Source organism: Electrophorus electricus, chromosome 2 (genome assembly GCF_041902795.1).
Source record: "Electrophorus electricus isolate QZ-2024a chromosome 2, ASM4190279v1, whole genome shotgun sequence".
Taxonomy (NCBI): domain Eukaryota; kingdom Metazoa; phylum Chordata; class Actinopteri; order Gymnotiformes; family Gymnotidae; genus Electrophorus; species Electrophorus electricus.
Window position 1 is genome coordinate 40,763,545 of NC_137498.1, and position 138,655 is coordinate 40,902,199.

Consider the following 138,655-nt stretch of genomic DNA (forward strand, 5'->3'; position numbering starts at 1 on the left):
GATAGTAAGGTAAGTGACTACCAAAATCAGCGGATTGCCAGTATCCACAGGTTTGGTCAAAAATAAACAATATCTGTAAGTAAACACGTGAGATGCCTTGTTTACTTGTTGATTGATATTCATTTATTCTAGAATGTTTGAATGCCTGTATTTGTAACTTTTAAGACATGGCGTTCAGTGCATTGTGCTCGCAGGAGATGTTTTGTGTAAATTGGCAATTTATCGCAACATGTCATTAGTTAGCCGATTGGTCCTCTAGTCTACAAGGACTGGAGTAATAAAAATTGTTCCTGGTGATTGATACAGTTAATTTTTAAATTGCATTGGACATTCATTAATGCTAAATTAGTAATGAGAGTTTCTTAATTATGATTCTGTATGAATTTCCCACTTGATCGTGTGTATTTGAATGAATTTTAATATCTTTTTTGATTTCTGACTGAGTCTTCTGGGGAAAAAACTACACTTTATAATGGATTAATGGCTTTTAAACAGTTTTCACTGTCAATATTTCTTGTTTTGCACAACTCTTTCTGTTCCTCTCACTCTGTCTTTCTCTCTTTCTCCATCTTTCCCACCTGCTTCTCTCCTCCTCCACACTGGAGGTGCCAACCTCACACACACACACACACACACACACACACACACACACACACACACACACACACACAAAAAAAAAAAAAAATCACACACACTGCAAGCAGTGAGAGTTTCAGAAGGAGAGACTCACAGAGACACACACAGGCTGCAAACAGTTAAATCATTCTGACTGGTTGGTATTGCTAAGAGCTTTACTGTGATTGGTCGAAACAGCTCTGCATTGGAACTCCACTTCAAAGGCACGAAGAAGGAGAGGGGATACTGGGGGTGGTGGTTGGCATGACAACAGTTACCTAGGCAACTGCAGTTCAAACAAACACATAACTCCATAGATCCCTGCCACAAAAGAAGAGAGGGAAAGATCATGTCCTTTCATAGCTGCTGCAAAAACAGAAAGTTGACTCCATAGACAAAGTGACTGGGTAACTATTAGCGTCAAACACCAGCACAAGGCATACAAAGGGCAATTCAGATGAGCAATCCACTGTGACCACTGAATACATTTCAGTGCAGTGCAGCATAAGACGCGGCTGCAGTAACAGACAGGGCAGTGGACCCCCGTAGAGCCCACATATGCAGGCATTGCTGCTGATTCACAATTCAGCACCATGGACAGCAGAACGGCAGCACGGGCAGGCTAGTTGGGGTGTGATCGTCAGAGTGCTAGGCAGGTAGCAAATGTATATCAGGTGTGGCCTTGTGTACTGAATCCCACTGTCACTACTCCATACAGAGGGTGCCACACATATTGACATGTGCTGCCATCCCTCCAAGTCCAGGATTGTATCCGTGAGCCTTCCAGTCTGCATATGCTGCCAAACCATTAGAGAGTCTCTCTCCTCTGTGTGCATACTGATTTAGATGGTGGAGGGTAGTTTAATTGTCCTAAAGTACTTTTAAGCATGCCTCTATGAGTTTGGAAAATAGAGCAATAGCAGTTGTCGTGGTTTCCATGACCAAGACCTCGCCTCCACTTACACTAACCAGACACTTTATTACATGTGCATTTTATAAGTGCATAATTACAGACTATATGCTGCCTGTTAGCATGGACAGTTCACTAGCTTCACGGCTCTCTGTCCATCACCTGTGTAGTTTCGACCACAGAGCCACTGCAGACCAGCCTTTCATCACACTGACACAGTAGTAGTCTGGTCACAAGTGTTGAGCTTGTGCAAGTTCATCACGCCCATCAATGTTTCTGGAGTTTTTATATGCATCAATATCACATGCTGGTTCAGAAACCGATTAAATTTTGATTATCTTTGAGATTTTATTATTAAAGATTTTATTTATTATTTTATTTATTATTAAGATTTTAAAACGGGTTTAAAAGATTATTATTTCTTTCAAAGTATTTTTTCCTGTCACAACAGTAGCTCCACAATAGTGCAGTATAAATAGATAATAGTAACTCTGTGTTTGCTCATCTGTTTCTTTTCATTTAGGAACAATATAATTTTGTATTTACATTCATGTAAAGGTGAGCAGCAAGGAGGCGGATGCGTGTGCGGAGAAGAGTGAGATTTATTATGGGCAAATCCAAAATCAGAGTCATTGTAGCAGTCCAGGGTCATAGAGCCAACACGTAGAATATGGGGAAACATGAGCAAAACAAGACAAGGGCTAGGATAAACAAAAGCTAGGAAACACAAGGCAAAATTCCACGAAGACAGACAAGGGAATCGGGCTATATCAAAGACTAGGAAAAACTCGGGGCTAAGAAACATGAAGTCTAGGATACACGGAGTACAAAATTGCAGGTATACAGAGACAGGCTTTCAAAAACATTCACTAAACACATAAACACACACATTCAAATAAACACAACCATTCAAATAAACAATGAACAGGTAAGACCAGGACCACAAGGCAGGGTTTAAATACATGAATTAAATGAGGGACAGGTGTGGAAAATCAAACTAGGGGCGGAGAAATGAAACTATGGCATGGAACTAAAATGCACAATACAGGGAAAACATGGAACACAGAAACTGGGAAGGACTAATCGTGACAATTCAGTAGATATTATTGATATGAGGTTGATATTATCCAGACTTGAGGTTGATATGAGGTTGATATCATACAACAGACTTGATGCTTAGCATACAAAACATAATCACAACTTAAATTGTGATCACAGTATTGGGTCAGAAATATTGCAATTAGGCTACGTTCACACAGAAGGTATAAGTGGACCAAATCAGATTTCCTGAGCAAATTAGATTTTATTGTTAGGCTTTTCCCAATAACTTTTTAATGTGACCTATAGCCAACATTAGTCTGAACAGATCACACCATTTAGACTGATGCTGACTATGTGTTAAAGAACATTATGCTCCACATGGTATGTTTATTCAGAGGTAATCAATCAAAATGGAGCCAGCAGTAACACTAGTCTAACATTAATAATGATGTTAAACTGTGGTTGGAGGCCAGCTGCAACTTCAGAACAAATTATCATGACCTTCATGAGGAAGACCAAGATTTTAAATGACAGGTCTCTGTGGGACATCGCAGCTAATTTATTTCAATGTTTATGAGGTGTGTTACCTCAATTTCCCTCCACAGAGATCTTCCCTCACTGTTGTCATTCTTTTTTTTTTTTTTTCTGGCAGTATGAAATTATAGTGAAGATACAGCTAGACTGATGTAAAATCGCATGAATTCCCTTCTGGATGTTCAGACTGATTCTGAACATCCAGGACTGAAAATATCAGATTCAGTATTTTTGCCATTCACACTGCCACACAGATAACAGATAACATACACATCATATATGACAAAAAAGCCTGGATTTAGGCCACGTTTATCTACTGTGGGAACGCAGACATAAATATTTCCCCAAAATTGTTCAGGCCTAGTCCTGGCTTTCTGTATTTTCAAAGAATGTCACATCAGTGTTATCAGTATCATATATGCCCTTTTTCGGACAAATCTGCAACAGCAGGCAGAGAGAATAGTGATCATCTTAAACAAAGGAGGTTATACAGGTATGCAATGGAATTATTTGTGCTACGATGTATGGTCTTGTTAAAAATGAAGGACTAGCTATACCCTATGACTGTGATGTCACTGTGGGGTCATATCGATGTCACTGTGGTGTCACTTGGTACTGGAAGGTGTATCATGACAGATAGCATGTTGCGAAAGAGAGGCCACAACAACATGATAATAATTTCTTTGTAAAAATAAATCAAATTTTGGAGAAATGTGTGTTTCAGTGTATCAATAATTACCATTCTTTTGTACCATAAAGTCAGGTGAAGGACACTCAAAGACACTAAATGCATTTAAATTGCAAAATACTTTAGATAATTATGTTTATGCTTATAAATAAATGTATTTATTTATTTATTTATTGTACATTGTTGTATTGTTAGAAAACACATCAGTGAACACTTAATACGTCTCTATGACCTTGTCAAAGACACCCAAACAGTAGTAATAAAAACGATTACAGCCATTGGTTCGATCCTGTATAGCTAATCCCCCAGATTGGTCAGAGTAATTGCACAGCACATTGCAAACATGTAATACTGTGACATCATATTGCAGACATGAATGCTGCCTCAATAAGATACAAATGATGCAATACAGTACAATTTTAACATTGATGCATTCTGATTTTGTAGCTGTGTAGGTTAATGCCAAGTTAAGTCAGTTCACCTTTCATTTACCACATATGGGATCCTAGTGACATAGGAGAAGCACAAATCTGCAAAACTGCCTTCTCTTTTTGTAGGACTTGCAGTTTAAAGATGTGTAAATATACAAATTATAAAATCATAAAACAGGCTTCATCAACTGCAGCAAAACTTGGTGTTTAACAGCCAAATTTTCATTGCATTCAACACCATTTAGAAAACTCTTGGTTATTTATATATATATATATATATATTTTTATTTTTATTTTTTTGGGGGGGGGGGGGGTTCTTTTTTCTTTTTCTTTTTTTTTGGTTTGTTTTTTGTTGTATTTTATTCTTGGCGGTTCATCGTGTTTGGTCTGATGTTTAGGTTCCAGCTAAATCAAAGCTTCCTGGGGTCACAATTGCCCCTCCCTGGCATCACGGTTCCCATGACAATGCTGTTTTTGTTTCATTCCTAGACCTGTTTCCTTGTGATTCCTTGTTTTGGTTTCGTTCTGTTCTACCTCATTTGTATCTCCGCCTGCAATTATGTTCAGCTGTGTCTTGTTAGTCTTCATCAGTCTTTGTATTTAAGCCCTGTGTTTTGTTACTCTGGTTGTCAGTTATTTTGGTGATCCATGTCTGTTCGGTTTGGTCCCTTGATTTGTTCAGTATGTATGTATGTATGTATGGTTCTTGCTGTTTTGTGCGTTCATTATCTTTATCCTGGTTCGTCCCTGGTTAGTGTTTGTTTTTGTCTGTTAAAAAATTCCCTCTGCACTTCTGTCTGAATCCTCACCTCGCTTCGTTCTCACCCAATGACGTTACACCCTGAGTGTCAGTGTCGTATTTATTCTCTGGAAAAAGCTGAACATATGATGCGTATGACAGACAGATGATATAAGCCACATGTTCAACACATGTGAATGAAATATAGGCTTATATCATCTTATATCATCTGATAGATAGGCTTATATCATACATAGGCTTATATCTTATCATTATGCATGACCAAAATATTGAAAAATGAGAGCTAATTTGCTGAAAACTAAAAGCTAAAGGTAGCCAGATTGGCAGGGCAGAAAGAATTTGCTTTTTTCCTTTTGGTTGGTTTGTCACAGCAGGACCCAGCTGTACCGCTGAGAGGGAGTAAACCTCATGCATGGCTTCCCTGGGGTTGAAGGAGCAAAGAGGGCATGCAGCAGTGAGCCTGCGCCCCGAACCTTCATAAAATTCTGCTGACGACCCCCAGGGAGACCCTGAGAGAGCCTGAACCAGCACTGACTCTGGGTCTCCAGACAGAGGACTTGCAGGCAGTAGAGAAGGACAGGGACGTTCACAGGAAAGAACGAGGGATAGAAGACAGTCCCTGGTGTCTGCACTCATTACATGCCAACAGGAGCATTTGCCCTCTGCTTGATCTGCGTTATTGAAAGGGCATGTGAGCAAATTGCTGTATCAGTAAGCACGATAGTCCATTCCCCCATTTGCCTTAATTGAGCGCAATGTCACTTCCTTTTTGTGTCATTGGCAGGAAAACACTCGAGTCGCAACAAAGGGAGTAGTTCCTTGCTGAAAGCAGCCCCTTTGCTGTGACGCTAATGATTTGCTGATTTATCTTTGCGTTTATTGGAAATTAAAAGCAGCGAGGGGGAGTGCGTGAGAGGGCAGTTGTCTCCGTGGCGAAGCTGCCAGATTACACATCGTTAAGTAAGGAGGAGTCTGCTGCTGGAGGCCAATGCTGATTCAATTTATGTGACTGCACCAATCAAACAGAATCAGGTTCCAAGGCATCATAATCAGACTGCATTCTTTTTTCCTCCTTTGTTGGTTTTGTAGTCTTTTGTGTTTACTGCATTAAAGCATCTTTTTGTCCTAGAAACCAAAGAGAGTGAGATTCCTCTCTACTAAAAGCACACTATTATCATTTAAATGAGATATCGATTTTTCATTGATGCTGTGTTTAAGATGAGTGTTTGAAAACGATTGTAAGACACAGATGAAAGGCTCATGAAAGCAGGCAGTGTCCTTTACCAGTAAAACGGTGTGTTTACCAGTAAACAGTGTCCTTTACCAGTAAAACGGTGTGTTTACCAGTAAACAGTGTCCTTTACCAGTAAAACGGTGTCTTTACCAGTAAACAGTGTCCTTTACCAGTAAAACGGTGTGTTTACCAGTAAACAGTGTCCTTTACCAGTAAAACGGTGTCTTTACCAGTAAACAGTGTCCTTTACCAGTAAAACGGTGTGTTTACCAGTAAACAGTGTCCTTTACCAGTAAAACGGTGTCTTTACCAGTAAACAGTGTCCTTTACCAGTAAAACGGTGTGTTTACCAGTAAACAGTGTCCTTTACCAGTAAAACGGTGTCTTTACCAGTAAACAGTGTCCTTTACCAGTAAAACAGTGTGTTTACCAGTAAACAGTGTCCTTAAAAGGACAAATGTAAGTGTCCTTGGTTTATTGGCTGCAGTCCTTCTCTCTCTGTCTCATTTTCTCACTCTCTCTTGCTCACTCGCTTTCTTTTCGCTTGTCTATCTTGATTCTCACTGTCATTTTATATTAAATCAAGTCTGTCTTGGTGCAGAACACTTCATAAATTGGACTACAGTGTGAAATATTTCATTGGTGTGCAGTGTGCAATTTTGGGCAGACTATGAGCAAATCTCACACCATGCATCAAAGGGAATCTCAGCAATATTTAAAATATGACTGCATTTATATGCACCGTTGCTCGCACTATAATGTAATTGTGTGCACACACACACACGCACCACTTTAAGGGATACTCATGAACATTTTTCCACTTAACTCATGTAGTCATCTGTTCATCTCTCTGCCCTGTACATATTGCATCTATATAAACTGACTAATATTTGTAACGTGAGTGTGTTGATTTTTTTTTCTGTGTGTTCAGTGTGACCCTGGAGTGGCCACCAAGCTGCTCTATGACCTGCTCTACACAGAGCCGATAAAGATTGTTCTGATGCCTGGATGCAGCTCTGTCTCCACGCTGGTGGCCGAGGCTGCGCGCATGTGGAACCTCATAGTGGTGTGTGGAACCTCATTTGGCTTCTGTTTGACATCATCGCTTGCATCCAGGATTGATGCAACAGGGACAGGCGATACGTTAAAAATATTATATTGTGATACTGGAAGACATTTTGACGATACATGGCAGACATCATGATCATTTTTTTTGTAGTTTTTCAGCAATTTGGAACTGACAATGCATCAGCCAAAAATGAATGCCACAAAACAAGGGTATGGAAAACTATCCAATAATAATTTTTTATTCAGTGTTTACAAAAATAAACAGGAGGAAGAATAAATCTGGTACAATAATACACATAATGACATAATGTTACTTCATACTCTACAGTTTTGCCTTTTGACATGCACAGGTTATTATATATGTCTATAAAGATTCTTGCAGCTCTCACCACCAAACATGAAGCATTTTTAGATTTCACCTCTGTACTCGTATGCGTGTGTTACTGAGACATGTTCCATGCTGTTCACCATTTATTTTTAAATGAGGTTGACCTGTGAGATGGGAGAGCACTAGACTCCCCTGAGACTCTTGACTGTGTCTTATCTGCGGGCAATAGTGGTGTTATTGTGCTCTGATAGTCCTCCTGGGGAGTAGATAAGTCCCCTTACTCCTGTGGCCCGGAGAGTGTAATGGATCCCTGTGATGGACTCATCCAAAAACCCACTTACTCCTCTGCTGTTGTTTAGACAACATAAGCAGACGCCCAGACTTCTTCACTTCAGGTTGGGTCATGCTGTCAGCCATGAGGTGTGGGCTGCTATGCTGATCTCAGACATCCTGACTTCTGAGGAAGTGCATCAACTTTAAGCCCTCTCCAAACCAAAACTGCTACTCAGATCAGTTATTGGTGTCACATCCTGCCCTTTTTTCACACTGTCTCTGAAGTGCACAGCCATTGTATCTTTTTTCACTGAAAGTCTCTATTTTTATATCTGAGAACTCCCCTATCGCCATCGTATGGGCTTGTGACCCACATACCCCTGTACTGGCTTTGAGGCTGTAGAGTTTCCACAGCTTTGCTAGACCCATCACTTATGCCCAGCTCACCAAGATGACTAATGAGGTAGAGTCATCAGCTTACTATGATGGCTAATGAGTAAGAGTCATCAGTGGGGGAAAAAAAAAAACCTCTAAAATGATCCAGTGAGATCACCGAGCCAAAGCACTCCGCCTCCGTGACTTGGTTTAATTAGAAATCTATAATCTCACACTTCACTTCCTCTGTGTTTACATTTCCACCCCATTTCTCATCCTTTTTTCCCCTTACCCAAGCCCGAGTGTCATGGTAGTTGGTGGGGCGTCGGCCACGTCACTGTCGTGCTCCATTCTTGACCTGCTGGTAGGTGTGACTTTGCGTGTTTACCTCTGCCCTGTCTCCTGTTAACGGCTGTGCCCTGCAGCTCTCGTACGGCTCCAGCTCGCCGGCCCTCTCCAACCGGCAGCGCTTCCCCACCTTCTTCCGCACGCACCCGTCGGCCACGCTGCACAACCCCACCCGCGTGCAGCTCTTCCTCAAGTGGAACTGGACCAAGATTGCCACCATCCAGCAGACCACAGAGGTCTTCACTTCAGTGAGTTGCCACGCCATGTTTCCAATGCAGAAGGCATGACTCCTGACCCTTGTGAAACAGACCATGTGATGCCATAGCAGTGGGTTTTTGGCTGTACTGGCTGCATGGAGGTCCTGGAACATCTGTTACATTTACATTTGGAAGACACTCTTATCCAGAGCAACTGGATATAATGTACATAAGATAATGTCACAGTAGTAGGAGGCAGGTGTAGTGTTAGGAGTCTTGCCCAAGGACGCTTACTGGTATGTGGGTTACACTTGCTTGGCTGGGGGATTGAACCCCAGTCCCACACAGCAGGGGCAGCATTAACACACTACACCATACTAATTAGGCATACACAAATTAATCATTTAAATGGCACAGAGTAAATTGAAATGAATACTTTGTAATGGTGGTAAGCCTGCAGCCCTGAGGTAGCTGGACCGGGTGCTGGATTTGCCGTGTTGAAGCGGTTATCCCCCAGGGCAGGCTCATGTCTCCGGCTATAGAGCAGCAGACCCGCGAAGGGCCAGTCTTTCTATTCGCATGCTCATTTTATTGGTGTGGAGCAAGAAGAGTAAACAACTTGCAGCAAAGGAATGAAATCTCCCTCTCTTTCTAATATCCTCTTCCTGTGCTCACCCCTTATCTCACTCTACATTTATTTCTCTCTTTATCACTCATCATCCCCTGTGCTTTCACTCCTCTGTCATGGTGTTTTTTTCATCACCACCACCAATCCTCATTTTAACCAACCCCTCCCCCGTTTCTTTAATTTTCTTCTTTCTTTGTGTCTAATGTCTCTTTTTGCCTTTCTCGGTTTCACACTCCTTCCCTCCTGGGGATCCCTGTCTCTCATTTTCTGTATCTATTTATTGCTCTTTCACTCATTCCCTCATTACTCTCTCTCTCTCTCTCTCTCTCTCTCTCTCTCTCTCTCTCTCTCTCTCTCTCTCTCTCTCTCTCTCTCTCTCCCTCTCTCTCTCTCTCTCTCTCTCTCTCTCTCTCTCTCTCTCTCTCTCTCTCTCTCTCTCTCTCCCTCTCTCTCTCTCTCTCTCTCTCTCTCTCTCTCTCTCTCTCTCTCATGTTTTTCTATTTACACCTTTCCTTCCTTTCTGTTTCTGTCTCTCATTTCCTCATCTTACCCTTTTCCCCTACTCTTCCTCTCTCTCACTCTTTCTCTCTCCCACTGACTCTCTAACCCTCCCCTCCTCCCTCTCCCTCTCTCTCTCTCTCTCTCTCTCTCTCTCTCCCTTTCCTCTCAGACACTGGATGATCTGGAGCAGAGAGTAAAGGAAGCAGGCATTGAGATCAGCGTGAGGCAGAGTTTCCTCACAGACCCTGCTGTGGCTGTCAAAAACCTAAAGGTTCCTTCACTTTGCATTCTCCCTCTTCTTATTTAATTCTAGCTGCCATGGCAACACACATGTGGCACATATGAAAGCAATCAGACCAGTGCCCTCCTCAAATCTTCCCACCAAATTATATACAGATAAATCAATACAGATACAATCGCTAGCCCTTCATATATGCACACACAGATGCATCAATGCACATGAATAAGTATGAACAATCACTAGCCCTTTGATGCACAGTTGGATACATTAATACGCTCACATAAATACTCCCACGATCATCAGCACTTTCAATTATACAGAAAAATACATCGTTATACAAATTTTAACACAAACACAGTCATAATTGCTTGTCATACGTTCAAGTACTTCAGATCACAAGTGGACAAACATGCCCCGTGCAAATGTGTACAACAACACACAAACACAAACACCAACAAATCCACCGACACACAAATACACGCTTCCGCCACACTTCCGCAGAAGGCTGGGACTGGCCTGTCAGGAAGAAAGTTATCACCTTGCTCCTGTAGAAAATACCACAGGGTGTTTCGGAATACGACACTTTTTATTTTTGAGGGAAATTGTCTTAATTGGAGCGTAGGCCTGATCCCTTGTCCCCCATAGTCTCGCGCTTGGTGTCTCCTGGGAAGAGCTCCTCCCCCTCAGCCCCAAGCACTCTTCGGCTGCTTGTTCAGCGTGGCCCCGGCATGTGGGCCGGCCTAGTTTTGGTACAGGAGATTAATTGGCTATCACAGAAGGTACCATGGTGACATGGAATCTAGCACGCCCGGGAGAGAGAGAGAAGGACTGTGGTTTGCAGTCCCAGCTCCAATGGTCACATCACCGCAGTGCAGAATGCCTCCTCTCTACAGCTGTATAAGGCCATTACCCCTCACACAGCCTCTAATTTACACACTCTCTGAAGGTCTTTTTATTTCACTCTCTCTCTCTAGCTATCAGTCTCTCTCATACTCTCGTATCTGTCCCATCACGGACTCCCTCTTCCTCTCCCTGTTTCACTCCTAGTCTTTCTGTCTTCATTTTTCTCTTTCTTTCTCTTCTTAAGAAAATGGCATATATGTCATTCTCTGTTCTTATTGCTGTTCCTGCTGTCTCCACAGCGCCAGGACGCCCGCATCATCGTGGGTCTGTTCTACGAGACAGAAGCCAGGAAGGTTTTCTGTGAGGTCAGTCTCTAGCTACTCTGATTAATGATTGAGATGCAAAAAATGCTCTGGCTGTTAATCCCTGGGTTGGGATCTCTATGGAATTTTGCTGTAGGTCTTTAAGGAAAAGCTCTATGGGAAGAAGTATGTCTGGTTCCTGATTGGCTGGTACGCCGATAACTGGTTCAAGATAAAGGATCCGGCGATCAACTGCACAGTGGAACAGATGACAGAGGCAGTGGAAGGCCACGTTACTACGGAGATTGTCATGCTGAACCCTGAGATCGTCCGAGGGGCCTCCAACCTGGTGAGATGTTTTCCGAGCTGTGCTCCTTTCACTATCTCCAAAGAGATTTTTAATTCTGTGATTTACTCTTCAGGAGCTGTGGACCAAAGAACAAGCATGTTCACTATTGCACACTCTAGAGAATTATCAGGACACTTTTATAGCTCTAAGCAGCAGTCATTATATGCCAAATATTGACCATGTTGCAAACTGGTGCATCCTTCATACACTGGAAAAGATCCATTTAGATTCCAGCCTGTCGTAACAGCATCAGAATACTATTATGACTGTACGTTACGGTGATGAATGAGTTTTCCTTCTTCTTTGCCCTGCTGGCGTCCCTATGTCCCTTCCCTTCACACTACTGATCTAATGTACCCGCTCATGCACTCTGTGTGTTACTGGAGCCCACGCTGACTGTGGTTGCGGGGCATGACGCAGATATTAGCTAATTCTTCTTCTCTCACAATGATGTCAGCCAACTTCACATAAGATTGCCTGCTGGGTACTAAGGGTCACATGGCACCGAGCAGCAGAGGCCATGTGACCCATCAGCTCCCACAGTGTGGTGGTCACGTGACCCATCAGCTCTCTTACCTGAGCCCTAGTGCATGAACACTCACCCCCAGCATGAGCCTCAGTGCATAGATGATCTGCAGGCAGTCTCTGAAGCCGCATTGCAGAAGCCCTCCTGCTGCTCCCAAGGGGCGGATGCGAGGACAGGTGTGAACGTCAGGGTGACCCAAGCACCCAGCGGGGGTGCTGTGTGGCACTCACCCAGCTTGGGCAGCCCATACTGGGAGTGGGCATGCATACATATGCCCCCGCAGCTATCCTGGATGCAGATTCATCTGGGCACTCTCCCAGACGCCTGTGCTTTGCACCTGATGCAGAAATAAATTGTCATATTGGACAGGCTTATATGTGATAAGATAGGCGTGCTGTATTGGCTCGATGCCGGAGTAATTTGCTCTTCCTCGTTACCTCCTGCCATGCTTCTCTTTGATGCAATGGTTTTGAAAGGCTCCACAGGCATTTTTGACAGTGTGGCTTTTTTTTTTTAATGCACACAGGCACATGCACACATGCTGGCTCCCTTCATCACCACTACCCCATCTCCTGCTACCCCACCTCTTCGTGCTATTTGTGTCAGGAAGCAGCGCGTGACTGCCTAGGGCTTATTTGGCTAAATGCACCTGTGTGAAGCTAAAAGATGCAGCACAAGCCATTTCCCTGGGCAAGCAGGAGGAGTGAGGAGGCGGAGTGGGCAGGGAAAGGGGAAGGAGCAGTGGGAGGTACCGGGAGAGGAGGTTGGTTGAAGAGCAGGAGAGGGGACGAGTGGAAAGAGCAGGAGGCATGGAACCGGCATGTTTTTTTCGTACGTGGAGCTGAGATGACAGCCCTCCCGACAAGCTGGTCATTCTCTCTTTCTTCCTCAAGGTTGGAGTCAGAGTGCCTCCATAAAACAGACCATCTTAGACATGGAGGTGTGTCTTTTACTCCTACGTTGAGCCCTTGTTTGCTTGTGCATAGGTGAATGGGGACAGTGCCAAAGGAAAAGCACCTCTATTTATGTAATATGTTCCCACAGGGAAAAGCTACACCTTAACATATCTGACTGCTGTCTGTCTGTGTTTCTTTCTCTGTCTCTCACTATGTCTCTCTCTCTCTCTCTCTCTCTCTCTCTCTGCATGCTTTTCATTTGTTTCCCTCAGAAATACATCTAGCCACACAAAAAGGCACACGTTTTTTTTTCGTGCTTTTCATTTCAGTTCAATTCTCCACCTCTCTCTCATTTTTCTGCTGCAGACCTCTGAGGAATTCCTGGCCCACCTGACATCTAAGCTCGGAGGAAAGAACCCAGAGGAGATAGGGGGCTTCCAGGAAGCCCCGCTGGCCTATGATGCTGTGTGGGCCCTGGCTCTGGCCCTCAACAAGACTGTGGGACCCCTCAGGGCCAAGGGCCACAGACTGGAGGACTTCAACTACAATAACAAGGACATCACCTCTGAGATCTACCATGCCCTAAACACCAGCTCTTTTGAAGGGGTGTCTGTGAGTATCAGAGACGAGATAGATGGATGTGTGTGTTGGGTGGGGTGGGAGAATATTGTAGTAAAATGAAGTCATATGTGATAGATTTTAGTGGAGGCTGACAAGGGTTTTGTTTTTTTTGTTTTTTTTGTTTTTTTTAATTGATATTTTTTTCTCATCTCCAAATTTCGATCTTCAAGATGGTTTGTTGGGAGAAAAATGCTGTATTAGAGATGCTCCAGGGAGAGGCTTGGCTTGAAAAGTGAGTTGTTTTTGGAAAAGCAGAAGTGTGAAAATTCCTCTGTTTATCTTCCAGGGCCATGTTGTGTTCGATGCGCAAGGCTCCAGGATGGCCTGGACTCTAATAGAGCAGCTTCAAGGTAACGCATCACCCCCTTAACTGTGATAATCTGAGATAAACTGATAGCTCTATATAACCAAAATAGCTCTGGTTCTTGAACTGGTTCTGGCTTCTTAGAACCTTGGTGCTGTTCGGAGAACTGGCCCGAGTTTTTATTGGAAATAAGGATGTGTCCTCAATGGATGTAAACAGTAGTAACAAGGTGGCGGAGTGCAAAGATTACCTGCGAGCATTTGTGAATTTGTGCTGTTGTTACAGATGTTTGTTTTTATCCAAAAAGCAAGCATGGATTAATTGTTGTTACCATTGTTGCTCTCTTTTTTCTCCACATCTTGACACACCCTGTGTGTCATCACGGTTTTTGCTGAAAAAACGTTCCAGCTGGGACTGAACTTTTCGGCTTCCCAGACGTATTTATTTTTGGTGAAAATCCACTGAACAGTTCAAAACTAGGTACACGAACCAGAATGGAACCCATTCCACGAAGGTCAAAAAAGGGCTATGACAGTCTACATTTACTGACAGATCTGTGGGAGTAGCTGGGATGTTAAATTGCCTGCAACTTTTCAAAGTGCTGACAGATCATGAACGTGATTGGCCAGCACCTTTACAGTCAGTGCAACATCTCAATCTTAGCAGGGAGCTTTCAGGTGATGCTTGCCGAAGAGGACAGTTGATGCTGTGCTCCGAGGGTGCTGAAGCAGAAACAGCACGTCAAATATGCTGCAGTGCTTACCGTCATGAGTCTTGGAGGAAGCATACGCTTACCACCACCTCCACAGCTGGTAGTAGTTGTAAGACAGGGAGAGGGTCAGCTGGTTGGTGGGGCGGAATTGCAGTCACAGAAATGCGGTGATGTATTTAAAAGGCTGATATGCCGCCGTGTCAGTGACCTGTTTAAGACAAGGCTCTGTCTTAAGGGTGCCCTCCTCATCCAGTTCAGTGCTTTATGTCGTGGTCTCAACGCACCAGATCCATTTCCCTCTCCCCCCTTGTATACCACCCTCGGACCAAAGTGCCTGGCTCTACTTGCCTTTGTTGCCACGGTAACAAAGTGCATGGAAAATGTGGGTGACTGGACCTCTGAACCTGGCCTTTGTGTCTGAAGTGCAGCAAAGTACCACCCGCATCCCCAACAACCCGTGGCCATTATCATTCGTTCTCCCTGGCTGTAATCAGGACTGAGCTCTGGGCCAATCATGCGCAGGCAGGCTGGGCCTTCACACAGGCCTCCCGCATGCTGGGCCGAAATGCTGAGTGTCTCACTGCTGTGCCCTCGGCTGGTCCGTGATTAGTTCGGCCAGGTCCTGTAGCTCGCACGCACTTGTTCTTTATATTTGCGTCACCACCTGCATTAACCCTCTGAACCACGTCGTTGCTCTCCTTTCTGGTTATAGCCTTTAAAAATGGTCGCGCACAGAGTGTCTAGCCCACCGGTTTTGTTACCGCTTGCACCAGTAAAAGAGGCAGTTTGTGATAGGTATTTAGGGTGGGGCTAAAAGGGGTATGGCAGGTCTCCGCCCAGCGAGAAGACGGGGCATTGCTGTGAGGCGTGCCGGGGCCCCTGGCCCATCACCGCGCTTGCTCTGCAGCAGAGCGTGGCTTTGTGAGTCACGGTGCAGAGGTGGAGATGTAGAAGGCTGTCATGGCGGAGCCAGACAGCTGGAGACAAAGCTCAGCGCTGACTCCTACGTGCGTCTCACTGCACTACACTGCATCTGTCCTCTTGCTCTGTCTCACTCTCTCTCCGACCCTCTGTGTCTCACTCTCTATCCGACATTCTCTTAATCTTTTTCTCCTCACTCTGTCCTGTCTTCTGACTCCCTCTGCCTCCTGTCTGTCTGCTTTTACTTCATCCCCCTGTCCTCTCCTTTATTGACTCTATTTTTTTATCTCTGTGCTGTTGCTTCTCTTGATCTCTCCCTCACGCACGCACACACACACACACACCCCCCACACACACACACACTCACGCACATGCACACACGCACGCGCGCGCACACACACACACACACACACACACACACACACACACACACACACGCATGAAGCTCCCAGGGGGAAGCCGAATCTGAGTGTAGTAATTATGCCTAATGATCACCTGATAATTATAATGGTTTTCACTCAAGCTAATTTCTTGTTGTGTATGGAGGTGGGGCCCTTGGAGCTTTGTAAAGACCTTGTAATGCCCATAAATGCGTGTTAGAGAGAGAGAGACTTGGTATTTGTGTGTGTGTGTGTGTGTGTGTGTGTGTGCCTACACACATCTGCCTATTGAATAAATCTATATCTAAATGTATGGAATAAAGATGTTGTCTGTCACATTTTTCTCAGTTCTCTCTATCGGCAGTAGTGTTTACCGGCTTCCTGTGTCCTCTCTAAAGCTGAGTTCAGAGAAGAAAAGCTGTATCACGCACTCAAAAGAGAGGTGCACCTATAACAATTGATTCTGAGCTCTCCTTTGAATCTGTAGGCTGTCTAAGCACTGAAAGAACTGTTTTTATTAAGCTTGGTGTCCATTTATCGAGCTGTCTTACAACATTGATTTGAAACGCTATGTAATAGGATGCCTGATTCTGCCAATCCCTTTCTCTCTTAGACTATTATTAAACCCCCTCTCCCTCTGTCTCACTCTCCCTCTGTCTCACTCTCCCTCTGTCTCACTTTCTCTCTGTCTCACTTCCCTTTAAGGAGGGAGCTATAAGAAGATTGGATATTATGATATGACCAAAGGCAACAAAGGCAATCTTTCATGGTTTGGGAATGACAGTTGGATAGGTGAGATGCCGCCATGTTTCTATATCTTTTGTTTATAACATCATGTCTCCTTCCATTTGCTGTCTCTCCTTTCTCTTCTTTGAAATACACACACCAACTTCTCCTCTTGCTATGCCCAGTTTCATTGCTCTTTTCATGTTATGGTCTCTCACACACACACACACACACACACACACACACACACACACACACACACACACACACACACTCCTCATCCTCTGCTGGCTGGGTTGCTGGAGGCTCTTAATCAATCAGTCAGTCAAATTCTGTTTAGCATTCAGTTCAGGAGAACAGCGCCGCTCTAGAGAGCACTGCCTCCCTCCATAAAAAAAGAGGAAGAGAAAATAAAAATGAATGAGATTAGAAAAGTGCCACTTGGTAATTTCAAACAGAGACTGAGCAAGCATACTAATAAAAATGTGCCCCCATATTACATGACTGATGGTTTCATTTAATTTTCTAATCGAATTTCATGACCACTTGAAATTCGGGGAGACTCATGGAGGGCATGAGGACAGGATGCCATGTGACAGCTGGAACAATGCACCTCCAAACGGGATGTCAGAGTGCCTCCTGCTCTGGATGGGAAGGATGTGAGCATTCCAGTCTGTGAAGCTGCTATTTCGTCTCCTGGTGCAGACTCCGAATGGGACGGATTATTTGAAAATTGTATTTGAACTCTGTGGTAGATGTTGCAGGGGTTGTGTAGATCAGATGTTGGAGGGAGAGCATCACATCATCGTCGCAGAGCCAATTATGCCGACATATGGATGTTGTGCATAAATTTCCCTAGATAGGAAGAGCAAGAGCCTGAATGTGTTTAATATGAGGTTATTAGATTATTAAAAAATCCCACCCTGTCACTGAGCTCTATGGTAACAGTGGCTGGCAGCTGTCACCAGAAATGCTAGAAGTGTGGTTGGAAGCTGAACATGCACGGCTGAGAGGTGGAGCAGTGAGGAGGCTGATGTGAAGTCATTTAGTTGATGCTTTTATCCAAAGCGACTTACAATTATGACTGAGTACAACTTGAGCAATTGAGGGTTAAGGGGGCCGACAGTAGCAGCCTGTTGTTGGTGGGGCTTGAACCAGCAACCTTCCAACTACAAGTCAGGTACCTTAACCACTGAGGCACCACATCCATCCAAATAACCGAGACCCGTTTACCTGCACCAGACTGTGAGATTCTCCAGGTTACCTGAGTGTAGCGCGAAAGAAAGTGGCTGACGGATGGGGTGGTGGTGGAGGGGAGGAAGGATGTAAGCAGTGAGTCCAAACAGCAAGGATGGTGTGGGTGTGGGGAAGCCTGGTGCCCAGGCAGTGCCAAGTCTCGGTGGAAGGATACAAGCATCCCAGGTCAGTGTGGCCTGGTGACTGTCAGGCTGTCTCCACAGCAAAAGACACCCTGCCCCACCCCCCATGCCACAGAACTAAGAATACGACAAGTGGGCCTTGCTTCAGTACGTAACTGTCCCTCAGTACTGAGTCCCACAGTACTGAGTCCCACAGTACTGAGTCCCACAGTACTGAGTCCCTCAGTACTGAGTCCCTCAGTGTTCTGGGCCTCAGTGTTCTGGCACAGTTTGACTCTGTTCCAGACAGCTCGAACAACTTTTCCTTCTCTCCTGCTCCTGCTCTCTCTCTGTCTCACACTCACACACACACACACACTCTCACACACACACACACACACACACTCACACACACACACACACACACACACACACACACACACACACACACACACACACGCTGTCTGTCTTTCTACATGCCTTCTGCACTTCCTATCAGCTCATTCTTTCTCTGATACTGTGTAAAGTCTACCTAGACTTCTGTTCTCTCTTATATCAAGCTTGACCTCCCTCACTCTTTCTCCCTAGTTATTCCCATGCCTTTTCCTCTCTCTCGCTCCCTCTTTCCCTGGTTGCCCATGACAACCATTGCATCCCTGCCTTCTTCCCTCATTTCCATGGCAACCGTAATGGGGCTTGGTTGCTATAGTAACATACTGTCCCGATTCCACCATCAAGGTCAGGGAGAAGTATTGAGCGGTAAGAGCCCGCTGGCCCAGGTAGACAGGACAGACACAAGCATATAACAAGACACATACACAAAACACATGAAAGGACTTATACAAACTCCAAATGCAGTTACATGCATACAAACACACACATTCTGAAAACATAAAAGATTTTCAGAGTAGAAATAGATGTTTGAATTCGATCTTGCTTTATATACAATTGCTAAAACCAATCATGAATATAATTATTTCCAAGGTACTGATTGTTCCTGTTCATGAAGGCAATCTCCTAAATTTCCAGGAGCAAATAACAAAACCATCACTGGGGTGACGAGCATAATTTCAGTCCCTTATCAGGCAATGTAACCAGTGTGGTTAGAAACCAATAAAAGTGGTTCTAAAAAAATTACATGGCAACATTTAGCTGACACTTGTAATCTGAACACTTTTTATAACTCTCTGTTTCGATCTCTATCTCTCTTTGTCTCTGCCTCTGTCTGACTTTCTCCCTCTCTTTCACCTGAAGTTATTTTAGTGTTATTATCTTTCCAGACATGCTGCCTACCTCACGTGATCGTCCTGTTGCTTGTCAAAGCCTGGAGCAAGGAAAAGGTGGATTTGGAGGCGAAACTCCCTTTCTGGCCTCCAGTGAAAATAAGCTAAAATCTATCCTCTCACGTGCCACACCAAGAGTAGCATTCGATCACCATCCATGCCCTGGTACTGGTACTGGTACTGCCCCTGGCTCCCTGAGCAGAGGTGTGATCCCCAGGCTGTGGCACACAGAACCTGATTTGAGTGACGTTGTGGCAAGCAGCGGGCTCTCAGGAGGATGGGAACTCTTGTATGGTGATGCACGCCTGGGGCAGGAGCAGTGAGGAGGCTCTGATGTATCGGCGTGAGCATGGGGGAGCAGGGCAGGCTTTAGTCAGACAGCAGAGAGATGAAACTTGATATCTGTCTCTTTGCTGCTGGGCGTGCAACTGAGTCTGATAGCCAGATATGCAGGTAGTTAATTTACAGAGACGGAGTGTGAGACTGGATCATTTCTGTTACTCTGCAGACCTGGGTCACTATTATTGACCCCCACCCAGTACTTCTATCCCCCTATCTCATTCCAACATTGCTTTCTCTCTCTCTCTCATTCTCTCTCTCTCTGCCTCTCTGTACTTTGTGTGCCACGTTGATTCGTCTCTTGACTGCTGTAGCTTAAATGCTGGTCCTAATGCAGTCTTCTCCTCTCCTCTCGTCTTGTCTCCTCTCGTCTCGTCTCCTCTCCTCTCCGCTCGTCTCCTCTCCTCTCGTCTTGTCTCCTCTCCTCTCCGCTCATCTCCTCTCCGCTCGTCTCCTCTCCTCTCCTCTCGTCTCATCTCCTCTCCTCTCCGCTCGTCTCCTCTCCTCTCGTCTCGTCTCCTCTCCTCTCCGCTCGTCTCTCCTCTCCTCTCGTCTCCTCTTGTCTCCTTCATTCTCCAGGCTCTGGCCCTCCTGCTGATCAGACTGTGGTGATTGAGGAGTTCCGATTCCTCTCTCAGAAGCTCTTTATCTCTGTATCAGTCTTTGCTGGATTGGGCATCTTACTGGGGATTGTGTGCCTCACTTTCAATATTTACAACAGCAATGTCAGGTGTGTCGATACTGTGTGCGAGTGTATGTGTGTGTGCACGCGAGTGTCTGTGTGTGTGTGTGTGGGGGGGGGGTTATATTTGAGGGTTTCATCTGTTCTACTTAACAGCTGCATTAGCAGTCCTTTTCCCATGTGTATGCATTAGATGGGCAATGACATGTGCATAGAATATGTTTCCAGTAGACATGTCAAGAGCCAAGTAAGTGTGGCTAATATATTCAGAATATCAAGACCATGTAATGCTTATCAAGTATCTGCAATGCTTGTGATAAGCACATTCCAATCACTGTGTGTGTGTGTGTGTGTGTGTGTGTGCCTGAGTGTTAGTGGGAAAAACTGATATGCTTTGATTGTAATTCTGCCCTTCATACTCAATCATTCCTGAATGACAGAGCTAATGACAAAAACTAAAATAACTGCTTGTGTGGGTGTGTGTGTGTGTGTGTGTGTGTGTGTTTTAAAGGGAGTTTTGTATTTAAAATATTGTCTCAGCGACACATACACAGCAATTAACATTCTGAGCAGTCAGTGATGTGTGTGTGTGTGTGTGTGGGAGCATCTGTTCAGTCCTGTTAAAATTCACATACAGTTTGTGTTAAGCTCACGACATAGCAGGGGTACATGGGAGATGTAGGCTTACATTTGCTGTGGCTTGTAAATGCCCCCATATTTTTCAGGTACATTCAGAACTCGCAGCCTTATCTGAACAACATGACAGCAGTGGGCTGCATGATGGCTCTTGCTGCAGTGTTTCCTCTGGGCATTGACGGGCTGCATGTTCCTAGGTCTCGGTTTCCTGTTGTCTGCCAGGTAAGTGCTTTGGCATTCTGGGAAATGGAGTCTCTCCATGGATTGTTAAAACACATGTTTGTTTTGTGCAAAGCAGTTTAAGATTAAGATATTGGCTTTGCGACATGTCAAGCAATCAAAAAAGGTATGCATTGTAATCTTCCTGCAGATGTATAGCTCATAGTGCTTTCTATATATGTATAAAACAGAAATCATAATCCTGCATCAGCTCAAACACACAAAAATGTAAAATGACAAGATGCATGTAAAACAGTAAGAATATTAAAATACTGTAATAGGAGTGGTGAGAGAGGAGAGGAAAAGGAATGAGGAACTCACCCCCCGTGTGATTCCTGCTGTAGTTCCGTCTGTGGCTACTGGGTCTCGGTTTCAGTCTGGCCTATGGCAGCATGTTCACCAAGATCTGGTGGGTCCACACCGTCTTCACCAAGAAGGACGAGAAGAAAGACAAGCGAAAGGTAAAGGGAGCTAGGCGCGTGCACGTGTGCGCGCGTTCGTGCGCGTGTGCGCGTTCATGCGCGTGTGTGTGTGCGCGTTCGTGCGCGTGTGTGTGCGTGCGTGTGTGTGTGCGTGTGTGTGTGTGCGTGCGCGCGTGTGTGTGTGCGCGTTCGTGCGTGTGTGTGTGTGTGCGTGCGCGTGTGTGTGTGTGCGCGTTCGTGCGTGTGTGTGTGCATGCGTGCGCGCGCGCGTGTGTGCGTGTGTGTGTGTGCGCGTTCGTGCGCGTGTGTGTGTGCGTGCGTGTGTGTGTGCGCGTTCGTGCGCGTGTGTGTGTGCGTGCGTGTGTGTGTGCGCGTGTGTGTGTGTGTGTGTGCGTGCGCGTGTGTGTGTGCGCGTTCGTGCACGTGTGTGTGTGCGTGCGTGTGTGTGTGCGTGTATGCGTGTGTGTGCGTGCGCGTGCGCGTGTGTGCGCGTTCGTGCGCGTGTGTGTGCGTGCGTGCGTGCGTGTGTATTTCACTAAAGTCTCTCCTGCAGCCCTGTTACACTTAAAGTCTTTCTTTTGAACTAGTTCTGACTGTATCACTGAAATGAATTTGTTGTAGTGAGATTGCTGTTCACCATATGGAAGTATATGATTGTACTATATACCCTCTCTCCATCTTCTCTGGCCACGCTGGCTTTGCTCTCGTCTTTTTTCCCCTGAACTCACGAAAATGGCTCTCCTGCTTGCTCTTTCTCTCTCATCCTCGCCTGCCTTTGACTTCAGTTCTCATCTCTCTGACTGACCTCTGAGAAATGGGTCTCTGCTTGTCCTCGAAGAAGTCTAAATGGCCCATTTATCGCATCGACTGTACTCCACGACCCCTTCACCCTACTCCAGCAGAGAAGACCGCTCCCTGCGCAAGCCGTTACCGACACAACCACTCTTCAGTTTGACACAGTGGGCAAATGCATGTGCACCTTCACAAAAATCCCTGCATGACAGAAAAAGAAGAGATAAAACAGGGGGAGAGAGAGGCTGCGAGAAAGAGGGAGAGACAGGGGAAAGATATTTTCAGGCATGAGGAGATAATACCCATTACTGAATATTTATGAGCAGACACCAAATGTGGGGCCTATCTTTATGGAGGATTAGACTACAGAGAGCTGTGTCGGACCTGATCGAGTTCACTTTGAGACCCTTAATGCCTGCACTGCCTGGACGCCAGCACATGCTTTGTCTGTACATAGACAAAAAAACCCTCCTACCACTGCACCACTCAAAGATGGAGGGCCTGACATGCAAGAGGGGACAGAGCTGTCAGCAGTGTCATTTGCAGTGGTGTTTTGATCATCGTGCAATGTACAATGCTCTAACTCAAACAAACAAACGTGCACATTTTGCGTCATCTGTGGAGGTTTGAGAGCAACACCAGGAACATGAAAAGGAAGCGTTTGAGCAGGAAAAAAAAAGTATGTTTGGTAGAATAAGAAATTATTTGGGACAAAAGCATTTTATTTATAGTGCTGACTGTGTAAGGCACATGTATTGTAATGTGCGGGTCCAATAAAACTGTAGGTAGACTGTTCCCGTGTTCAGGTTGTATGATTTCTAATTCCACACGTCTTTATAACCAGTCACACAGAAATGGAAAGGTCGGCCATGGTCTTCGTTCCCGCTCCAGAAACAGTGAGGGCTTCGGGAAAATGAAGAATGGCCGTGATCATCTTATCCGCAGAGAGCACAAAGCAGGAGCGGTTACAGAGGTCTCTTGGGCTTGTCACAGGCGCTGGTCTCTGTCATTACAAACAGTCTGCAAGACAAAAACAACAACAAAGATCTGGCATCAAGTGGGCGTTAGAGTAATGCCTTCAATTGAAATCCGACACAGGCACTCCTATAAGGTCTGGGCCATGGACACTGCAACCAGATTGTACTTGCTTGCTGATAATGGCCATCCTGTTTTCTTTGCGAGTTCTCGGTGCTTTTTCACGTTTTATGGGCTCATAAATCCGTACCCAGGCCCTCCTGGCCGTGTGCAGCGTTCCTGCCTGTGAGAAAAGGTGACTGTGTCGGTCCTCCTCTATCCCAGCAGCACCTGGATCCCTGGAAGCTGTACGCTACAGTCGGGGTGCTGCTCACGATCGACATCATGTCTCTGATGATCTGGCAAATTGTGGATCCACTGCACATCACTGTGGAGGTACGGCCACGTCCATCCCCCCTACTGTGGAATCATCTTAGAAGTACATTTGATTGCAGGCCTGATTTTGGCGGCAGTGAAATTGGGTTGCTGCTGGGTTTATATTTGTCATTTTTGGCGTTAAGTGCAGCCTTGCTATCTCTCTTGCACACATTGTCCCTCTCTTGCTATATCTCTCTCGCACACACACTTTCTCTCTCTCAGTCTTTCTCTCGCTCCCCTTTCCCCATCTCACCATCTCGCTTCCCTCTGTAGCTTTTCTCCCTTATCGGACTCTTTTGTTTTCCTGAGCAGAAGTTCACTAGGGAGGTGCCGAAAGGAGATCTGGATGTGCTGATTGAACCCTTGCTTGAGCACTGCAGCTCGGAGAAGATGAACACATGGCTAGGTGAGGCCTGATCTCTGTGGGGGTTGCTGTAATACCGCTAGCCTACGTGCTCATGTGTTCAATGCGCTCAATTTGATTCGCCTGTGTATGCCAGTACTTTTAACTCAGCAGCTAATCCCCAAGGGCAGGTCGGTATGATTAGTGAACTTCTACTCCCCGGGACTTCACTTCGCATAAGTATTTAAGTAATTAAACCAATTAATTACAACCATAATGGAACAAATTAAACCAGCCCTGGTTCCTTGGTTAGGAATCGTCATTAAAATGCACCTGCTAAGCTTATTTGTAGCAGTGTCCTTGAGATGAGGTGTTTGCTGGCCTGAATTACCCTGTCACGCACTGTGAGACTTCGACGTGCTGCTCCGAGGCAGTGATGCCTCTGCATTTATGAATACGCTTAACATGCTGCCTCCACTTCACAGGCATTTAATTCCATGTAGGAGTTTGACCTCTAGGTTGAGTGTTTGCAAATGTTTGTAAATGTTTTCGGGCCAGTCCTTGGCACAGAGGACACGTAGATTTGTGATGTATGTTTTGATCGTTTTCCAGACCCCCAGAAAGATGGTGAATGAATCAACAGCTGCTATCACACTCGCGGCCATGTTTTGACTCGTCTCTATGTCCTAGGGGTGGTATACGGCTACAAGGGGCTACTGCTGCTTATGGGCATCTTCCTGGCATATGAGACTAAATCTGTGTCCACGGAGAAGATAAATGACCACCGTGCTGTGGGAATGGCCATCTACAATGTCTCCGTGAGTTTGCCTGCCTCACTCTGTCTGTCCGCATAGATGGGTTACTGGATGTACCTATGCTTCTGTCACTCAGACAGTTACATTCGCAGCATTTAGTAGACACTCTTGTGTCCGTCTACTCGGAAAATGTTTCCTCACGTGAGTGCAGCTGCACTTGAGTATAATGATACCATCAAACTGAAGACCTGTCACAGACCAGGAGACTCACGAGCATTTTATGAGACGTCACATTTTCTCCCTCTTAATTGCCCAGCTGTGGGTGATGGCCTCTAGTTCTGTCAACACTGGAGAGATTAAAATTCCAGCTCATCTATGTTCTCCATGAACATTTGTACTCACATGGACGTGTTCTGGATCACACTGCAGTTTTAGGGGGTGGAGGTTTCTCTTTTGAGACACAGAGCTTACAGCATCAGAGTCTGATCTGTCATCACTGCCTGGGCTGAGGAAGAGAGAACTTCTCCCTTCATTTTCCAAAAATCACACGTCATGATCTCCCCTCAGCCCTGCTGCTTTTTCTCTCAAGCTCCACACTTCCTCTTCTTCATTCCTGTTGGAGATCTGTGATTCAGGCACATCTCGTGCACAGATTTCAGTGCAATTTTTTCCACTCAGCAATCTTCAGAGAAGACATACATATCTTGTCTGCTTTTGTCCCTGGATTACATTTGCTTGTGATTTTCTTCCTGTCTATAAGATGTTAAAGTGCTTCTGGTTACCCTTTTGAAATAAATAAGGTGTCCATGTAGTGTGTTCCCATCTAGCAGATTCTGATGCATTTGTCCACATTCTGAGTTATTTCACATTTTGTCTTCTAGTCAAGAAATGAACAATTTAAACTAGTCAACTACAGCCATATCCTGGTTCTGGGATCAAACCCATCATCTTTTGAGTCATAGTTACTTTCCCGTGCAACTACCTCAAGCGTCAGTAGTCAGTAACAGAGTGGGTCGACACATGTGGGCTTAATCAGATATTTCATCTTTCGATTCAAAGGTGTCAGCAATCTGCATTTGGCAGACACTCATATCCAGAGCAACCTTTATATTCATCAGTACATGTTCTCTCTGGGACTTGAACCCATGCTCTTGGTGTTACTAGGAGCATGCTCTACTTCGTCATGACTGTAATTTTCTTATGTTCTTCCCCACCTCAGGTCCATCATTCATTATGAATTAAGCCAGTTTGACCTGATGTTGAGAGGGATAGCTGTATATCAGTATGGAAAAGAATTTGCATTCTTGTGTTGTCTTTGATCAGAGCTCATTGCTTGATTGTTCACCTTCACCTCTTTCTGTTGACTGACACTCCACTGCAGCCTGCCGGGTATTACCAGTTCTTTTTTGAAATTTAAATAAGATGAATGATAAAAATGTACCTGTTCCACCAGTGACTAAGCAGAGGGTGATAAGATTAATTAAAGATTAATTCAAGTTGGATCTATTACATTTTTAAGGCTTATCTGGCCCTGGAAATATCCTGAGGTTTCTAAAAGTGCGTGAGATAGAGTAGATCATAGCTGGTTCTGGTTAAGTGGTGTTTAAACCCTTTTAGGCTGCTGTGCTGGAGCTATGTGGGAGTGAGAAGTGCTCACACAGGCACAGTGATGAGATTTACATCCCGATTAAGCACCGGGCTTTGATGCGGAGGAAGCTGGACGCATTCTGTTGCAGTAGCCTGGGTTGATTTAGAGATGACACCTGGAGCCGTATTCTGTGTCCAAGTAACTAATGCCGCAGTCCCGAAAACATCACCTCCCGTTGATGTCAGAGGCTGTTTTTCCTCCTTTTTGTCAGACCTGAGTGAGTCTTTGTTTGGTATTGAGAGTGACGGCTGACTGTGGGTCAGCATTTATTGATTCATGCCTCTCTCGTTCTCTCTTTTCTTTTGTTCCTCACTCTCTCTCTCTCTCGCCCTCTCGCTTCTCACTCCCAGGTGTTGTGCATGATCACCGCTCCTGTCACCATGATCCTGTCTTCTAAGCAGGATGCTTCTTTTGCCTTCGCTTCGCTGGCCATCGTCTTCTCCGTGTACATCACACTGGTCGTGCTGTTCGTCCCAAAGGTGAAGCACATTTGTTAGCTCAAATGAAATCTCCCCTTGTTGCCGTCGATTCTGTCTGTTAACTGCAGGGTTCACGCAGGTTTTGATAGCCAGACCTAAAAATGGGTGGAGCATATTATGTCAGGTGCATTATGTCAATCCTGTCGATGAAACATCTTTGTCAAGCAGTGTGATTTCAAAGCACTTGTTTTACATGGGATTTCAGTAAGCCCACCCTCAAATACCAAAGGAAAAAGTGTGGCGTTTGGTGTGGCAATGTGTATCACTGTCCGACTGTGGTGTTTGGTATGTCTTTATTGTTGTCTTATCCTGGTGTATCTGTGTCATGATCTGATCCCTGAACAGTTTAGAAATGCATATGGTCTGATCTAAGTGTCTGCGCATCTGTATCAGTGCGTGGTGTGTCTGTGTGGTGCATCTGTGTCACTGTCTGACTCTGGTGTTTGGTTTGTCTGTGCGGTGCATCTGTATCATCGTCTGACCCTGGTGTCTGGCGTGTCTGTGCTTGGTGTCTGTAGCATGATCTGACCTTGGCATCCGGTGTGTATGTGTTGTACATCTGTATCACTGTCTGACCCCAGTGTCTGGTGTGTTTGTGCGGTAGCTAAGTGGTTAAGGTACTTGACTTGCAATCGGAAGGTTGCTGGTACACCCACACCATCCTTGCTGTTTGGACTCACTGCTTACATCCTTCCTCCCCTCCACCACCACCCCATCCGTCAGCCACTTTCTTTTGCGCTACACTCAGGTAACCTGGAGAATCTCACAGTCTGGTGCAGGTAAACGGGTCTCGGTTATTTGGATGGATGTGGTGCCTCAGTGGTTAAGGTACCTGACTTGTAGTTGGAAGGTTGCTAGTTCAAGCCCCACCAACAACAGGCTGCTACTGTCGGCCCCCTTAACCCTCAATTGCTCAAGTTGTACTCAGTCATAATTGTAAGTCGCTTCGGATAAAAGTGTCAGTTAAATGTAAAATGATATGTCTGGTGTGTCGGTGTGGTGTGCCACTGTCTGACCCTGGTGTGATCCTGCAGATGCGCAGGCTGATCACCCGTGGCGAGTGGCAGTCTGACCAGCAGGAGACCATGAAGACAGGCTCCTCCACCAACAATAACGATGAGGAGAAGTCCCGCCAGCTAGAGCGGGAGAACAAGGAGCTGCAGAAGATTATCCAAGAGGTCTGACCACACACACACACACATATATATATATACATGCACGGATGCCTACAGTTGTTTGTTTTAAACATTCTCCGTGTGGCGTTGCGTTGAGGCTTAGCGTAAGTGGCTGAGTTAGTCTCTGTTGTTTTTCTCTCTCCAACAGAAAGAGGAGCGCGTGTCAGAGCTGAGGAGCCAGCTCTCAGAGCGGCAGGCATTGCGTTCCCGGAGACCGCCGTCTTCCACCACCCTCAATCACAGCTCCCCGCCACTCTCCACTCCACACACGGACCCCAAGTCTCTCCTCCCACCACCTGGCTACCCCCTCCCCACCTCCGACAGCCACTCTCTCCCTCCCTCCTTCTCCAACTCCTCCAACCTTTACCAGCCCGACAGCAAGATCAACCGCAGCAACTGCCACACCAGGCGGCTGCAACTCCTCTACAAATGAGCGCCCCCTAGAGGGAGGAGAAGGGATGGCTGCATGAAGAAACAACCTGAAGCAGATACATTTCTCTTCCTTCTGCCCAGCCCTTTGTGCTGGTTTCTTTGTTCATTTTCATTCTGAGCCACGTGGGCTGTGGGTGACGTACAGGCAGGATTTGCTGACCAGAATGTCAAAGGAGCCTTCTGGTGCTCATAGTCATGTGACTCATTATGTCATGTGACACGTCTTTTACACAAAAGTCGCATTTGCTGTGTTATCTACCAATTTGTGGGTATGACAAAATTGTCCTTTTTTTGTGGCTGTCTGACAAGAGTGGCTTGCAGAAGTGCAGGTGTAAATGGGTGGTTTGGATAGACTATGAAAATGTCTCTTATCTGAGATAAGAGTAGATTTTACACAGTTTTATGTCTGTAATGTATCTTAACTCTGATATTTTCATGAAAGACTCTTGAGTTTCTAGGCTGAAGTACACGAACACATTCAACATGTTTTTGTATGTATAAGATAAAACTACTTTTGCGCAGGGGTGATGGGGTATTATTGACACTTTTTCTTTTGGTCATTATCCTATTCTGTGTATAATATTTCCCAATCCAGCCCTAAAGCTGAGTCCCATTGCCAGTTAACATGTTGCAGGGAAATTACACCCATTTTGCAGTCGTGACATCAGTCTCATCCCCCACACTACCACTACTGCATCAGTAACCCATGCAAGGGTGGGTTTACTGGGTTGCTTTGTTTACCACATTAAAAGGAGTTTATTTCTGGCTTTTTCAGATTCCAGCAGGCCTCTCTGAGTTCAGAGACAGTGGGTTGTTCAGGAGATTCCATTCAGCTTCTCTACGCAGACACCTCGTAGGCTCTCTTGCAATTCTGTAATGGATTCTTTATCTTGTTTGGTTTGATTAATAATCCATGATCATTGAGCTCCTTGGTTGTGCACAGGCTGATAGTGTGTGTAGTAGTATGTGCAGTAATGTGTGCGTGCGAGTGTGCGTGCGTGTGAGTGCGTGCGTGCGAGTGTGCGTGTGTGTGAGTGCGTGCGTGTGAGTGCGTGCGTGTGAGTGCGTGCATGCATGTGTGTGTGTGTGTGTGTGGAGGTTGGTGAGACTCTGACCTTGGGTGAGTGGTGTGGTTTGTCTTCTTATGTTTTATGGTGTGTTTATTCAGTGTTCCTTGAAGCAGGGTGTTCAAATAATGTTGCCATGATGTCCACTCAATAGAGCGATTCTGTAAGAGGGACATGAAACATGAAATGGCATCTTAAACAGTGCAAATCTTGCTGTTGTTGAAAAAAACAGCACGCTCAGAAGTGACGTGCATCAGTTTGCCTGCAGACACTTCCCTCAGTTGAATGCAGAAGCATGTGATTGACCTGGCAGATTTTACAATGTTATGTGTTTCAGAGCCTGCTGTTAGATGCAAGTGTGTGATTGATTCTTTTAATTTTATTTTATTTTTATTTTTTTTCGGTAGTGGTGTCAGGGAGAGAGTAGGGCGACTTCATTTCTATTCTCTCCACAGCTGAAAACTTTACATTTAATCTTCCAGCTGCTGTAATCTAGTTAGCTTCTTAATGACACCTGCATATAGGTATATTGGTACAGTCCAGTTTGGGGAGTCAGGCTCTGTGCAATGCAATGTTACAAAGCTCTTATCTGTAGACCGTCTTACTTAGTGGAGGAAGGGGTGGGATGAAAATAAAACAAGATGCTAATTCTTTCAAGGGTATTTGTCACATAGGCTTGTTTAGTCTTCCCTGCTTGCCAGATTACAGTGGTATATCAGGATATGGTGCATATACAACAAAGTCAACACCCCCTACCTGCTTCCTTCAGGGGTGTTCTGTTTCTTCTCAGTTTAATCCTTATGTGTGGTTTCGCTGTGGCTTTTGGTAGGAAAGACCCAGTGCTAAGGTACTTTTTGCAAAATTTCTGAGAATCATAAAAAGGAGCTGTTACCTGCTCTGGTTTGTTTGATACACTCAGTTTTTGTGAGTGTTATGCCTTTCTTGTGTATGGGTGTCCATGTGTGTGTTTGCTTGTGCGTGTGTGTGGGTGTGTGTGTGTGTGTGTGTGTGTTTGCTTGTGCGTGTGTGTGTGTGTGCATCCCTTTGACTCACTTTTGACGCACAGTTGGTTCCTCTGTTCAGTATGACTGTCAGTTTTTCAACTGACACACACTCTTATAGATGGATCCAACATTCGGTTAAATCAGTACCAAGAGCTTGTCACTTACATTGACTCTTGATGGTCTGTTTACACAGATGCTTGTAAGAAAGGGACAGAAGCAGGGCTGTTGTATTTGAGGGTCTCAATCTTGGTTTGAGACTGCAGAATTTCTGGAATCTTGTCAAAGCACAAGCCACCCATATCTTTCCATTTCATTTCATTTGTCTGCCTTGTACAACCAGAAAGATGACAGTGTTGATCAGTCAAACAATATGCACAAATATTACACATGTAAATTCTAAATGTACATGGTAAATGTATTCTCTTGCACATGATATAAAGTATATATAAAAAATCGTATTGCCATGTGGTATTTAAAGTATATTTATATTTGCCATTATAGAAATTCTGTGAGAGATGTGACAGATTCTGTAAGATGCCACAGGAATGGTATCTATAGATAAATAAATGGTATCTATATATAAATAAAAACAATAGTTTTTTTAAATATGGTGTACAAATGGTTAATTTTCAAAAGTCTTTTGAAGTTTTTTCCTTAAATCATCTACAATGCACACTACCAGCCAAAGATATAGAAGCTTATGCAATTTATGTCATTTGCTTTTTCTAATCTATTTAAGCACTCTAGAAAATCTATTTAAGCACTCTAGAAAAGAGATGTGCTAGGTTGTTGTTATTGAACAATTGTTTATTGTACAATTATTGAGCTACCTGTGTAAAAAACTATATGAGTCTCAGGATATCAGGAACAAAAATGAACTGATAAGACCTGTCATATCATAGCCAAGGCAGTGTTAGCTTGAGCCTTTCATATTTAGTCCCTGATTCACATATCTGTTTAATTCTATCATCCTGAGCTGTTTCTCTGTTTATCAATATATTCCTATGCATATCTTAAGCATTTTAGGGAGTGTTATATGCCAAGTGTAGATTTTTCTCAAGGACATTTATGTTCAAACATGCAGTAATAGCTGTTTGCCTTTGGAAGTTTATTTGCACACTCTATGTTTAAAACAATTTGCACCAACATTAGTTACACTTCACTTGACCTAATGAAGTCAAAGAATTTAATCATGGTCATACTCATACATAAAGTAAGCTTAACTGAGACCCTGTAATGTATGCTAGACTATTTAAACCAAATATTGGTTAATGCTTTGACTAACAGTAGCAATATAACGCCTCTGGCTAACTAGAAGTTTGACGTTTTCAAAACATCCCCTCTTCCCATGTTTTCACACTTTTAACGTCCTAGTTCCCCTGGCCTCATGCCACAGTTTTTAATGTGGTTTCTAAGGTGTTTGGTGGGAGTGGAACTCTAAGGTTCCATAACAATATCCCTCTGACTGGTGGGCAGTACAGGCGGGAGTTTCCCCCTTTCACAGAAGTGCCACTCCTCCGGTGTGCAAATGGAAATGTCAGCTGAAAAAACTTGCAAATGAATGCAAAGTGAGATCAAAGTAAGACCCTTGCTTTTGCAATGTAACCCTTAGAAGTTTGCCGAAGTGTGAAAACATCAATGAGACATTACTGAGTCACCTGTCATTTCCTTTATTTTTTATGGTCATTGTCATCTGTCATCATGACATTTATCTTTGCATAATTACAAGAAATAATAGTAAACCACATGGATAATGACAGACGTTCAATATTAACCAGTTAAGGGAATGTTTATCTGAAGCATTTCATTTATAGAAAATCCTTAAACAAAACTGATGCTTTAACTATAAAATATGTGGTCAGATTTTTTTTGCTATCTCTGAAGATTCCTTCATAGATGTTTACATTGAGTCAATTAGCAGCTAGAACTGAAGCAAACATACACTGGCAGCAATCTGCTGTCACAAAGACCTTGTCAATTAGCTGTATGTATAATTAATTGACATGGGAAGCATAGCACTAGAAAATAAAGGCTCCTGCAAATCTGTGTTATATATATATATATATATATATATATATATATATATAACATACATGAACATTAATATTATAAAGCATTAATGTACATTAACAATAGAATAAAAGGTAACATGATTTTTGTGAATATTATATAAAATGGTTAGAAAACCTTAGGTTTGATTTTAAAACATAGGTTAGATTCCAAACCTCTCCTCAAGACTTTACTGGCAGAATTTCAAAAGACTATATATGTGCATTTAAAATAATATAGAACAAATAAATAAAATAATAAAATAAGAAAATATAATTGAAAATTAACATTAACAACCTCATAGGTATCGAGAAGGACAGTATGTTGTATTCTGCCCCAGTTTAGCAGTGCCCGCAAAAAGCAAAAAGCTCTGTGAGCAAGATAATGACTTTAAACGCACTGACATACAAAAAAACCCTACAAGTGTCCACATAACTGAAGTTGGGTGCTATCGCTTGGACAGGGGAAAAGCAGGCTAAGTCAAAGTGTATAAACAGTACATTTATATTATACACACACACACACACGCACACACACACACACACACACACACACACACACACACACACACACACACACACACACACACACACACACACACTGTGCTTTCTGTTATTTTTCTCATTAAGCTTTCTTGCCTCATTTACAGCATTGCTGCCATAGCAACAACTGGCAATGCAAGCAGATATGTCATTAACACAATGTCCATTAGCATTAAAATATTAAAATGCCTTGTAATATACTGATGGTTAAACTGTGTCATACAAAATTATCAGAAAGATTTCTCCAGTATACAGAATATTCTGTATCTTGTAAGATACAGTAGACAACTCCAGTGTGAGGAGGATTGTGTGAGGACAACTGGTCCCTTTGGGCTCATTATTTTGGGCTTTATATATATAAATTTACTAATTTTTAATTGCTGTATGTATGTACACACACACACACACACACAAACAAACACACACACACACACATACATATATATATATATATATATATATATATATATATATATATATATATATATATATATATATATATATATAAAACAGAATTTTTTTTTTCTCTGTTATATTTTTAAATATATATATATATATATATCACACTATGTTTTCTCTGTTAGAGAGAGAGAGAGAGAGAGAGAGAGAGAGAGAGAGAGAGAGAGAGAGAGAGATTCAAAACTGAAATTTCAAAACTGAATTGCACAAGGTTTCCAGAGAATATATATATAGTGGTAGTTCATTGGTTATGGTACTTGACTAATAATCAGAAGTTTAATGACTCCGACAACCACCAAGCTGCCACTGTTGGGTCTTTGAGAAAAGCCCTTAACCCTCAAATGCTCAAGTTGTATTCAGTTAGAATTGTAAGTCGCTTTGGATAAAAGTGTCAGATAAATGCCATATCTGGAAAGCCTTTTGTTGTAGTTGTTCCTTTTTTTGCCTAGTTTAAGGTTAAAAATTTATTTCATATGTTGGAAATATGTGTGTAATAACTTTGACCCTTGTTCTGCTTGGGTTATATATTTTACTTCACACATTTACACATACCTTCCCAAGAAAACTGTTGTTAAATAATCATTTCAAACAAATACTAATAACAAAAATTGTCAGAATTGTAAAAATGTTTATTAATCTTTTATACATCTCACGTTTTTCCTATTGTGTCTTATTTAGATCACAATTTTACAAATCGTATAAATAAATAAATACATAAATACTTCAATAAATAAACAGATAAATAAACACACTATCTAATTAAAATTCTATAGAAAAAAAGCTTGTGGTTTGGTGATTTATGACTACCTTACAATACAGAAGTATTGTAAACAACGAAAAATAACGAAATTTGCTGATTGCCAACATTCTATTTAAACAGAGCCATTTAGACCTTTGCAGTATTACACTACACTACTTAAACTCTTTAAGCGTAGATGTGTTTTAATATAAAACAAATCATCTACTCGTCCAAGCGGCTGATGGAAAATAGAGGAACATGCAACAAGACGAGACTGCGTGAGGTTGGCACAGGCGGTTTACACTTTTGCCCACAAGGAGTTCACAAGGAAAAAGCTCCGAAGAACGTTTTCCCGTTTTCTCCCTCTATCTCGGGCAGCCTTTCCGTATCCATCCTAGTGCACAAGCGATCTCCGGCCTGCAGTCTGAACACGGCCCCGAGATACACTGCGGTGAACCACGACTCTCCGCTGTCGTCACTTTGAGCGGGGGCGCGCTCGCACACCGACCGCACGGTGCTCAGCAGCGGCTTCCAACTGTCGTACGAGCCAGACCAGCATGACACCTCGTGGCTCAAGTGAACAACGTCATGGTCGGAGGGATGATCTGGGTCTGTTGTGCAGCTAACGTGATAGGTGGCCTGGCTGTAGACAAAGTACAAGCCGTTCCGGGGGATGTGGATCTGGTTGTCTTTCAGCTGTAGCCCACCTTCGGCGAAAGAGTGATCTTCGTTGTCTCGCCACTCTACGGACGTATTGGATACTTCTGAGTTGTAATCACCTTTGTTGGGAATTTAAAATATGGTTAATATGCAAATTACACATGTTTTCTCTGAATGAAAGGAACAAATCTGTCAGCAAATCCTTACTTTAGACAGTGTGGATTCCTTTTAAACATAAGGCATGTGACATTTGTATTGCAGGCCAAACCTTACCTGATAAATGAATTGCAGTCTTGGCATTCCCAGATATCTCTCTCAGTGTGTGCCTAATGTCTGATTGGAGGAAAAGAAAGAACTCTGTTAACTGCCTGAAATCCCAGCAGCAAGACGAAAACACTCTAGTGGCCAATGAACCGAACAAGCATGCAACTGAACTCACCATACGCTTCCTCGGCATTTCTGTGCATCTGTTAAAAGAAAAAGAAGCGAAAATAGAAAGCTTGTTATTACCCAGCTAATCTTTGACTTGCTATGCAGTGCAGTGCATCCACAAGGTGTGTTTTCTAGGTGTTTCTCTGACATGAAACTCACCGTGTTGAGGGCGAAGCAGAGGGAAGCCGCGAAGCACAGACTCACTGCAAACAGGACCCCACACAGGTTCCAGCTGACAGAGCACGCACGGCTGGCATGCTTCTCTCTCCTGACTGTGGCCTGCGCAGGGCTCAGCACTGCCCCTTGCACTTCCAGAATGACCTCCTTGTCACTGGCCATTGGTGATGTGTTTAATAATCCCTCCTTTGTAGGAATGTAGTCCAAGACTTAGTTTTCTTTACAGAGGTTTAACTGCAGCCGCTGTGGATAAAGTGATGGTAATCGGTTCTAATGTCCTCCTTTCGTACTGCAGTGTGGCTTGCTGGTGGCGATGCACTGACTCTTTGGCTGTAGGGTAGATCTTTTAAAGGAGAGTGCAGCAGCACTGAGGGAAACTCCACTGATGTCACCACAAAGCACTGAAACCAAACAGAGAAGGAAGAAGCCATGAAAATTCACAAGTGAAAACCCACCGCCACATACACTCCTGTAGAGAGACGCATGCACACACACACACACACACACACACACACACACACACACACACTCACACACGTGCACAACAACCATTTCCACTCCTGCATGACATATACCTACATATGCATGTACCTATATCTCTAGGCTATGGAGCTACCATGTTTGCTGTATTAGTCTTATGCTACTCTTGGTTCCTCAATATTATCCTTCATTCCCTGTTTCACTTTCTTTTGCATGTCTTTTCCTAGTGTTGCAATTTCTGTGGTTGTACATTTGTCAGTATTTGCATGTTGACTGAAAATGTAGAATTCATATACTGGCTTGGAATTCCTTGGAATACCTTCCATTGTGTATCTTTGGTTGATATATATTTCACACATTAGACATTCATTTGGAAGACACCCCCGGAGGTGTATTTGAACATGTGAAAATATGAAATATGTCTCACTTAAAAGTGTGAGATATCAAATCATGGCCACATTCCTAATGCTGTGGTTGTTTGAGATAGCAGAATGGCTTAGAGACCCTACTCAGCAGAAACAATTGCTAAAATCTGCCTAGTTAATACAGATAGTTTCCCCATGACATCACAGCCTACAGGATCACAAAAAGGTGGATGATTAACTCTGGCAGCTTGATTTGTCTCTGCATAAATAGTTCCACAGGAAGTTAAAGGACAATGGAAATTCTAATCCTCTGGGATTCTTGGGTGTGTCGCAAATGCATGTGATACAAGATTACTGAAGTCAGCATGCCGTTATTTGTCATGTATTGCAACATTCAAAAAATCTCACCATTGTAGTTTACAGATCAAGAATACTTGTTCATACTTCTTCAGCTAATGGGTCACACGAAGAGCACAATAAAAGCATACATACACGCAAATAAAGAAAGAGGTGTTTCATTACACTTATGACGTTTGTTGACACAACTCGTCGATACAACCGTTTTGCTACAGCTGTCGTTTTTCTTGTCCATGTGATCTCTATGTTAATATACAAACTAAAGGTGATGAGGGATGAGACGACAGGACCATTTCAGCATAACTTCATGGTAGCAAATTTTATGCTTTTTATTTATTTATTTTAGTTATTTTAGTTATTTGGAATTTGCTAGTTGGTACACATTTTAGCCTGCCACAGTACCTTATCATACTGTACTTAGAAATAGATTACATCAATTGGAGGTAAGATCTCAGAAAAGAAGCCTATTTCAGGGCAGAGGTTCAAAGGTAACAAATGATGCCATTTGGGGCAACCACACTAAAGGCTTTGACAATAACTTGTGCGTGGAACAGAATGTGGAGGTGTGAATAAGATGCAAGCTTCAGTAGAAATCTGAAGAACTGAAAGTGGGACATTTTTAAATAGTATAGTTGATGCATGCAGTTTCACCTGAAGTACAGGCATAATGAGTAATAGTGAAGAATCAGGGACTAGGCAAGGTAGACCCCCTTGAATTATTAAGTCTTATCTCATAGATGAAGACATTGCTTTACAATTAATTAATAAGACAATTAAGAAAATTTAGTCTGATTCTAGTTATAAAGGTCTATTATGCTAATTTTTGTTAGTTGAACTTTTTTATTTCATCCATTTTTATTTAAATTCCTGCATAATGCTCTTATCAGCAGTTAGTTCCCTAATGTTTTTTTAAATCTGGAGCAAAGGTTCACATTTGTATAACATTGACTTGTGCAACCAAGTCAAATCCACAACAGGCAACAGAAGCAAATGTGCAATGAAAATAAATAACCAAAAAAAGTCATTAAAAAGCATGACAGTAACAAGCGGCAGTGTTTCAGGTTTATTTCATTGGGACAGATTATGTGTATAAATAACGAAATAAATATGCAGCAGATATTCCGAGGTAAAATCCTAAAGTACACGCAGCTGTGTGGCCTGCTACTTCCTGTCTGTCATCATGGTACACATGACCAACATCTCTCCATGACATCCTCTGTGGCATCGTGTGCGTTAGATTGGTGTTAGATGAAAGCCACTGAGCTTCAGCAGTGGGAGAGAGCTAAGGGGAATTCAGACATCCACCTAATCTAACCTAGTCTAACATTCCATCTGAGCTCTAAATCCTAAGATTATTAGGTGTGGCAAATTCAAAAGTTCCAATGGAAAAAAAGAAATTATTTTCCTTTTTGTAGTTTCGTCACTAAATTCATTCTTCACTATTATTAGTATAAACACACAAAAAGCCATCCTCCAGTTGTACAGAGGGGCAGTTCAGAAACAATAACCCTGGTTTACAGTGCTTGCCTATAAACATCCTTATTGTATATAAAGATATTCAGTTGTTCCACTGTTCAAGCCAGTGATATCTCTTCCTTTGTTCCTGTGTGTGGGGATGCCACCAACCCACACTTTCAAACAGATGGAGTCATTACCACAGGAATATCTATTCAGTAGTGTGAGCAAGCAGAATAAACTCTCTGCACTTAAGGGCTTTCTTCCCCTTGTAGAGGAGTCAGAGACTGTGGAGGGTTCAACAATTGTAGAGGAAAATGTGTGTGCTTACTCATTTAGCCATCATTCGGACAAGCCCCTGACTTCCATTTCCTCTTCAGAGAACATAATACTTTCAGAAGATTTAATCTGCTAGTAGACAAGAGCATTTGAGTACGAGCTCTGTCAGCACTCGGTCAATCAAGGAATAAACAAACAGGTGTCAAACAGGTGCAGTTAAACAGTAATACCTCTAAAATCTATTAATAAATGTCTATATCCACATGGCCATCCCTGACTCACACACCTCTGCTTTACCTTTAGATGGAGCTGTAGCTGTTGCATTAACACACTGAAACACCCCCAGAGTCGGATTTTCCGTGTGTGAAATTGTACTTTCTCTTCATAACTACACAATGGCAGGCCCCGTCCCTTCTATACACTGAACTGTGGATTTCCACCTATATTTAGATGTGATTTGTCATTGGATAAATTTAGCAGAATTTTTTTTTTTTTACCTGCCTTTCCCTTGTCTATGCTTTTCTAAAAAAAAACTTTACAATTTAAGTCTCAACACATAATTTGTCAAATTTTTGTTATACTTTAATTTGTTTTAAAAAACTTCCATTAGACCTGTATAACAGTCCAATCATCTAATTTGTTAAAGAATAAATGTAAATTTGTTTGCTGATTCCTTGCAAATGAGAACAATTGTAATAATTTTCACTATTTTGTAATCAAAAGAAAGGAAGAAGAGCAGAGATGTTTTTTACCTGCCATTAACATGCATTAACTTTTTAAAAGGGGCCTGCCATTGTGTAGTTATAAAGAGAAAAGAGAAAGAAACAGAAAGAAAGACAGACAGACAGACCTGGTGTTTACCCTCTGGGATGAGTCTCTAGTGATCGGTGCTCTTAGCTTCTTCTGCTATTACAGTAGGGACAACAGCTAAATCTTCGTTTACTGTACCGTAGAGATGGGAATTTAATTAACTCCTGCGTTCTCGCATGTCTCAACAACACAAAATCTCACCTGCTTCGGAATTCATTTACTAGCCAATTAAAACCTCCCCAGTGCACGGCCTGTGCATCACCTAGAGAGCTCCTGGACAGTTACCTAATTATTCATCTGCAATGAATCTGAGACGTATTCTGGATGGCAGATCATGAATTATTTATAGATTTCATAATATGCTCTCACAACACAACTGCAAAGCGCGTTTACTTTTTGCCATCAGTTCACGTCAGCAAGTAAAATTCAACTTCACATTCGTGTAAAACGAATGTTACATTTGGTATTGCAAATAATCAGACTGCAACAATTCAGGTTCGCTTTCGTGCTGAGTTCTCAATGTGCAAAAGACCACGAACATTCAGCGGAAATGCAGACCGCTAACCTCCTATTCTCTGGTCACTCAGACATCAAAAACGCTTGAAAGCTAACGACCGTAACAGCCGATAGACCTCTAATAAAACAAAAAACAAAAAAAAAACAAAAACATGAATGCCAGCTTTCCAAGAGTAAACCCGTTCTACGCATTCCAACGCACGGGGCAAGACCCGAGGTTTGACGTCAGCTCCGCGAGCAGCGCCTTCCTCTCGCGCCCTTCCTTCGAACGCGACTGAAACGTCACGCGAGGTCAGTGATACCGGAACTAAAGATGGCGACTACCTACGAGGGGTTCAACCTGTAAGTGCTGGTGTATTATAAAATTTTGTTTAGGCAGAGCAACCGCCAAACTGCCTGAGATATTCAGTATCGCCTTGGTCCGTGCTAGATCGATTAGTGGAAGTGTTTCGCCGTTCCGACGAGGGTGTAAATAACCCCAAATAGCCGACTACTGTCGCCGGTCACTTAGCCAGTGGCTAGCAAAGTCCTGTTTAACTTCTTGATCCTATTGCCGAACCATTCCAAGATATGTAACTGTTCATCTCTCGGTGGTTCCCATTTAAAACGGATTCCTTGCATTTCCAAATACGTGACCTCTTTTAAATCGCGAGACGCAACTTGGACGAATATTAGCTTCTTCAAGAGGCTTTCTGTTGCACTAGACGCTGACCTCGGGCAGTCATTGAGATTGTTGCATGATCTTAGTTGCTGAGGTCAGCTGGAATCTCTCCATGTTTCTCTGTTATGGTTACACGCTGAGCAAAGAACCAGTGGTCCAGCGTGCCTGCTAAACCGTGAGCCTTTTCCAAACAACCAACATCTGCTGCACTCTTCTGCACGTCATTGTGACCTTGTGAGGTCATTTCTGAAAGTGCTGCCTTGCACGTGTGATCATAGAATCACAAATAGTTTTGTAAACACTTCTGCTGCATTCGCATAACTAAAATTCTGGTATAGAAAAGACAACTGCTAAGTCATCACCGCCATTAACCAGTGGCTGTCAGTAGCCGACCTGAATGAAACAGGCATGAAACCTGTGGTATTGACAGAGCTGCTCCCTTTGTTGAGGATGACTGTTATATTTAGGAGATGTTTATACAGTAGGTGGGCGTGGGCTAGAATGTGCTGTGTGCGACCCTTAGACACCAGGAGTTTATCAGATCCTCCTGCTGTGACCAACACTGACCACCAACAATGAAAAGACAAAAAAGAACCAGCGTTACAACGGTGTCAGCTGACGAGTCCCTTTTTCTCAAGATGCAACCGATTTGTGCCTCAGTAGAGCCATGTTGCATAGAAGCTCATATCTGCATTTCACTTGAGGTCATGCAGTCTGAGGTTGTGCAGTACTGGCAATGCCAGGCCTGGTACTCTAACAAGGGAAGGTCCAGCTGCAGGGCTATGATGCAGCCTCCCACTCACTCACTGCCATTCTTCGTGAACCAGAGATACGCTTGCACTGCTACTTCAGTTTTGCTTGTGGTTAGGAGCAAATTTAAGTGCACAGGAAATGTACTGCTCAGCAATCTAGCAAGGAGCGAACGCTTAACCAACTTTGGCTCACTGTCAATGCAGCCAGTCTGAGGCATGTTCTGTTATTTAAACTTGCCAAAAGCATTTGTGCTCTAGTATTGATTTGGGGCTCCAGTCGGGAGTTGCTGAAACAGTCCCATGGTGGTCCATGGCTTGGCTCTTAGCTTGCTAGTAGAGTTTATTGATGACATGTACAATCATACAGTGGTATGCCAAAGCTGCTGCTCATTATCTTTGTGCAGAAGCATTCTACTATTGCAGTTCCAAAATCTTTTGCACATCTTGCTGGTTTTCAAAATGCACAGCAGATGATAAAAGGAAGTTCACTTGTGCAAACGCTTAGATTGACCACACGTTAAAAAAGTTTTGTTTCACATAGATATTTAATGGGAAAATAAATGCACATCATAAATATTTAATCGATTGTGTCATTTTTAGTTTGTAGAGGTAGTAATTTATTTTTATTTTAGTTTACCTGTGTCAGTAAAGTAGCATAGGATTTCTACCTGCTCTTCTTTTATGTTTTCGCAGTCATGTCACCTCTGAAAAGTTCTACATTGAGGCCTGTGGTGATGCCAACGATGTCTTGGTCATCGATAGGGTTTCCATGGAAATGACCCTCGCAGGTGTGAGCTGCTGACCTAGAAACAGTGAATTCTAACTGATAATACAAGGAAAAGGTCCTGTTGTTAAGAAAATATGCCAGTGTGTTTTATGATGTTGGAATAATTCCATCTGAGAGTTTGCATGCATGTTAGAGATTTTCTCACTGTCGTTCATCAGCATTTTAGCCTCTTGGAAAATTGAATATGTTTTCTCATGGCTGCCTGAATGATCCTTGGTGGAAAGCAGACTTGTGAGAGTACCATTTAATATATGGTTTAACCTAGTTATCAATGTGCAGTTGTGGTATGATAGAGGCCATATGTCATGTCTACTGTGGAGTTAATTGAGTGTCAGTGTTCAGGATGTTCTTTTAGCAAGAAACAAAGCAGAACATTGTACACTGCGTCAGTAGAACATTGTACACTGCGTCAGCAGAACATTGTACACTGCGTCAGCAGAACATTGTACACTGCGTCAGCAGAACATTGTACACTGCGTCAGTAGAACATTGTACACTGCGTCAGTAGAACATTGTACACTGCGTCAGTAGAACATTGATATGTTTAATGGCAAGGGTGGGAGATGGATGCTTTCACCCGTGAGGTGGATTGACACATCTTTCTCTTTTGAAGGTTTTAGGGACATCCCTCTGTCGGGAGTAACCAAGTCTATCTGTGGCATCATGGGGACAATTCGTCTAGTGGCTGGTAGGACCTATTTTTTTTGCGTATTTTTGTGCGTATTTGTGTTTTTGTGTGTTGGTTGATGGGTGGGTAGAGGGTGTGATCATTAGAGGCACACAACCCTGCTCCCACAGATCCTTTTCCCTGTGGAGATTAGGTCCAGCCCTAATCCTGAACCCACACCCAATCTGGCGTTATCAAGGTCTTAAGAAAATTGGAATATTAGACCCAGGTGGACTGGAAGGCATTTTGTGTGAAGCAGGCATCCCTGTGAGTGCAGATGGAGGTATTCAATTACTTGTGCCTTTGCAGGGATGTACCTCATAGTCATCATTAAGAAGAGGAAAGTGGGTAACCTGTTTGGCCACACGGTGTGGAAGGCTGTAGAGTTTGACCTGCTCTCCTACAAGAAGACTGTATTGCACCTCACAGAAAACCAAGTAAGCAATGCTCACTGTTTAACCTCAACCAGTGTTCATCCATCCACTGATGCCCATTACAGTCTCTGTTACTTAGATCAGAGTTCTGGGTAGGTGAAATAATAGTTGAGATATGAGTAGGCATCGCATGAAGAAACTCTGAGGTGTTTCCTGGTTTATATTTTTAAGTTTATTTAAGTCTTGCATGGCAGAAAAGGGAGAGTCCTGTTTATTGAAGTGCTCTTTGCTGGGGGATGGTGATGCGTTCACAGGCATCCATGACTTCGGTGTTTCCTTACAGCCAGGCAGGCTCACTCACTCCATTATTTATCAAAGCTAGAGCCTTAATTGTAGGTCCCATCATTGTAAAAACGGCTGATGGAGAGTTGAGCCGCGCGGTGTTTCCTCCACAGGTCTTGAAGAGTCTGAACAGAGCAGGCTCGCGTCCAGATCGAGCAGCATAAACCCTGGCGTTCCGTGTAAGGGCGTGAAAGAGCAGATTTCCCAACCCTGGTGTGGGGTTCCACTAATCACTCACTTGCATCGTGCCTCTTTAGTTTTAGATTCTGGACTGGCGTGCATGTTTCCGCCGGCTGATGAGCGGTAACAAAATGCTGCAGCTTGTTTTGAGATGTGCGGTTGGGACAGTGTGTTGGTGCAGGGCGTGAGGGTGCTGCAGTGGCGTGTGAGGGACTGTACTGAGTTCAGAGGGCGTATTGGGGTGTGGAGTGTGGACACGCAGGGTAAGTGTAGGAGAACACGGAAGATGATGCTGACCACAGCCAGCATGGAGGACACAGCCGTGCATGTGTGCCTGCGTGCGTTTGTGTAAACATACGGTGTGTGCATATGCGTGTGTAAGTGTTTGGGTGCATGCTTACAGCGCAGCCTGCTGCACACACATGCAGCACAGTGCTCATTTTCACACTTGCTCCGTTAATACTCTGTTATTACAGAGTGCTGGCCAGCTGAATATTGCATATCACTTGATCATGCACAGACTTGGCCCTTAACTTAAAATACCCCGTGTCGCATCCTGTAACCTGTTTTAAATATGCAAAACACAACTAATTCTAAAACAGCTGCCTCACATTTGTGTTAAACGTGTGTTGTGTGTGTCTTTTAAAATTCAGAATGTATGTATGTTTCCTAAGCACCATACAATTTGAGTGTGTACTCATAGTTTAACCTCACCTCTGACTTTGAACAGATGCAGGACAACAAGACGTTCCTGTCCATGATCACCAGTGTCCTGAATACAGATGGCTTCTACTTCTGCACAGATTATGACCTGACCCACACCCAGCAGCGACTTGCTAACACCAGCCCTGACTTTCAGGAGATGAGCCTGCTCGAGAGGGTGAGACACAGAGACAGAGAGAGAGGGGGATATGTGGTGATACATTTTCCTAAAGAATGGAATCCAGTTTAAAGAATAAATATAGATCCAGTCATTTCAAATATTTTCACAGACAGACTCACCGCACAATGTCTGCACCATAGATTCCCAATATTTATGTATACTCTTACATTTGTAAGGTAACCACTACAGATAATCAGATATTTCTAGTGCTGGGACATGGGAGAGTGCATTTATTCTACATCAGCGGAAAAAAAACAGAACTTGCCCAATATTACTTTCTGTGTTGTTTTTATGAGCATGACAATTCAAGCAGAGCGATGACATGGTTATTTGCCTAAACTTAGCGATTTCACTAAGCAAGTTTTTCAGTCATTTAATTTTCACTTAATATTTAATTTGATATTTGGATAGAAAATGGCTAGAGAGACAGAGAAGATGCCGCAGACACACAAAGGAGGGTAGCAGTCAACCCACTGGTACGAGCAGAATAGTAATGTAAGCAGATTTGGAGGATTTTCATCAGGCTTATCCTGGACGGCAAAATGTGCATAAAGCCGTTTGTTCAGGTGCCTCATCTGTATCAGCGGAGTGTTATGGGAGATGTGGTGTTGGATCTCTAGACTCTTAGTTTGGTAAACTACACTTTAGCTACTTGTTGACATGTTCAGTAAGAGATTACTGGTATATGTGATATATATATATATATATATATATATATATATATATATGTGTGTGTGTGTGTGTGTGTTTCTTTTCCCTGGTTCGTTGGAATTGCCAAAGCTAATATTAAGCCTGAATTCTCTACGCAAATAGTGTCATTATGTTTCACTTTCTACTGCATTGTTTATAAATATCACAGCTCATGTTTATTGCGAAGTGTTAATTGAACTCTGCATCAAAAGGTCAGCCTCTTCTTCTTATTATTTATTTCATCATTGTGCATTTACCCAACACTATCTGTTCTGTTCTAATTTCACATTTATTTATTTCTTCCACTTTCTTTCTTTTTTTCTAGCTTCCATCTCTCTTTTTGTTCTCTTTCGGTTATAAAAACCCACAGTACATCAGCACTCCTTCCCCTGCAACGTGGTCATCTCTGGCAGCCCTTGTGTAGAAGTGTAGTTGCTTTTCTACTTAGTCAACAGACCTGGTGGATATCACATGACTTGTGTGTCAGTACATGGCCCCATAATCTTTCACATCATTTCTTTTCCTTTAGATCTCTTTCACACAGACCCCTCTCTCTCTCTCTCTCTCTCTATCTCTCTCTCTCTATCTCTCTATCTCTCTCTCTCTCTCTCTCTCTCTCTCTCTCTCTCTCTCTCTCTCTCTCTGTTTGGGGCATTGCCTCTGTTACTCAATCTCTCACAGTCATTCTTACTCTGCGTTTTCAGATGTCTTTTCCCACACAGATTCCATTCCAGATTCCACCCAGTTTTTGGTCAGATTGATTGTGGCACTGGCGTATCTCTTACAACTCCTTATAAGTAGTAAGGAGGTGTACTCCTTACAACTCCAGTTTTGGGTGGGGGGGTCAGAGCAGTTTTTACACATAGCCATGAGGACTTCATGGTTGCCTTTCTTTCCCCCACAGGCAGATCAGAGGTTTGTGTGGAACGGAAGCCTCTTGAGAGATTTCCTTGCGCAACCCGAGGTAATGACACACTGAAAATCAAGTATTTTTAATTCACTGACAACCCAGTTTGCACCTCACAAGATTACATGACTTTTTCCTCCACAAAAGGGAGATGCATTATGATTTGTATGTGTTCTCCTTTTTAGCTCCACAAATTTGTTTTCCCTGTCATCCATGGTTGTATCCTTTTTTTGCTTTCTGTGCAGATTCAGGTTGTGCCGTTTGGCAAAAATCTTCATTCAGGTTCTTGTACACTAGGTGGCAGCACAGAACTAGCAACACTATCTGTCAGCTCAGTGCTAAGCCCTCTCATGAAGACTATCAAATGTGATTGTTGCTGTATGTAAATGAAGAGCATAAATCATTAGTATGTGATTAGTAGCATTAGTATGTGCAAAGATGGGTTGTGCTAGACCTTTACCGTGTTCAACAGTTATCATGATGAAGCCATGTTCTATCAATGGGAAGATATTTGAATGGATCCTCATTTCTAGAAGGAGCTGTTTCAGGGCTGGTGTGCGATATTATGTCCGAGGTATGTTGAAATGTGCACACAGACACAGACACGGATGCACACACACTCGTACATGTATGCTTATGGCTTGAATGATTGTTGTTTTTCAGCACTTTTTCCATTTTCTTTCAGGAATCGACTCCGAAGGACATGCTGCTAACTTTGTGGAAACAGAACAAATCGTCCAGTACAGTAATGGCAGAGCCTCGTTTGTGCAGGTTGGTCAAACAGAGCATGAATCAGCAATCTTTATCCTGGATGTCTCAAACAGGCATTCGCTATTGACACTGAAAGAGCCTCTAAAACATCCACAGGCTCTGGGAATAGTGGTCTAGCTGATCCACAGGCTCTGGGAATAGTGGTCTAGCTGATCCACAGGCTCTCGGAATAGTGGTCTAGCTGATCCACAGGCTCTGGGAATAGTGGTCTAGCTGCTGTGTGACTAAATGAAGCAGTTACAGGTTTGGTGTGTCCTTCTGAAACCTACTTCATAGTCCTTCATGGGAAAAGCAGTAATTTGAAGCCTAGAGAAGCCTGTTTTGAGTCTCCGATTTTTACTTTTTTGATTTCCAAAGCCTGCCTGTATTAGCTCATGTAGGGGTAAGAGTGCTTCCATTAGCTATGAAATCCTCTGAAAGAAGAAGTAGTTTACTAATCTAACTACATGCTTCAAACTCACTACTGAATAACTCCATCTTGTTTTAGGAGTTATGGCTTTATTTCACTTTGACTGTTCCTGTGTCTTCTCTAACAGACCCGGGGGTCCATGCCTTTCTTCTGGTCCCAGAGACCCAACCTGAAATACAAGCCCAAGCCTCAGATCAGCAGTACCACCAATCACGTGAGCCTTCTAATTTTAATATGGCACATTGCAGAAGTAACATATGAATTCTTTCAGGAATTTTAGTAATTGCGTGTGGATACTGGGCTCAGAACTAGAGCACCTAAGGGATGAAAACCCATAACTGCCTTATAATCAGACCTTACAAGGCGGCTATAAAATATTGTTCTAGCAAATTCATCATAAGTATGTTAATCATTCACAGCTGGATGGATTCCAGAGACATTTTGACTCCCAGGTCCTCATTTATGGGAAGCAAGTGATTCTGAACTTGGTAATGTGTTGAAGTACTTCATGTATAACAACAAAAACAATTTGTATTTGTGGATGGCGTTTGTTCAAGGCATCCATTGTTTTGTGTAGTTTGATTAATTGTTTATTTTTAGGTCAATCAGAAAGGTTCTGAGTTGCCCCTTGAGCAAACTTTTGCCAAACTGGTGAACAGCATGGAAAGTGGAATGATAAAGTAAGTCTCCATTTTCCCTGTCACTAACATCATCCTCACAAGCTGTGATCAAGGGTGTTGAGCTTTTAATTGGATTCTTGTTGCTGGGTGTGGGTCCTTTGGATCTGTAATAACTGCAAGTATCCAGTGAGCTAATCGGTGTGGTTGACTGAGCTTCCTCATTCAAGGTACATTGCCTTCGACTTCCATAAGGAGTGCAGCAAGATGAGGTGGCACCGTCTGCAGCTCTTGGTGGATGCCGTGGCAGAGATGCAGGATGAATTTGGGTACGTCTCTTTCTTAAGGTCATGAAACTTGATGCAGTTATGGCAATTTGTGTTTACAACAAGAATAGGAACCACAAGGCTAACAAGGGAAATGCACGTGATAGAGGTGCCCCCCCCCACCCCCCGTGTGTCTGCAGGTACTTCATGTTGAGCTCTGATGGGAAGGTGGTGGTGCAGCAGACCGGAGTGTTCCGCAGTAACTGTATGGACTGCCTGGATCGCACCAATGTCGTTCAGAGCCTCCTGGCCCGGCGCGCCCTGCAGAGCCAGCTCCAGGTGAGACCCCTCCAAAGGCTTCAACGGGCTCCCACGTGCTCCAGCAGGCTGTGGGGCTTAGGCTTATGCTTGCAAAAATAGCTTTTGGTTCAGATTTTCAGGTAAGGTCTTCTGTTTGTTGCACATGTTCACTGTGTGTGAGCAGTTGCAAACACACATCAACCAAGCCTGTCTTCTGAACGGGTCAACCAAGCCTGTCTTCTGAACGGGTCATCCAAGCCTGTCTTCTGAACGGGTCATCCAAGCCTGTCTTCTGAACGGGTCATCCAAGCCTGTCTTCTGAACGGGTCATCCAAGCCTGTCTTCTGAACGGGTCATCCAAGCCTGTCTTCTGAACGGGTCATCCAAGCCTGTCTTCTGAACCGGTCATCCAAGCCTGTCTTCCACACAGGACAGCAACACGTTCTGCACTCTCTATATCTATCAGCTCTTCATGTTTGTGTTTCTTTTTTCGTTGCAGAGAATGGGTGTCCTACACGTCGGGCAGAAGATCGAGGAGCAGGCTGAATTTGAGAAAATTTACAAGAATGGTGCTTGCTAGTTTCACACTCTTCATAACCCTGTGTTGTTTAAATCCCTGTTTTTCTATATTGGAAAGCTCAAAGACTCATCATGCACCTACCTTTGTTTAACCCTGCCACACTTCCTCTGGTTTTTAGCCTGGGCCGACAACGCCAACGCATGTGCAAAGCAGTATGCCGGCACCGGAGCCCTAAAGACCGACTTCACCAGGTAAGCAACCTGCAGAACTGTGCCTGGCCCCTCTGGTGAGTGAGGGTCCTCTCTCCTGACCTCCACTGTTTCTGCCTCAGGACGGGGAGGAGGACACAGTGGGGCTTAGTTATGGATGGCTGGAATTCTATGATACGCTATTACAAGAACAACTTCTCTGATGGCTTCAGACAAGTAAGTGTGAATTCACTTTCTCTTACACTTTCTCTTGTGTCTTTTCACAGCTGAGGAACTATCTGTATGAATCTCATAAATCCAAACAGAATTTGCTTCCTTTCTAGGATTCCATTGACCTCTTTCTTGGAAACTACTCTGTGGACGAAATGGAAATCTTGACACCTCTTCAACTGCAGAAAGATTGGAAATTCCTCACGGTCAGTTGGTTTTTCTGATCTCTAATCCAAATTTATAATTGGAATAGAGGATGAGATGATAATATTTTGTTTACAAAATAGAAGTTTCATGCGATGGCCTTGCTGTATCGTAACTCCTTTACCTCAGATCAGGCTCATAAATGGTCATCAAATTGAATGAGTTTTGAAGATGACGACTAACAGGGTTTGCTGACCTCTTTTCCTCCAGTTGCCCATCATTATGTTGGTGGCTTTCTCCATGTGCATTATCTGCCTTCTCATGGCTGGTAAGGAAAGGAAAAACATCCAGTTTAAGCATTATTCGCATTATTCACCTTAAAAACAAATGTTTCTTAATGAATTGTATGATGTGGTTCCAGCATTCAACGCTGTAGCTGCAGCATTAAACACAGTGACATGCATGACGGCGTGAACACCTCCGTTTCTCTCAGGTGACACCTGGAGAGAGACAGTGGCGTACGTGCTGTTCTGGGCCGTGGCTGGTGTTGTCACGGCAACCGTCATCCTCCTCAATGGCAAGGAGTTTGTGAACGTGCCCAAGCTGGTCCAGAAAGAGAAGATGGATTAGGCGTGTGTGTGTGTGTGAATGTGCTGAAAGCGGCTTGGTCCCACAGGACCACCACACCCCACTCCTCCTTCTTCCTCCTCCTGGCTGCATCAGGTTTGGAGTCTGTATTGATCTGCTCGCCGCACAGTTCTTCTCCTACTGTAGACCATGGCCATCCAGCAGGAGCTCGCAGTCTGTAATCCTGCGTCCGCCATCCCGACCTCACCTCTACATGCAGTCTCCTTGTGCAGTAATCTTTTCAAGTGAGTGGCATGGTGCCCAACCATAAGAAAAATAGCTCACACTTAATACTTCGCATTATATGCTTTAGCAGAGCTGTTGATTTTGCACTACATTAGAACAAGCTGTTTGCCCAGAACTTCATTGTTAGACCTTTTTGTGATTTATGGAGCAATATTGTTGTTACCAAAGTTATTTTGGTTGGCATTCAGCTGCCTATATGTGTAAATACTGCCCTACTCCATTTAACAGAGGCACTGTGTAATGAGGGTTTTCTGTACACATAAATGCAACGGAACATCATTTATATTAGGAGGGATATGGGCTCTCTTGCGTTAGACACCTGTCTTATATTCATACGATATGTCATCATTATATCGTAGGCTACATGGATCTCTTAACCTCTCCTACCTGCTGCTCTGCTCTTTTCTGTACTCTTGAGTCCTCAAGTTACTAATGTCTTATTCACCACAATTTTTATAGGTTGCTGAATGGGTTAAGATGGCTATGGATGGGCAGAGATTTTGCGCACACTCTCAGTAATGGTTTACACAAATGTCTTCTATCAGCACTTTACTAACTATTCCATCTGTGGACCACAAGACTAAAATAGATTTCCTTGTGGGCACATTCCCTATCAGTTTGTTTTTGTGTGTGTGGTTGCAGTGTTATTCTTCCATTGCCTGTCGAGTACTGAGAGTGGAGTTGCACTTCACATGATGTTAACAGGTGCTGCTGAAGTCTGCGTTTTATGTTTTCCTGTACTTCAATAGTGGGTAAATATTTCTGCTTGGTCAGCTTGTCCTAAAATGACAATTTTGTTTATTTCTTTATTTTCTTGAAGGCACTGAAAGATAAACGTCTTTCCATTAAGCTCCATTTGAGCATAATTCTGATATATTGTATATGATTACGCAATTAAAGAATCTCATATTTTACTCCCTGGTTTGATTTAGGTTGGTGAGAGAATGTCATGTATATCCTTCCCACTGTGATCATGAAAAAATGCAACAGTTAAGCTCATACACACAAAAACACTGAACACTCAAATTTAGTATTAGACTAAATTTAAGTAGTGTGATGGGCTTTTAATAATGCACACAATTCTCTGCTAGATAATCTGTTGATCAGGTGGTTAGATCTGCACACCTTTACACACTGTTAGCACAGCAGCTGTATAAACCATGGTGATTTACTTAACCTCTCCAGGGTAATGTTAATATTACAACGCAATTCTGTGTAGTATTGTGTACCTTACAGTGAGAGAATCGGGGCTTATTCATGTTGTTTGGTCATGTGTGGGGATCGTGTGATATAAAAGTAGTTTTCTCATGGAGTACTCAAGAGGGTGTGGTTGTCATGATCTTTTGTTTCTCATCTTCAGATGGCATAAGATCTTCAAAGTGCAATGAGTTTAAATTTAGTGTAACGTGGTATTTGTATTTTTAGAACTTGATCTAGAGCTTAGTTCTCTTTGTTCTTATGATTTCTTTATTTTAAGAGGTCATATCAGCCTCAACATTGTAATAAAATGTTTAATTACTGTGTGTGACCTGGTCAGTTCTGCAATGCCCATTTATGGTTTAAGATTGACCTCTATTTCAAACAAAGGTTTAAGAATTCAGGTCATGGGAAATATAACTTAATACTTTTAACAAACTTATTGTGTGCTGAAAGACTCTTGCTAATAATTCTTAAGGTATTATTAATTTTCTTCTAAGATGTAAAATTTGTATACTTGTGAAATTCTTTTTCGGTTTCTGATATTGCGGTTCTTTATTGAAATTATGCTAAATTAATTCTAATTATTTTTAATGCAATGGGTTTGCTTTTGCCGGCACTGCAGTTGTGTGTGGCATTTGTGCCAGTGATGTTTTTTCATAGTGATCTTAAGCTGTTAAAATTTTAGGATTTTGGAAAAATCTTTCCCATCTTGGAAAGTCCAGTTAGGAGTATTCATCTTGTAACGTCTTCTCCTTCTGCAAGTGTTCAAATAATTACAATAAATTAAAAAATATCTTTTTTATATACATTTTTAATAATTTATTTTTTATACTTTACGTTTTTCAGATATACATAAGCTTTAGCTTTTAAGCTGTCTGATCCAATGATCCCTATTCCTTTTTAAAGATTTTACAATTGACACTGTATTTATTGACAGACTTTAACTGTAATTGATCATACATAATTGAAGGTTACAAAAGACATGGTTTTTTTTCATGGCACTATAAGCCTGAAGTGCTTTTAAAAATACAATTTAAAATACAAAAGGAAATGGGTGTGGGCGTTTATAAATCAGTTTAATTTATTAAATGCGAAGTAATGACTCATTGGACATAGTGAGGCGGGGGATTTTGGTTATCCTACCAGAAATATAGCGTAGAATCTTTGTCAAGGACGTATTGGTGTACCCGTTACTGAGCCAGACGACCCACTGACTACTGAACAAAGCGCAGGAATAAAACTGAACGAATTTACAAACGCGCCTGATGAGCTGTCGAAAGCACAGGTCGGATGTTATATGCCGGCCACCGTAGTACAGTCTACTTTATGAAGAAGTAAACATTATCTAGCTAACTGGCTAAACCGTGTAAACATAAGTACTTGCAAAAAAAAGCACGTCGCAACGCTTACGTGTTTCTGTTATGTAGGACTTTACCTGCTCATCTGTGACAGTACATCAAAGGTAAATTTAACAAATGGATGAATGGAAAGTGAAACGAATACTAGCCAACCTTAACCACATCTCAGGCTAGTCAGCTAGCTTTGGCTAGTAGGTAGTTATGGAGACAAAAGATGCTAGCTGGCTAGTCGCCGCTACCTTAAAGACTTCTTTTTGGACCATTTGTGTGTGAATTACGTGTAGTGCCGCAGCCAGCTAGCTATAGTGCTTAGTACTAAGTTTAAAAACGTTTCCTCAACATGCTGTGTCGAGGCTCTTGATACATTATGGGCCGTACTAAAAACACTTGGGATAGCTAACGTAGCTGGCTCGCTAGTTGTGCTCTGAGTAATGTTAGTCTATTTAAGATGAACGGTAACGGTTAAGATGTATTATGGAAGTTATTATGAAGTTGAAGCGGCACGACCCGTAATCCACGAAATTAGGAAGTCTGTAATCCCATTTATCGTGAAGATCACACGGTCGGTTCACAGGGGCTGTCGAGGTGGTACCGTGTAGAAATGTGTCCAGCGCTTTTGTACATCTTTGTAGTCGAACAGAAACCACTTGTCTTGGTTCGTGTAAAGTAAAGCGTCAATTCTGGAGCCCCATTTCGACACCACATTACCCGCTGCACACACTCTTACATAAGTGGGCGATGGTTTTCAGTTTATATTGGAATTATTGTATTGTATTTCCGTGTCTTTCGTCGGACACTTGTTGCCGTATATACTGTTGGTGCAGTCGAACTGGTATTTTGTACACTCGCTGGTGTCGTTTTCATCGATTTTGATCCTGATTTGATGCACAAAACCACTGTGCTGTAAGTTTAAGCGGCGCTAGGATGTTGTTGGCTGATGCTTATATATAAACGTGTATGGTAATGTGGTAAGAGAGCCTATTTATTAAACCTAAGTCTTTTTGCCTTGAGTTACCAGTAGCCAATTGGGTTATGCTGATTTTAAAAATTCACCACAAATGTCCAACTCTATAGAAAAGGTTATGTATCCTAACCTCTTAAAAACTGTTGCTTGTTAATAGGAACAGGAAAAAAACGATCTTTCGTGGACATATGATTTGTATTGTACCAGAGTTAGTGCTCTCTGAAGGGTTTTTAGAAAACTTTACAAGAACTGTGCATTACATTGTTATGAAATATGCTTTTACAATGGTGTGACTACTTTTGTTAATACTGCTGAATGTCTGGCACTACCTCAGACAAATTCATAGAAAATATACCAATACTTATGCCATACAATTGATTTTCATTTATCTACATAACACTAACAGACACTGACAGAAACTAGGACCTTCACAGGTCATTCATAAAACTAGGTCATTCTATATTGTTCATCATGTATGTTATTAACATAATTCTCCATTTAAGGCTGTTGCTTAGCCTTTAAATCAAATCAGTCTTAAGTCTCCAGGAACCACAGATATCCCAAGCGCCCTTAACCAGGGAGTCAGGTGTGACAACAAAATTGCCAACCAGCTGCATTAATCTTTAATCAACTTTAAACAACGACTTTTTTTGTATTTGAGATGCAGATTTTAATACCATTGCTATAAAGTGATCCAAAATATATGGTTCCTTTATACCATCATTCTACTTATGATGATTATGCCATTAAATCTCATCACTCTTTGGTTTGTCTTACAGTTCTTTACAAGTTACCAAAATCCAGACTAGGCTCTAATTTTAAGGCTGTGCAGCCTTTTCCAATTGCAAAATGCAGTAGTTCGGGTTGAGGGAATAGCGTGTGATCTGCTGTTCCGACTGTCAATTCAAAACAGATATTTAGATTTTAGAACAGTGCTGTTAGGGTGGGTTACTGACACTCGGCGTTGCATCCTGCAGATATGGATGAGGTGTGTTTCCATCTGCCTGGCCATGGCGATGCTGCTCTGAGAAGCATGAACTCCCTGCGTGAGCAGCTGCACTTCTGTGACATCACCATCACGGCGGGGGGGAGGCAGATGTTTCGGGGACATAAAGTGGTGCTGGCTGCCTGCTCCGCCTTTCTCAGGGACCAGTTTCTGCTGAACCCGTCTGCAGAGTTACAGGTACAACGCATGAGGCTTATGTTAATGCTAGGAGTACAAATGTTTTTCTTAACACTTCCATGTTCTGTCCAGCAGGTGTCGGTGTTGCACAGCTCAACAGTCATACGTGACCTCCTGCAGTCCTGTTACACAGGCATCTTACAGTTTAGTGCCAAAGAGATTGTAAATTACCTGACTGCAGCGAGCTACCTCCAAATGGAACATGTGGTGGAGAAATGCAGGGGAGCGCTTAGCAACTATCTGCAGCCCAGGAACCACAATCCAGTAGGAGTGAGTCCGTGAACCAATTCACAGTCACACTCGTTATGGCTAGCATTGAGATTTATATCAGCATGAGCTGATATCTGAACAAAGACTGTTCTGTTTTACTCATTACTTTTTCTGTTCATCAACACTGCATTTTCTCAGACTTTGAAAATGGAGGACTCCCAGTCAATGCCAGTGATTGTAAGTGGAAGCGCACATAGTCTTGAGTCTGTGTCACCCCCTTCTGACCATACATCATCACTGCAGCCTCACAGCTCCGAGGAGGAGGCCCTAGTGTCTGGTGATGAACGTCCCATTACCCAGCAGAGAGATGATGGTGATTTATCCATACAACAGGTACATATGTTTCCATTGTCCCACCATATGGTCACAGACAGTTCACCTTATTAGATGTACCTACCCACACTGGCCTCTTTAATAGGAATACGTTGTATGTGTACATTGTGTGTACACAACTGTGTGTTACTTATAGAAACAAGCAGAAGACAGTATGGTTGATGTTGCCACAAAGTGTGTATGAGTGTATCCAGGTTTCTGTAACTAAATTACAACTACTTTCACTGTGTTACAGGTTAGAGAATCAGAATGCTCCGGATATATTCAGGAGGAAGAAGCGAGGAATGATTTTACTGTGTTTCAGGTACATGTAAAGGACGACCACCAAGACCCAGAAGATAACGCTGGTGTCCTGGAGGAGGCCAGAGAGACAGTGGAGCTGTTAGACACACAGGTGGAGGAGCTGATCAGGGAGGAAGACGGGGCAGCAGGTAGCAGCCACAGGGGCGGGCCACGTCCATTGAGGCGGAGACACGGGGAGCCTAAGGGTGGTCGGGGGCGGGGCTTCAAGCACAGGAAGCGCTACACCTTCCGCGAGCGACGGCCTCTGGGTAATTTCCAGCAAGCTTGGCGCTTTCCCACCTCTGACGAGATCATAGGTAACTTCGCCGCGGACATCGGGCCGGACTACCTGTCAGCTCCGGCTCTTGCTGACGGCACCCTGCGGGCAGAGTACCGGGCTGGTGAAGGCCAGGGGACTGCACCAGGCTCGGACTGTGCCCCAGCCCACTTCAGCCTGGACACCTCCGGCGCTGTGGACGAAATGGGGGTGGTGGCAGTGCCCACGGAGGAGGAGGCCCACGGGGACGACTCTGTGGCGGTGGTGGGCTCGACGTCGTGCGTGACGGGCACAGTGGCATGCGAGCACTGCGGCCTGGCGTTCTCGTCGGTGCAGGCGTTGGCTGTGCACTCGCGTTCCACCCACCTGCTGTACGTGTGCCCGTGCTGCGGAAAGCACTTCAGCCACTCCAGCAACCTGAGCCGCCACATGGCCGTGCACCGCGCCACCAAGCTGCACAGCTGCCCGCTGTGCCACAAGACGTTCACACAGAAGTCCACGCTGTGCGACCACATGAACATGCACAGCGGCGCACGGCCACACGTCTGTGCCTTCTGCCACGTGTGCTTCGCCCACAAGCCCGCGCTGCGCCGCCACCTGAAAGAGCAGCATGGGAAGACAACCGCCCAAAACTACCTGGAGATCCAGCGGGAGAATGGGGGGGTGGTCACGGGTGGAGGTGTTTAAGATGGCCGAGGCTTGTCTGAAGGTAATCTAAAGTAGCCTTAGACAAGGATGGGTAGGTGGAGCTCATTACAGAGGCCTCATGAGTCTCTAAGGGTGTTTTCACACTTGTCCTGGATATTTGCGTCCACACCCAGGACCGATTCTGGGCTTGTTTGGGGGAGGGGCCCATTATCACTGGTTTGCTTTCACAGCATTCTGTTGGAACTGTGGGTCAATTGCACAATTCAATTTATCACTTATCTGCACCCTGGTTTGCAAAATCTGAGTCAGTAGGTTCATCCATTTGCTGCTTTTTAAAAATTGATTTTCTTTGGATACCCTCAAGCTGTGAGGAACAGCACTTTGTTAGACACATGGCACTTCACCATGTACTGTGAAACTTGAAAAGGGAAGTGATGCGATAAGCTGAAACAGTTACACTATAAAAGGTACCAATCACACAACCTCACGTGGCACCAGGACTGGGTAGCTTCCACACATGCAGTAGACCACACCAGACTTCACTTGAGGCCAACCCTAGGCCATTGATTGGAGCACGACCAGCAATCAATTCTCTATACCATTCCTGGGTTCGAAAACAGCTTTCACACTTGACCAAATAAAAAGCAAGCAGTCCTGGCTCTGGGCAAACAAACTCAAGTGTGAAAACCCCCTAAGACTGTTGAGGCTTAAGTACCAGATCCTGACTGGGGTGCTTAGGCCATTCTGCTTACACACTGCTCCCTGATGGCCAATGACTCTTTTCATTTCATTTCAAGGCATACAGTGAGTCTCATGAAAAGAGTTGCACATGTAACAGTGTTGCAGTAATTATATATTGATAACTAGGGCTTGGTATAATTCAATTCATTTTTAGATATGAGGAGAAAGTGGTTTTATTGTACTAGAACCAAATTATCTTGTGCACTCTGGCTTGTTATTCCGATTCTCTGTTCAGCATCAAGTTAATTATTTTTCAAAGGAAATTGATTTGTTTAATATGGAGATGACTGATCCAAACTGATGGAAAGCTGAAGTTTCTATACTGGCCATCATAGTACAGAAATGTTAGCTAACTATCGTTCAGACAGTATGCTTACAAATTAATTGTTTAGCTTCCAAACTGTGTGACTTGTGTGTTTGTTTGTTTTAATGATAATGTAGCTGGTTAGCTAGCTAGTTTGTTTTGGGGTTTTTTTACTGCAATTGCCAGTACATGTTAAGCTCCCAAACTTTCCTGATTGTGGTGACTTCAAAACAAACTGCTTCATGTTTGGGACAAGCCTAAGATTGACACCACGAGTATTTCACCTTCAGGGACAATAAATCATAACCATAGGCTGTTCTGGATTCATTTTTTTGCATTGTATAAAATGTAAAACAAAAAATAATATGACCCGTGTTTCAGGTCAGAATTTGTGTAAGTTCAGAATGATCAAGGCCCATCCTTGTCCCACCCCAGGCCACAGGATAATGGGGAAAAAAAAATCACTGGCAGAGTGAGGGTGTCCACAGTGATGGTTAATACTCATGTATGGACAGCAATTTAAGCCTAAATGAAGCCCACATGCTGCCAGGATCTGGCCAAGGTGAGATTGGTGGTGAATTAGTGACTCATTGGTCATTCTCATTATTTACAAGAAGTTGGTTACAGACTGAATATCTGTGCCTCATTTAATGTGTAAGAAATCACTGTGCTGACAGACTAGTGTGAGAAAATCAAAGACAAGAACAGAACCTGTCAGTTTCATTAATGTCTGTCTGGTTTCATCATTTATCCTACTTGGCAGGTCAATTAACCAGTTAATAATATTGTAATTATGGATTCTTGTTACATACTTTTAGATCACTGTGTTTCAAGTGTTTGTGTGTTAGATAAAGCATGTTCTGACCTTTGATGCATTAAAAATACACCATTTCAACAGATTTATTTCCATTTCTTTCTGCAGCCAAGTTGATAAACTTCAGCTTTACACGAGTTTGTGTCTGAAATATTTTCCTCTTGCGGTGCCTCAAACTCAGAACAGCTTAATGTTTAGTCAGTGAAGACTGGCTCCATGTGACCCTGCTTTGCTGGGATCTAGTTTTACAGGTCATTAATTGTTCTGATCCCCAGTCACTTGTTTATATAGTCCATTTTTAAACCATTTAAATTAGTTACTTTTGCTCAGGAAGTGGGCTAATAAAACATTATTAATCCTTTCTGACCACAAATTACTTGAGTAGCTTCAACTATTTTCAAATTGTGCATTTTGGGCCTGTTTGTGTATGTGAATTTATGACTAAAAATAAGTCATCCCCACTTAAGTTTTCACTTGTTAGTGCTGTACTCAAGCACATAGGATTTGAAATGTAAAAAGGTTACCTCGAGATTAAAGTGCTAAATCTCTACTTTAATTTCAGAATATTTACATCTGTATCAGGTAAACCACAAAGTTGTAGCATTCCAAATACATAGCCAAAACAACAAAAACAATAACAAAAATCAGTGCCCAGTTACTAACAGGATCCACTTTAAGCTGCATTCAGAGTTTTGTGAAGAATCCTGCTAATGCATGGTACAGACGTTCTGACACTGCCACCTTTTGGTGGCCCAGATCTTGAATATAGCATACAAAAAAGCACATTTCACTATGACATATCTGAGGAAAACTAGCCGTTAAATACCACTACTAGGGACCTAGGGGAAAGGTTTCACAACATTTCACTTTAAAAATATGGTACTCGACCACAAAAACAACGTCCATCATTAGCGCTGAGAAACACTTCCCTTCCATCCAGACTGCATGCCATGAGAACCGTCAGAGGAAATCCTCGCTGTAGATCACTTGATTCCGCTTATCCCTGTAGGAGCCTTTGGCACTGTTTTGAACAGCTGCAAAATTGGTAATATATATATATATATATATATATATATCAAAAAAAAAAAAAGGGGGGGGGGGGGGAAACAGAACAGTTTACAGTAAGCTTGTTTGAAAGGGCTTCATCAAAGCCAAAAACAGCTTGTCGATTTCTAACCGTGAAACACACGACTCACCCAGGGAGGCCCATGGGCTCTTGCCCGTAGCTGCATCCAGCATGGGCTGCTTCCTGGCAATGCTCACTTTAATGGTGACGTCGCCCACCGTGATACCATTCAGCTGAAAGTGTATGTTACAGAAGACTCACCTTGAAACAGTTAAACGTTTTAACCTTATTCGGGATAAAAAGTAGTGAACACCAATGCCGAAGGAAGAACGGCGCTCCGTGATCTGAATGGTGGTTAATGGATTTGAGTCTTCTCTGCTGAGAGAATGAAGACCAAACCTTCAGAAATCTGGGGACTAACCTCTTGTACAGCCTGATCCGCTGATTCCATCTTCTCAAAAGTGACAAAGGCGCACCTGGAAAGAGAAAAACATGGGGAAAGGGCAAAAATTAGGATTACCGAAACCATACACATTAGCTGAGTTTGGGCTTATCCGGTTACTGCACACATCTGCAGAAACCGGAGGACAGAGGTTTGTGCTGTCCAGATGCTGGTTAAAAATGTTGCAGCTGGGTTTGTGACCAGACCTATTAAAGCAAATATCAGGCAAATAGGTGGATGCCCATTAAAAGTGAGGATAAATTCAGTGTAACTCTTACTCCAATACAAGGGTTTCAATCCAGTCCTTAGGTACCCCAAGCAGTCCACATTTTTACTCTGTTCCAGCTCCAGACATGTCTCAGGTGCTTAAGGGCCAAAGAATTGCTGACTGAGGGGTGTTAAAAATGAAAGACAACTGAAATGTCTAGGGGTCCCGAAGGATTGGACTGAAAATCCCCGTTAACACACCCACTTCAGCTCCTGAGAGGATCAGTAAGCAGCTGTTGAGCTAAATGTTGGTGGTGGGAGGGGACACCACTACTCCAGGATACACGTGTGTTAATGAGTGTCATCACCCCTAAGCTAACAATTTACATTTATGGCCTTTAGCTGATGCTTAAGAAAGCGTCTTAAATTTTGAGCAAGTGAGGGATAAGGGCCTTGTTTGGGGGCCCAACAGGGGCAACTTGGTGGCAATGGGGCTGGAAACATACTGATTACTATTTGAGTACCTTAACCACTAAGTTAGCACTGACTGATCTCAGTCTTACTTGCGCGGGGAATCCATGGACAGGTCAATGATATTGCCATGCTGAGAGAAAGCCGTACGCAGGCTGTCCTCCACTAGTCCTGTGCCATATACGTAAACCGTGTTGCCCTTCCGAGCATTCCGACGCTCCGGGTGCGAGTCCGAGCCTGCAAGGCCACCACGGATGTGGAAACACAGGGTCACTCAAAACAAACGTAATCATCCCTGGGAAGCAGTAATGCACATACAGCAACGTGGACTTGAACTGAAGTGTTATAGAGAAACCATTATGCATGTTTATTATACACTTATAAATTAGAGGGATTTACGTCTAAATGGTCCATCACGCTCGCGCTCTCGCTCTCGCTCGCGTTCTCTGTCACGGCTTCTATCCCGCTCCCGCTCCCGCTCCCTGTCCCGCCCTCGGTCCCGCTCACGTTCCCGGTCACGATCCCTGTCTCTTTCCAGCTCTCTCTCCCGCTCACGCTCAAATTCACGACTGGACGGCACTCCCCCGCTGTCGTCGTCGTCACGAGCGCGGTCTCCCGAGCTAACAAAGCTACAGAGGCAAACGAAGGGAAATTAAGTCCTTTGTAGTACCACAGGGTGGACTGTTGTACACACCCAAATGCACGTAAACCTTGCAGGATTTCACTCACGCTTACCTTTCATACAGAGTCTTTCTATGGGCTCTTTTAGCTGACTGTAAAGAGAGAAAGAAACCAGCTGACAAGTAACTTATGTTAATGAGTTCTTACAGATGTTGATGTATGATTTTATAAGACAATCAGAAGGGCTGGGAAATAGTGGCCACTGCTGGGTAACTATCTGGCTTTGCTATTCTGTGCTAACTTTACCTCTGAAAGCTCCTCATCTGTGGAGACACTTCTCTGAAATGGCAGGAATGCTGGAGCAGGACCTTTGTCTGGGTCCTGGGATTGAATACAAAAACCCAAAACATTAGTAATTAATTATGATTGATATGCTTTATAGTATTGTAGCAGTGTCAAAACCAGTGACTGATTTTCACAATTTGAAAATGAATATCTTGACAATGGTATTTCTTACCTTTAATTTACCCTCGAGTGTCCTAGAACGCTTGAACCCAGAGTTCTTGTTCTCTGATTTGATGGCACTTATGGCACCAGATTTGATGAGCATTTTGGCCTGCTCAGTTGCTGTTGCCGTGTCCACCACAGGCTGATCTGACAGGGCTTGTGAGAAACAGATCACAGCTGGATTTCTCTCCTCAAAAGCAGAGCTGATGGTAGGCATCAGCCTTGACTCTAGGCAAGTTTCACTTTCATAGGACAACATTTAAATGACCCACCAGCGTTAAATGAGCAAAGCTCTTGCAACTTCCAGTTTCGATGCTGAGATCACAGGTTTATTAAAGTTTATGAAAATATTTATAAACATGGGTTGTTCCCAACATAAGTCATTCATCCAGGTATGTAATGGTTATCTTTGGTATTTGCTTATGCAAACATGGAATATTTCTTCATGACAGGCTAATTAATACAGCTAATAGTGGCAAAACCAATTCATAAGGAAGGGGGACAAGTTTGCTTGCAAAGGAAAATTAAGTGTGGTATGCTTTTCTTTAACAAATAAATTAAAGAAACAATTGTCCTCCAAATAAATAAGCTTTTGGTTCTGTGGTCTGATGATATTAAAAGGAAAATAATCAGCAGTGTTGTCCAACCTAGTCCCAACACACCTGAACCAAACCATTAAGCGCACCGACGACTATGTACAAGTGAGCTGGGAACAGAGTTAGAATAAAACTTCGTGCTAACTTGTGGGTCCTGAGGACTTTGCTCAAACACTAAACTATCAGTCAAAAGAAGAGAATACCATTTCAAGTCATTATGTTACACATTGTAAAAGGAGCTGTGTACTTTGTATCCAAACTCCACTATGTTGTTTAGATTTATTTGCAATCCAGTAGTGAACAGTGCGGTAACTTACTGCGTTTCAGTCCGGCTTGACTTGTTTGACCGCTTGAGCTCTGCTTCTTCAGTGCCAAGAGAGCCTTTTTCTACCATCAGAGGAAGCAGGAAAAATTATGGAGCTCTGGTCTGTTATTAGTGAACACTAACACCTAACTACTTAAAGCAGGACTTAGGATAATTTTATAGGCGTGGAACAGTGTTCGGACACTGAATGTCTGAGCACTAGCTGCCAGGAACGTACGTGACATTATGCGGCTTTTTAATGCAAAAATCGTTTACAATTGAGGTATCGTTTTACCTTTTTCTTTAACTTGGCGTATTTTTTCTGGAGTGTTTCCTCCTCCTCTGTCAGTAAGCTTGGAAATACTGCCATCGTGGTCAATCTGCAGGATTTATATATATATATTCTTTATATATAGCTATTAGTTTAAATGTTGAGAATTCAAATGAGCCGATATTTTCACCCGCGAATACTTAAGACAGTCTACGTTTAACAATAAACTGAGATTTTAAAATATCTAGCTAGATAAACGTTTACTTTATACCTTTGGAATTATGAATTATGCTACTCGCTAGTTAACTAAGCAAAGCTAGCTAACCTAGCTAGCTAACCAATTCGGTGGCGATATAGATAACATAGCGGACTAATTACTTTAATTGGGTGCAATTTTAAACCTAGAGGCTCATTATCGTCTTAATTCAATTCAGCCATTCGTACATTTCACAATTTCGTGTGCGCAAATCGCCTCACAAAACCGCCTGGTGTTGTCCCGGAGCTCTGCGGGAAGCAGCGTCTCGGCGCACACCTATGACGTAACGTGTTGTGGGTTCATCCTGTCAAGCGGTGGACCGGCGCGTCCCAGCACTGGGGGGAAAATACACAAAATAAAACGACAAAACCTGGTTTCCAGACTGAACCTGTGCTTTCAGAGGATAACGGGATTCATCTCTGTGGTGGCCTACCAATTTCATTTAAAATCTCGCATACAGCAAGAGTGCGTTACGTTCAAATACATTTAATACTAATTCTGATGATCACATTATTAGCTAAGCCCCTTCAGTAAAAGCATATAAGTCTCCAAATAGACCTGCAGGCAGGCAGTTCTTAATTTTGCCATCTTTAAGACACCATTTGACACAAACGGGACGTATTAATTTGAACGAAATGGAAAAACCCATGTGAAACGCATAATGTACAACGTCAGGAAGCACGTTTAAAAAATAAAATAAAATAAACTGGTACCAGTTGGGGTTTGTTTAGTTACCAGTTTGCCCAGGGATCGAGACCGTCGACGAGCTTCCGTTTCGTCACTTCCCCTTGTTTTGGCCACGGTAGCTAGTCTGGACTCCGGGGCAGTGCAGGGAGACATGGATAAAATAGGTAAGTTAACATTCTGAATGAAGTCGCATTATCTTTATTATTAAGTAGTGTCTCCGTTGTGCTGGAGCCGTCTAAAATGACGACAGCCGACTAACTGCTACACGGTTTCGCTAGCTGGCTGGTTTGGCGGTCGAAGGTAGAAGATCTGGCTCGCTAATGGAGAAGCGGTCAGATTTGTCTGTTTAGCTTTGCGTGTAGGTTCGTGTGAGCATGCATCACAGTAACAGCGTTCGCCTGTCCAGCTTTACCTCCACCTGGCCGTGATGACTTGCCTCTCGCCTTGTTGGAGATGGGCTGTTCAGGGAGGTTTGAGCTTCTCACTCGCCCGCTGCCTAGCCACAGTCCGCTACCTCCGCAGAGCACGGTAAGTCCTGCTGAAACGGTCAGTATAAGGTACACTCTGTACGAGTGGCTGGGTCTCTTCATCTTATCCGTCGTTCACCTCTTTTCAGCTCCCCCATGGCCTTCCTCCCACGAGCTTAGACTTGAAGATGGACGTAGAGAAACGTTTTCTGCAGGATCCAGCGTGGATGCCCATACATGACACAAACGATGCATTCCAGACGTTTCTGAAGTATGAAGCCATGCATAGCTTTCATGTTCTCATGATTTCATTCTCAGGCTGCAAACAGACTCCTGTAACCTATGTACCCTCTATATTTACAGTGTTGTATGGAAGTAAGGTTTGTTGTTCTTGGACCTTGGATTTAAAATAAAACGATGACTATAAGGTCTTTTGAGGCTAATCAGTCTTTTATAAATACAGGTGGTGTCAGAATGATGCATTTTATCTCTCAGGTTGACCAAAAGAGATAGACATGTGGACTCGTTGCTGCACTGTTCTCTGTCCCCTCTGCACTCCAGCCTGTCTGTGGTGAGAGATCCCACCACTGGCATGCTGCTAGACTTCACTGAGGTACCACACTTGCACATAACCTCAGCACTTGCATTCCAACAAACACTGCATGTCTAGTAAAAGGAGCATGTTTACTCAAGTGACATGTTTACTCATTATATATATAATACGCATGACTAATAAATAAAAAGATAGTCTTTTATTAATAAATATATATATATATATGTGAGTGAGTGTGTGTGTGTGTTTCAGTATTGTGTCAAATATTGATATGACCACTCATTTTCTCTTCAAGGTGTTACTGGAACACACTGGGCTGTCAGCGAAGAACTCTCTATCATTGCACAGACAGCCAGGACCTCCATCTGAAAGTCTGCGTGGCAGCAATACAAACTACCCTTTCCTGCCAGGTAGATCAGTTCAGAACCCCCCTTCCCCCCCTCAGTTCACCCCCAGTGCTGGGCATAGCCTTGTCATCCCTTCTGTAGATCTCCGTCCTCTGTACCTGCTACGCACGGAGGGCCAGCGCCAACACAGGCTCCCTCTACCAAGCCAGCCACTGTTTTTTCAGTCTGCTGTCCCCGCAACATTGTAGAGGAGATCGGTGTGCTTGGAGGAACTGCCCTTCTCGCTTCCACATGCATGAGGAGATGCCCTCAATTGGTTGAGGTCCCTCTGTGTAGACGGGAAGATAGGAACTGGGCTACCAGTGAAAACAGGGTCAGCTGTAGTCTTGTGGCACCACCGGGTTTCAAGATGTGGCCCTACAGATGTAGTGTAGCTTTCTATTTGTAGGTACAGTGAGTTAGCTTCTCAGAAGCACAACGGTTCATAATTTGATTATTTGTAGCTATATTTATGTGCATTTTTTTAGTTGTTCATACAAAGAGGTTCTTCCCTCACTTAGTGTATTGCTTTCAACGCCTAGGTGGTATGGAAGAGCTGACATTGGAGCAAATACAGAAGAAGTCAGAGATGGAGGAGGACCTTGACTTGGAACATGGTGTGGACGTTTGCACTTTGTCTATAGCTTGACATTGTGATTAGTTGGTATCAGCCTGTTATTGTAAATAATACTACTAATAATAATATGCCAGTTAGTATAGAGTACTTGTTAGATTATGCATGGAATAACTTAAAGTGCAGACAGAGAGAGGCAATGGTTAAGAGCATGTTCCTGGTGGGTGGGCATTTGTTGTTGCTACTGTAATAATTTTACAGTAATATTTTTTCCCTGCAATTCCAGATTTACTAACAGTCCCTCCAGGACTGAAAGCTGGCATGGACTTCAGTCACAAAGGTCTGAGCCACACCTCATTTGTACATGGCAACCATACCATCATCTCCTGCTGGTGATGTGTCTCTTACTCTGCATCTCCTCTCCAAAATTGCACAGAAGCCAAAACCACGAAAGGCGATGTGAATCTGCTATCGCTTCTGTCCACTTTTGATGACATAATTGACGTCTTGCCGGATGAAAAGCAGAAAGGCATGGAAAGTGAAGCCTCAAAACCTCCCAGAACCAACAGCTTGGAGGATCTGGGCATTAAGGTAAAACGTTCTTCAAACTATGAATGAATACAGTAAGCGTTTCTTGCAGATGGTGCTGAATTTAAATGTTTTTATTGGAAACAATCTGTTTGTGATGCATCTGATTGCTGGATCTGTCCCTTACAGGACACTCCAGCCCCCTCTGCCCCGCCCTCTGCCCCGCCCTCTGCCCTGCCCTCTACCCCGCTCTCTGCCCCGCCCTCTGACAGGGCAGACGGCGGGATGAAAAAAGACAGAAAGGAGAAGGTAGAGAAGAAGTGGGCCATGCCTGTGGACATCAGCTCACCATGTGACGATTTCTACAAACGCGTGCCAGACCCTGCCTTTAAGGTACATTCCCTCACCAAGTGGTGATTTCTACCTGGTTCTGCTTGGCTGTACATTGCCAGGATGTAATGATTTGCAGGGGATTTCAAATTATAAGAAATGCCCATTTCAATTGATTGTTTTGTTAATTAAAGGAGCAATAACGCCTTCACATTATAAAGGGGCCATTATACTGACTCCTAGTGGCCTGGATTTTTCAGATATTTTGTACTAAATCTATTTTAAAAATGCCTGCCTTCAAGTGGGGGATCCGCTCTGTGGTGCGTAAATGTGTTCATATCAGGACTACAAAGCAATGACATTCTTTGTCATGAGCTCCATTTAAAAAAAAAAAAAAAACGGAAAATAATGATCACTTTCATAAATGTTTTGCTACTTCTTGGTGGTAAATATGACTTATTGCTCCTTTTAAATGGAGGCAGAGGTACACGCATATGAGGATTTAAAATGGCTGTGTTTCCCTGCGTAATGTGTTCGAGTGTCCTGTACCCCTCCCTTCTGTGCGCGTGTGTGTGTCAGTACCCGTTTGAGCTGGACGTGTTCCAGAAGCAGGCTATCCTCAGGCTGGAGGCACATGACTCTGTCTTCATTGCTGCTCACACATCAGCTGGCAAGACTGTGGTGGCTGAGTATGCCATCGCACTTTCCCAAAAACACATGACCAGGTGTGTGTGTGTCTGTGTGTGTTTACTTCAAATGAGGTATTCTGTCTTTTTACATCCCAAGCATCTGCTCTGTCTCTCACAGGACCATCTATACCTCTCCTATCAAGGCCTTGTCCAATCAGAAATTCCGGGAGTTTAAGAATACTTTTGGGGATGTGGGACTTTTGACAGGAGATGTGCAGCTTAGCCCGGAGGCGTCCTGTCTCATCATGACCACTGAAATATTGAGGTATAGCAACAAGGTGCATTAAAATGTGCATTATTTAACCTAGGAGTGGGTGATGCAGCACAAACATGACATCACCATGCTTGAAGACATTTTCACAAAGCATGATCACAGTATTAATAGTTTATGAACAAGTTGGAACCAACACACTTTTTTTTTTTAATTGTTTATCAAATTGCACCCACACTATATGTTAATCTTCCACTAGCATGAAAAGAGTGAAGCTTTGCCCCCATTCCTCCTCTGTCTCTATCAGGTCCATGCTGTATAATGGATCGGAAGTGATCCGGGACTTGGAATGGGTCATATTTGACGAAGTTCATTATATCAACGATGCAGAGGTGGGAATCCTTTCCAGTTGCCCACTACAGTAATTTAATGGCAGTTTGTGTGGTTTAAACCCAGTCAGTCATAATTGACCTCCCCGTATCTTCCCCAGAGGGGTGTGGTTTGGGAGGAGGTGCTAATCATGCTGCCAGAACATGTTAGCATCATTTTGCTCAGTGCGACAGTGCCCAATGCTGTGGAGTTTAGCGAGTGGATTGGGTATGTGTTTGCTCCGCCCCTAAAGCTTGTTGCACATCGACTCTCATCCTGGCGCCGTGCTTCTGTCATCACTCCTTATTTCATCAGTCTACCTGTTTCCCTTTTGCACCTGTTCACCTGTTCTCTCTTCCTCTCTGTATCTGGCTCTTTCTCGCGGGCCATCGCACTGTCCTGGCCAGGCGCATTAAGAAGAGGCCCATCTATGTGATCAGTACAGTGAAGAGGCCAGTGCCCCTAGAGCACTACCTGTACACGGGAAACAGCACCAAGACCCAGAAAGAGCTCTTCCTTCTCCTCGATGCTACTGGAAGCTTCCTCACCACAGGGTACAGTCAGGAGACTCCTCCTCATCTGCTCAGAATAGAGGTTTTTATTTTGTAGAATATAAAGAAAGGTCGATGGTTGTTCTCTCCATGTTTTTTTGTTGTTGTTGTTTTGCTAGTGAAAAGTCTTTCAGCATGTCACTTCTGGTTTTGATCTGAACCGTAATGGGCTGTTTTGTGTTTATGTTGCTGTGGTTCTGGTTTAGGTACTACGCTGCCGTGGAGGCCAAAAAGGAGCGCACCAGTAAACACGCACAGTCGTTCGGCACAAAGAACCCCTCGCACAACACCACGCCCAGCCAGGTGTGTGTGTGTGTGTGTGTGTGTGTGTGTGTGTGTGTGTGTGTGGGTGTGGGTGTGGGTGTGGGTGTGGGTGTGTGTGTGTGTGTGTGATTTCATGTTGCAGTTTAATAATGATGATGATAATACATTGGCACTCTGTCCATGGTGTTTGGAAGTCACAAGTTTGGAAAGAATGGAAAAATAATCAAATTAAATCTATTCAGTTCCACACTTGGGATAAGCATGGAAATGGATCAAATGTTTAGAAACTTTTTATTGGATATTTTAGTGCACATTACATTGCACACTTTGAATTGCAGATGTAAGGCTGTGATCTTGGGCAAATCTAGTAAGGACCTATGTCCCTTCTCTGTCCCTGGCTCGTCCAGGACCGTGCCGTGTGGCAGACACTCCTCAACTACCTGTCCGTGCGGCAGCAGACTCCTGTTGTGGCCTTCACCTTCTCTCGCACACGCTGTGACGACAACGCCCGTGCCCTCACCATGCTGGACCTGACCAGCTCGGTGGAGAAGAATGAGGTCCACTCCTTCTTCCAGAAGAGCCTGAGCCGGCTGAGGGGTGGTGACCGACAGCTCCCGCAGGTGCCACAAACACCTCGATTGAACTTTACACTTTTGAGGCTCCCCATTCTTTCCCCCTGTTCTCTTCACACTGTTTGGACTAAATGTGGAATTTAAACCTCAGTGAATACTGCAGACACAGGTAAAGGCAGTGGTTAAGTTCAAACCCCACTGCTGCCAAGTTGCCACTATTGGGCCCATGGCAAGACCTTTAACCCTCAGTTGCTCAAAAAATTGTACTCAGTCCTAATTGTAAGTCGCTTTGGATAAAAGCGTCAGCTAAATGCAAAAAATGTAAATGTAAATGGCCTCACCCATGTTCAGCCGTAAAATATGTTAAGTTTTTTTTTCTCTCCCTGGAATTTTTTCACTTTGTGTCTCATGAGAAGCTAACGAGAAGTATTTGAGTTGTCTGTCCTAGATGCACCGCCCGCTCTTCTACCTAGACATGTGGAAGTGCTTCACTGGCGTGGAGGCCGTGGGCCGGAGCTTTGCATGCAGCTGCCCTGCTGGAAGTAGTCCACGGGGAGTGCCTGCTGCCCCGCTGGGTGTCTGCCAGTGTGCATGATGTCTGATGTGTTTTGATCTCCAGATTTTGCAAATGAGAGACCTGCTGAAGAGAGGCATCGCTGTGCATCACAGCGGCATCCTGCCAATCCTGAAGGAGGTCATTGAAATGCTCTTCTCGAGAGGTCTTGTGAAGGTAGGTCTTAGAGTTTATGTTTAGATGTAGCTGCTTTTTAAGTGTTATTTCAAGGACGTAGATACTGAAAAACATGACCCTAGAATTCAGCGTTCTGCCTCGTGCCATACTCGTGAAGTACTCTTGCGGTAATCATGTTCTTTTTGTGTCTTTGCATCATTCCAACTACAGCAGTCTTAGTGTGCAGAAAATTCCAGTATTTAAGGTGACACTATTTTTGATGGTTGCAGTAGTTATGGAAGTCATCTGGAGTGAAAAGTGAAAAGTGATACAGTATTTTGCCCTTTGAGAATGATTGATTTGTAAGTATATATGTATTCATAATACTAAATAAATAAATAAAGTGAGGTGTTTACGTGGTCTGTACTCCAATCAGTAAAGAGCATTTAGATGGAGTGACCTCCGACAGGGTCATGTTTTCATACTCGTACTTCAGAAACGATGGTGTACTGTTGGTAAACTCTGGTACACCGACTATTGTTTTGTATATAATTACAGTAATAGATACACTCCACCTTAATAAAATGAGGACATGTTTGTGAGGCAGAAGGAATTCTGAGAAGGGCGGAGGTGTTGCTCATTTATAGAACCCTCTGTATTGATTTTGGTGACTAGTGCATAGCCTGTGCAGATAAACTCAGGAGCAATGTGCTTCCTCTTCCAGGTCCTGTTTGCCACAGAGACATTTGCCATGGGGGTTAACATGCCAACCCGGACCGTGGTGTTCGACAGCATCCGCAAGCACGATGGCACCGGCTTCAGAAACCTCCTGCCTGGTAAAAAAAAAAAAGAGAGAAAAAAAAAAGAAAAAGTGCTTCTTTTTATTCTGTGTATGGTGTGAGGGAGTGCATTAGTGTTATAATTTTTAGCATTCTTATTTCAGTCAGTAGATTGCGTTCAATCTTTTCCCGTTTGATAGAATTTCTATCTGGCTTTTTTGATCCTCTGTAGGAGAAGGGCTCAAAGCAACCATCTGTTTGGCGATAGTCGTGCTCATTATGTTTGCACAGGTGTTGAGGGCATAGCAGACTGTGGTGAATGAGCAACTTGATTGTGCTTGAAAAAAAGATACTTGTGCACACGTAAATAGCTGTTTTATCTATGGAGATGTGAAAGACCACCCTGGGCCCTTTGTGACTGCGTGTGGTTTGCCATGCTGGGTTGGTCTGATTGCTTTGCACTGATGAGGAATAAGCACAAGGGGTATGTCTTCAGTGCTGGGGGGGTTTGTTTTGGTCTCTCAAATGAGCTGCTTTGCACCAGCTGGTTAACGGATGTGCCGTTGTCTTGGTCTGAAACCAGTTGAGAACAAAAGTAATCATCTATACACCCATGATGAGGATGGCGCAGATTGCATTGCTACTATTCTGTGTCTGTGTCTATATGTATAAAGTCTGTATATGCTCCCAGACCTAGTAACATCAATAAAAGCGGTGTGTTTGTTCACTAAATTTGGGGATTAAATGTGCTTCCAGATGTAGAATAAAAGATGTGTGTGTGTGTGTGTGTGTGTGCTCTCAGGTGTAATAGTATGAATAAAACCTTTTTGTGTGTGTGTGCGCGCGTGTGTGTGCACATGTGGGGGGGGACCTGAGTGTGTGAACTGAATGTACTCTCAGGTGTAGTAGTGTGAATAAAAGCCAAGTGTGTGTGTGTGTGTGTGTGGGCTGAATGTGAGGACTGAATGTGCTCTCAGGTGCAGTAATGTGAATAAAAGCTGTGTGTGTGGGGGTGAAATAATGTGAATAAAAGCTAAGTGTGTGTGGTGAAGTAGTGTGAATAAAAGCTAAGTCTGTGTGTGTGTGTGTGTGTGTGCGCGCCCCAGGAGAGTACATTCAGATGGCAGGCCGAGCAGGCAGGAGAGGTCTAGATGCCACAGGCACCGTCATCATCCTCTGCAAGGCTGGAGTGCACGACATGGCAGACCTTCACGCCATGATGCTGGTGCGTATGGCTGCTCTGTCTCCCCCACGCTAGCACCCCCTTCTGCTTCACTTCCTTAGTGCAGGCTAGAATTAGGTTCTGCATTACATATGTTAGTTGTGCAAAGAAAGAAATATAAATTTGGAGAAATCTACAAGTCTCACCTGTAGTTAGTGTAGAGTTAGTATAGTGAATTATGAACTTGTGTGAACATAATCCATATAACTAAAAATGTCTTGCAATATTTCCTGCTTCTGTTTCAGTGTGTTTGAGTGTGTTGAAGTACTGCAGGAAACATCACTATCTGTCTCTGGGCTAAATGCCTGCTGTGATTGCTGTTATTCAGCTGAGTGTGTTTCACATGTCTCTTCCGACCCATGTCTGAAAGCTCCAGGCAAAGCACTCCCACAGTAAAATTGTTCAGATGCATTTGTCCCAATCAAAACACCCTGAAGAGAAGAATTTTTATTTGTCAGTTTCGGTATTCGCACAGTCATTTGGGGATAAATGGGAGGAAAGAACCATTACTGCACATCATGTGTTTTATAGGCTTCATGCGTAAATAATAATAATGATGATGATGATGATGATATGAGATTTATATAGCACTTTTTAAGAACTCAAATATGCTTACAATAATAAAAGGGATCAGAAAACACAATACACATACTACCAGGATAATGGCATGGAATAACACATAAGAGCACAGTGAAAATTGAGGGATAGATTAATCTTGAGGAAGGTCATAGGCTAGGGGGGGAAAGGTACGTATTGGGGTTGGATTTGAATGTAGAGAGAAGTAGACTGATGGACATAAGGGGGGAAGAGTTCCAGAGGTGTGGAGCACATCTGGAAAATGCTCTGTCACTGAAGCTGTGCAGGTAACGTGTAGGACCACTGAGGAGTCCAGCCGAAGAAGACCTGAGAGAACAAGTGGGTTTGTAGTGAGGAAGGTCAGACAGATGAGGTGGAGCTTCACTGCTGAGAGCTTCGTGTGTGAGAAGCAGGACTTGGAAGTGTATGCGTGCACGTTAACAGGAAGTCAGTGGGGATCCTGTAGGACGGGTGTAATTCGCAGGTGTGACCGGGTGAGGGAGAGCTGATTCCGGAGAGTAGTGTGTTGCAGTAGTCCAGGCGGCTGGAGATGAAAGCATGAATGAGAGTTTCCACAGCAGATTGAGAAGAGACACGATCACATTTTTGCAGTATTGCGTAGGTGAAAGAAGGGAAGTTTTAACAGTAGCACAAACGTGGGCGTCAAATTAAATGAATGCGTCAAGGATAACACCTAGATTTTGAACCAGGTGGGAGGAACAGCTATATCATCAAAGCACAGACTGAGAAAACCCGTTTTATTGAGTGGGAACCAGTGAGAGAATCAATTTTATTGAGAGGCTATTTTGAGCCATGAGGATGTGCTCAGTATTTTTTAACATCCGTAGTTTAATTTCTGAAAGGCCTCTGACTGAGTGGTTGATGTTTGATTTACTTAGTCCTGAGATAGATTTAGGTGACGTGCGTAGCAATGAAAGTCCAATTTGAAATGACGCATGATATTTCCGAGGGAGACTATATAGATGATAAACAGCATGGTCCCAGAACAGAGCCTTGTGGGACCCTTTTAGTGACAAACAGAGGTGGAGGCGGTGTACCTAGATAGAATGATTTAATTGCTTCCTGTCGGTTAGGTCAGAGCTGACCCAGTCCAGGTCAGATCCATCAAAGCCCAGTTCATAGAGCCTTGACACGAGGATGGAGTGACATACAGTGTCAAGAGCAGCACTTAGGTCAAGCAAAATAAGGATACCAAGTGCACATTCATCTCCAGACAGGAGAAAGTCATTGATGTTTGTAACCAGGGCAGTTACTGTGCTATTGGAAAGGATGGAATCTGGACTGGAATAGTTCAAACAGATAGTTTGAAGATGGGCTTAGAGTTGATTAGCAAGGGCTTGTTAAAAGATTTTTGTAAAGAAATGAACAGAATACTGCAAACGTAATTTAATTGGACCGTTTATAAAGTCTTTTAGAAGAAATTGCAACCGGTATCTTATTTTACTTGAATTTTTTAAGCATTATTGATAATAAAAAGTGAGACCTTTAAGATACATGGTTGATTTTGTTCTGCAGCCAATGAATTAGGAACTGCTGGTTTTGTCCCCTTTAATGGAATCTTTTTGCCCCTTAGATTCTGACTCCTTCTCTCTTCCTGCCAGTTCATCCACAGATCAGCCCTAACTGATCAGGCCTCCTGGCCGTGGTCGTCTTAGCAGTCTGGCAGCTGCTCAGAGCAGGAGTCAGATGCTCTGATCAAGGGCTTTGCAAAGCCTCTTGTGGAGCCTCTAGGTGGAGTGCAGGTGAAAATGGGTCGCTCTTCGATGCAGTCACGTTCTGCCACAAGCCTGGCTTTGTTTAGTTAGAGAACTCTTGAGGCCCTTGAGACTGGTTGCCACGGTGCTCTGTTAGAGACATTGCCAGCACTGGGCTGTGGGCGGACTGGACACAACAGTCGTGCAAATGGATATTGTCAGCTATTTTTCAAAAATGTATTAGACATTTAAGACTGTATTGCTCTGTCTCTTCTGTCTGGCTGTTTGTTGTCTCGAGGTTCATAATACTCTCCAAGCCAAGTCTTCCTGCAGTTCTGAGCAGTGTGCACAGTACCTTTTCTGACACGCCTTGGAAGCTTTTACATGTAGGTCTTACAGTAGTGTGTGCCGAGGAACAATGACAAGACAATCTCTCTCTGCGTGCGCTGTTGTGAAATATTGTCCAAATTGCATTCACCCTTGTCTGTGACTGGTGTTCACCCGCTCCTGCTGCTAATGCATTCCCCTGTATCTCTGCAGTACTCATTCCCTTCATTATAGGTGTAACCTCTACTGAACAATGAATGCATTAATTCGTTACATGCATTACACCTATTCCATTATGTTTGATAATGATGAGTAACAGTCAGGTCTTTTATCTTGGGGCGTCTGGGGTAGTTCCTTCATAGTGTTAAGAGGATTGGTTCCTGCAGCTCCTTCAGGTGAGTGGATGATGTTTGCTCGATGGAGAACGAGCCATGTTGCCGATTTGTAAAGGCCAAACCATGGGGGACGTCTTGGCAAGCTATGTGTGGGCTAGAACAGCGCCGATGTTCTTCCAAGATATCCTATAAATTGCCTTTTCCATTTCTGAGCCAGTGGTGTTGGTTTGCTGAAGGGACTTGCTCTCTGGTTTGGTGATCTCAGCCTGTTCCAAGATTCTGTAAGTCTGTGTAGATAATGTAGCTTAATTCATTGGTTCAGAACAGTTCCAGCTGTTTTATACTAAAGGCAAATAAAACGCTCTAAAATTTCACCGATAATGGAATTTGGAATCAGGAATCTGTTCAGGAGGCGTAGGGGGCCGGTTCCTATCTGGCTGTAAGCTGCTAATCAGCTCTGTCGCGGGTGTCTCCAGCAGCGCCATGGCAACAGCACCAGTGATGGACTGAGGGTTGTAATTACTCCCAGTGGGCGGTGCAGAGAACCTCGGTCCCCATCAGCTCCCTGACCCCCTATCTTCCTCTTCCGACACTGTGCTAATGGCAGTGATGTAAGCTGAATGTTTCATGGGCTTTTGTGAGCCTGCCACGCCTGTGTCATTACTGGGATTTTGTGCTTGCTTTCTTAGCCTCTTTGTTTCACATCTCCCTTATATACTCTCGACACAAGCGAGTCTGATTCTTTAATTAATCATCAATCCTTCATTATGCTGTGGAAAGAAAGGTGGTGTGATCTGTTGCTGTGGCACAGAGAGATCCGGAGGGGGGGGGGTGTGTGTGTGTGTGTGTGTGTGTGTGTGTGTGTGTGTGTGTGTGTTTAAGCCAGATGTTATGTGTCCTCAGGGGAAGCCGACTGTGCTGCAGTCTCAATTCAGGCTCACCTACACCATGATCCTTAACCTCTTGCGTGTGGAGGCACTTCGCGTCACTGACATGATGCGCAGGAGCTTCTCGGAGAGCCACAGGGATACACAGGTACCGATCTACATTGCCCTGCAGCTCTTGGGGCCAGGTACTCTCAGAAATAACTGTAGGAGGTCTCCAAGGGATGTTTTTGTTTTTGTGTTTTGTTTGTTTTACAAATTTAACTTTTGATCAAGGAGAGATCAGACATGCTGCAGACAGAATATTTGACACATTCTTTCTTCATCTCTCGCTTTCTGTTGGGGATGTTCATCCCTGAATTATTATTTTTACATTATATATTTTTCTCTTCAGCTGTCAAGGAAAGATCAGAGTAGGTCTGAATACATTTGACACCTTACACCCCTCATTGACTCTTCTCTCTCTCTCTCTCTCTCTCTCTCTCTCTCTCTCTCTCTCTCTCTCTCTCTCTCTCTCTCTCTCTCTTCCCCCTGTCTTTCAGGCCCATGAGAGGAGGATCACGGAGTTGAGAGGTGTGCTCTCCTCTCTGCCTCCTCTGGACACAGAGGGTCAGTTATCTGACCTGCTGTCATATTACCACACAGTTACAGAACTCCGCATCACAACAGAGACTCTGCAAGTGTGTATACACACACACACACACACACACCCCTGCATATCCTCTTTGTGATTTACAAAAACACCTGTTGTTATTATGTGCTACTTCGACACTACTTTTCCAGCCATCCCAAAAACAATCCCGAAAACGTCCAGGTTGTCTTGTATCTGTGAAACTCTAACCTGCGTTTTTTGTGTCCATAACTCAGCAAGCAGTCATGGAGTCCATGAGCGGTCTGAAGGCACTCTCTGTGGGCCGCGTGGTTGTCGTCAACAATGCCCAACACCTTAATGCACTGGCAGTCATCTTGCAGGTCTGTTGTGTAGGCTTATATTTAAGTGCACATCACTTCACAAGGCACGTTAATCAGTAATCACTAATCTTTTATCTTTCTCCGTGCTTGCATGGCTGAGACCTCTCACACCTGAAGGCTGGGTTTGTTTAATGGCAGTGGTGTGCTCATGTCCCTTGCGTCCTGTGATGGGCTGGTCGCAGGTGTCCAGTGACGCTGTGAATCGGGTCTTCACCGTCCTCATCATGTGTGAGAAAGGGAATGAGGAGACCAAATGCGCTCCCGAGGCTGGCCGAGGATACACACACCTCCACAGCAACCGCCTCTTCATCCCCGAGGGTCAGAGTACACCACAGTCACACGCTGGCGTTCCCATGAGACCCACAACATACACTCAGGGTCAAGCAGGCCCTCACTGGTTTGGATTCATCTGTGGGGTTTTGTTTGTTTGTTTGTTTACATGCGGGTGTGTGTGTAGGTCCCTGTAGTCACACAGTGCAGAAGCTGAAGGCACAGGACATCACCGCCATCACAGTTAAAACGCTGAAGGTCATTCCAGAGCGTATCATTGACAACTACAACAAGAGGCAGCAGCCCCGTTTCAGGTGGGCGTGGCCGTCCTTGTGCACTCCCTCTCATCGGACCAACCTTACTAGCAGGCTGAAGAACACCCCACCTCACCCCCCACCCTCCTCTCTCCCAGACTGGATCCACCCGGGCAGGCCATTTCCACCGCCACCCAGGAACTTCTGCGATTGGCGGAGGCCAACCCGGACGGCGTAACGACCCTCGACCCAGTGAATGACCTTCACCTGAAGGGAGTGGATGTAGTGGAGGCTGTGATGAGACAACGTGTGCTCCAGGACAGCCTCAAAGACTTCCATTGCACCCACTCACCCACCTTCACGGAGCAGGTGATCTGATACTACAGATGCCTGCTTTTTAATTTTTCTTTTTCTAACCCTAACCCTCACAAAGTGAAGATGGTCTGTATAGAATAAGCACAACGGGTACACGATATATCGTTTGTTAATCATTATCGCAATACTAGCCAGCAGTGCTCGTATGTCAAAAGGCTGCGATACGCGAACGACCTCTTGCGTACGACGTGTGTGGTGTATCTTTGCCAGCCACTCCACAGCGGTAAAGTTCAAAGAGCAGCCTTCTCTTCAGGCTCTTAGTGATGGCACTGATTATCAGCCTGTTTCCTTAGCTGCTCTTTACCGATGCCTGGCTCCAGCAGTCGCACTGTTGGCAGAGCGGAGGTAAAACCCGTCTTTCTGTCACTCATCCGCGGTCCGTCGGATGCATAGTCTGCTGGAAATGAATCAGTTTACTGATGGGCTCTCTCTATTTCTATGTCTGTATCTCTCTCTCTCTCTCTCTCTCTCTCTCTCTCTGTCTTCTGCCGTCTCAGTTTGCACGTGTGCAGGAGAGAATGGGTGTGCAAGAGGAGCTGGACAGGCTGCTGTTCCTGGTGTCTGATCAGTCGCTCACCCTGCTACCCGAGTACCATCAGAGAATTAAGGTCGGTGCCCTCACACACACTAAAGCTAGAAGCAAGGCATGGTGCAGCAAGTCGCACAGTACTCAACTGCACAGAAGACATAAAGGGCATCTTCTAGCTGATGTCACATCTCAATCCCTAACTGTTCACAGTCTCCTCTCTATAATTATAGCTGCGCTATAATTAAGACGGCTTGTGTGTCGGGTTTGGCCCCTGCTCCGCAGGTGCTGGAGGCCCTGAACTACATCGACGGCAGCGGCGCTGTGCAGTTGAAGGGCCGCGTGGCCTGTCAGATCAGCAGCCACGAGCTGCTGCTCACTGAGTTGCTGTTTGAGAACACCCTGAGCCCCATGGCCCCGGAGGAGAGTGCAGCCCTGCTGTCCTGCCTCGTCTTCACCCAGAACACACAAGTAGAGCCACACGTCCCCAACACCATACAGGAGGTACTGTGCAAGTGTGTGCATGCGCCCATGTGTGTTTGTGTCCGAAGGGTAATTTTGGTCTCCTGCGTTTTGCTTTCTCATGTCCTTGTTTCTTAGTGACCCAGAAATTCTGCAGCATAACTGTAAATGACAGACTATAAATACACTCTGTATTGCCTTATATAGTTCAAGTTCACTATAGGTTAACTTGTATATCAGCTAAGTAGGTTATGGAGCTGAAACTTTAGGTCAAATGTAAAGAGATGAGAGGAGATTTTTGAACACGCTCGTGTGTAAATACATGGTTAAATCCTAATGTCTCTAAGGTGTATTCAGCAGTACATACTTCAAATGAAGTACATTCTTAATCAATCATAACTTACTGTAAGTAAGTGAAATGCAGAACTAAAAAGGCCAAGAATGTACTGAGGTGAATATCAGGAATGCCTGGTATTTGCTATTGTCACGGATTTAGTTGGGTATCACTACAACATTATACAGAGTGATGGAAGAACCTTTTTTTGTATCAGACCTTCTTGGCTGAATGCACTGCTGCTGCTGCGTGTACTCCTGTCCTGCTTGAATCTGTGAGAACGCAGGCTCACTGACTCACAGCCAGCAGAGCGCCATGTCTGGAGCCTGTTCGCCTCACACTATGTCTCAGACAAGGGCTGCCTGCTGAGCTTCGGCACACACACACACACGCACACGCACACGGGCTTGAGCCAAGTCAGTGTATCTTGAGTATATAAACTTTAAGGCGGGCCTGACTTAGTGATGACTGGCAGGTCGGGGGGGTATGTGTGAGGCAGGCAGGTGTGTGTAGCCGTCTCAGAGCACATCTCAAACCATCTCGCTGATGAGACACAGAGTCTGAGCTCTTAGAGAGACAAGAGGTGGGGAGGAAGGTGCATGGCAAGAGACTTCCATGACTCATTCTGTCTCTCTGTTCAGCTCAACATAAGATTATGGGCACGACTGCGGTATTAGCATTGACGCCACTGCATCTTTAGGATTAGTAAGAGTTAAAGCTCCAATAGGCTGAGTGATGCATTATTTTACCATTTAGGGTAACAAAAGGCCTTAAGTGGCTTATTGCTTTTAAAACAATCATTAATCAAAATCAAGTTATTAGAAGAGGTCAAAATGTGTTTTTGATAAAATACACTAATGGTCAATAAATAATGTCATTAATAACAAATACAATAATATGTTAGTACAGAATTCAGTTTATTATGTGTGGTTATACATGAGTATATCTGAGTATTTTAAAGCAGCTTTGAATGTGCCTCAACCAATGAGATTTTAGATGCAGAACAGTCTGCTTTCTGAAATAACAATGAGGAGGAAGGAACAGCAATAAACAATGTATGTTATGGGTAAAGAAACTATTAGGATTTTAACAAGTTAGTAATATGTAGTTACTAATAACAACCCCTCACCTCTCTCTCTCTCTCTCTCTCTCTCTCTGTCTGGCATACTCTGTCTTGCACTTACGTCTGTCTCTTTCACGCACTCTCTTCCTGCTGTCTCTCCTGCGTCTTCCTCCTGCAGGGCATTGACCGGGTGCTGATCGTGGCTCAGCGCATCGGCGACCTGCAGCGTGACTGTGGGCTGCCACAGACAGCTGAAGACTTTGCGGCTCAGTTCAAGTTCGGCCTGACGGAGGTGGTTTACTGCTGGGCTAGAGGCATGGTGAGCGCCGACCCTAAAACTTGCGCAAGTTTGGCCACACAGGGCTGCCGTATGCGTGTGTCACACTGGCCTTTCTGTCAGGTGCTGTAAGAAAACAGTGCTGACCGTTGCAGTGCGTTCAGAGATCAATAACTTTGCTCTGGTATACATGAGCACCATGTCACTGCCTGCATGTGCATGTGTCATGTTGCACTGTGGTGCTAATTCAATGAATCATGTATGGAAGTGTGTGGGCATGTATTTAGCATTTTTGGGGGACCAAATGGGGATAAATCAAAGATGTATAACATGAAGATGATAAAACATGAAGATTTTGATTAAAATGGCTTTCATTTTAAAAGACCCAAACTATTTACTTTTGGTTAAGGTTAATGGGGTTAGCAGTAGACAAGGCATTATTTATCAAGCCAAAGGAAATGGCATTACTACAAGAGTGTGTGTGTGTGTGTGTGTGTGTGCGTGTGCGTGTGCGTGTGTCTGGGTGTGTGTGTGTGTGTGTGTGCGTGCGTGCCTGGGTGCGACAGCCCTTTGCTGAGATCGCCCAGCTTACGGACGTGCAGGAGGGCACGGTGGTGCGTTGTATCCAGAGGCTGGATGAGGTGCTGAAGCAAGTGAGACAAGCCGCCCGCATCGTTGGAGACTCTGTGTTGGGCAGTAAGATGGAGAAGGCCTCCCTGGCCATACGCAGGGACATCGTGTTCACAGCGTCTCTCTACACACACTGAGACAGTGAAGACTGCAGCAGAACTTCCTGTGTGTGTGCGTGCGTGCAAGAGAAGTTATTGACAAGGAAATCATGCACTTGAAGATTCAATCTGGACAAATAGAGATGATTCCATAATCAGTTGAGATATATATATTAATTGCCAAGTGAAATGGAAGTCCATAGAATATTCAGATCAGACAGAGCAATGATGGTGCCACACTAAGAAACACCATGGTTACAATCACCTAAACAAACAAACTAATAAATAAAGGTTACCAAGAGATCGTGCGCTTATTCTGTTAGCTTTAAAGTCACAAATGTGTACATGGAATCACAGGGCATGTCGACGCGCCTGAGAGTGGCTGGGTGTTTTGCTTTATTTAAAAAAATAAATTAATAAATGCCTTCAGTTAGATCAGCAAATGCATTGGCAATTAAGGATGAACACCAGTAATGGACTGATGTAAAGTAATAAACTGCTGTTTCCGGAAAAGTGTTGTCTGTTTTTGTGCACATCAGTGCCACTAATTAAATAAAGAAAGAAAAATTGTTTTGTGCTTCTGGTATTTGTTATAGACCATTTGTCATTATCAGTTGTGCGGATCCCATTTTCTTATTTCAAAGCATTTATGATTACAGTTTTGTTAATGAGTTATTGACACAACGGATAATTACGGGATTTTTTCACCGAATCACCATCAGTTCATGGTACAACAAAGGCGCCAATACTTCTTTAGTTCCTAGTAGAATTTAATCACGCAGTAAATGAGGCATGTTCCTGCCTTCATAGTCAGTTTAGCCGGTTAAATAGTTTATTTTAATGGTAATTTTGACATGATATTTACATTATGGTTCTTCAGGTGAAAAAGGCTATCAAAGACCTCTCCAGCCATGATTGTTATCTAAAGGGGATGTGTGTGTGTTCAAACTGAGTAACTGCATTTTGTTCGGATTTCAAATCCTGCTTTAGGGTTTCATGAGCTCCACTGTCTCTTTAAGACAACGATAGCGTGTGTCTGATTAAGTCAGTGTAACGCGATGCGTTCACACGGTCCTATTTTCCGCTCTCGCTGTGGACGTACTGCTCTTAGTATTTATTCAGAGGAAAAGGCAGTGAAACGTACTGACACCTGCGAGGGTTAACAGCAAAATAGCTGGCGTAGATGAAGGCGATTTGTTATCTGAAGATGCGTTCTTAGTACAGAGGTATTGTCACCACAATTTATTTCATTTTCAAGGTTTAAATATACACAAAGGCAGACCTATAGACTGTCACCTCCCATCAGAGAACTGGAGGGACAATTGAAAGGCATCGCATCGGATAACTGAACGTGATGTCGTCGGAAAAACACAGTAAGAAGGATTTTATGATAATTTCTCTTTATTCTGGATTCGTTGGGTATACAACTGTTAATTAGTTCGATACTATTGCCCACGGTTTTTATCGAACTCTTAAGTGCATCAAAACGGTGTAGAAAAGGGATGTATTTCATCAATTTGCTTGTTAGTCGGTGACGCATGTTGTCTCCCCGTCCTCATTTTCAGTGCTCAGGTTTCACGTATTTGTAACTGCTGCATCTACAGAGATGCGCGTTGCCGCCGCAGTTTTCTCTGTCCATCATCTGATTTTGATGGATAACCTGTCATCCTGCGGGTCTGACTCTTCTCGCGGCGTGTTAAACACATTTGAATAAATATTTGATCTGTGTATCATTTTTTCCCCCTGATCACTAAAGCCCGATCATTTTTTAAAATGTGCTGTATCGGTATTAGTGCCTAGTTTATTTGCCCGTTGGCTATCCTAAAGGAGGCGTGATTGTCTCAGGATACTTTGAGCCAGATATAAGATATGCACTCACGAGAAGCGCACAGCGGGGGCTTCATGAAATTCTGTTCAGGTTCGGAGGGCGAGTGTAGGTGGGGGTCATGCTGAAAAATCTATGTTTATATAAGCCAACATTCAATTATTGCCACTAAATTGCTATAAGTTGGTATTAATTAGATATTAGGTAGCGTAAAATCCGCCGTACACTCTTGGGGCCTTTAAGCCCAGTCAGACGAACACATCTGAATGTGAATTTATGTAACCCGTGTTTGCGGTCGAACAAAGCTTGTAGGATTTAGACCGCGAGTTTTTTATTTTTATTTTATTTTTTGTATGTATGTGTGTGTGTGTGTGTGTGTGTGTGTGTGTGTGTGTGTGTGTGTGTGTGTGTGTGTGTGTGTGTATATATATCTATCGGACACATGGAAAATATGCTTGAATTGATTATTTGATTGAAGTCCAAGTCAATTTAATACTATCTTATTCCTGGCTAGGCTGAATGGTCCCTGTGTGTAACCCTCACAGTCTCTCTTATACGTGCACCACAAGGTCTCAGACATTTCCAATTCTCTCTCTCTCTCTCTCTCTCTCTCTCTCTCTCTCTCTCTCTCTCTCTCTCTCTCTCTCTCTCTCTCTCTCTCTCTCTCTCTCACACACACACACACACACACACACACACACAAACATTAAATTTCTCACCTTGCCTATAATGTTATCAGTATACTTTACTGCCACAGTGTATAAGCTTACAAACCTACAGACAGATTGATTTGTAAAGGGCAATGATTTGTAATGAAGCAATGAGCATCAAATGTATTTACCAGCATTTTCATCAATATCAGAGGAAACATTAGAACTTGTATGCATTAACCCCAGATATACAAATGTATCTAATCAGAAAATGTAGTCGTTGTTAGGTAAGTCTGCCCCGGGTATATTTAATGTAATTAGAGGGGAATGCACACAACAATCATAAATGTTCACCGTTCTTTTACTTCTGAAGTCTGCTATGACCAGTATCGTGAACAAAGCATAAATAAAACTAGAGCAGAATAAAGATACCAGTGCTCATCTCTCTCAGAAGTGGCTCTTTTGAGTAGCTATTTGGATGGTAGAAAGAGCCCTACAGTTAAGACATCCTTTTGTAAGTGAACATAATGACATCCTGGATACAACATTTTAGAATATGAATATGTACGGAATGTGCCGTGATTGGTAAATGCTTCATCCATTGTATAAATAACACGTTCTCAGGTCCCCAGGCCACATTCTCAGATCCCCAGGACACGTTCTCAGGTCCCCAGGCCACATTCTCAGATCCCCAGGACACGTTCTTAGGTCCCCAGGCCACGGTCTCAGGTTCCCAGGCCACATTCTCAGGTCCCCAGGTCAAGTTCTCAGATCTCCAGGACACGTTCTTAGGTCCCCAGGCCACGTTCTCAGATCTCCAGGACACATTCTCGGGTCCCCAGGCCATGTTCTCAGATCTCCAGGATATGTTCTCGGGTCCCCAGGCCATGTTCTCAGATCTCCAGGACACGTTCTCAGGACCAGCCTCTTCCACAGTTCAGCAGTCACTGACATTTTGCACTTGAATGCCCTTCATCATTGTTTCTTTTGAAATCCAAATTGCCAAACAATGGCCATTAGTGTTCCTACATAAATCTTTTTGATGTAGTTCAATTGTACTTGTCTATTTTTATATTCCTATTGGGTTTCAAAAAGTGTTTTCTTATCTGATTACAAATACTGGATTTTGAAGACATGATTAACATGTTACACATCAAAAAGTGCTCCCTAATCCGTTGTACCTATAGATGCAAAATATGGCTGTTATACCACACTGAGACATTTTAAGAAAGAAACCCCAGGTATTTAGATATTCACTCATGAGAGAGAGAGAGAGAGGGAGAGAGAGAGAGAGAGAGAGAGAGAGAGAGAGAGAGAGAGCAAGGCAGAGGAGGTAAGGTGTCAAATGTTCCCATACCTGCTGTATATCTTGTCTTTCCTTGAAGTCTGCTTGATAAAAACTAAAGATATAATAATGAAATGCAAAAATGTCACACAGCAAGCCAGACCTCTGGTCATAAGGTTGTCACCCAGTGCAAACACAGTGACACTGGTCACACGTCTATTGCACCAGAAGAACCATGTTGTGAATGTAATGTTATGCTTGAAAACGTGTCCATTAAAAGGACAAAACAGTGCAATTTAAACTACTGAGATTATTACCTGTCTTTAGATTACGTTACATACGACAAAATAGTTTTTTTTTCTTTTTGATAATCAGTGCAATGTAGCATAGTACATTTAAACATTATTGTTTCGGTCAGTTTTAAGCTTGTTCTCATGTTCCAGTTCCAGGTCCTTGTATAAGTCATTTTCACATGAGGCTTCATAGGGCAGTGATGCTCCTTTTTCTACTTTTTCTACATTGTAGGTCTGGAGGAAGCTGCAGGGAGACAGGCCATGTCCCAGCAGATGACCCAAATGTCTCCCCCGCCCTACCTGCCCTCCCAGGACCCCAACATGCCTCCACATGCCCCATCCGCCACCTGTGGGCCCCAGCCAAACTACCCACCTCCACCTCCACCCCCTGGCTCAGACGGGTACCTGCAGGAGACCCAGTTCCACTGTGGAACCCTGGGGCCACAGGGGGCTCCTAACGGCTACACGATCCAGACACATGGGCCTGGTGGCGCAGCTCCCCATCCGCCTGTGGGCTACCTGCACCCTGGGTACCCTCTGCAGCTGCAGCCCTGCACTGCTTATGTTCCAGTCTACCCTATTGGAACTGGGGTGAGTCAGGTGACTTTTCACAAAACTGGTGTGATAATCATGACTGTGTTCTGTTTTAACAGGAAATATTTTTAAAATATGTGACTGTGTTGGAAAATGAAATGCATTTTCACAGTACCTAATGAGCAAATCATTTTTTAAAATTCCCAGGGCCAGCCTTACCTGCCGAATGGCACACCCCATCCAGGTGTGGCCCCGGGACAAATGGCCATGCAGATGCCCCCTGGCATCACGCTGATGGAGCCCCGCCGGCCCCCTCATGACTACCTACCCATCGCCGTTCTTACCACGGTGTGCTGCTTCTGGCCCACAGGCATCATCGCCATCATCAAAGCAGTACAGGTGGGTGTGGCATTGCTGACGGCAACAGCACTGCCAGGCAACAGCGCTGCCAGGCAACAGCGCTGATGCCAGAGAAATTGTTACATTTCAAGCAGAGGAATCTGGTGAGGAGGGATGAATGAGGAATTTACTTTGACATTTCGTCAGGAATATTTTAGCATGGGTACAACACTTTAAAAATGGGCTCACATTGTATGTGAATATGGATTGTCCAGGTCACCTTTTTTTCAGGAGGGATTCATTGCTGTAGAGTTTCATTCCATTCCACATTTGTAATTAATTAACTTAATTAATTAGGTTCAGCTAATGAAATGGCTATGAATACTCTAATGATCTGAACCAGGGGTTTTAGAATTGAGACTGAATTACTTCCAGCAAAAAGGTAGCTCCCCGATCTCTGGAAAGCATCTTTAAGAGCAAAAACATCTAAGAGTTTTATTCCCTTGCAATACTCACATACTTGCTAGACACCTCATAATCCACCAGAACTACATATTCCAGCATCCTCTAAAGATAAAGAGCCTCCTTCTCTCTGCCAGGTGCGTACGGCTGTTGCCCGGGGCGACATGGTGTCGGCAGAGATAGCGTCACGCGAGGCACGTAACTTCTCCTTCATCAGTCTGGCAGTGGGCATTGCCTCCATCGTCCTCTGCACCATCCTCACGGTGGTCGTCATCATTGCCTCCCAGCACCACGACGATGACTGGGAACCTTAGAGTCACCTGCAGGGGGTGCCGTTCCTCCCGACAAACCTGCCTGCACCAGGACTCTCAGCTATAGCTGCACGTGGTACAGCCAGTATTTATGTGCACAGCGTTCTGACACTCTGTACTGATCCTCTGACCCTCATTGTCACACCACACCCCCATGACACACACAGATTTAACTCCAGGGCTGAGCTGTATATAAAAATCACATTACTGATTGTACATGTGTGTATGCATATAGTAAGAAAACACATGCACACACACATACATGCACAGATACACACACACACGCGCACATACACACACATGTACAATTCTTTTTTTCTTGAAGAAAATGTGGTTCATGCTTAGCCAAACACATTAGTGACCTACAAATTCCAAACAATGGTACTGTTGTTATAGTCCTTACAGATCTGATGACAGTGAAATATCTGCAGAAGCATCACATGTGTAGGATGTAATTAGCTCTTGTTGTATATTCATTATGCACTCTACACATAACTTTCCTTTGTCAATATTCCATCTATGACTGTCATTCATCTAATTAGGTTCAGGGAGGCTGTACAATATACATTTTCAATTTGCTACCAGGTTAAATGGCCAAATATTAACACTGAAGGGGTGATTAAAGAAATTGATCTTTGATAGTTCCCTTCTAGTGTTAAATTTTTTTAATAGTAATAGATATATCAGTAAAAGGTGATAGGATTTGCCAGCTTTGGCAATATACCAAATTCTCAGATTTGCCAAATAGCAGATGTTGTTTGATCATGTCATTCCCTTGTTCACTGAAGCTGTTCAGAGAAGAATTTTATCACTAGCACACATCTTTTTAAAAAGCAACTTAAATGTTAGTGTAAACTGGTCCAAAGTATTCAATCTTGTTTGGGGTTTTTTTGACACAGTATGTTTTTCCTTGAAATATAATATTTCTCTGTGCTGAAAGAGAAAGTACCCAGTGTAAAAAATTGGAAATATACTGGTAGCTAAGAATGATTTTTTTTTTATTATTTTTTTTTTATTTTTTTTACATCAAACTGGGTATTACAGTCTCTTAGCAGTCTGGTTCATCCAATAAGAAGGGTGTGGTATTATTGCGTGGCAAACTATTGTATTATACATTATTTATTACTTACTACAATATGATTTGTTTGTGCATTCAGTTAATTATTTATATATATTTATTCATATATTTGGCCATAGCGCTCTTGTTGAACTGAACTATTTTTATCATTTGATGAAATATAGATTGCTCAAGTAGTATGGCATATTTTTTAACTAAGCATGTTGTGATATGCAACTGTGAGAAAGTATCTCTTTGGTTATTGTTTTTTTTAGATGGTAAACATAACTTGCTTCATATAGCAGAAATGCTGCTACATTTTTTTTTTTGCCAGTTATAGCTTAGATAACAGACATTGTAAAACATATAAAGATGTCTTGAAGAGAACTGAAAAAGATCAGATGCTCTACCAGGGCCACGTTGCCAAAAAACAGGGAACATGACAAATGATATTTATATGACTCATTTCACTTGAATCAAACCAGAAGCTAAAAATATCCTGCCTAGCACAGCGGTGCCGTCAGTCTGGTCGGATGAGGCTGTAGAACTCTCTGGTACCCTGCAATCTTCCAGTCAGTGAGCACCATATGAGGAAGAGCATAGGGGCAGAAGCAGCTGCAGTACGGCCTCTTCTTACTAAGTGTCAGATCAGCCATCGCACCCATTCTTCACTTCCTTGCTGCCTTAGCTGCTTCCGAAGGCTCCCTTTTGGAGTGTTCCTGAGAGAGTACGCATGCTCTTAACACATAGAGTATTCTACTGCTGTGGTCAGTCAACTCTCACTGATAAAAATTCACTCAGCAGCAGGATGGATTATGGTAATTACGGCATTGCTGGCGTGAAAGGATAAACTCTTCGGGCACTGAGTTATTCTCTTCCATTTTTAACAGTTCTTACCATTAGAAATACAAATTTGGCCAATTTCTGATTACCTACCATTTTGGTTTCAGTGATTCGGATTCTGAATAGAGGGGGGAAACTGATTTGAAACGGAATGTGCTTGTGAATTTGCTGTAGTCCAGCAATTCTTTTCCCAGCTGGCTAGTGTGGCAGAGTACACAGCCCACATTCACATGCCAACATTTCCGTATTTGCTCAGATTTCGGGTCAGTAAAAACAAGAAAAGCTCTGCCCCACTGGTCTCCTAGTTGTTGATTTGTCATTAGCGATGCACTTAGCAGATTGCATTTGGTGGGACTGTGCATTGCCAGAGTGGTTGGTGGGATAGTGGTGGGTTATATGTCACCGGGAATGAGTGTCTGATGGCTGGAGAAGTGTGTGACGCACAGCAGTGTTGTTTCCTACTTTTAATAGAATATTTTCCACCCTCTACAGTATTAGTATTAGCAACAACAACAACAACATTTTTATCATTTCAATTTTCATATATTTAAAATGAGGTAGTATATACAAATATATATATGTTAAAAAAAAAAAACGAGTTCATAAAAATAAAATACATTTTAAACAGAAAGATGGTGATGAAGATGGTAATTAAAAACACCTGAAATGTTACTGCTAAATAAATTCCAGGGTAAAATTCAGCTGATCTTGGGCAGCCGTGTATCATGCCTCTTTTTCTGCTCTCATCAGTTTTTCAAATCTATCTTCTCTACTTTTAGTTTAAGAGCTTTAGTGTATCTGCAAGCATTTTGCCTAATTCCAATAAGTAACAACTGGTGTATTGATGTGTGTATTGTTTTTATTTATTGAAATAATATAAATAAATATAAACAGTCCTAATATTTTGGCTAAAATGACCTACTCGTTTTTTCAACTCCAAACGCAGCACACAGAAGAGCATATGTTATATGCTGATGATATTATGATGGTATATATGATATATTTATGTCTGATATCTCTGCTACCAGATCAGTTCAAGAAAATCACTTTGGCGTTTCGAGGATGTGCATCCAGTGAATAGTGGCCTCTAACCACATATTTTTAGATAAACCCCCAGCCCTGCTCTCCTGAAAAAAGCTGCTCTTTCCACACTAATCTACTTTAAAGCTGATCCTGTGCTGTTGCCGATGACATTGCTCAAGAAAAGATGGTTACGCATGGTAACCGCACCCTTAAGATTCTGAGTTTCTCTGAGCTTGTAAATACGGCGGCACTCCTGCTGATAGAGGCTGCTGGATGACTTGTGCAGATACATGTGCTTCTGAGCCTCATTCTCTCCATGGATTCTATTCATGCATTTTTTTGTGTATGAATCCTGTTTAAATTAAAGAGGAACTGCAAGGAGTGACTACGGTGCAGGTTTCTTGCTCGCCTCTGTCTCACTCACTCCTGCCTTCTCCTCACGGCCTCTCCTCTTCATCTCAGCGGGTCTATTTATAGATGCCATGTTTTTTGTCTTCCTCTTTTTTTCCCATAGTGTGTCTGTCTCTTTGCATCTCTGTCACTGAGAGCAATAGGATCTCTCAACATTGAATTACTGCTAATGCACAAGGAAACAGCACTGGGTGCCGTCCGGCAGGATCTAATCATCCTCTCAATCTGCAGGGACATCTGTCACCGCATGCACGTCATGGGACATTCAGTGCTGTGTTCAGCCATCTCAGGATTGGCTTATATTTTTGGTTGTTCAGGATAGCAATCTGCTGTTAGTAAAAGGAAAAGCCCAACTGATAGTGTAAATGTAAAATTACAACCCTGAAAGAAGAGAATGTGATGTGTTGGAGCTGAGAGATGAATTTACGGGGGGGGGGGGGGGGGGGGGGACGGAACCAGGACAGGAGCAGAGCTGGAAGGAGGAGGCAGGCCAGCCTGTGTCTGCAGGATCACAGATGGTCATTTAGCCTCCCAAAGAGAACCCGGCATCTCTGTGATCGTTTAAGCAGGCCTCACACTGCCTTGGTTCTCTCCTGCATTGCAAGCTTCAGCCAATACAGCTCTGGCCTGCATCACTGTTATTGTGACACCCATGGCGTGCCCACTTCCTTTCCAAGCAGATCCTCAACCCCAACCCACCCCTACGCCATCAGCATTGATTAATGGGCCATACCTCCCAGACAGAACTGTGGCTCCTGTCTGCCCCCATGTGACGTGCTGTGTTATACTTTGCCCTGTGTTTCACTCTACACTGTGTTGCGTTACATGTAGAAATCACTATCAATCAACTTTCTTCAGTAGTTTGACTTCTGGCTTTTAGTTCCCCAGTCATCACTGTCCTGAAGTGTGAAAGTAGTGCAGAATTTCCAGAACTGAATGATGTGCTTTTGTTTGGTATTCGTTGTGCATGGATGTGTATGTGGAGGCCATTATTTTTGTATTTATGTATGTATGGAATATTAGTGTGCATATGAAGTTCATTGTATATGATACCTGTGAAAATGTCAGGTTGAACTGCATGCTGCAGTGTAGTCTGCACTGTGTTAAGCTGTGCTGTACTGTGCTGTGCTGCTGTGCTGTGCTTCCAAGCTGTGTTGCTGTGCTGTGCTGCTGAGCTGTGCTGCCGTGCTGCTGTGCTGTGCTGTGCTGTTGAGCTGTGCTGTGGTCTCCTCTGCTGCAGTGAACTATGATCACATGTTTCCACACTGCCTGGGCCTACACAGGTCTGTGAACCGCTGCCTATTGGTGTCGACATACTCTGTATGATTCTCTCTCTGCAGTGCATCAGTGACTCGTTGTCTTTCCGCTCTCTATCACCTCCCCCTCCCCCACACCCTTACATAAGACCCATTACAAAACACAAAAACCAACCAATTCTAACAGCAGTGCAACTTAACAAGCATATGTATTTCACATAGCAGCGTTAAAACTTTTTTTTTTAAATGAAAGAAAAGTAGGCTCAGGTGATGATTGTTCAAGCATTGCCAGTGCAACTGTCATGCATATCTATTAAAATACATGTTGGGCAATATTTTGACCACATTAGGCTACTGCAGGATTTTGCACTGTACATACTGACAAAGGCACAGTGGTGCAGTTGTGCAGTGGACTCTCTCTGCACTTAGGGGGCGATGTGAGGGACTAGGAAGCCTTTCTGATACCAACAGTTTCACATAAACTGCACTGTAGGTCATCAAAAGCTGATAAGCAATATCCTGAAAACACACACACACACACACACAGTCACTCCAAAAGGAAAGCTGCTGAAAGAGTCAGGAAACATAATATTCTAAGGCTAATACATACATGGCAGGGTGTGTTTGTGTGATTTTTCTCCTAACCACTCTGTACCTGATGTGAGAGTGTACAATCAGGTATCAGGCTGTAGTTTCTGGTCAGTTGAGCCTCATCCCTCTGCCTGATTGTAGGGTTTATCCTGCTACTGTCCACAAGTAGTGGACTCTCCTCATCAGGATCAACAGGTTCAAGGGTCGTGACTTCAGCCACTAGAAGGAGGTGGGACATTTTTTTCTTGAGTTTGTCCTGGAGAGTAAAAAAAGAAAGGATGCGTGGTTGTGCTCTTTGTGGGAACCATTTTTTAAGACTCACCTTTGTAATTATAAGCCTTTTTTTTGGTCCAATGACCATGCAGAATATTGAATATTTCTCTTATAAGAGGTTTTCCTCAATCTTACATATTTAAAAAAGATAACCTTTCATTTAAGTTGCCTTAGATTTAGATGTTTGGATTTAATATTTTGCCTGTGCTGATTTCTATGAATCTACAAAGCTAAAGAACATTAATAAATATATAAATTATGTAAAAGAATAGAAATCATTAAACAATAAAAATTAGCATACCTGTATCACATTCCTAACAAAACCCAGCTCCTCTAGTGTTTCAGTTAAGGTTTGCAAGCAGGGGGACAAGTTCCAAAACACACAACACAACTGAGAGAGAGAGAGAGAGAGAGAGAGAGAGAGAGAGAGAGAGAGAGAGAGAGAGAGAGAGAGAGAGAGAGAGAGAGAGAGAGAGAGAGAGAGAGAGAGAGAGAGAGAGAGAGAGAGAGAGAGAGAGAGAGAGAGAGAGAGAGAGAGATTTACAACCTTTTTGACCAGAAGCTACTTTGTTATTTCAACTTGCAAGTCAAAAAAATGATCAAATAATGTTTGAAAAAAATACTGATTCCAAAATATGATGATGGGGAGCCTCATTTGCTCAAAGTGTCAATAGCTACTTTCCCATACATATAGCTTTAACAAAGTGTACAGACATGTGCACCTCATAGAGAGCCAAGGGGAACCGTGGCCATTGACCTCTTTGGTGGCCAAAACTGAATTTTGCATCAGTTGATGTTTTTAACTCTATTGTCTATTCAGAGTGAACACTTTATTAGGGGTATCTAATCCATTGCTGCAACTAATATGCTATAATTCATTTTAGAATCAGTGCTAAGCCACGACTTCTGGCACCATTATGTTACTCTGAAGTCAGATGACTGACAGTATTGGAGTCCTGTATCCTGTACATGCTGTCTTTACTGACCTGTTTTATGAATGCTCTGGTTTGGTCAAAGTGCAAATGTTAGCTGGATATGTTTTTAATATGCATTAAGTGCACTTTTAAAATTCAGTTTATGCAAACATTTATGAATACAGCATAAACTAACATACAGTGTCTTGCAAAAGTATTCAATCCCCTTTAAGTTATTAGATTAATTTTGTGGTGTAATATTTTGTTTTTATTTTATTTTTATTTTAAGTTTTAATACAAATTGCTAACTGAAAAAAGTCTTATACAAGCTACTGTCCAAAAAATGCTGTTTACACAAGTAATAAACTCCTGTGCTGTGGAAATTCCAAGTTTACACACATGAAAGATACTACTCTAACAGGACAATGGGCTTATAATAAGCCTCTACCTGGGAATAATTTAAAATGTTCACCTTTCTGGATAAAAGACTCCTGCAATTCAAATACATTTGAAAAGCTGTGTAATTGAAGACCAAAGAGTATTCTAAGTAAATTAGAAATAAAGTTCTAGACATGCACAAGATAAGAAAATATGATAACTGGGCTTCTTGTTAAACTTGAATGATGGACAAATGATGCAAAACCACAGGGAGATACATCTTGACAACCTGCTTCAGTCTGTTCGAAACACACTAAACCTTGGGAGGAACTTTCAGCAAGTTTGAAAATCTCCTTGAAAATTACTCTGAAACAGTGTGCAAAGATGTTGTAGAAACACAACCAATCAGATTTAAAGCTTGTACTACAGCACAGGTTGGATCTAATGGTTCTAATAATTTATTGGTTTGCAATAAAAATACTGTCTGGAACCGACTGTCTAAAAATCATTTGTAATCCAGGTTAATCTGATAATTTATAGATTAATCTGATCATTTTTAGATTAATCTGATTATTTTTAAGGAGTGGAATACTTTGGTAAGGCACGGTAAACGCATTTATATACACATAAATTTTTTATTATTTTTAAAATAGTTAATTCATAAAAGATGTTACAATTTCTTAAAAATAGTCGGCTAATTCAAAATGTACGTGGAGGTATTGGCGCACCTGTATTTCCCCGGAACACTGATGAACCCAGTCGGCCACTCCCACTAGCAGCCTGTGTCTGATCAGCCGCTCGTTCACCTGCACCAGGCGCACGTCTGCGTTCACGCTGATCTACGAAGGACAAGGCCAAACGATTTTAATGTTTCATGTTCAGAATATTAATGAATGCCTGTGAGGTTTTTTTTTGGTTGTTGTTGTTTGGTTGTTTTTAGTTTTTTTTTTGCCTCCGTAAGATTCAACATAACTGCTGTTTTGTTTTGTACGGACGCTGCCTTTACGCGCTGAGGTTTTAGATCCACTTCAGACTCACAGACACAACTGGATATTTATCAAGTAATGATGCGTAGAATTTTGTAAATCAGTATAACAGTGGTGAAATCTGTGCTTTAAGCTTGTGGTCATGTGCTGGGTTATGCTGCCAGTTCTCGTGATTGCGATAGGAATTTTAACAGGCCCATGTAAGAAGTGACGGATTCCTGCCTCTTTGTTACTGTGGTGGAGGATGAGGATGATGCCGATGGTGAGGAAGATGGAGATGAGGCTGACACACAGGCAGATAACCCAGAAGTCCAGATGTCTCTTTACAAGGACGCAGTGCAGGCTGGAGTAGATAGCGCACCACAGAACTGCGTACATGACCTGCACACGGGGACCAGCACACCACACGCACATATCCACATGTAACAGTTTAACATAAATTTATGAACATTTCTCTTATGAATTTCTCCCAAAAAAACAGTAGATTTCAATGTTTCCTTACATACATCTGCATGTCGTAATGTGCGGTTTGTGTGTGCGGGTACGTAAGTCAAAACCTTTAATAATTAAATTAGAGGTAGATTGCGCCGAGTCAAATTCTGCCCAATAAATCTTTATAAAAGAGAATATTTTGTAATTAGAGCTTAGTCTAATAGATGTATCCTTCTCTACATTATATCCGCTATGTACATATTTAATGGGGTTTCTTTCACGTTTTTTTCGTTAGCTAAATATATTAATTCTGTTCCTCATACCAGGGGAGCCAACCCTGGCACACACATACACACACACGAGGTCGATGGTTTCATATTTATATTTCACCACAGGTATGATACTATTGTGCTTACACTATGTTTCTTTGTAAATTGTTAGTCTGCTGATGAAACGTTGTAGCCTGTATAAGCTATAAAACCTAGCTTCTGTGGTTGCATCGCACCAGGGTGATGCCTGTTAATGTTTGCGCAGATCATTTCGAAATGTTATTGTGATTTGTTGTTGTTATTTTTTTTAATTGGTTAAAATAATGAAATACAAGTTTTCTGATTATTTATGTTTCATTTTCTAAATATTTAGTTCCAATTGTAATCAATTATTTAGAATATTCTAACATTTTTCTAATGTTTGATCATGATCATATTTGTTATTTTTACTTGAGTAAAAATGTTATTTATGTAATTTATGGACAAGGTTATGCTAAATTAACAATTAGACTGTACAATATTGCAACTTAGAGTTCCACATGGGGAAAAAAAGGTTTTAATAATGAAACTAGTGGATAGCTGACCTTGTCTCACACACACACACACACACACAGTTAACTGTTTCTGTTTCATGTAGGACCAGAGATCCAATACTGACTCTTTCCTCGTGATTTTAACACATCCAGAACACAATGCAGGATCACAACCAGTAGACAGAATAGGAGGGTTACACACATACACACAGACACACACACGCACAGACACACACACACACACCTCCATACACTAAACTTCTTCACACACACACACACACACACACACACACACACCTCCACACAATGAACTCCATGCAAAAAGATAGACGCAAAAAGATAATGTGACCTTCATGCAAATACATACAGACTGAATTAGTCGGTGTCAGGATTGTCACTCTATTCTGGAAATTCTGAAGTACTCACAAAAGTCACAACAGGGATGAGTAGTGAACTGAGAAAAAGATGTCAAAGTACTGAAGGAAGTTGACTTATAGTAATTGCTATGTCTCTAGCAGTATGTCAACATTTTCTTCTTAAAATGAGTGAAAGTTCATTTCATGAAGTGAACTTTATAATAGGATTTGATGAAGTACAATGCAATGTTCCTCTTACGGGAGCCATGATGAGATTAAAGAAGGAAGAGTTGAAGAACAGGAACCTTCTGACAGAGGGATGATCCAATGCTATTCCTAGAGGAATCTCAAAGTCGTCTGCAGGGATCTGAGGTAGAGGGTAAAAAAAAGTAGCCATGTTGAAAGACAGAAGTATTACTTATTGTTAGAATTCCCAAAGACAAAGTGGTTTATATGTGTAAGGAATATCAAGAGGTAATAACCTGGAACCCCCTTTTCTCCAACAGAGTCCTGCAAAGTTCCAGGTTAAAGTTTGGGGTAACCATAGAGGAAGTGGATACAGCTAGCACACGCTGGCCTAGAAACATGTGCAGGCACACACACACACACACACACACACACACACACACACACACACACACATACACACACACACACACACATTTAATTTTAAAAAATTGGTCACATACTACAGGGTTACATAATAACCCATATTGAGGGAAGGTGGCACTACATATATAGAACCTTGTATATGTAGTGCCCATAATGTCCAACATGTATCTGTAGTAAGCCCTCTGCATATAATCTGCATATAATTCGAAGGCCTGAATATTCAGTTTGCCATAAAAAATCCCATAATGCAGATGGCTGCTACTCTGGGGCTGGACCAGTGGAGTCCAGCCTAGTTTGGTTCTAGTTTGCCCTGTTCAGATGTACCGACTACATGAGTGTTGTTGACCACCTCTGCTCTAGTTGTTCAAGCAGCATAATGCACATAATGCACATAATGCCATGTTTCTAAATACTGTGATTGCATTATGTGCAATCTCAGTATGCATTATGTGCAAGTGAGTCCTGTGAATCATCAAAAAAATTTAAAAAACACACGTCTTAGCTTTGATGCATATGGCACCAGTATTCTTTTTTAATATTCGGAAGTCTCATTTCCATATTAGTCTTCTGTCGTATCAATATTGCCAAGAATGCAATGGCAGTTAACAAACTAAGTATTTTACTGCCCTAAATGGCTCCGCAGACAGCATTTTAAAAGCATTAAATAGAAGAATGAAACTGGACTACCCTATACTATATGAATATGGCATTTTGGCATCGGGAAAATACTAATGAAAAGAGATAGAGCTAAGATAGAAGGCATTTAGGGCAGCATACCGTTTGTCCATGTGAAGTCTCTGCCCTGCCTTTCGTGGGCTGCACTAGGGTTACTGTCTTCTGATGAGCTCCTCAATACGGTGTCACAGCTCGCTCCATTACGGCAAGGGATCCTTTCCTCCATGGCAACAGTCGCTACTAAAGATGTCACATTCAGATTGTTCCCTTCAGAATTTGTACTCGGAATTAGTCTGATTCAAAAGTACTTACAGCTGGGATGGTATTCTTTTAAAAGACACTTTTAGAAAGAAAAAAAAAAACCTTTAAATGCAAAGTAGGGAGAGATGAGAAAAATCCTGTTTTTCTTCTTTCATTTTTCATCATCTTTGTTATAATTGAACAATATTACACACAAATCGCTGGAATGTCGGCCAGATTCTTTAAATAGGCCCCAGGAAATTATTATGTCTGTTCAGCTATTATGCTTCCTCCATGCTGGCAGAGTTGGTCGGCCTGTCTCCCTCTCACTTCACTGCACTCACAGCTCAGCTAAAGATTCAACGCCAGCTGACTAATGAACTATGAGCCTGGGCCAGAGCATGGAGCTCCTTTTATGGCTAATATTCCAAAGTCTTCCTGATTTGAAAAGTCAGTGAGATTGCTTTGTTTTCGTCCTCAAACCAAAACCAGTGCATGAGCCTAATGTGATGAGATATTATCCAGATGTAGTGGCCCCAGGGTTTTTTGTTTTTTTTTTGGCTGCAGTGCACTTTGCTGTTGTGGCTTGCAAAGTCACACTCAGGGTTGCAGGCTGTTTGCATCAGAACAGGAAATGTCAGGCCAGTAGAGTACTTCTTCTTTTAGAGTTTCACAAACAATTGTTGAAGTTTCCCAAATAATATGAACAAATCCCTAATGCACCTTCAGCAAATGCTCCTCCATGCTCAGTGAGGTGAAAGCAGCCCAGAACAGCTTACCAAAGAGCATATAAACCTGTGTTAACACCCAAACATTTCTGACTTAAGGACATAATACATAAGTTGAATCATTCAATGTGTATGTTATTTGGTTTAACTAGAGAGCTGTGCACCCATGTGCAATTGATGTGTACTTACTGCACCTCAGATCAAGCTGCCACAACTGCACCATGTGTCCAGCACACCTTCACCCTGCAAACTCCTCGCCAGTCTATGACTGACACATACAGGGTCTGGAAGAGAACAAACAAACATAGAATAGTCAGATGAGTCCAATACACCAGCAGCTGCTGTACCTCCCTCTCTCTCTCTCTCTCTCTCTCTCACTCACTCACGCTCGCTGGTGTTAGCTGGCAAATGAGGAAACTCACATTTTATGTTGACGTGTGAAATGCGGGCTGACTCGGACGTCTAGTGGTCTTCCATTTTCTCGCTGCCTTGCTGGCTCTTCTACGTGTAGCAGCGTCTGCTCGCACCGTAACTTAGACTGTCTTCCGCCACAGCACCTCCCAGTGCTCTCAGCACTCACCCATCTGCCTCTGGACCGCGTGCTACTTCCTCATCTTTATAGTGTTCTTCATTCTTTCTCTCTTTCGCTACATCCTGGGAGTGCTCTCCCTCTCTTCCTCCCTCTCTCTCCCTCTCTTCCTCCCTCTCTCTCTCTCTCTTCCTCTCTCTCTCTCTCTCTCTCTCTCTCTCGCTCTCTCTCTCTCGCTCTCTCTCTCTCTCTCTCTCTCTCTCTCTCTCTCTCTCTCTCTCCCTGTAATTTTCACTGGGCTTGGCATTTAAATCACTTCCTTCTTTGTTTGTGTGTGACACCGGAATGACAGCCCTCCTCCCCCTTTCACACTCTTCCTATATCGCTCTTACTTTTCTACCGTTTCCTCTCTGGCAACTTGTGACTCGGATCAGCCAGGCCACATGACTGGGGGGAATCCACAAGGTACGTGCATGCGTGTTTGTGTGTAAGTGTGTGAGAGAGAGAAAGAGAAAGAGAAAGAGACAGCTTTGAGAGAGTCTTGATTTTCTGTGCATATGACAAACTGAAGAAGCAATCTCAGTACATGTTGCAACATGGTAGTTGTCTTCTGTGCAACCATAATAGCCCAGAGAAGCTAACGTACCTAATCCTAACATACCTAAAAATATTAAAACAGGATTAATATTAACTGGGTTTAAGACTCCACCTTTGGTAGAGGTGTTTACAAGCATGCCTCACAAATGGCTTACACCTTCACTCTCCAGTCACCTGCTTTGGGCAGGTGATCATGAGCTGCTGAGTCATGCCCTGTACCCCGAGGGGCATGCATACACATGGAGCTTCATGCCAGTTTTCCTGTGAACTGTGTTGATGTAGATAATACTGCAGTGTGTATGCTAGAACCTAAATCTAACCTTATCCTCCATAACCAACAGCAAAATCTTATGCCTTTTTATTTTTCAAAAAACAAATGAATAATAATTTTTTTTTTTTTTTTTTTTTTATGGTGATGGTGGTCATGTTTTCATAATGTTATGGGAATATTTTACAACAAACAGCCAAACCTCCAATAAAAATTACCAAAATTATACAAGCATTATAAATGGAGAATATCACAGGTTTACATTTGTTAACCACCAGCAGGTAGCAGGTGCTATTTCACAGGTAAGTCAACACCAGCATGTGTTTTGGGGATTTGGGTTCATTTGTGTTAGAGTAGGGTTTGCCTAATCTCTGAAGAGCAGTAGACCCACAGGTATGGAGCTGGCCAGCCCTGCTTTGAAGCAATATTTCCTGTGACCCTAAAAATCTTGCAGGAGAGCTGAGGGGGATGATTAATCTCAGTGGGACTTCACTGCCAGGTTCTCTCTGCTCTAATCAGGAAATCAGCTAATTATCAAACCCCCTGATCAGGGAAAAACTGCTGGCCAGTGGGGTCCCAGTACTGAATTTGAAACCCTCTGTACACCAATATTACATGAATTCTACTTAAACTATGACCAGTTCATACCATGACTTGCTTGAATTAAAAGGTTTGGTGGAAGCCCTCAACTATATTGCTGAATCGAGAGGAATAAAATGATATAGGATCTCAAGGCAATTGTTATTGGTCTTGTTAAAAGCAGTTATGGGATGTTTTAGGACAAACCGATTTGATTTTATGGATATAGGTACTTCCACCAAACCTTTTAAACCAAGCATATCATGGGAGGAACTGGTCACTGTGTGAGTCGAATTCATGTAATACAGATACAAGCCACTCATGGACGAGAGTGGAGAATAGAGCACTGTTGGAATGCTACTACACATGCAACCCCAGTGAGAGTGGGTATGCAGAGGTTGTGGCAACCATGGATGCTTCAAAACCCAACATGTAAATGAACATCAAAACAACCTTGCAGCTCAGTGTTCCAACATCCACAAGTGGCAATTGCTGTCACAGCTAGAGATTGACGAGGTACAACACGAATGCTATGGCAAGGGGGAGAGAATACGATAGGTCAGAGTGGAGATATCATCATCATCATCATCATTCTCACACCTCCACACACCTGGGCACCAGTTGTAGGAGACTACCAAGACCAAGTAAAGTGCCAATCACTTCTGTGACAATCACTACTGTGACCATCACTGAGACCAACCAGCTGATATACGCCACAGCAACAGTGATACTCGAGATGCTTGGCTACAAGGTGAATATTGTCGAGGAGCAGTATCCTCCATAGAGAAGGAGGTTGAAGGCCAAGATAAGGGCAACATGGAGAGAAGTTAGCCATGTGGGAGAAGGAGACATCACACAACAACAATGCCAAGTGGTTGGTAGTGGTCCAAGCCCTGACATGGTCCACGTCTACAGACTGAAGAAGCCAGCTGCACTCCATGAGAACTCCTGGCAGCACAAATGAATGTATGGAAGCCACCCTGAATGTATGGGCTAGGATATACTCTATGAGTAGAGGACAAAGCACTTTTGTAAGTCGCTTTGGAGAAGAGCGTCTGCTAAATGCCAAAAATAGAAATGTAAATGAAGGGTTAACAAGGAGAGGGAAGGTAGCTAGAACAGAGAAGCTCACACTACCAGAAGGTAACAGATGTTGAGGGCAACTACAAGTACCCAGAGGCAAATGGGATTTATGAAGAGGCCGCAATGGAAGCAGCTACAGCCAAAGACCTACAAAGAGAGAGGCAAGTCCCTAGAAGTCAGCTGAATGGAAAGAATAAGATCTGGGCTATCAGCACCTACACTCTACCAGTCATTAGATTCCCCACTGGCATAATAAACTGGCCAAAGGAGGAGATAGAAGCCACTGACATCAAGACAAGGAAGCTCCTTATAATCAGTAAGAGTCAAAATCTCAGGGCCCCCTCACAAATGATCTCCTAATAAGTCCGTTGTCGTAGGGCCCCTAAAAGGCACGTGGCCCATAGACCAGTGCCTAATATGCCTATTTGATAACATAGCACTGCTCGCAATGCATGGAGGCCTCTACAGTCTGAGGAGGGGTCAAGTGAGTAAATTTACATATATATTTTTTTTCACTGGAATCTGTTTTTTCACTAGACAATTTTCAGTACAGTACCCAGGAATACTTTTTTTTATAAGTCTGTATTAGATACGAAATACCATTTTAATGGGCAGATGTGCAATCCACATATGGGATTCTAGTCAAACTCTGGCACTTCACATCTATAATTCTGTCAGATTTGTTTTTAATGTCTGTGTTATTAGATTAACAAGGCAGGTATTGGTGTGCAAACCACAAGGAAACTGCTATTCGTTAAATTATTTTTGTCACATTCAGATTGTAAACACACACACACACACACACACACACACACACAATAAATAAATAAATAAATACATACATACATACATACATACATACATACATACATACATACATACATACATAAATACATAAATAGAAACAACCCAGCTCTCAGAACCCCGTTATCAGCTCTATGTTTGGAAATTGTATGCATTGTTAAGGTGCCATACAATATACCAGAACGTACACGTCTTATAGCCTCTCTGGACAAACGCTTCTAAACAGTCCCTCTCACACACGCTGAATATGACCAATGGTTCCGGGACCTATAAATTGTCAAAGCAATGCGAAAACAGCGACTGTCCAAAGCAAATATCAACAGTAAAAGAAAGCCAAATTCCGCACATTTTTGGCGTCTTAGAAACCTCTGCCGGACAAATCTTTAGGTCCCCAACGTAGTTAGGTCATCCTATCTTTACGAATCATATACATATACACCGGAATGGACAATTGTGGATGAATGCATCGCTTTAAATGCTCACTGTTGCTTTTAGGTGAATAGTGATCTTCAACTGATGTTTGCTGGAATTTGCAAACATGGATCATGTTCACATCAAATATGTGTGCTTTTGCCAAACATAGGCTAACTGAATAGTGTGATCATAGCGTTAGTTAACTCAAAACCGTCTTCCCTGGACTAGGCAGTTTAGCTCCCCGTAGCCTATTGTGATGACAGATTAAACTCATAATTTATTTATCAAGGCATTCATGAAATAAACAAATAAAGGGCAGGTATGAAACGCTTTACCCTGGGACTTCATCATCTTAACGGGGCATTAACCTTTAAGGGTGGATCCGATAGACCTCTGACAAAATTGTATTTATGTGGTCTACAAATTAAATATTCAATTCCGTAATAGTGATTTGGTATCGGGGCGAACCCGAGTAGGGCATATTTCATATAATCCATACCAGAAAATCCTGCATATATAATATTTACTACACATTTATTTGCTGCCAACGGTTCTGCGCAAGTTCTGCACTGCAACTACGGTCCTCAAAGCTCTTATCAACGGCGCGGCATGACTGGAGCACGTGATCGCTCTGCGTCATGTGCATCATATGACAGTAACCGAGGAGAATGTGAAAGATAGCGCTTCCTTACATCCTTCTAAAGTTTATTTTTAATCACGTTGTTTTGACATTGCAAACCGCTTGTCGTTTTCAAGCCACCAAGGGCTAAAAGCGGTCCTGACTGCGAAGTGCAAGTGTGATTTTGACATGGGATTGTTGCTGCGTGTCACTTTAACGTGGCTTTTGTTGCTTGCGAATGCTGTTTACACAAAGGTAAATCAAACTTTGTCAACCTTGTCAGTTTTGGACTAATTTTGTTGACTTGGGCAAACTGGTCTTTGGTATTATCACCAACTGGTCAGTCTGGTGTTACCACTGTGCTGAAATTTGTTAGGAATGGCCTAGGAGCTCCCTGCGAGATTCAGAGATCTGTAACAGGGACCCAGGCAGTGAAGGTGTCACGTTTAAAAACGTTTCAGTATGTCCTAATATGCGCAAAAGTAAATAAGCAAACTTGCAGCAGCCTACCAAATGAAATCAAGATACCTTTTGCGTTTATTAAATTGTGTAGTATACCATTCGAAACAAATATATATTTGTAGTGTAAACAGGCTTGTGTAAAAGTTTAACGTTGATATCTTTGTGCTAAAAATTTGAAACACGGTTAACCTCAAGTTCCAGAGTGTTCTTTAGCGCTACCTCCTCAATCATGCTTCATCACATGGGCCAATATGCCTCATTAAACATTAACCAGTTATTATGCTTTCAGAGGCTTTCTTCATATTCTCTAACAGTAAGGAGAACTGAGTTCATTCTAGCCATTTTGTTGCAATGTGGTAAAAATGTCTCTCTTTTAAATAAATAAATACATAAAACTTTGTTGCTCCCAGATTACACCCCTGGTCTACGATGAGCAGCTGCTGTGGGTGAGCGGCGAGGCAGGTCAGGTGAAAGCCTACCGGGTTCCTCTTGTCACGTTCACACCGCAAGGCAGCCTGCTGGCCTTTGCCGAGGCCAGGAAAGAGTCGTCAGGTGACATAGGGGCTAAGTTCATCGCTATGAAACGCTCTACAGATAAAGGTGGTACACACACAAACACACACACACACGCACACCTCCTGAGAACATCGTCGTACACACAAGAATGTAAGAATCACAGAAACTATGATTAATCCTGCTCTCTCGTCGGTCTGCCTGTCTGCCTTCTAACTCAAGGAGCCACGTGGTCACCAACATCCTTCATAGTGAACGACGGCTCGCTGGTTGATGGCCTCAACCTGGGCGCGGTCGTGGTGGATGAGCAGACGGGCGCCGTGATGCTCATCTACTCCCTCTGCTTCCACCTGTTCGGCTGCAGCCCCACCAGCACCATGTTGGTGGAGAGCCTGGACGATGGCCTGACCTGGAGCACGCCACGAAACCTCTCCGTCCAGCTGGGGGTGAAGAGCTTCGCCCCTGGGCCAGGCTTTGGGATTCAGGTGTGTTTTCCTTCCCCTGACCCTTCATCCTGTGCTGGGAACTCCAGCAGTCTCTGTTGATATGTTTGAGTTTTAAAAGCTTACTCTTTTCGTCACTGGGCTGCTGTGTTTTTCAGCCTTGTAATCCATCGTGTTATTAATAATCCTAAAGCCTTGGGTTGCACACAAAGGAGAATTTGTATGAATGTACAACTATATATTGTGAACCATCAGCTGTTTATTAATGTTTTGCTTATTTATACAAGTTTTCTATATATGTTATCTAATGTTACCTTTCAAAAAAGATCTACATGCATACACACACACGATGGATAATACATGAAAATTGACAAAAAAAATGACTTGCTTATGGGCCACAGGATCATGCATGCTTCTTTGGCTTCAGCAGGGAGGCTAATATGGACGACTGACATGGTCTGCATTGATGCAGTATTCCTTTATTATTCAAGAGCTGTTCACCATCAACCCCTCGCAAGAGTTCCATCAGTAATATGTAATCTATCAGCTATATCAGTGCTTTATAAAGATCACTGTAGAGAACAGTTTTTTTAAAAAAATAAATAAATTTTTAATCAGGTGGTAATTGCTTAGGTCACAAAAAATGGGAGCCGTCTTTGTAAAGAGCTCCAGAACCAGCTGTTAAATTTAAACTATTTTTGAGCAACACTGCCTCTGCCATCATCATTTTTCATAGTGGCATAAAAAGCCATTAAGAGTTGGGAGTTATGAGACCCAGCTGTGCTATACAAAACATAAATGGTCTAAAGGTGTTATATTCTAACACAGGTGGCTGATGCGTACAATAAGCTGATAGTATATGAGGGGGTTAAAAGAGAACATGACTTTCTTTCTGTCTCAATGTCTCTCTTGTAATATAAAGGTTTAACTCTAAATTCAAAGGCAGAGATTCGCCCAGACTTTTCCTTGCAGAGTTCTCATGCATGCGGTGTGTGTCCACAGAAACGCTATAAGCCGGGAGCTGGTCGTCTGGTGGTGTGTGGGCACGGCTCCATTGAGGGCGATGGCGTCTTCTGCATCCTGAGCGACGACCACGGGCGAACCTGGAGGAACGGGGCAGCACTCAAGAGCATCCCCTACAACCAGCCCAAACAGATTCTGGACTTCAACCCGGATGAGTGCCAGGTAGCAGCCTAGATGGGTGTTGATTTTAAAAGTAATGGGTGAAATTCTTAAGAGCACAAAGCTTGATTTTGTCATGAACTGAAAGGGTGGGCAGTTATGTATACATTTACATGGTAGGTATAAATAATGTTAGATGAAAAGAAGGGGAAAAAGCCTGGACCATACAACCTCTCAGTCATATCAGTGGTAGAATAGTTCCTTTGATCAAGAGGTAAGCTGACATCTATGATTTTTACTAAATTGCATTTAGCTCATGCAAAGCTGTGTACTTGAATGGAAGAGGATGAAAACCTGCTATTAGTTTACATATTTAAAGAGATCCAATCAGTGATTGTTTGACTGGAACTGTACAAACAGAAACTTTCAAGTGCATCATGAGAATTGTTTCATGTCAGAGTCAAATTTAGCGCTTTTTACAACAGCCGTTGTCACAAAGCAGCTTTACAAATGTCTGAGTCCAAGCCCCCAGTGAGCAAGCCAAGGGCAATAGTGGCAAAGATAAACTCCCTCGAAGATGAGGAAGAAACCTCGAGAGGAACGTAGGCGCAAAGGGGGCCCAGCCTCCTCTGACCGACAACAGACACTACAATGTGTATCTCATTGCAAAGAAAATGCAGAATATTAAAAAAAAAAAAATACATTTAACCCTTTTATTTTGGGAACAATGCACCAGCTAAAGGCTTCCATTCTTCATCTTGTGTGATAGCATGTACACTTGTAAGGAAGGCCAGAGGAGGCTGAACGCAGGCTGCTTCTTTCTTTGTCTGAAGTACCCTTGCTCTTGTCTGTAGCCGGTGGAGCTGGAAGACGGAAGCATAATGATCAACGTGCGCAACCAGAACAATTACCACTGCCGATGCCGGATGGTGGTGCGGAGTCTGGACGGGGGAGAGACACTGCCCGTGGAGGAGCTGGTGTTCGACCACACGCTGGTGGATCCTGTAGTGGCAGCTGGAGCCCTGCAGAAAGCAGGCGTGCTATACTTCACCAACCCAGCCAACTCGCACCTCAGTGAGGATCAGGGGATTCTGTGTTATTTTGGGTCTGACGCAGCTTATTGTTGTCTAATTATCTTCTCTTGTCTCTCTCCTCCAGGAGTCAATATGACTCTCCGCTGGTCTTTGACTGATGGCAGGTCATGGGAAAACGAGGCTGTTCAGATCTGGCCAGGACCGAGTGGATACTCATCTATGACGTCACTGGTTACCAACTCTGTTGAAGATGATAAGTACATCTTTGTCATCTATGAGAAGGGCCACAGCAACTACATAGAAACCATTTCTGTTGCTAAAATTCACCTGTATGGTGGCAGGTAGAACGAAAGTTAATTCATTTCTTCAATCATCTTCTAAACGGGTTAATTTGGTTCAGTGTGGTGAGGGTCGGAGCCTTCCCCAACAGCACAGGGCACAAGGTGGGAACCAGCCTTCAACCAACCATTCATCAATCACAGTACAATGAAAGTGATCTTAAATGAATTAATCTCAACAATTTGGAGCACAAGGAAGTCGTTTTTAAGTTGCTGCAAATTGCATATATTTATACTTTTGTCACATGCTACATAGACACAGGCTGCCAGTGATAGCATTCGGGAAACAACCTACAGCTTTAAAATGTCAAACAATCCAGTTATGGGTGTAGACTGTTCAAACGTGGGAGGAGATATCAGCTGTCTGGAAAATGCCTCATTGACTGTTTTCCAATATTGCAAAATGTACAATGGTGTTATAGATAATAAGCTCTATATCCAAAACAAGCCATCCACCAGCATTCCTGGAAGTCCATAGCTAGGAACTGCCTGGTGAATACATGATAAGCTGAATAAGATGTATTTGACAAGAAGAAAAAATGATGCCATGACTATCCAAGACTAAAGTTTAATGGCCTAAGAACCAAAGCCAGTATTGGGATGTGATAAAATCCACCCCCCCTCTCTTTCTCACACACACACACACACTTTTTTTTTTTTTTTTACTTTCTCATCAGTTGCAGATGGGTGCTCTGTGGTCTGCCACATGACTTGTTATTTCTCGTTCTCATGTACCTTCTCCAACCGCTTTGATTAGAAACATTTATTAGAAAATGTGTCGGAGACAACTTGTATGTGAATAGTTGGACTATAGGCTACAGTTTGATGTTGGCCACCCTTCAACTGTTCATCAGTGCTCCGTCTTTAGCCACAGGAACTCGTTGGCTGCAGATTCTTCAGTGGTAAAGCGCCCTCCATTTTGCCAGCAGCTCTGTTGCACCTCATAGCAGTGCAGCAACAAATAGTGTAGCACTAATTATTCCAGTGTCACTGCTGTGTTGAGAATGTTGGCTGGTTATCAGCGCCTCTCTTAGGGGTGTACATGTGCGATAATTGAATGCAAGTACAGGGTAGGTGTGACCTAAGAAAACAGGTGGAGTAAGTAAACTTAACGTGTCTGCTGAGAAGAATGATGCATGTGAATATGTGTGATGTGAATTTTTTTTTTTAAGCCTCCATACCGTGAAATACGTGACCGTACATGGGTATGATTGCTATCAGGGAATATATTTTTATTTGCAAAGATTCATATGTGTAACTATTTTGTAGGATAACCATTGCTTTGTAAAAATATTGATCACTTCCTGGTCACAAAGTAAAATACATGTCATAAATATGCTCATGACTTTCTGTTTACAGAGAATATCCCAATCCCAGTCTAGTTTACATATTGAGTTTATTTGTTGTGGTTGTTTTTGTTTTAGATTACTGGCAAATATGGAATTATTTAGGGAAATGGACTGTGACTGTAATATGCACAGTTCACAATATTGTGGCATGTACTCTTTTTGGGAAGTATAAGATGTGTGCAGAAAGTAATGCATCACAAATTATCATCAGCATTATGATTATATTATTATTATAATTATTATATTAAACATGAGCTCTAACACCCTTAGCCTTCTTCATCTGTATGGTAACACTTCTTGGGTTATTCCAACTTGGATTATTCTAGGTTAAACTTTCATGAATTGTACTTTTATCAACTTTGAACCTCCCAAGACTCATTTAAAGAAAAACAAAATGCACTAACAAATGCATACATGTTTTTTAATTATGAGATTAAGGCTCTTGTGATTTAAGATTTTAAGGGACAGTGGAAAGTGAGAAGAATGGAAACCGCTGGATTATATCCTATTAGTGTAAATTCTATCTTTTAGATTATTAATAAGAAGAATTAAATAGCAGATGCAAAGGGATGACAATTGGGTATGTGTGTGTAATCACGAAATGTGTCCATCCAATTTGTCAGTGTATGAGCCAATTAAGGTCTAGGAGATTGTTTATTGTTAAAAAAAATTGGAAATTGATGATGATAACTTCATATTTGATCTGTTATGCATTTATATTGAATTGAATGCAGAGGTTGGTCACGTTTGAGTGTTGGACCGTTAAGTATGATGTCACTGCTTTATTTCTGATTGGATGTAACTTAATTTGTTTTATTGAGTCATTTTTTGTTCTGGAAGCAACACAGTTTTTGATTGTGCACTAGGCAATTTAATTTAAATGTTTTCTTTTTCTGTCAGTAAACATTTCTAAAAGGAAATTATTTTGTCTCTCACTCTTTGTCTCTCACTCTTGTTTGACTGACTCCAGCATGTAGTGGTACTGCAATGAATGCCAGTACAGTCTGTTAATAGAACATACATTTCTGTGAAGCAGAATTAGATGCTGTTTATTAACCATGTTTGGTTTTTTTTTATTTGATAGATAAAACATTTATATTATATACATTTACATTTTTTATGCTAGAACCAACAAAATCTATTATGTAACATCAGTGATGCAGCAAATTATTTTGAACATCATTTTATTAAATTGCTTGTTTCTCTTGGATCAGTTGGAATTCTGAAGTCTACATTAAATGCAAATACAGATGAGTAGAATATTACACAGTAAATTATCTTAAAGTAATTGGTATTTATTTTTCTGTTAAATCATTTGAATGATAATACAGATAACAATAACTGATTACAACAGTTATTATTGGCTAATTAAAAAAAAAGAAACATACAGTCTGACAAAATTTCACACAGTACATGAGTACTAAAGGTTTTGGAACAGTCAACAACTAGAAAATTAACTCAGTCTTATATGTACTGTTGTATTACACAGTTAAAACAAGATTTGACTGACAGCACAGCTCATAAAAATGTGATTTTTTTTTTCTGTTAAAGTTGTTTTTTTTGTCAGTAATGTGATCGACGCGTTTACGTACACTTGGGTATTCAGAAATGGGAAACCTCCAGGTTTACATGAATCAGTTAATAATTTCTACTTTGCAACCAGCCAATAATCCCACAGATTGACGTGACGTAGATATCAAACTTCCTGCCGCATCATTTTTTTATTTTTTTTTTGTAACCATGGACCCATTTTATTGGACAACATGGATCTTCGTTTTTTAAAGGTTATTAATAGTGTGCATTGCTGCATTTTATACAGATTTCTCTATGTTGACGCAAAGACAAACTATCCTTTTCTCAACAAGCGCCTCCTGCGTTTAATTCTGCTGGTCGCTGGTCAGGAGTGGGGAGCCCACATGCAACTACACTGACACGCTGAGGGCACTCTGAAAGGTACGCTGAATGGCTCGTTTATTTTCTACACCTACCACACCAAGCTGGGTCACACAGCTACTAATGTTCCGTAGATGCATAAATCACCGTAAGAGTGTTTCTGAAAGTATTGAGAAGGCTAGCAAAGCAGATGTGTGATAGTTCTTCCGCGGCCTTATGATCTCTTCTCATCTGAGCTCAAGCGAAGTCAAGATGGTTTATTGGCATGACTGTACAAAACAGTCTAGCCCAGACTAGCCCAAAGTAGCCCTGCTGTGCTCCTGTACTATTTTCAGGCTGGATTTGTGATTGTACCGGATCGGTTTCCTTAAAAATTTCTCCACTGACATCTGATCCAGCATTTTTGCTGATATTGGCCCGATTCCGATTCCGATACGTGTATCAGATCGGTGCCATCTATAATTATTGGCTGGTTGCAAAGTAGAAATTATTAACTGATTCATGTAAACCTGCCGCTTTTCAAAGGGACTTACAATTATGACTGAGTACAACTTGAGTAATTGAGGGTTAAGGGCTTTGCTTTGGGGCCCAACAGTGGGAACTTGGCAGTACCCTAACCACCGAGCTACCAATGCTAATCACTACCACTGATTACTGAAAAAATTTGATTTTCTGTAGTTATGGGATTATTAAATGCATGTAAATATTCCATCAGTGGATTTACAATGCACTCTTTGCAATAGTCCCGCCTCCTACTGATTCTTGACCCAGGAAGAACTTCTTAGGGACTCTGGATTATTTCAGAATGTTTTATATGGTAACACCAGTGACATGACATTCAGGGATGGATGTTCTTTAAAAATCCTTTATATTTTTTAATACTTTAAGTGATAGCTAAGTGGTTAAGATACTCGCCATGTTATCATAAAGTTCAAGCCCCTCCACCGCCAGGTTGTCTCTTTTGGGCCCCTGAGCAAGGCTCTTAAACCTCAGTTGCTCAAGTTGTATTCAGTTATAATTGTACATTGCTTTAGGAATATTCATATTATCTATAATATTTATTATAATTCATGCATTTTGTAGATCTTTTACTCATTTTTAATATATGATAAAATCAACATTACATTTTTTATTTTTTTCCCCCCCATTTATTTATCTCATGGAAGTGCTGCACATGACCTGAGAGACAAAGCACAAGAAAATTCTAAAGTTTTAACATGAAGCAGTAAAGATTTGGTTTTTATTCAGTAACATAAAAATACAAATAATACAAATGAATGAATTGTCTGTGAATGTTTTTACAAAGCTGCAACGCAAGGAACAAGTTTGCTGCCATAGTCAGATCATTACCGCCCTGACCTATCGCCTGTTTTTGAAACACACACACACACACACACACACACACACACACACACACACACACACACACACACACACACACACACACACACACACATACCAGGTGTTGACAGCAGTCAGCTGTACCAGGATCCGCACACACCTTTTCTTCTAAGATGATTTGGTTACTTACTCATTACAAGAAAGTAACAGCAGTTCCACGAAAGGGCACAAATGTAGCTGGTGATCCGTGTACATATATACACAACCTTGTACATTGTGTATATAATCATAATATACATATATTGTACATACATTGTTAATATATTTTGTACATACATAGAATATATATATTTATCTTTGCATATATATATTTCACATATATAGAATATCTATATTTCTCTATGCACCCCTGTTTTCTTTTCCTCAGTTTGGACAGAGCACTCTCCACCATTTCACTGCGAGTTATGCTGTGTATGACTATGTATGTGACAAATAAACCAAACTTGAACTTGAATACTTGAAATAAATAGAAAAAAGTGATTAAATACACTGAACAGTTCAATACACAGGCGGTTTTATGTTCAAGTCAAAAAACTAGACAGGGCTATAAACCTTGTCTGTGTTAAAACACATGACCCAGAAGTCATGTGTTTTAACACGGCAGTTATATCCACAGCCAGGAGAGGTGGTGTTTGCAGAGAACAGCAGGACTAGTCTGAAGTCAAAGCGGCTATGCAACTGCCTAGGGTGTTGCTTTCGGTTTTTCTCGTCTGCTTAGCCGTCACAGACAACGCAAAGGTAATATATATATATATATATATATATATTAACCAATTTAAATCAGGAAGAGTTTTTGTTTGTCTAATTTATACCGACTATAGACGTAGAACCTGTCCTGAACCCACACTACTATAAACCAGAGCAATCAGGAACTTCCCTAGAATATGAGTAAAAAGAAAAGAAAGTGCACTGTTCAATTATTCTGTTTTAAGGTACTGTTGAAGAGACTGAAGGAAAATAGGAGAATTAGACTCACAATTGGTGTGCACAGAAAGTAGTTTCGGGTAGTTCAAAACCTGGTCACGAGACAAAACAGTCCCAGTACTTGTGGAAGTACTCTTTTAAGAGTCCCTGCCAAAAAAACACCTCATTTCTAGTTCCTTGTTGGATTAACACATCTAGGCTCTCTGTATATTACCTGCATAAATTTTCACAGCTGCCTTCAGTAACCAAAGATGAATCATGCTGAGTACATTCACTGTTGCATGTTCAGTCATGTTACACAACAATTCAAATGGTTATTGTGGAAATTGTACTGTATTGTGTGGTTTTTTGTTTTTTTTTCCCTTTGCCTTGCATTGTTGTCTATGTTAGATTAATCCCATTATTACCGAAGAGAAGCTGTTATGGATAGGCGGCAACGCTGGGGAGGTCCACACATACCGGATACCCCTGCTCACCTTTACAACGCGTGGCAGTCTGCTCGCCTTCGCAGAGGCCAGGAAGACGTCCTCAGGAGACATGGTGGCTAAATTCATCGCACTGCGACGCTCCACAGACAAAGGTACACCGTGCCTAATGTGTCACTTCCAGCCATTCGGTTTGGTTCCACTCATGCAGTAGTGTTCACAGTAGTGAAGTCCTTCCTCTGCAACACCACTCTTTCTCTTCTGTCCCCTTTGGATCCACGCCCAGGAGCCACATGGTCTCCTACTTCGTTCCTTCTGAATGATGGTATCCACACGGATGGATCAAACCTGGGCTCCGTTGTCGTGGATGAAGACACGGGCGCCGTGATGCTCATCTACTCCATCTGTTTCTACAATTACCACTGCAGCCCCGCCAGCACCATGTTGGTAGAGAGCCTGGACGATGGCCTGACCTGGAGCACGCCACGAAACCTCTCCGTCCAGCTGGGGGTGAAGAGCTTCATCCCGGGACCAGGCTTTGGGATTCAGGTGCAACCCCTCCCCCTTTTTGGTGGCTTTGTCTTCTCATCTCTTCCTTTTGACTTCTGTGCCTTCTGTGAATTTTTATCTCTCCCGAAGTAGTGTCTTGCTTGGACTTTATTTTTTGACTCTGATTATGGAAAGTTTTGAACAACTGCCTACGTTAACCATGTCAGAAGCGCCTTCCACCTGCTAAAGGCCGTCTGGTGGTGTGTGGGCACGGCTCCATTGAGGGCGATGGCGTCTTCTGCATCCTGAGCGACGACCACGGGCGAACCTGGAGGAACGGGGCAGCACTCAAGAGCATCCCCTACAACCAGCCCAAACAGAGCCTGGACTTCAACCCGGATGAGTGCCAGGTAACGTGTCTTGTGCTTCTGGTGGCAAACGTAGAAATAATCTTTCTTTGATATTTTATGGCTTTAATATATCTCCATAGAATGAAATAAGATTCTGGGTAAAACATGAGGTCTTTTGGTGTTGGTATGTCACATTCATTCTGTATCCATGGTGTCCACATAAACCACTACTTCCACTTCTCTGTTAACGTGCTACTTTCTTTTTTAAATCATATCTTTTTATTGTTTGTTTTTCATTGTCATAACAAAGGGCGAAGCAGACCGTATGGTTCTTGCATGCATTCCATAGCCTAACTTCTCAAAAAAAAAAAAAAAACCACTCACAAAAATAATAAAAAGATGAATTAATAAATTATTGGATGAATGGCTCACTAAGATAAACCAATACATTAACAAGAATAACAAATAAATAAATAGATTTGATTGTTTATTGATTCATGGTTTATTTCAAATAAATAGATTTATTTATTTGAAATAAATCATGAATTAATAAACGATCAAGAGATACACAGTATATCAAGTGTGGCCTTGTTTAGAATGAAGACTCAGAAATACCTAGAGACCAAGTACATGACCCTTTTAACTCTGCAGACATACGCTCTCGTCGCGGGGGAGGGTTCCGAGCTTTAAATAAGCGCATATTTCAAGAAAAGCCATCAAAGGACTGATGGGTTGTTTTAAATTTTAGAGAAGAGCTTTAAAGAGTGCATCAGATTTGCTCAAAGGGTAATATGTAGAAGGAAGTCTCTGCTCCAAACATAAGGGGTGGGGGTGGATGAAGAGTCTCCACCTTAACTAAATGAGTTGTCTTGCTTGTAAAGTTGCAAAAGCTACAAGATCAGATCTGGGTAGAATTTATTAAAGCTGGCATTAGTCCAGTAGACATGGTAAAGTCGCATAAAATTATACTACGTTTAGTACAGCTGGAGGGTAAATAAACTCAGTACAGTATTTGTTTCCTCAGTGGGCTGCATGTCAACATCCCTCTCTGTGATTTTTGAGGGGTGTCATTTTCCTTGGTGGAAGTGTTCAAACACATCAAATGATGTGCGTTCTGGGGTTGACGGAACTTTGTTATTGGCAAATCTGTGCACTTCTGTGACATTTAGTGGTGATTTTATGGATATTATGGGGGGAAAAAAATACGGATTGAGAACTTTTCTACTCAGTATTCAAAGGATGCAAAGATGCCGTAAAGTCTTTTAAGGTTTCTTTGCCTAATCTGTCCCAGATATTAAATCTCGTCTAAAATTGGAAAGGGAAAGAGATTCATCAGAGTAAACGACTCAGACAAGGGAAGAGCTTAAAATTAAGGTAGCTTCTGAATTGTTTCCACATTTTTATTGATTTCTCAACAAGAACATTGTTCAAGTTCAAGTTCAAGTTTGGTTTATTACATAGTCATACACAGTATAACTCGCAGTGAAATGGTTTGAGAGTGCTCTGTCCAAACTGAGGAAAAGAAACAGGGGTGTGTAGGGAAATATACATACATATATATATATATATATATATATATATACATCTATATCTATATATATATCTATATCTATATATATACATCTATATATATATATACATCTATATATATATCTATATCTATATATATATATATACATCTATATCTATATATATATATACATCTATATCTATATCTATATATACATCTATATATATATACATCCATATCTATATATATATACATCTATATATCTATATATACATCTATATCTATATCTATATATACATCTATATCTATATATACATCTATATCTATATATATATCTATATCTATATATATACATCTATATATATATATACATCTATATATATATCTATATCTATATATATATATATACATCTATATATATATATACATCTATATCTATATCTATATATACATCTATATATATATACATCCATATCTATATATATATACATCTATATATCTATATATACATCTATATCTATATCTATATATACATCTATATCTATATATACATCTATATCTATATATATATCTATATCTATATATACATCTATATATATATACATCTATATCTATATATACATCTATATCTATATATATATATCTATATCTATATATCTATATATACATCTATATCTATATATACATCTATATCTATATATATATCTATATCTATATATCTATATATATATACAAAATATATTATATGCAAGATGGTACCGGTGAGGTCGGCTGCCGTCACGACTGCTCCGTCCACTCATTGTTAATGTCGGTGGAGATATTTTGGTGCAGAGATAAATGTAAAAGAGCAGGTAAAGAGGAAGGAAAGCATGAGATGGTTTCTTTTTGTAATCATTCTGAGAGGAACTGAAGAGTATTGGAACAGGTCCAGTATTGCAAAGCATGTAGATTGGCTGCCAGTAATTGAACTGCATGTTTGGCCATTGCCAAATAATGATTCTGATTGTTGTAATAGTTTTGCATAATCTGATGGCCTTTTTGTTCCAAATATATTCCAAAAATAAAGTATCTAACTTCAGAAAAATGGCTTTGGGGGGAAGACGGGTAGGGACTGAAATACATAGGACAGTTTACGGTATTCATTTGACTGAGTTTACCATTGCAGCTAATGTTTATCCCATTAGCGAATAAGATAATGGCAGCAAAGACCATCTGTTTGTTTATGGTCAGCAAAGAAGATTTCCAAACTTGTTTGTGATATAAACCACTAAATACTTGAATTTTTCCTGTACTATTTTAAGTGGCATGATGCGTAATGGGATTTATCGGTTAGAATAATTCACTTTGTGAGAGCTTTAGTTTGTATCCAGATATGGTGCTAAATGAATTGAGAACTGAGTGTGTGGCAGGGATGGAGGAGGGTAGATTGGAGGCACATATTAATAAGTTGTTGGCACAAAGTGAAACTTTCTTCCCTCGCCCTCTGTTGTACTTAAATATACCTGCTGTGTTATCACTGGACCTCAGTGCAAAAGCAAGAGGCTCAATATTGGCAGAGTAAAAAAAAACACAATGGAAAGTCCTGTCTTGTTGACCACTGGAAGGGAATGTATTCAGAATATCTGTTAGTCCCGTGTGATACATGTGTGGAAGAATGGAACACAGAAGCAGTATCCCCATTCCATGAGGTCAAAATCCTTCCCGTTGATATAAACATTTCTGGATCGTCACATGTTGGGGAATTATAAATTATAAACATTAAGCAAGCATCTGATATTGCAGAAGGCATATCTGTCCTTAATAAAACCAGTTTGGTCTGGGGAAATGATAGTAGGAACATATCAACCAGTACCTTTACTGACTAAATTATCAATAAAACTCTGGATATTTGTCTGGACCAAAAAGAAGCTTTATGTACCTGTTGTTAGCAACATTTGAGAACAATAAAAATTATTTGAAACATGGATTGACTGAAATGGACAAAATAATGTGATACCCACTCTGACTGAAGCCGGTCATAGCACAGTACACCTGTCTGATATATTTCTAACTGTCTGATATATTTGTCTGTTGGATCTGTACAGAAATGGTAAATCTATCTTAAGATGCACAACTACAACTTTGAGCTATAAAATGTCATATGAGTTTGACATTGTGTAACCCGTGGCATGTATATTAGCAAGAGTGCAGTGTTCTATCAATACTTTAAATGTAAACATCTGAATGTTGGTCTATTGATGATTGCCCCCCCCCCCCCCCCCCCCCCCATGGTAAGTTCTTCATCAGTAAAACAGATAACAGTTAGAGTGAATTTCTAAATAATTTTAATCCAAAGAGATATTTCAGCTACACCTCTTAGATCCCTAAGGATCTTTAGGGAAGCATGTGTAGCTTCGACGATCAACGTGATACTTCTTCATTTCATAATTGATTAACATAGACTATAGAAGATTTTTTTAGTGAGCTACATCTGCACTGGACTGCACCAAAGTCTGTGAAGCACGTCATAGCTTCTACCCTGCTCACTTGATTTCAGGTGGTTGTAACAATGCACATTCAGCCTTCTGACACTATCGACTTGTGATCCAAAACAGACATTATCTTCTGGAAAGGGTAGCAATGATTGCTCTTGGGGAAAGGAAGTACCTTTTGAATTTTAATTAGCAGGAATACTTTTTTTTGAGAGCTATTTTTATTGCTTTCTTTTCATCGCAGTTTTTACGTCGGGCCCAACTAACATTGTTTTATTAATGATTTTACATATTTTTACTGCTATTGTTGTAAATACGTTACTTATTAGACATCAACAATACAAGATAAATATTTGACATCACAAATGTTACTGTTCTACAGAGATTTATGGCTTATTGATGCACTGTGTTGTACTATGCTAAATTAGATTTGATTAGGATATCATCAAATACTTTAGTGCTTTCACTCAAGCAAAAGATATATATATATATATATATATATATATATATATATATATATATATATATATATATATATATATATATATATATATATATATATATATATATATATATATATAGAGCGAACTTCTAGTGTCCAAGTACCCTTGCTCTTGTCTGTAGCCGGTGGAGCTGGAAGATGGAAGCATTGCAGTCAACGTGCGCAACCAGAACAATTACCACTGCCGATGCCGGATGGTGGTGCGGAGTCTGGACGGGGGAGAGACACTGCCCGTGGAGGAGCTGGTGTTTGACCACACGCTGGTGGATCCTGTAGTGGCAGCTGGAGCCCTGCAGAAAGCGGGCGTGCTATACTTCACCAACCCAGCCAACTCGCACCTCAGTGAGTATTGGGGATGGGGGGGGGGTGTTAGGAGGATTGGTGGAGGAAGGAGTCTCAAAACTTACAAAAGTCATATATACTAGGATGTGTGAAAAGCAGGTGTGGAATAAAATCTAAATTTGTCATTTGTTATTTTCTTCTCTCATTTCTCTCCTTCAGGGGTCAATCTCACTCTACGCTGGTCTCTGACTGATGGTAGGTCATGGGAAAATGAGATACTACAGATCTGGGAGGGACCCAGTGGTTATTCCTCTATAACATCCCTGAAAGGAGACTATACTGAGGATAGGAAACACATCTTTGTCATCTATGAAAAGGGCCGTAGAGACTATTGTGAGTCTGTGTCTTTTGCAAAAATTAACCTATATGGCGGCATATAGATCTGGGAAGATGAATTTGGATGTTGGGTAAAAAATAAATAGTAGAGGACATTCAAGGCTCATGAAGTTGTTTTTGCATGATATTTTCAGGATGATTGAAAATATGGTGTCAGTTTTCTTTTTGTTTGTATTTGCACACATTTTTAAAATTAAGAGTTTAGTTTTTTAATCATTTTAGAATACCATCTTATATGATTCAGTCTGAATTTTGGATTTTTATTTTATACACACTATTTAAGTATGTAACATAGTAAGACTGGATCATTCAAAAGGGAATATCGGTGTCTTAATCAGGAGATACATTCTAAGACCTCAAATGTTTTTGATGAATGAATAATTTAAAATAAAATTGTATGTGAACACATTTACATGTGAAAACATGTAGCTTATGTCTCTGTGTGTTCTTGACCACCTCCTTTCCTGCTGCAAGCTTTCATCCCACTAACCTACACTTTGGTTGCTTCTTTGTTGTGTAAGTTCCTAATCACTCTAAGTTGTTGACTGTCAGATATGTATGGTTGCTCTGTGCATCCTTACAGTTCTTAGCCTGGTTGTTTGGAATAGTGGGATGGCTAATGTAGCATGGTAAATATGGTCATTTAAATTTTAATCCTGGCAAAACAAGTTTTACTTATTGGATCTAAATCCATCATTTCCAAATTCTCTGATTTTAAACTCAATCAGGATGGTATCTTTGTCAGACCCAAATCCACAGTTTGAAACTTGGTTTACACTTTGACTCCTCACCCCTTTTGAATCCCACATCGTCACTGGTTAAAAATGCCATTTTTCACCCCAACAATTCTTCTAGATTTAGGCCATCCTCACCAGACAAGATGCTGAAACTGGTTCACACGTTCAACACCTGTCATCTTGATTACTGCAGCTCGGTTGTCATTCCAAACAGAACTATCCACTCACTTCAATATGTTCAAAACTCAGCTGCTAGAATTCTCTTACATGTTAGAACATCAGCCTGCATCACCCCAATTCTGCATCATTTACACTGACTCCACCTGCTTACATACAAAGCTCTGCATGGTCTTACACCTCCCTATTTAGCTGAACTTCAACACTCATACTGCCTGGCTTAGGTCTTCTTAGGTCTCCTGATGTAGGTCTACTCTCCATCCCCAAATGTAGTTTGGTTGCTGTAGGGGCAGATCTTTTAATGTCATGGCCCCAAAACTACGGAACACCTTATCATAATCTCTTTGTCTCTGGACAGTTTCTTCTTTCAAATCTCATCTTAAAAAACACCACTTCTCTCAACATTTTTATCACCTTTCTCTTGATAATAGTTGATAAATTAATGTGCTAAATGTGTTTAATGTGTTACATGTATTAATTTAGCACATTAATAAACCGGAGCTAAATTAATTTAATTTAATTAATTTAGCTCAGCAGTTAAGGTACTGGACTAGTAATCAGAGAGTTGCTGGTTCAAGCCTCACCATTACCAAGTTACCACTGTCACTTTGGATAAAAGTGTCTGCTAAATGCTATAAATGTAAACGTTGTAAAGTGACCTTGGGTATGAGAAGGGTGCTATTTAATTATTATTATTACTTGTAGTCACATGTTTTACATACAACTATTAAAATACAGACACACACACACACACACACACATATAAAATCATCAGTATCATGTCAAAAAAAAAAAAAAAGCCTACTGTAACCTTTGTCCAACCAACAACTGCTTAAACTGTAATAACAATAAAAGATACCACACTAGTACAGCTCATTAGAAGCCTTCCAAAAAAATGTCAGCATAGCTCTAAACTGTGAGGTCTGGGGTCCCCAAAGACATAAAACCCCCCATAATATTGGCCTTTGTTGGGATTGTTTTTCCTTCACACTTGCCCAGCTGTACGTCAGGGAGAACGGTTCTGCTGTGGCCTGTTCCACCCCCATGTCATGTCTGGTTTTCCCTTCTGAAGTTCAGATTTCTGAAATCCACTTTAAAAATCAAAGAGCACGGAGGATCATTTGTCTGTTGTGTGCAGGCCTTCGTGAGCTCTTTGATGTTTGTGTTTTGATGAGACAAATGCACCGGTGAGTATGCAAAAAGTGTGAGATGTAAGATCCTCAATTTTCTTCATGAAAACATCAGGCACTTTGGTGTTAATATGGCACATTCATTCTGTTTACACCCTCAACACAACAAACCACAACTTCCACTTCTCTGTAACAACCATTCATAATGTAAAGTCACCTAACAAAAACAATTACACATACCTGTCTATATAGGGATTATATATATGTACACAGTGCCTTTAAGTTTTCAGCTTCAATAAAAGTCAGATTCATCTGGATTTCAAATGACACTTTTATTTTGTGTATCATCATTTTATTTCAAAAGGCTGTCCCTCAAAATTAGTTAATATAAGGTGATATTGTTTTTATGCTAGAAAATATTCAGTGACAAATTACTAAGATGTTTTCATATGCTTTCGGATCCGGTACTGTCGAAGCTCAAAGTTTACGCAAATGATGTCCTAAATTGGCTTACGATGCACCTCACCTGTGAATTACCAAAAGAGTTCACCTTTTCTGGATAAACACTCCCCTTAAGTTGTGAAAATACAGACCAAAGAGTATTCTAGAGAAACTGGCCATAAAGTTAAAATTAGAGTTAAAGTTAACATAGCCAAAACCACAAAAAGACTACAAAGTAATATCCAAGTGGGATATCGAGCACTGTTGGATCAATTGCAAGGAAATGCACTAAGATTTTGTGATCAGATGAGACAAAAATGGTGGGTTTTTGGGCAACTTCAAAATGCTACTTCCCGACCCCCTAAAAATTTGTGAAGTGCGAGGGAGGAAACAACAGCGTTTTGTGAGGATGCTTTTATCCAGAAGAGACTGGACATCTGGTCAAAATTAAAGAGTGGATAAATGGTGCAAAATACAGGGAGATATGTCAAGACGATCTATTTTAGTCTGCTAAAAAACCTTGGGTGCAACTTTACCTTTCCGCAGATTAATTTTTCCAAGCACAAGACCAAAGCAACACATGAGTGGTGGAACAACAAAAAGGTGAATGTTCTACAGTGGCCCAGTCAAAGACTAGATCTCAGTCCAAACAAGAATCAAGGAGCATATTTGTATGCAATAAAAATAATGGCTGGAACAAAAGTCACTCCCAGCGGGCAAAACTTGGAAGTGTGTGTGTGTGTGTGTGTGTGTGTGTGTGTGTGTGTGTGTGTGTGTGTGTTATATATAAATTTTATATATATAAAATTCTGAATACTAAAAGTAAGTGTTCGTGCCTTTTTCATCACAGTCAGGCCAGGGAGTCTGAGGCTGTGATGCAATCTTCCTGACTGAGACTGGTAATGTCATTCCTGGAATCTGTCGGAGCCACTCCTCCAGCGTAGGGGTTACAGCCCCATAGTCGCCTTATCAACACTGGGACCACAGTGGTGTTAACCGTCCACATTCCCTCTATGTTTTCTTTCAGTCTCTGGTTCCAGAGAAAGTTAGAGATGGGGATGTGGGTTTGGGCATATATATAGTTCCTTGCAAAAGTATTCAGTCTCTTCAGACTAGCACTTCATAGAGCCGTGTTTTGCTGCAACAACAGCTTTATAATGTAAAGTTACTCCCTGGAATCCTCTTCAGGTATGAATTTGAAAAGGACATTTTTGTTTGGTTCTGCGGGCTTTCATTTAAAATGCATTTGTTTGTGGTGATGCAAACAATCTCTGATCTAGCTCTTTTTGCTGTTATGAACACATTTATTTGTGGACCAAGCCAACAATACTTTGAATATTCTTCATTACAAATAGTTCAGCCTACATCTGCATCACAATGAGTTTGTGTATTTTTATCAATAGTGACGTGGTGACTAATTGATTTGTATTTTTCACGACTGGGGAAATTACTATCTGGCAATGTTATAAAGCCTGCTGTAAATCTACTGAGATGATTTCTTGTCCAACAGAACAATTTTTACCTGGCTTTAAAATAATTTTTTTTATATATATTTTAAAATGCTTTACAGGTTAGATTTCCAGGCTAACACACAGGCAGATTCTAGGTGGAACTTGTAGTAGGATTGAGGGTTTTTTAATGTGTAACTAGAGTATTGCTGTTTGTCATGCTTATTGCACTGAATTGTTTGGTGTCACAGACTGTAACCTGCCAAAATACTTTAAAATGGTGTCTTTATGGTGCATTCAAGTCGAGCAGATGTTCGACATATTCAATCAACATATTCCAGTTAATAAAGAAACTGATTCTAAGATAAAATAACACATTTATTTGCATTTAAATATATAAAAAAAAAAAAAACATTTTGAAAGATTTTTAGATTTCAAGGGTTGCAACACTTTTACAGGTGACTTTACAAACGTAACAGTATTGTCCTGTTGTCTAAAGACATTGTTTCAATTATTTTTTCACGGATTTTATTACAAAAATTCATTGTTTAACTGAGATAGTAAGAAGATTACAGGAACGTTATTCTGAACTGCCGCAGTATGAACCATCCAGTTGAGTGGGTCAAGCACAATATCGCCACCTAGTGACAAGTACAGACCTGTGCTAAACTTCAACGAAAAAGATAGGAAGGAATGAAAGAAAAGTATACAAATACATTTACAGTTCATATCCAAAACCCAAGGTGCATTAGCTGTGTGGGACACATTCTCTTTTTGTGTACTTCGAAGTAGTGCATGCAGACATCACTCATCTTACTGTATTTGTTTCCTCCTGCCATTATTGGTGTCTTTTAGCTTACAGTGTTGCAGTCAAAGGTACCTAATAAAAAACCTAATCATTATAATGCAGAAATATGCTACAATGCAAATTTGGAAAATGTCATCTTTGAGATTTTTGAGTTGACAAAAATTATTGGCTTCCACTATATTATTCATGTATTTGACTGAGGTCACAGTATTTTTTGAAAATATTTTAGACAGGTTGAAAGGCATGTTAGCATTTGTGTTTCTAAGAAGCTAAGGTGAGAAGTGTCAAACATTAATAAGTCAAGTAATCATAGAGATTTGATGAGCTGGAATTTGTATCTGAGTCACACCTTTTTTTTTTAGCACTGATGATGCAAGATAAAAAAATCCCTGTGAAATCGTACCTAATACACGTCATGAAAGCTGGAATTGTTGACAGCAAGCTGATCATGACATACAGTGAAATGTTATATTCAGCTTTCTCCAGGAGTAGCTAGATAGTAACTGATCTATAGGCCATGGATCATATGATCTATAAGTTGATTTGATGTGGTCATGAATACTGAGCATCAGTGACATCTGCACAATGCCTTATACTATAATTTGTGATCCCTAGTTAAGAAGACATTTTGAAGCAACCAATAAGCACCAGGCTATATGTAGCTGAAAACTACTATTAGCATCACTGCTAGACATAATTAGTTGCATCAACAATAAAGTCTATAAAGTGAGGCCTCACTGTGGCTGTACGGATGGAAGGATTTTGTACAGATAGAAGGGTTTTCAGGAATTTAATTTCCCCAATTCTCGTTTTCCTACATATTCCACAAGCATGTTTTTTGGTTAACCTAACAGTCAATAAAGGTTGCTTTGCTATGTGATATGACATCCCATTGGAACATAATGTGTTTCAACTAGCATGAGTTTGAATCAATAATAGCTTTGAATTTCCAGCTGTGATATTGATCATCTACCACTGGCACTTCTGGAAGTGTGATGAATCCTGCCAAATTTATTACGAATTGGTAAACTGAATCGAAGCCTTGTGTGCACTTATAAAATGAACAGGAGTAGAGCCTACTGACCATAAAACACATTTAGGCAGTTTGACACTATAGGTTAGTGCTATCCAACTCATAGAAAAGACCCCATTACCAACCATTTCCTGGCTGGTTACTTCCATTCTCAACAAATATACAGTACAATAAAACAAAACTTCTCTTGGTAACTTGTTATTTTCGGATCCACCTAAATTCCCCGGTATCAGATGGTACTGAACAGCTCAGAGGGAACACCCACATAGCGCACTCGTACATAATATCCATTTAGCTATAATATAGCCAAAAGTCCAAAGATTATGAGGGAAAGGTAGATGATGCTATTAAAAGCTGGCGCATTTGATCTCATCTGCCCTATTCTGTTTCCTTCCGCAACTTTTCCCCCCATTTATCATACAATCGCGCACGAATTTGAGTAATATGTGTGATTTGACTAAACACAAATAACAAATATTTGCTCGATAGGCCGTAAATAGATTTTGGATGGCCTTATGTTAATTTAGTACCGCCCCATCATCTTTGCACCCACCCCTCGCTGCGATACAGGCTCAGTAGCCGTTGACGGCTCTTGTGGTGACGGAACGAGTCCACTCCTATAACATTTTATTTTCCCTTTTTCATTTGTTTTGTGGAGGAAAAAAAAGAAAAGAAAAAGGAGTACAAGTAAGATTCACATCCGTCTACAGTATTCCCTGTCAGACTAATACAGATCATAACCTTGTGTGATTTACGCTTGTATCCGGATTTGGTTGTATTAGGTAAGGAGTACCTCACTAGAGCCTGAGCTTTCTAGCTAGCTAACGTGTGTTGATAATACCCTGCGATACAACCTCGAGACAAGTCGCAACAAGACCAGGTTAGTAACTGTAATCATCATTAATTCGTGTTTATTTATTTATCCCCCGCGTATCGTTTGTCCCTTAGCTTGGCGCCGAAATGTAGCTATTGAATTTTTTAAAAAGAGCAGTTAGCTAGCGTTAGCGGTGCAGCTACCAGCCCGTCTGGACGTTAAGGTGTTGCTATGTAACGTTAGCTAGCCTGGCTAGGCTAACGAGCTAACGTTACTTTGCTTGTAGCTAGCTGGCTAAAATAGCATGGATAGCTCACTAGTAAGGGTGGAACAACCTGCTTTTTATGGTGTTTAGTTTTCGGAAACTTGGCGTTGCTTGTATAATTGAAAGAAAAAAGAACCCTAAATCCACTTTACGGTCTATATTTCCAATTTTTCGGCTCAGTTTGCTTTGTTATGGTAGCTAAGATAGGTTAGCTCCACAGGTTCTCGGACTAGTGAGCTCGAGCGGTGGCCTTCGGCGAGCCGCCGCCATTTTGTTTTGTTCTCGTAAATGGTACACGGTCAGTGAATACGTTGGTCCGTAACCAAGGTTGTTGGTTGTACTCTTGCGTATTACATTACTGGTGCCCCGTTCATGTTCGTTGGTTATTGTACGGATTAATAGAGTAATAAGCACACAGTTGTGTACGGTGAAACGTTTTGTATTATGAAACATTTCGGCGTCCCCCCCTCGCTTGATGAAATATGGAGGCCTAATAGCTCCGCAGTGCTAACGCTAACTGATGTAGCTACCCGGTTAATGGCTAACTTTAGCATGCGTTTATAGCTAGCAGGATAGCATGTTTTTATATCAGGTTTGTTAACTAGTCCTAGAAATATTCCTAGATAAAACTTTTGATAAACCTTATACAGGTATGAATTTTGTGACTCCCTCTTTTTATTTGTTTAACTAGATAGTTAGCTACATTCCTTGGGCCTTGGTAAACCCTAATGTCTATCTAACAACCCCCATGTCGGTTAATCTCTACGCAGCAAGTAGTCTACCCTGCTGCCTGGCCATCCCACGACCTAATTTTCTAATCTCTGTTTGGACTACCGATGTCTGACATGTTCTATGACAAACAGACAACATATCTAGCTGTGTAGTTTTTAGTAAGAGACGAAATCGTACTCCGCTTCTATATTGATTGACTATCTTGCTAACTAGCTAATGTCTCGGTAAAGAAAACGCTAGTTAGTCAAATATCTGAATTGTATTAAATGTTTTCCAGTTTGTTTTGCCCTTACCACCACTGAGTAATGCGTTAAGCACCGATGGCGTGCTGATCTTTGTAGTAAATATTTTTCATATAACATAGCTAGGTAATCGGTTGTTAATTAATGTAAACAGTGTTGCCATTGACTGTTAACATTTTAGCCTTTGAGTAGCGTGAAGGTGCATGTTTTACGGTCTTTAGATAAATTGTTTAACTATCACCGTATATTCAGTGCGAATACACTGTTCGAACCATATGGCTATAACACCTGGTTGGTGCTGACAATCGGGCGGTTGCGAGTAGTATTAAACAGCGCAAGAATATTAAGATAGCTTCTTAGCTGAATGCTAGGTATTGTTGATATCTTTGCTTGTGAGTGGCAAGTGCAGGATTATTTCTTCATATACTATGCGTGCGTTCGTTAACTATATCTCTAGAGTTATGTACAAAAATAAGTCGTAACGCACACTGTGTGGTATGGTGTATCATATATGGTGTCACTAAGTAAACTGGATACCTTAGTATACACTGAACTAACGTCAGGCCTGTGTATTTTATTGGTGAACAGCGCACACACTCAACCCCGGTGTTGCCATGGATGCAACCCCTCTTAAAACAGACACAGAGAAACATCATTTATAATGCATCACCATGGCAACCATAGTTCATACCTATTCTGATTTTCTCCTCAAAGTCATAATCACAATCCTATTTTACAGTTACGTATGCAGACCATTACTGTTTGAAGGTTACGGAAGCTGATTTATTTGAGCACACAGGAGTTTAAAATACTGTCCATAATATAGGCCTCTGGCTTAAATGCAAGTTTTGAGTTGTCAGTGGGATCTGTAACCAGACCAGACATTGTTGCATCACTTTCATCATAAAATACTGCTATCCTTTTGTTGCTTAAAAATAACAAACTTGCTTTATTTTACATTTTTTTATTAGGACATTGTGATTAAAAAGCTGTAACTGAGCATTTCATTTGGAATAGAGAAAATATGTGAAACTGTCCAAAGATTTGAGAGTCAACGGTCCCCCTTTTTTGACACTGAAGAAAATGCTTTAAATATTGTTAGGTAGATTTTTTTTAAATTGTTTTCACTGTCTGCACAGTAAAATGCTGCCATACCTCTAGTTTTAGGGGACCACTCTTGCTAACCATTCAGTCACTTATCAGGAAAAGCTAGACAGGCAGAAGTGTTTTTGGCACTGCCTCACTTTATGCATTTCACTTCTGTAGCTCATCTTCATAATTTAATTTATAATTTAATTCTTGCATGGCAGTGCACATAGAGTTAATGTGTGTATGTGTGTGCATCCAATATAATATATATGGCACACACATGCGCGCAGCTTCTTAAGGGCTGATATCACTGTGAAAGCAAAACTGGGTAAAAGGAACCTTTCTTTCAACTCTTCTAGTGTTCTATGTTGGCAGCCATATGTGGGCAGGGAGGATGGTGGGTTTAGGGGATTTGTGGGATGATCTTGGGCTCTTGTGAGCGCTTCATGTAAACTGCTTTGTTTCTGAATTGTAAGTGGTTAGTGTGGAGACCTGTGAGTTTGGAGACAGAGTGACTGATTTGAGCGAGCTGATTCTTGCTGGCAGTTGTTAACATGCTGTTGAAATGCAATGAGCGCTATACAGTAGGAGAGAATTTATGGTCTTTTGCATAGTAGCAACCAGAAGGGGAGAACAAGATGCACAGTTTGCAGATGTCAGTGAATCTTGGCGGCCAGCATGCTGCCAGTCGGATGATCATACCTGGCTTTACTGTCCACAGTAAATTTGAGGTGCTCGAAGCTTAAAATTATGAAAATTACTAGTACTTTCTTCATCTATGGAAAGGAGAACAGTAATGAAGTAATTGGAGGTAGTAACTTTAGGCTTATTATTAATTTAAATTTTGTTTGGTTGTGAGCTAATCATGGTCTTATTTCTGTTAGGCTAAGTTTACAAACTTTTTATAAAACTCACTTTTGCATTGTGTGTTTTGTTCATTCTATTTTGCTATTAGACACTTTATCAGTAGTCTATTTTCTCACTCTTCATTCCTAAACCCTGGATATCAGTTGGGATGTCCAGGGTCAATTCTAGGTGATTCTCACACTCTTAGCATACCTATAGTTTTCTTATATTTTATTAAACCATTTAACCATCTCCCTAACACACTCTCATGCTCCCTTTGCCTTGTTTCCCTGTCAGTCTCAGGGCTCACCATACTCAATGAGCGTACAGCGCAATGTCAGAGCGCTCTGGGCAAACAGCAAAGGGGAAGGATGGCAAAACCAAGTATGCATCTCTCAACCTGTTTGATACCTACAAAGGAAAGAGCCTTGAAACACAGAAGCCTGTTGGTGAGTACTGCCTTGCCCTTTTAATTTGTTTTCCCTCTGAGGCGCTCTGTCTTAAATCTGTATTAAGGGTGAATGTCAGGCTTTTATTTTAAGCAATCGATATTTATCCATGGTTCAGTTTGTTCATTGCAACTTTCTGATGCCTGAAGGTGTCTTTGGTTTATTAGATCAGTCTTTTATAGAGATATATAAAAACCAACAACAACAACAACTTTTTATCCTTGTACCAATCCTGCTATCATTTGGGCTTGGTTCAGTTGAGCTGGATTCTTGCTTTCCGGTTCTGCTTGGTTTGTGTTTCCGTTTGCTGGTTGTGTCCTTAAGCGTAAAGTGATATCTTGTTGCTAAAAGCAATTAACAGTCTTGTAATGTTACCTGTCTATCTCATGAGTGCTCTCAGTTCACACTGGTGAGTGTTCTGGAGGTGTCATGGGCTTATTTCAGCAAAACTCAGATGAAGGGAGGTGCCTACCTGATGACCCATGAGAAGAGCTCGTGCTGATGTGGTTGCTGGAATGAAGAGAGTAGGCAGGGCCCTGTGTGGAGCTCTAATGGTTTGGCACTGGATATTTTTACATCTTACTCTGTGTATAAGTACAAGCACAGATGTTTTTGCTTTAAGTTTCAAGTGTCTTCAAATAAGAAGCCAAATTGCAGTGTGAAATCTTTGGGGCTTTGCCATAATAGGATTATTATAGCTAGTTGATTGATCAGCCGATAAGCTGCTGCAGCCATGTTCTCTTAATAGTATTGCTGGCAGCAAGAAGACTCTTCTGCATACATATGATTGGTATTATAGTGATAGTATCAGCACCATCTTAGACATGTTACAAGTGGTGGTGCTGCTCACCCTGGCATTGCTCAAATCCCAACCAGTGGAAAAGCTCAGAAACTTGCTTCCAAGCACTGTTACCTCAGTATGTAGGGCTTAGGTGCTCTGCTCAGCTTTGACAAGCATAAAGGGCTGAGCTTCAGTCCAGTGTGCTTGTCAGAGCAAAAACTGAAACTGGTGCAACATGTCCAGTATTCAGTTATTAACTTAGTTTATGTGCCAAATCTGTTGAAAATTGGATTGTACTACCCCTGTGATTTGAATAGTTTCAGGCTAACCCTTTACAAACATAAAACAAATGTCCTTGTGCCCTCCCTGTTCTGTAACCGAAGAATTAAAGGAAGGATTTTGATATTTCCTTGCATGACTCTTCCTTTCACTCCCTTAGTCCATATTGGGATGTGGGCCACACCCCTTTTTTTCTTTTTCGTGTTGGTATACATGGTGTAATTTTGGAAGTAATTACAATGATATTCTGTTGTTTAAGAAATTCTCAAGATTGCAAGATTCTAAATCTGCCTTAAATATTACATTTGAAAGTTTTCCTTTCTACAGTACAATTTATGATCTTTATGATTAACAATAAAAGTGAATATATCAAGTCTGAATAATTTAAAAATCATTCTGTAAAAAATTAGAAGGTCTGGAATTTGTCACTAAGAAATAGCCGGCACCCAGGGTGCCACTGAGTGTGTGTGCCTTGTACTGACCTGCTGTCTTCTACACTTTCCTGGCAGTTGCCCCTCGTCATGGCTTGCAGTCTCTTGGTAAAGTTGCCTCTGCTCGGCGTATGCCCCCCCCAGCCAACCTGCCCAGTCTGAAGGCGGAGAATAAAGGCAACGACCCCAACGTCTCGCTCGTTCCCAAAGACGGCACAGGATGGGCAAGCAAGCAGGAACAAGCAGACCCAAAGAGGTGATGCCTTGCCCACAACTGAGCCACTCCTTTTACACATTTCAGGTGTTTCCTTTCAGTAAGCACATATGCCTTTTTAGGTTGTGTTGCTATGGGCAATGTCTTCCCTCTACTGAACATGCAGTAGTTAATGTATTACAAGCAATTTAATGGATATGGTTTCGCATTACTGGTATAACCAGTGTTTACATCAGATCTCTAGTGTACCAAAAAAAATCAGTAGGCATTTCCTTTAAATGTGCTGCAACAATCTCTCACGCAACTAGTAACGGAACCTTAATTGTCCCCTGTTTTGTATAATGACAGGTCCAGATGGTAAAAAAAATGTTGATTTTTGATTATTAGATTTTTGATAAATTTGATAATTTGTTGATTTGATGCTTTTTTTTTTTTGTATTTATTAATGTTGGTCGTTTGTTCTGGAAGAGGACCTTTTACAGAAGTTTGTGTTCATATGTACAAAGGCACTTGAAATATTGGCAGAGATTTTAACATTGAGAGGGACAGTCATTTCATGCACCCCTGAACAGTCCCTCTGTTGCTGCATATTAGAGGCTGAAACCAGTTATGATCAGAGATATTTGGTCAGTGCGTATTGTAAATCAGGGAATTGCAAAAGTTTTAGCAAAGGTCCTTTCTTGTTGTCTCTTATCTGGGAGTGGTTAGGTTATTACAAGGCCAACCAGTCGGTCATGGAATTATTTATTTGTTTACTGATACTTAAAAAAAAAAAATTATCAAGGGGTCAAGGGATGTGGGTGGGTGTGGTTGTTACTGTTTGGCACTGTGCTGATGTCTTGATGCCTGTTTTCTGCTGTACTGATCTGTTGCATATATCAATTAGTTTGTGCACTGCTGACATGTTGATTGGCTGCTGCTGTGCTATTGTAACTGTTGTGTATGTTAATTGGTTGGTGCTGTGCTTATATACCTGTGCTCCTTCCTCTTGCAGTACCGATGTATCTTCAGCTCCGCAGCCGGAGTCGCAGCCGCCTGTGGCTTCACAGACACCTGTGTCGAGCCTGCCGAGAACACCTCCAGCTCAAGAGGTGTGGCTAAACTGCTCCCTTCCCCAAGCGTCTCCACAATTTCACTTAGTCTGTGCATTGACACATACAGCTGTTGAGCAGGTTCATGCGTAGTCTGTTGTGGTCTTTCGGGGTCACTGGATTTGGTCATTAATTTTGGCTTAAAAAGAACCCATATGTCTTGCTTAGCATGGCTTTGTATATTACTATGGTAGGTTTTAGCCTGACAGAATACTCCAGCATTTGCAGCCTAATCTTCAGTTATTGCATGTGTAGCATTTTGTGTATAACCATGGACAATGAGCTCACTATGGTTCTTTTTTTTTTTAGAAAAAAATAAAAACAGAAAAAAATCCTGTTGACTCAAAACACATTTATAATAGAAGCTTAAGGGTGCAGATCAGGTGGTGTGATTTCTGAGAGAATTGTCTTGTTTCTTAGGCCCAAAGTACAGCTCTAGTCGCAGGGGCAAGATCCTGGGCTCAGGCCGGTGTTACACTTGGAGTACAAGGAGATGGTGAGCAACAGTTGCCTTACTTCAGTACTTTATTTATTTTGCGTATTATTCACACATTTCTTCTAATTTTTCAAAGGTAGTATTCATTGTTGTGTTTGTGTGTATGTAGTAATATAGAGTTCAGAAGTAAGCGATTAGTGATGGTGACTTTTGTTTATGGCAAAACTCAACTTGGATCCCCCCCTTCAATGAGTTGTGCATGGAAAGAAAACGTAGTGATACCCTTGAATACAAGACCTCTGTTATGGCTCCTTACTCCTGGGCCCACACAGGTGGAAAGGGATCAAACCAACCGTCGCCATTCTCTCGCGAGGAATTTCCCACCCTGCAGGCGGCGGGAGACCAGGACAGAGCTGGCAGAGAACAGGCCACTGCCGATCAGTGGTATGGGCCAGGACCAAGCCTCCGCCCCCAGAGTTAGTACACCACCAATCAGATTTGTGGGGTTTAACAGTAATTCCTTTTGTCTTTTCTCTATGATTGTGTAATTCATTCTGACTAAATTGTGGTCAAACCTTCATTTACTAAATCTCTCTTCTCTTCTCCCCCCATGCTTCTTATCCAGACGTTACGAGTTGGCGGGATGGTGGGGGCCGTGCACTGGCACCCACCATTGTGGGGGAGGGGGTAGCAGAAGGTGGTGCAGGGGGAGCCATGGTGACGGACGGTGCTGCGGGTGTTCCTCCCCTGCAGAACCCGCCCTCCCATGGGCCGCCTAGAAATCCTCCTGCCGGCAGCCCCACCCTCCCTCTCCCCCAGCCCCCTGTGGGCCCGCAGTTCCCTCCTTACAGGGGAATCATTCCCCCCTTCGTAAGTGTCTGCAAATGTTCCTCTTGACATTGACTTGTGGAACATCCTTTCCATACTTGTGTTCAAACTGTCCAGCTAAATGTTTGTCTCATAGGTATTGCTCACTTGGACAACATTTAATCTTTATAGTAAACTGCAAAAAAATAGATGATTTAGACTGTGTGTATGGTTAGGCTTCAAATGATTGTGCTGTTAATTTCTGTGTTTGATTCTATCTCCCGGTTCAGCTTTTGTTTATTTGTAACATCCATTTACACTGTAGTGGAAACAAGCATTTTAAATAAAACATTTTCTCAGATAATCTTTTTTTTTTTTTTTTGTATAATAGTTATCTGGTTTGTCCCAGTTCCATAAATACAGTACCCTATTTAGAACTGAACAAACCTTATGATTAAAAAATTAAACCTGTATTTCACGATTTCCTCATTTTCATATACTTGAAGTGATTAATAAAACAGTGAGGACATGTGGAGTCTTATTTTTATAAGGACACAGCTGAGGAAACCATTTGAATCTTGTTGTATTGGATCTATATTTTAACTGACTTCTGTGTGCTCTGCATTAAGTACCTTAGCTGCACTATTAAGTGTAAGCTATTAAGTAAGTTTGGTATAAAGTACTAAGCATGTCCTCTTATGTTCACCCCAGATGTACCCGCCCTACCTGCCTTTCCCACCTCCTTATGGACCACAGGGCCCTTACAGGTATCCTCCACCTAATGAGGCCCCTAGGTAAGTCATGACCTGTGTATGTATTGATTTGAACATTTAATATTAATTGATTTGATGAAGAACTCTGCTTTGGCTCATCTTGCCAATGTTGCTACCCTGCAAGTCTGACAGTCTCCCTGAAAGACTCCCTACATTTGATTGCAGGTTCCCTCGTTCACAAGGTGGACTGGGACCAGAGCTGAGGCCCCCTGGTGGTCCTCGTGGTGGTGAAGTGGTCAAACGGCCCTCCATCCTCAAACAGGATGACCTCAAAGAACTGGATGAGCTTGACCATGATGGAGATGAGGGCTGGGCTGGTAAGGAAGACATTTGAAAAGCTTTTAGTCAAATGTTTCACCTTCCTTTTTGAGGTTGCTGTTTTTTTTGTTGTTTGTTTTTGTTTTTTTTCCCCTTTCCCGTATTTTTGATGTGAAGTACCTCAAGAACTTGTATCTTGTATTTAGACTTGTCTCCCTCCCTCATTCACTCATTCAAGTTCTTCACTTGATTTTGATTCTACTCCACAATAGGGAGCTATTAACACTCAAGTGAACCACTGTGTAGGAGGACTGCTTTGCACCTGTGATACTAAGGACAATTATTTAACAAGTACAATGTCTCCTGAATTGATGTTGAATTGCGTTGGTTCTTGACTGATCGTCTTTTTGGAAACCAGGGGCACAGGAGGAGATTGACTATTCCGCCAAGCTGAAATTCAGTGATGATGAAGGAGAAGACGACGGGGAGGAGGAGAAGACGGAAGGCAAGAATGGAGCTCGGTATGCAGAGTAATGAGTCATGCAGAGATCATTTAGAGAACATGCTAATCTGCTCGTATGGTGCATTTGCGTTTTTATGGTTTTGCATTTATGCAAATACATTGTGATTTTTCTCATGTCTCTTTCAATTTTCCCTGTTAGGGAGCAGCAGAAATCCCAGGAAGGACCTGCCCCGGCTTTACGTGCCCGACTGTCTGACGTTGGAGCTGACACTCGCCGCACCTCTCCTTCCGGCACCGACGAGGCCCCTCCACCGCCCTCCGGCAAGCCAACATGGGCCGAGGAGGGTGGGAGTGGCTGGGGCAGTCACGCAAACGCTGCACACTACCAGGTACAAAACCTCATGGCCCTCTCAGTAGTTTAGCTTTATGGCACAGCTCAGCTCATTAGGAGTCAGTGCAAGGGTAGAAGCTGGCAAGCTTGCACATGCATGTCAGGACTCCTTGGATGACTGGCTCACAGGTGCTTGTGCCTGTATGCAGGGGCGTAGGCCTGGACTTGGTGGTCCTCGGGAGCAGCTCTCCCCACCACCAGGGTCGCTTCTTGGGCAGGGACCCTACTCCTACTACCGCCAGGTACATGGGGACGGGGTCCTTGTTTACAGCAGGACAGCATGATTGTAACATCAACCACGATAGAAAATGCGAGAGCCCTATTCCTGTAGTTCAAACAGCATGATGTGCCTCACGAGTGACTGAGCTTGTTTTTTTTTGACAGGATCGGCCCCCGACCCAGACAGCCTCGGCTAAGCCACCTGGCGCCACGGCACAGCAACCCAGCGGGCCTGCTGCACCCGCCTCAAGTCCGCTGCTCGCCCAGCCGCATGGTGGTGACGACGAGGACGAGACCTGGCGCCAGCGGAGGAAGCAGTCATTGTCGGAGATCTCAGCAGCAGTGGAGCGAGCCCGGCGTCGGCGCGAGGAAGAGGAGCGCAGGATGGAGGAGGAACGGCGCGCTGCCTGCGCTGAGAAGTTGAAGAGGCTTGACGAGAAAAAGCACCAACAGCAGCAGCAGAGTGTCAAGCCCAGCACCGCCGGGGAGGTCTCGGCAGGCAGTCCAAGCCCCTCCCTGCCCACCTCCATCTCCTCGTCCAGTGCCAGCCAGCCCCCGTCGCCATGTGTGGACATGGAGGAGCCACCCCTCCAACCCCCTCAGGCGGGCGGTGCCACACTGGGACTCAGCGCCAACAACAGGCAGAGGGCAGGAAGCAACAGCAGCTACGACTCCAACACTGGTATGGCTCCGTCACATGAAGTCATTCCTAATCTCATCCTGAAACCAAATGGTGATATCTGCCACCCCATAAGAGTTGGAGCATGATTAAAATTGAGAGGTAGTAGATGAGGTGTAGTCTGTCGTGCTTCTCCCTGAAGGCGCCCGTCCCTTTCCCCCTCTTTCAGAGTTGCCGCAGGTTGCTCCACCCCTTGTTCCCCACCCACATCAGCCCCTGGAAGTCTCTGGACCAGGGGAAATGAAGGAGGAGCCTGTGGCAGTCGCTGCGCACGTACGCAGTGTCCGGGGCGGAGAGGATTCTGTGAAGGCTGAGGCCATGTCGGGGGTAGTGGGGGGCACGTCGGTGGCAGTTGGCCGGCAGGGCAGCGGAATGCTGAGCCAGGGCTTCTCCAAGTACCAGAAGTCCCTGCCACCACGCTTTCAGAGGCAGCAGCAGGTGAGTGCCAGCGCCTGTATTCAGTAACTCTCCAGGACTGACGTTCGCGAAAACATTTGATTCCCCATGCCTTGTTCTTAATGCTAAGGTAGACAGAGTTTAATAAGTGGGTTTAGGTAAGTTAACACAATAAATATATTGGCCAGAAATAGGAGTAAACTTTTTTTTTTTTTTTTTTTTTTTTTTTTTTTTTTTTTGCAGTAAAAAAAAAATCTTCAATGGTAGCGTTGCTGGAGAGATAATGGTGTGATTGAATCCACTGAAAACAGCTTGGGTCTTACATATCCACTGCTTTAAATACATAGATACTACAGTAGAAATCCAAGTTTTATTTCTCTCTTTTAAATGCGCCCCGAAGCCTGTCTAGAGGAATTAATCATATTTGGGACTTGGGGAAACAATGAACCTGTGGTGATATAAACCTCCTACTGGAACAGCCCCTCAAGCTAATGCAGACTGATCTGTCTTAAGCCTCAAGCCACTGGCTCATTTTCAGATCCGCACAGTTGCATTCCCACAGCGCACTGTACTTTCCCTTAAGTTGTGGTCACTCCTAGCTGACAGCCTTCACTGTTTTGAATGTATAGTTTAAAGAAAAAGCCTGTAATGTAAATTTTGCCTACACAGGAGCAGCTCCTCAAACAGCAGCAACAGTGGCAACAGCAGCACAGCCAGGCAGCCCAAGCACAGCTCCAGTCTCAGACCCCCCAGCAGGGCTCGTCTCCCGGCACAGCCCAGCCGGCTGGCCCCAAGCAGCCTGCCCTTTACCCGCCTGGCTCCATGGGACGTCCCCCGCCATCTCTGCCCATGAACTTTGACCCTCGCTGGATGATGATGTCCTATATGGACCCTCGCTTAATGCAGGGTCGTCCCCCACCGATGGACTACTACTCGGCCAGCATGCACCCCACTGGTTTGTTAGCAACATTTCATGATGCATACACTGTTGAGAATTGTGGATATTTAAACCAGCAGTTTGTAAGTCACTTTGTTCTTTGTTTGACGTATCAGGGTTGATGAGTCGAGAGCGGTCTGATTCCGGTGGCTCAGGATCCGACCCCTTCGACAGGCAACAGCACGCAGGTCCCCCTCATCCCCATCGGGGTACACCCCCCATGGATCCTAAACTGGCCTGGGGACCAGACGTTTTCCCAGGGGCCAGTGAGGGCCGAGGTCTGAGTTCCCCCCTAAGGCAGAAACAGACTCTGGAAGAGGAGGACCTGGGCAAAGGGCCACGGTAAAGAAAGACTTGGTTATGGTTGTGGTGATTTTCAGCGAAACTGTTTTTCAGTAGAAATCTGTACATTTTTAAAATCAGTTCATGCAAAATAAAAAAGAAGAAATGTCTGCAGAAGCCACACATGTCTCTTACTCATTTCTGTACAT

The 138,655-nt window shown here is 42.4% G+C and overlaps 11 protein-coding genes across 33 annotated transcripts in view; 8 read left to right on the forward strand and 3 right to left on the reverse strand.

The window, feature by feature from the left end:
• gabbr1b (gamma-aminobutyric acid (GABA) B receptor, 1b) overlaps positions 1–31,384 on the forward strand; it is a 69,265-nt gene extending 37,881 nt beyond the window's left edge. For 3 of the 8 annotated variants that reach the window (XM_081703615.1, XM_081703640.1, XM_027019743.3), the window contains 18 exons: positions 1–9; positions 7,145–7,279; positions 8,683–8,853; positions 10,101–10,202; positions 11,315–11,380; positions 11,475–11,666; positions 13,455–13,700; positions 13,996–14,059; positions 16,732–16,818; positions 20,312–20,462; positions 21,140–21,272; positions 21,614–21,730; positions 23,783–23,893; positions 24,188–24,281; positions 24,909–25,036; positions 26,972–27,100; positions 28,135–28,278; positions 28,424–31,384. The exon at positions 1–9 is cut by the window's left edge. In XM_081703615.1, the coding sequence (XP_081559741.1) occupies positions 1–9; positions 7,145–7,279; positions 8,683–8,853; positions 10,101–10,202; positions 11,315–11,380; positions 11,475–11,666; positions 13,455–13,700; positions 13,996–14,059; positions 16,732–16,818; positions 20,312–20,462; positions 21,140–21,272; positions 21,614–21,730; positions 23,783–23,893; positions 24,188–24,281; positions 24,909–25,036; positions 26,972–27,100; positions 28,135–28,278; positions 28,424–28,708 (2,364 nt within the window). In that variant the 3' untranslated portion in view covers positions 28,709–31,384. The remainder of the gene's footprint in view (positions 10–7,144; positions 7,280–8,682; positions 8,854–10,100; positions 10,203–11,314; positions 11,381–11,474; positions 11,667–13,454; positions 13,701–13,995; positions 14,060–16,731; positions 16,819–20,311; positions 20,463–21,139; positions 21,273–21,613; positions 21,731–23,782; positions 23,894–24,187; positions 24,282–24,908; positions 25,037–26,971; positions 27,101–28,134; positions 28,279–28,423) is intronic. The other 5 variants (XM_081703620.1, XM_081703625.1, XM_081703627.1 and 2 more) reach the window with 5 other exon arrangements.
• A 2,559-nt stretch (positions 31,385–33,943) lies between these two features.
• Positions 33,944–40,301, reverse strand: tnfa (tumor necrosis factor a (TNF superfamily, member 2)). Of its 2 annotated transcripts, XM_035529291.2 has the most exons (6): positions 40,148–40,300; positions 39,623–39,714; positions 35,819–36,237; positions 35,667–35,694; positions 35,501–35,560; positions 33,944–35,346 (listed from the first exon to the last, which is right to left on the reverse strand). In XM_035529291.2, exons 3-6 carry the CDS (start codon positions 35,996–35,998, stop codon positions 34,889–34,891), a joined length of 726 nt encoding a protein of 241 aa, XP_035385184.1. In that variant the 5' UTR covers positions 35,999–36,237; positions 39,623–39,714; positions 40,148–40,300; the 3' UTR covers positions 33,944–34,888. The 2 variants fall into 2 exon arrangements, with proteins under 2 accessions (XP_035385184.1, XP_081559803.1); XM_081703677.1 differs by having other exon boundaries at positions 39,634–40,301.
• A 28-nt stretch (positions 40,302–40,329) lies between these two features.
• On the forward strand, positions 40,330–52,181 carry sacm1la (SAC1 like phosphatidylinositide phosphatase a). Of its 4 annotated transcripts, XM_035529289.2 has the most exons (20): positions 40,330–40,440; positions 42,205–42,299; positions 42,912–42,986; positions 43,275–43,402; positions 44,592–44,741; positions 46,339–46,398; positions 46,527–46,560; positions 46,814–46,915; positions 47,027–47,112; positions 47,649–47,735; positions 47,941–48,009; positions 48,122–48,201; positions 48,369–48,467; positions 48,605–48,743; positions 49,204–49,273; positions 49,403–49,475; positions 49,556–49,649; positions 49,757–49,849; positions 50,058–50,115; positions 50,281–52,181. In XM_035529289.2, exons 1-20 carry the CDS (start codon positions 40,412–40,414, stop codon positions 50,415–50,417), a joined length of 1,758 nt encoding a protein of 585 aa, XP_035385182.1. In that variant the 5' UTR covers positions 40,330–40,411; the 3' UTR covers positions 50,418–52,181. The 4 variants fall into 4 exon arrangements, with proteins under 4 accessions (XP_035385182.1, XP_081559782.1, XP_081559788.1 ...); XM_081703656.1 differs by lacking the exon at positions 50,281–52,181 and having other exon boundaries at positions 49,977–50,116; XM_081703662.1 differs by lacking the exons at positions 40,330–40,440; positions 43,275–43,402 and having other exon boundaries at positions 42,235–42,299.
• Positions 52,182–53,062: 881 nt separating this feature from the next.
• On the forward strand, positions 53,063–59,119 carry LOC113583398 (zinc finger and BTB domain-containing protein 12). Of its 4 annotated transcripts, XM_027019718.3 has the most exons (6): positions 53,063–53,322; positions 55,160–55,365; positions 55,438–55,635; positions 55,774–55,812; positions 55,879–55,968; positions 56,204–59,119. In XM_027019718.3, exons 2-6 carry the CDS (start codon positions 55,162–55,164, stop codon positions 57,212–57,214), a joined length of 1,542 nt encoding a protein of 513 aa, XP_026875519.2. In that variant the 5' UTR covers positions 53,063–53,322; positions 55,160–55,161; the 3' UTR covers positions 57,215–59,119. The 4 variants fall into 4 exon arrangements, with proteins under 4 accessions (XP_026875519.2, XP_026875520.2, XP_026875517.2 ...); XM_027019719.3 differs by having other exon boundaries at positions 53,065–53,322; positions 55,774–55,968; positions 56,273–59,119; XM_027019716.3 differs by having other exon boundaries at positions 53,068–53,322; positions 55,774–55,968.
• A 446-nt stretch (positions 59,120–59,565) lies between these two features.
• On the reverse strand, positions 59,566–64,110 carry nelfe (negative elongation factor complex member E). Of its 2 annotated transcripts, none has more exons than XM_027019720.3 (11): positions 63,964–64,110; positions 63,544–63,628; positions 63,262–63,331; positions 62,359–62,504; positions 62,148–62,222; positions 61,956–61,993; positions 61,620–61,849; positions 61,313–61,457; positions 60,522–60,576; positions 60,231–60,333; positions 59,566–60,068 (listed from the first exon to the last, which is right to left on the reverse strand). In XM_027019720.3, exons 2-11 carry the CDS (start codon positions 63,616–63,618, stop codon positions 59,995–59,997), a joined length of 1,011 nt encoding a protein of 336 aa, XP_026875521.2. In that variant the 5' UTR covers positions 63,619–63,628; positions 63,964–64,110; the 3' UTR covers positions 59,566–59,994. The 2 variants fall into 2 exon arrangements, with proteins under 2 accessions (XP_026875521.2, XP_081559832.1); XM_081703706.1 differs by lacking the exon at positions 63,964–64,110 and adding an exon at positions 63,898–63,930.
• A 418-nt stretch (positions 64,111–64,528) lies between these two features.
• On the forward strand, positions 64,529–82,295 carry skic2 (SKI2 subunit of superkiller complex). The gene is made up of 29 exons (XM_027019714.3): positions 64,529–64,626; positions 64,869–64,990; positions 65,079–65,200; positions 65,425–65,542; positions 65,778–65,892; positions 66,411–66,485; positions 66,729–66,782; positions 66,879–67,033; positions 67,160–67,363; positions 67,880–68,025; positions 68,108–68,254; positions 68,508–68,592; positions 68,691–68,797; positions 68,977–69,123; positions 69,327–69,423; positions 69,792–70,004; positions 70,576–70,686; positions 71,351–71,462; positions 72,512–72,630; positions 76,484–76,615; positions 77,007–77,144; positions 77,332–77,436; positions 77,619–77,754; positions 77,894–78,020; positions 78,119–78,329; positions 78,833–78,943; positions 79,147–79,365; positions 80,899–81,039; positions 81,564–82,295. The coding sequence occupies exons 1-29, from the start codon at positions 64,614–64,616 to the stop codon at positions 81,762–81,764; spliced, it is 3,783 nt and encodes a 1,260-aa protein (XP_026875515.3). The 5' UTR covers positions 64,529–64,613; the 3' UTR covers positions 81,765–82,295.
• A 474-nt stretch (positions 82,296–82,769) lies between these two features.
• prrt1 (proline-rich transmembrane protein 1) lies at positions 82,770–90,226 on the forward strand. Its single transcript, XM_027019725.3, has 5 exons — positions 82,770–82,951; positions 83,032–83,098; positions 86,011–86,369; positions 86,520–86,711; positions 87,251–90,226. Exons 2-5 carry the CDS (start codon positions 83,080–83,082, stop codon positions 87,425–87,427), a joined length of 747 nt encoding a protein of 248 aa, XP_026875526.2. The 5' UTR covers positions 82,770–82,951; positions 83,032–83,079; the 3' UTR covers positions 87,428–90,226.
• Positions 90,227–92,204: 1,978 nt separating this feature from the next.
• tmem268 (transmembrane protein 268) lies at positions 92,205–99,834 on the reverse strand. Of its 2 annotated transcripts, none has more exons than XM_027019755.3 (10): positions 99,424–99,834; positions 99,196–99,285; positions 98,136–98,273; positions 97,229–97,323; positions 97,006–97,113; positions 95,379–95,537; positions 94,899–95,009; positions 93,180–93,269; positions 92,670–92,861; positions 92,205–92,533 (listed from the first exon to the last, which is right to left on the reverse strand). In XM_027019755.3, the coding sequence occupies exons 3-10, from the start codon at positions 98,257–98,259 to the stop codon at positions 92,366–92,368; spliced, it is 1,047 nt and encodes a 348-aa protein (XP_026875556.1). In that variant the 5' UTR covers positions 98,260–98,273; positions 99,196–99,285; positions 99,424–99,834; the 3' UTR covers positions 92,205–92,365. The 2 variants fall into 2 exon arrangements, with proteins under 2 accessions (XP_026875556.1, XP_026875555.1); XM_027019754.3 differs by having other exon boundaries at positions 99,191–99,285.
• Positions 99,835–99,856: 22 nt separating this feature from the next.
• Positions 99,857–110,078, forward strand: LOC113583409 (sialidase-1). 2 transcript variants are annotated; one of them, XM_081703715.1, is made up of 6 exons: positions 99,857–99,995; positions 104,767–104,956; positions 105,092–105,354; positions 106,315–106,497; positions 107,289–107,508; positions 107,593–110,078. In XM_081703715.1, exons 2-6 carry the CDS (start codon positions 104,935–104,937, stop codon positions 107,811–107,813), a joined length of 909 nt encoding a protein of 302 aa, XP_081559841.1. In that variant the 5' UTR covers positions 99,857–99,995; positions 104,767–104,934; the 3' UTR covers positions 107,814–110,078. The 2 variants fall into 2 exon arrangements, with proteins under 2 accessions (XP_081559841.1, XP_026875536.2); XM_027019735.3 differs by lacking the exon at positions 99,857–99,995 and adding an exon at positions 103,908–104,149.
• Positions 110,079–110,875: 797 nt separating this feature from the next.
• On the forward strand, positions 110,876–120,226 carry LOC113583410 (sialidase-1-like). 3 transcript variants are annotated; one of them, XM_081703738.1, is made up of 7 exons: positions 110,876–111,108; positions 112,215–113,187; positions 113,764–113,953; positions 114,085–114,347; positions 114,515–114,697; positions 119,243–119,462; positions 119,622–120,226. In XM_081703738.1, the coding sequence occupies exons 2-7, from the start codon at positions 113,122–113,124 to the stop codon at positions 119,840–119,842; spliced, it is 1,143 nt and encodes a 380-aa protein (XP_081559864.1). In that variant the 5' UTR covers positions 110,876–111,108; positions 112,215–113,121; the 3' UTR covers positions 119,843–120,226. The 3 variants fall into 3 exon arrangements, with proteins under 3 accessions (XP_081559864.1, XP_035385093.1, XP_035385094.1); XM_035529200.2 differs by having other exon boundaries at positions 113,066–113,187; XM_035529201.2 differs by lacking the exon at positions 112,215–113,187.
• Positions 120,227–126,152: 5,926 nt separating this feature from the next.
• Positions 126,153–138,655, forward strand: part of prrc2a (proline-rich coiled-coil 2A) — an 18,643-nt gene continuing 6,140 nt past the window's right edge. The window contains exons 1-17 of one of the 4 annotated variants that reach the window (XM_027019753.3): positions 126,153–126,259; positions 126,355–126,452; positions 129,858–130,009; positions 131,579–131,756; positions 132,709–132,805; positions 133,226–133,301; positions 133,574–133,717; positions 133,867–134,111; positions 134,760–134,842; positions 134,987–135,138; positions 135,498–135,600; positions 135,742–135,931; positions 136,083–136,175; positions 136,318–136,834; positions 137,001–137,269; positions 137,897–138,182; positions 138,281–138,506. In XM_027019753.3, the coding sequence (XP_026875554.2) occupies positions 129,895–130,009; positions 131,579–131,756; positions 132,709–132,805; positions 133,226–133,301; positions 133,574–133,717; positions 133,867–134,111; positions 134,760–134,842; positions 134,987–135,138; positions 135,498–135,600; positions 135,742–135,931; positions 136,083–136,175; positions 136,318–136,834; positions 137,001–137,269; positions 137,897–138,182; positions 138,281–138,506 (2,774 nt within the window). In that variant the 5' untranslated portion in view covers positions 126,153–126,259; positions 126,355–126,452; positions 129,858–129,894. Of the gene's footprint in view, positions 126,260–126,354; positions 126,453–129,857; positions 130,010–130,312; positions 130,564–131,578; positions 131,757–132,708; positions 132,806–133,225; positions 133,302–133,573; positions 133,718–133,866; positions 134,112–134,759; positions 134,843–134,986; positions 135,139–135,497; positions 135,601–135,741; positions 135,932–136,082; positions 136,176–136,317; positions 136,835–137,000; positions 137,270–137,896; positions 138,183–138,280; positions 138,507–138,655 lie in introns of those variants that run through there. The other 3 variants (XM_035529502.2, XM_081703756.1, XM_081703762.1) reach the window with 3 other exon arrangements.

Excerpts from the sequence above, each read along its gene's own strand:
- tnfa (XM_081703677.1), bottom strand. The coding sequence starts at position 35,998 with ATGGCCAGTGACAAGGAGGTCATTCTGGAAGTGCAAGGGGCAGTGCTG. Across the intron at positions 35,695-35,818 it reads TCTGCTTCGCCCTCAACACG|ATGCACAGAAATGCCGAGGA; the intron begins GTGAGTTTCATG and ends TTCTTTTAACAG. Across the intron at positions 35,561-35,666 it reads AAATGCCGAGGAAGCGTATG|ACATTAGGCACACACTGAGA; the intron begins GTGAGTTCAGTT and ends TCCTCCAATCAG.
- sacm1la (XM_035529289.2), top strand. The coding sequence starts at position 40,412 with ATGGCGACTACCTACGAGGGGTTCAACCT. Across the intron at positions 46,399-46,526 it reads ATTTCCTTGCGCAACCCGAG|CTCCACAAATTTGTTTTCCC; the intron begins GTAATGACACAC and ends TCTCCTTTTTAG. Across the intron at positions 49,650-49,756 it reads TCTCTGATGGCTTCAGACAA|GATTCCATTGACCTCTTTCT; the intron begins GTAAGTGTGAAT and ends CTTCCTTTCTAG.
- LOC113583398 (XM_027019716.3), top strand. The coding sequence starts at position 55,162 with ATGGATGAGGTGTGTTTCCATCTGCCTGGCCATGGCGATGCTGCTCTG. Across the intron at positions 55,366-55,437 it reads ACCCGTCTGCAGAGTTACAG|CAGGTGTCGGTGTTGCACAG; the intron begins GTACAACGCATG and ends TGTTCTGTCCAG. Across the intron at positions 55,969-56,203 it reads GTGATTTATCCATACAACAG|GTTAGAGAATCAGAATGCTC; the intron begins GTACATATGTTT and ends ACTGTGTTACAG.
- nelfe (XM_027019720.3), bottom strand. The coding sequence starts at position 63,618 with ATGGCAGTATTTCCAAGCTTACTGACAGAGGAGGAGGAAACACTCCAG. Across the intron at positions 62,223-62,358 it reads CACTCGAGGGTAAATTAAAG|GACCCAGACAAAGGTCCTGC; the intron begins GTAAGAAATACC and ends ATTCAATCCCAG. Across the intron at positions 60,334-60,521 it reads CGGATCAGGCTGTACAAGAG|CTGAATGGTATCACGGTGGG; the intron begins GTTAGTCCCCAG and ends ATACACTTTCAG.
- skic2 (XM_027019714.3), top strand. Across the intron at positions 67,364-67,879 it reads TGCCAGACCCTGCCTTTAAG|TACCCGTTTGAGCTGGACGT; the intron begins GTACATTCCCTC and ends TGTGTGTGTCAG. Across the intron at positions 77,437-77,618 it reads CACTGGCAGTCATCTTGCAG|GTGTCCAGTGACGCTGTGAA; the intron begins GTCTGTTGTGTA and ends GGCTGGTCGCAG.
- prrt1 (XM_027019725.3), top strand. Across the intron at positions 86,370-86,519 it reads TCTACCCTATTGGAACTGGG|GGCCAGCCTTACCTGCCGAA; the intron begins GTGAGTCAGGTG and ends TAAAATTCCCAG. Across the intron at positions 86,712-87,250 it reads CCATCATCAAAGCAGTACAG|GTGCGTACGGCTGTTGCCCG; the intron begins GTGGGTGTGGCA and ends TCTCTCTGCCAG.
- tmem268 (XM_027019754.3), bottom strand. The coding sequence starts at position 99,224 with ATGGTGCAGTTGTGGCAGCTTGATCTGAGGTGCA. Across the intron at positions 95,538-97,005 it reads TTAATCTCATCATGGCTCCC|GTCATGTACGCAGTTCTGTG; the intron begins GTAAGAGGAACA and ends CCCCGTGTGCAG. Across the intron at positions 92,534-92,669 it reads ATTGTACACTCTCACATCAG|GATATTGCTTATCAGCTTTT; the intron begins GTACAGAGTGGT and ends GTGTGTTTTCAG.
- LOC113583409 (XM_027019735.3), top strand. The coding sequence starts at position 104,084 with ATGGGATTGTTGCTGCGTGTCACTTTAACGTGGCTTTTGTTGCTTGCG. Across the intron at positions 104,150-104,766 it reads CGAATGCTGTTTACACAAAG|ATTACACCCCTGGTCTACGA; the intron begins GTAAATCAAACT and ends TGTTGCTCCCAG. Across the intron at positions 106,498-107,288 it reads TCAACCCGGATGAGTGCCAG|CCGGTGGAGCTGGAAGACGG; the intron begins GTAGCAGCCTAG and ends TCTTGTCTGTAG.
- LOC113583410 (XM_081703738.1), top strand. The coding sequence starts at position 113,122 with ATGCAACTGCCTAGGGTGTTGCTTTCGGTTTTTCTCGTCTGCTTAGCC. Across the intron at positions 114,698-119,242 it reads TCAACCCGGATGAGTGCCAG|CCGGTGGAGCTGGAAGATGG; the intron begins GTAACGTGTCTT and ends TCTTGTCTGTAG. Across the intron at positions 119,463-119,621 it reads CCCAGCCAACTCGCACCTCA|GGGTCAATCTCACTCTACGC; the intron begins GTGAGTATTGGG and ends TCTCTCCTTCAG.